Source organism: Heloderma suspectum, chromosome 3 (assembly GCF_057233095.1).
Source record: "Heloderma suspectum isolate Gila_16-S chromosome 3, 16-S_ref, whole genome shotgun sequence".
NCBI lineage: Eukaryota > Metazoa > Chordata > Lepidosauria > Squamata > Helodermatidae > Heloderma > Heloderma suspectum.
In genome coordinates, this window is record NC_139460.1 from 94,227,614 (window position 1) to 94,371,792 (window position 144,179).

General features: G+C 42.9%; 2 protein-coding genes across 7 annotated transcripts; both read left to right on the forward strand.

Moving 5' to 3' along the window:
• Positions 1-2,743: 2,743 nt before the first annotated feature.
• FUNDC1 (FUN14 domain containing 1) lies at positions 2,744-13,483 on the forward strand. Of its 5 annotated transcripts, XM_084843895.1 has the most exons (6): positions 2,744-2,789; positions 3,999-4,090; positions 7,216-7,372; positions 9,077-9,152; positions 11,253-11,381; positions 12,869-13,483. In XM_084843895.1, the coding sequence occupies exons 2-6, from the start codon at positions 4,075-4,077 to the stop codon at positions 12,944-12,946; spliced, it is 456 nt and encodes a 151-aa protein (XP_084700021.1). In that variant the 5' UTR covers positions 2,744-2,789; positions 3,999-4,074; the 3' UTR covers positions 12,947-13,483. The 5 variants fall into 5 exon arrangements, with proteins under 5 accessions (XP_084700021.1, XP_084700020.1, XP_084700022.1 ...); XM_084843894.1 differs by lacking the exon at positions 3,999-4,090; XM_084843896.1 differs by lacking the exon at positions 3,999-4,090 and having other exon boundaries at positions 9,077-9,125.
• A 35,631-nt stretch (positions 13,484-49,114) lies between these two features.
• EFHC2 (EF-hand domain containing 2) lies at positions 49,115-120,219 on the forward strand. Of its 2 annotated transcripts, XR_014789128.1 has the most exons (16): positions 49,115-49,300; positions 58,907-59,095; positions 65,874-66,024; positions 71,455-71,678; positions 79,505-79,756; positions 81,196-81,306; positions 81,572-81,710; positions 85,731-85,896; positions 90,148-90,290; positions 93,317-93,513; positions 95,377-95,510; positions 102,684-102,881; positions 104,529-104,621; positions 116,713-116,818; positions 119,887-120,081; positions 120,166-120,219. XR_014789128.1 is itself a non-coding variant. In XM_084843889.1 (15 exons), the coding sequence occupies exons 1-15, from the start codon at positions 49,259-49,261 to the stop codon at positions 119,980-119,982; spliced, it is 2,241 nt and encodes a 746-aa protein (XP_084700015.1). In that variant the 5' UTR covers positions 49,115-49,258; the 3' UTR covers positions 119,983-120,219. The 2 variants fall into 2 exon arrangements, 1 of the variants encoding a protein (XP_084700015.1); XM_084843889.1 differs by having other exon boundaries at positions 119,887-120,219.
• Positions 120,220-144,179: the final 23,960 nt, after the last annotated feature.

Here is a 144,179-nt window from a genome sequence, read left to right on the forward strand (position 1 = left end):
CTGTGGGTTAAAATGGGGGCTGGTTTCCCTCTTTGTTTTCAAGCATATGTGTGTCTACTCGGAAGTAACTCCCATTGTGCTCAATGAGGCTTGCTCCTGAGATGCAGGTGCATCTGGACTTTCAGGAGAAAGTGGGGAGAGAGGGGGGAAGCCTCTCTTATTGGTTGAGCAAACCCCGCCAGTCAGATGATGTTCACTCCAACCCCCACCAGGAAGTATGTAGGGATGGCAGAGAATTCTGCCACAGACCCCAATGAGGCCAGATTCTTTGAATCCGGCCTCTGGAGTCCATGGCGGAACGGAGCATTTACCTCCACCTCCCTCCGGAATCCGTCTGAGCCAGCTCCTCCGTGCGGTGATCCCACGGAGCAGGCCCCGCATTGCTAGGGATACGGCCAGCCACCATTGCTGTGCCATATCGCTGGCTGAGTGAGGGCTAACCCCAGACACAAATGGCGAAGTGGACGCCATTTGTGGCTGTAAAACTGTTAGATTAACTTAAATGCAGCCATAAATGGCAATGGTGGCCAGCCATATCGCCAGCGATGTAGAGCCGGCAGCTGGCTCCGCGGGATCGCAGTGGGGAGAAGCCAGCTCAGATGGATTCTGGGGGGGGGGATCGCCTCCCCCCGTGGGCGGATTCTCACCCGGACCAGCAGGTAGGGAATCCGTCATCCCTAGAAGTATGTTCTGTGAAGCGATTTTTCCTGCTGCGGAGAATCTCCTTGTGGAACCCTGCTCATTGCAAAACCGATTCCTTTTAAAAAAATCCAGTACTCCTCCATTAGCTTCTCCTTCCGTTGTTGTGGAAACACGACCCAGGTTTTCTCTGGAGGAATACAGCGTTTTACTGGGTTGCGTGTGCTGCCAAAGGAGGTAATTGGAAATCTGTGAAAATCCAGATTTTGCCCACATCGCCTCAGAAAACGTCTCTGTTTAGATTGGCCCTCAGACTTATGCTTCCTAGGAGGAGGGCACTGGAGAGTTGTGGTGTTTCTTTTATAAACAGGTTTATTTACACTGTGCTCAAGATGAGGGCCTACAACATCACCCTTCCAATCGATCCCTACTTCCCCTCAGCTGCCTAGGGATCTGCTTCTCCCAGACAAAAGCAGATATTGCCTTTTGTCTTAGGTTCACCCTTCAGTAGCGTCACTTGGCTCCTGCCCTTGGCCTTGTAGAACGAGGGTTACCAGTTCAAGAGTTACGGCGGGGGGCGGGGGGATGCTCAATCTCTTTGCACTCAGAGACAGAGTGGTAAGGGACCTTGGAAGTAATTTAGACTGATCCCAAGCATATAACAATGTAGTACATATGGTGGGGGTGGAGGCAGAATTGTATAAAAGTGAGGGCAGAAGAAATTAGATGCAGACAGAACAACATTGTTCACAATGATCATTCACAGTACAGTTGGCTGCTAATAACACATCCTGGCACTAGATAAGGCATGTGGTATGATAAAAATCCACAAGATGCTTTGATGTATTGGAACACTTTTTGTTTTATTGCATTTTTTGCCATTTCTTGACTGTGTTGTCTTTGAGGGATTCTACTTTGTATTTTAGTTTTTTTGTAAACCACCCTGGAAATGTAGTAAACAGTGGCATATAACTCTTTAAAATAAATACTGAATGCTTCTCCCTGGTATGGAGCCAGATTACTAAACCGTTTATAGTAAACAAGTTTACTTATCTCACCACTTTTTGTCTCAACATGCAAAGTGTTTCCTAATGGAACACCTCAGGGCAGGATTAGATCAGCAAGAATAGGGCGAATATGGCAGAGAACCAAGGGCCTATTCGTAAACAGGCGTGGTGGCGGCGCCAGCAGCAGCATATAGAGGGATCCTTCCCAAACGAACTAGGGGAGTAGGACAGGGGGAATCTGGAGCTGTCACATCTGAGATTAAATCCACTGTGGATTTAAAATGAATCCACTGTGTCCTGTAGATGTCTGCAGTTCTTCTACAGCACTTTGAGGAGTTTTGAAACATGGGATAATCCCACATCAGAACGCTTCGTTTTCATTCAGGAGTCTACATTTCTCTACCCCTAACCGTGGCGGTGGTCCCTTTCCTAAGCATCGTGCAGACTGGAAGGAACCCTCCAGGTGCCTGAACAAAAAAGCACGGCAGCTTGGATAATTGTGAAGACGTTTAATTGAAGCCCCATGCGTTTCGGGTTTTAAAACCCCCTTTTTAAGGGCACTCTTGAAACCTTATTGCACTTTTCCAAGATTAAAAAAAAAAGTTGCAAAGTGCACATACCACAAAGGCTACTCATTTTGCAACTTGTTTGTTTTTTCATCTTGGAAAAGAGTGCAACAAGGGTGTCAAGAGTACCTTGAAAAAAAGTTTTTAAAACCCGAAACGCGTTGGTCTTCACTTAACCACCTTCACAAAGATCCAAATTGCAGTGCCTTTTTGTTCCGGCACCTGGGGGTTCCGTCCGCGCGGTGTTCTGGTGCCTTCCCTCTTCGTATGTTCGGTTTACTCTTTCCTAGGCATGCCTTGATTTCGGTTAAGGGAGAAAATCAAACTACAATCCCCATAACTCCCCGGGGTAGTTTCGCCGTGACGTCACCCCGTGACAGCCCGAGCCTTTCCAAGGGTCTCAAGAAAGCGCCCTCGTTTTTTCTTTCTTGTGCGCATGCGCCACTCCTGGAGCCCTTAGAGTTCGGAATCGAGGGCGGGGGGAGCGGCGCAGAGCGGCGGGTGGGCGGAGCAGTGCGGCAGCCTCCCCCCGCCCCCGTTGGTAACATGGCGTCTCGGAGGTCTCGCTCCGCCTCAGGTCAGTGGGAGCCCCATTTCTTCCAGGGCTGCCTGGTTCAGTTCCCGTGGTGCTCCCCGGGCCACCCGGCGCGGAGCTGGCTGGCGTTGCGTATGGCGCTTAGAGGCGCAGGAAGTCGCCGGTCGCTTTGACTTCGGAGTCGAACTCGCCCTCTTCCGGGGCTCACTTAGAACCTGTTCTTCTACCTAGCCGTAGCCGGCTGCTCTTCCCAACCTCCGTGCTTGCTCGCTACTCTAGAGTAGGCGGAGCTTGGCCAGAGCCTTTTCTTCAGGCGCCTTGTTGGCTGCGGAGAGAGCGAGCGAGCTCTGTTTATTTATTTATTTATTTATTTATTTATTTAAAGCGTTTTACCCCGCTGTTTAGCTAAGGGCGGCTGACAAAAACCAGTGCGTGGGTAGGAAATGTAAAGGGCAGGCTGTGTAGCAGGGGAGCAGGATCCCTGTAAGCAGCATCGCCAGTGGCGGGGGATGATGGGAATTGCAGTCCGCCAACACCTGGAGAGCCACACGTTCCCCAGCCCAGCTGCCTGGGAGCACCCTGGGCAAGGTGACACCTTGTCCTAGGTTGGCCAGAGCTCTTACTGGGATCCAACTGCTTTTTCCAGCAGGGATGTTTACTGCAAAGTCTTTCCCTGTTCAGTGGGTCTCACTTCCCTAGTAAGTTTGTTTATCCATAGTAAATTAGTGTGTTCAGGATTGTATATATGAAGAGCTCTACTGGATCAGGCCAATGGCTGCTCTGGTCCACTTGATGGCTCAGGGAAGCCTACAAGCAGATGCCTGAAAGCTATAACCTTTTCCTGCTGTTGTTCCCCAGCAACTGGCATTCAGAGGCATCTTGCTTCTGATCTTGGAGGTAGTGTGTAGCCATCATCACTAGTAGCCATCAATAGCCTTCCATAAATTTGTCTATCTCAGTGTCTCAAGTTGCTGCAGTGATACATTCTGTTTGCTGGAGGAATTAAGAAGAAAAGAGTTTGATGGTTCCAATTCTTTGAGGAAGCCAAAGAAGGTTAGGGCACAATCCTGTGCATATTTAGGTAGACAAAAGTTCCAGAAGAAGTTGTAGGACTTTTGACTATCTAAACATGCATAGGATTGCAGCTTTACTGTCTTCTCTCCCCACCCTCCCAATATTACTGTCTTTTGGTGTATAGCAATTTTTTATAAAAAGGTAAAGGTGTCCCCAACCAGTCGTGTCCGACTCTAGGGTGCGGTGCTCATCCCGATTTCTAAGCTGAAGAGCCAGCGCTGTCCGAAGATGCTTCCGTGGTCATGTGGCCGGCATGACTGAACACCCAGGTGCACGGAACGCTGTTACCTTTCCCGCCAAGGCGGTACCTATTTATCTACTTGCAATTTCTTGCTTTCGAACTGCTAGGTTGGCAGGAGCTGGGACCGAAGATGGGAGCTCACTCCGTCACGCAGCACTCGGGTCTCGAACTGCTGACCTGCCGACCTTCCAGTCTGCAGTTCAGCGTCTTAACCACTAAGCCACCGCGGCCCCTTTTGGTGTATAGCAATTTTTTATGGGTACACCTAAAAATGTAAGTGTGCATGTGACAGACAAGTTTGGGAGCATATGTATCATGCAGCGAACTTGTTTGAGACACAGAGAGGATTGGCTGAAGCTCCCTGCTGACCATGTGTCAGGTGGTAACCTTGGGTTTGTAGCTGCACTGTGTGTGAAATGGCCCTTAGGGCAAGGCTGTGCCATGGTTGAGGACGTAGCTTGAAGATGGTTATGTGTGAAAGGGTGGTCACTTGGTATACTGTGGATCAGTACCCTGTCATGTTTGCCCCTGTCAGGATGGTGAAGGATTGAAAAGGATATTTTAGTGGGTGAACCACTCAGAGAGCTTTAGCTGTTGGGCAGTATAGAAATGTAATAAATAAATAAAAATACGTGTTAATCTCTTGTTTGTGAATGCCTGTAATTATTCAAGATTAAGTAACATTGTATAAAAGCATGCTATTTTGTCTGTGTTTCATCTGTTCCTTTTTATTTCATCTGTTCTGTCCTTCATCTAAGGCACAGTGAGGCAGTAGCTGCCTGCACTCCCAATTCTATGTAGTTAGGGGTGGACGAAAATCCCTTACCTTTCGCCGAAGCTTGTTCGCAGTGGGGGGGAGGCGCTTCGCTGCTCCCCCCGCGAAGTTCAGGCCGGGGGGGGAGGCTTCCCGCCTCGCCCCGGCCGAAATTCAGGCCGAGGAGGAGGCTTCCCGCCTCGCCCGAACGCGAAAGTTAAAAAAAAACACACACAAAACGCCCCCTGATAGGCTACGTGACGATTAATGTAGCCTATCACGGCTAGATTTGCAAAGTCAGCCGTGATAGGCTACGTCAATCGTCACGTAGCCTAGCACGGGTGACTTAAAAAAAAAAAAACGCGTACGCTAATGGCGGCCCCCATAGGGAGCCGCCATTCCCGTTCCTTATTTGGTCGCTGTAGTCTACGTAAATCTTTACGTAGACTACAGTGACCAAATAAGGAACGGGAATGGCGGCTCCCTATGGGGGCCGCCATTATCCGTACGCGCTTTTTTTTTTTTTAAAGTCACCCGTGCTAGGCTACATGACGTAGCCTATCACGGCTGACTTTGCAAATCTAGCCGTGATAGGCTACGTTAATCGTCACGTAGCCTATCAGGGGGCGTTTGTTTGTTTTTTTCTTTTATTGTAATGGCGGCGACGGCAGCCGGTCGAAAGACCGGCTGCCGCTCCCACCCCGCTCGAACACCCGCCAAACCGCCGGCTGGACCCGCCGCCGGGAGGGACATTCGGCGAAGGTAAGTCCCATCCCAGGGGGGGTGCTGGGGGCGGGGGGGGTTCGGAGGATTTCTCCCCGAAACTTGTTTGGGGGGCCGAACACGTTGGCACTCGGCCCCCCGAAGTTTCACGGAGAAATTCTCCGCCATCCCTGTATGTAGTAGCATTTATTTTCTATTCCTATGGGATATTCCTATACCAGTAGCAGAAAGAGTAAATGGGGAAAATAGATGTATGGTCCATGCTGGTTTTGCTATTGCTTCCAAGAGCCGTGTGGGTAAGCAGGAGATCCACAGTTGGTGTATATGAACTGAAGATCCAACATTCTCCATAACTCAAAATAAACAATATTACTCTGCTTGAGCCTCTTGCAGCTGTTTTCCCCCCTAGTGCTTTAATTTTCCAGAATGTTAAAGTTGAGGGTTAGTGCCCCAACTAACTTATGCTTAGAATGGCTTAGGGAAGATTCTTTTATTTATAACTGTAAATATTTTAGGGAGATGTCAAGGAAATGTCAGCTGTGGAGAGTCATACTGCAAACTATAGATTATTTAGGGCCTATGTCTAAACCCACAACGTTATAGGTTGAAGGTTTTTTGAGCTGAGAGAGGATGTCAGCCACATAATATCTCTTAGGAAATAAGTGCTTGACAGTCATATTTTAAAGATCTGCTGTACAGAGAATGAAGGCTAGAGCTTCGTTTTAATTGTGCCTTGTTTGTTTCTCTTTGCTTTAAACGGTGTTAAAGTATCTATCCATTCTATGGCAGGATTGCCTGATCTTTCTCTCAAAATTGTGATAGTTTCAGCTTTCATTTTCTTTTTTTTTAAATGTCATTTTAAGGGGCTACTGAAAATATTGTGACAATCTGTCCACAGGAATGCTGTATATTTATGTTGCAATAGATGCCTATGGATCTCTGCACCTCTACCTTTGGGTTACACTTTCCTTCATGTGTACAACTTATCCTAAGGACCTTTTTTGCCAACTCTGCATCTTTTTAACACTGCAGAGATGTGTGCATATATGCCTGTTTTATAGTGCTTGTGCATGTGTGTTTTATGTTTAAAGGGGCTACATGAAGGCACTTGGTGAATTTGCAGGTCTTGAAATGGCCACAGAGCCTAATGGTAGGATGTGTCCAGTGATTGTACGTTGCTGAAACACACATGTCAGAACTGGAGAAAATGAAGGATGCTGTTTAATATATTCACAGTTAAATGTGTCCTTAATTGGTGTGCTAGTGTTTTGTTCCATGCATCCCTGAGAAAGCATTCTTGGGTTCAGGCCCCGTAGGGGAACATTTTGGATCCATTTATATAAGCATTCCTTTTTTAAATTGAATGGGAACTAACTGACCAGTTAGCTAACATTATTAGACGCATAGGAGGTTTTGTTGCTGTCCCATAATACTCTCAAAGAACACATTAAAATGCCTTCTCTCTGTCTCTTTTATCATTGTTCTTATTACAGAGAAAAAACAGTCCTTTTTGTATAGCTTCCTCAAGACAGCTGAATTAAAAAGTGTGTTTTTCTAAATCACTTTCTAAATGCTTCAGTTTGAGGTTAGCATTCTTGGATGCCAAGCTGAGAGCTATGTTTTCTATCTTGTTTTAAAATGCAGAGGGAGACTAACTTTCAATTTCTCTTTTAAAGAACATGACAGTGATGATGACTCATATGAAGTCCTGGATTTAACAGAATATGCAAGGCGTCATCATTGGTGGAACCGGGTGTTTGGCAGAAATTCTGGACCTATTGTAGAAAAGTATTCTGTAGCTACTCAGATAGTAATGGGTGGCGTAACAGGCTGGTGAGAACAGATCACTCTTAAATATTGTAATGTGCACTTATTTTATAGATGTAATCCATTTTCTTCTAAAAAATTTAAAGTGATGTATAATTTACCATTAAATTTCAAGGAACAGGCTTAATATTAATAAAAGAGAAGTCTCAAAACTTAGGAACATAGGAAGCTGCCTTATACTGAGTCAGACAGTTGGTCCCTCTAACCCAGAATTGTTGACACTGCCTGGCGATGGTTCTCCAGGTTTTCAGACAAGAGTTTTTCCAGCCCTACTTGGAGAGGCTGGGGGTGTGTTCTACCACCAAGCTATGGCCACCCCCCCCAATTCTTGCAAGTCTTGGAGAAGAAGTATCACAACGATTACCAAGTTTTTCAAGGGGGGCAATATTAATTATGAGTGGGGATTAGAAAGTTTGCTTTATTAGTTGCCAACATTGCAGCTAAGTTTTTTTTTCCAGCTGTGATTAAAGATGATGAAACTGGATAAGAGGTTAGTTGGCCTTCTCAAAAGATGATAGGGCACCTGGGAAAGTAGCCCCAACTGCTAAGGCCTCCTACTTAACACTGTCATAATTTGATCTAAGGGCCCACTTAATTTACTTCTGCCACAAGTCTTAGGAAAGCTGTAAGTGGCCTGAGAAAACAAAATCCATAGCAACATGTTTTTTACTGAGTAAAAGTGTGCCTGTGCTTTGAAACAGCCTTCCCCAACCTGCTGCCCCCTGGATGTTTTGGACTACAACTCCCAGCACTCCCAGCTGTTGGCTATGCTAGCTGGGGCTGATGGGAGTTGAAGTCCAAAACATCTGGAGGGCGCCAGGTTGGGGAAGGCTTTAAAAGGTAACACGACTGATTTTCTGTAAAATAAAAGCTGCTGAATTTCCCATTTCTCAAATGTATTCCTGATGGCAGAACAACATTCTTGCTGCATTTATATCTTTATATCCACACCTTGCTAGATACAGATCTGTATAAAGTAAGTATTATAACTTAGATTATTTTATAAAAATTAATACTAACTTTTTTATTTCAAAGTTTGTTGAATGAAACATATTTTTAAGTTAAAACATCCCTCTGTAGCATTGTAATGTTGCTGTTCAGAATGCAAAATATATTAGAGCTAGAGATGAAAGATTATTTGTTTCAAATTCACAATGGAAACAATATACATGAGTAGGCTGAAAGAGACCTAAAAGAATATATTGAAAATAGTGATGTAAGTTATATAATGACAATATAGTTTTCATACCTGGCAGCATCTTTATTCTGATCAGCACAGTCCATTTATAGAGGTGAATACATGAGTGACTGAATACATGCAATGACTAAATGTAATATAGTTTTATTCATCAGGAAAATAGATTCTGGCCTTGCATTTTAAAAGAACGCTAAAAATGCCTCTTGTTGGGAGGCATGCAGTTAGTCTCGTGTTGCTCTGTCTGCGTGGCCAACATTCTTTCATACCTCCTGTGCCAAGAGATTCTACAACTTTCCAACAGCAGATTATATTAATAGAGTAAGTTTCCAGAACCTGAGTCTTGGCTTGGAATGAGAATTCTGGAATATAGCAACCAATGGTCAGATCGTTCGCATTGCCTATTCTGTTGTGCATATTTACTTGGAAGTAAATGCGTAATAAGTATGCACAGACTGCCAACTTAATTTCTTTCTTTCTTTCTTTCTTTCTTTCTTTCTTTTTCTTTCTTTAAGGTGTGCAGGATTTTTGTTCCAGAAGGTTGGAAAACTTGCAGCAACAGCAGTAGGCGGTGGTTTTCTTTTGCTACAAGTATTTAATTATTTAATTAACTATTTTAATTATTTACAAATGCTGTAATTTGAATATAGATTAATTAATTGCTCTGAATCAGGAAGGGTGGTGGAGCCCATAGCTAAAGGGCAATTTATTGTGTTATTTATTTATTATTATTTATTGTTAATAATTATTAATAATTATTTATTGTGCAAATAATTTTTCAGAAGTGGGGAAGTGGGCCATCAAAAATAACTTATAGATCCCTCTGTACAAAAAAGTGTGAGGAGGTCTATGGATTTCTTGTAATTAGATGTTAAAGGTTGTGGCTGAAGAATTCTTTTTAAAACCGCGAGCACAGTTTTAAAATTAATTGTGACATCCAATGTTGTGCAAGTACTTCTGCTTGGGTAACACAACTTCCCTTCCCCTTACACCCTCCCTCATCTGTTCTGGAGGGTCCCCCAGCCCTCCAGAGCAGATTTAGGATGTGCAGGGGGGCTGCAAGGGCGGAGGAATCCATTCCATCAGTGATGTCCATTCTGTTGGTAGACAGACACAGTTAGATATAACTGTATGCTCAGTGACAATCCCAATATGTTCATTGTGTATATATGATTACACATCTTGAACATATTTATATGGAAAGATAACTTATTAAGATTTTTCATTTCTGATTTCATTAGAGATAAAATCAACTACTTGGGGGCATGTTTAAAGTAAAAGTAGATGTGCTGTAAAAGTTGTTAGAAACACAAGCCAAATATAGATTCAATATACAAATGCTGATTGGGTTAAGTGGCAAAAATGAGACTTTGGTGTTTATGTTTAATTGAAAAACAATGGGGGTTAAGCCCATAAGGATAATTTTAGCCTTTAAGAAATATTTACAGTTTCTTTGCTGTTTCAGTTTAAAGCTAAATTTAAAAGTTTAAAAATTTAGATAGACACAGTGACCTGGTTTGCACAACATGACATCCCATGAGTTAAACAACCCATGGGCTGTCAGGGGCTAACAGGAGAGAGCAGACATGCTGTCTGCAGCCTGCATGCCACTTCCACTTTTACTTAGCAACACATGATCGGCTCCTTTGTAGGTTGCTTAGCGTGTCATCTGAACCCAGACTGCTGGGTTGTGTAGGGGCTAATCAACCTAGCAGTTAACCCATGGTTTGTTGTTGTGTTAATTGCTGGGTTGTTTAACCCCTTATCAGCCCAGCAGTCTGGGCTTGGATGACATGCTCACCAACCTACAAAGGAGCCGATTGTGGGTTGCTGAGTAAAAGTAAATGGCGGGTGCACTGCAGGAAGCATGTCTGCTCTCTGCCACTTGTACCTAACCTGTTGCTCAAATTGGCCCATTGGGTTGGATCCAGACTTAGTCATGCTTAGAGTAGACCCATTGAAACCAATGGGACTTAGGTTAGTCACAAATAACAAGTCCCACTGATTTTAGTAGGTCTGCTGTATGTATGACTAAGTCTGTGGATCCAACCCAGTTATTTGTCTAGGGGAACGTGTCATGCGAAATGATGAAGGCGATCTCTCCTGTTGCATTAACCTCTGTTGTAAATGCATAGGCAACTCTTTAACAGAGTAATCCTACCTTGCACTGGTGGTGCGGTGGTAGTGGGAGATCTGCTTTAGAGTTAACACCACATCCTAGGCCCTGCCATTTGGTGTGGGCGAGGCAGGATGTGGGGGAGTTGCTTTTTTCTTTTCCCCTCCCACAGACTGCAAAGGGAATGGACTACACCAGCCACAAGGCTGTCAGCTGGTTCCTGGGGCATTTGGGGGAAACAGAGGGGCTTAGAATGTGACGTCTCTGTTCCTCCTCCCAGCAGCCCCATTTCCCCTCGCTCAGCTAGCGTAACTTTTCCAGTGGAACACCTATGCCAGCAGGGGGGTTGGATGGGCCAGGGGACTTCCAGCACTGTGTCAATCCAGCATTTCGTCACCACCAGCAGAGTGGCACTGATGCCTTTTCCTGAGGCCTCCCAACCACATTATTGGTGAGAGTAGGATTCCTACCTTAGTAACACAGAATCCTTTATATGACGATGAATTGGTTTTGCTGAATATATACAGATATGTTATACTCTACCTCATATGATGACTCTCTCCTACCTTTCCTAGATAGCTAGTCATAGTGGCTATGTACAGGTTGACTGGAAAAGGGTTGAAAAAGATGTAAATAAAGCAAAAAAGCAGCTCAAAAAGCGAGCCAACAAGGCAGCACCTGAAATCAACACACTGATTGAAGAGGTAAAATATGTTTTTATTTTGGAATTTTATTTCTGTGGTGGCCTTGCTGTAAGGTTTGTTAAGTATCCAGCATCATAATGTACTTGACAAAGTACGGTGTGTTAGTGGGTGAGCTGGCCCTTTTATCCAGGAAAGCGGGTGCTGAGTAGAGCTTTGGTCTGCCTGCTTCAACTGCTGTCTTTCAGATGGCCTTAGCTTTACTTGGACTTTAGCCAGAAGAGGAAGCCACAGCATCCCAGTATATAGGGCCTCTACTTGGGGCTGCTGCCTGACTCCAGCGTTCAGTGTCTGAAGGCCTTCTGACCCACCCTACAGTTTATTTTAATTTATTTTATTTTAGTTATTCAGTCAGTCTGACTATCATGCCATGTACCATTGCTCCAATGAGTCAAGTGTTTATATCCAGGAAACATATCTTAGAAATAACTTTTTGACATGACACAGAGGCCAGTGACACCCTAAAATGTTGTGGCATAAGCTTTCGCAGGCCAGTACCCACTGCATCAAATGCATTTGCCTGGCACCAACATTGTATTGTTTTAGGTTTCAGGTGAAAATGTTTTTATTTGCCTGGGCATTTTAACTTATTTCTAACTTTGGAATAGTTTTAAGCTGATTGATGAGTTGTTTTTATCATTATTTTTATGGATTGGGATTTCAGTGTATTTTATTTTTGTATTCTTATTTTTGTACACCACCCCAGAACTCACTTTTGTGGTTGAAGTGTAGTATTGATTTTTTAAAAGTAAAATGCATGTATTTTCCCCCATGCCAGCTTATACCACAGTACATTTGTTAGTCTTCTAAAGTGCTACAGGATTTTGTTATTTTTGCTGTAACAGGCTAGTACAGCTACCCCTCTGGAATGTGTATATAGAGTTTCATTATTTAAAGTAATTATGATTTTTAAAATTGAATGCTAGAAATGCCACAGGGTAGATTTCACCAGCACCCTCTATGGAAGCCATATTGAATTGCATGACTTATAATTCAAGGTTAAGGTGGAGTGTTCCTTTTTTTAGCAACATATCGCAACTGACACACAGCTCTGTATTTCATAGAACACTATAATATTGATAATGATGTTACTATAAAAAACACTCTTTAACTTGCAAAAGAGCAAAATCTCCAACCGTTTTTGCAGTATATTTTCTGGGTTGTATCCAGTGGTGTCATTCCCTTAGCATAAAGCTTTTACTGCTTGCAGAAACCTCATTTTTATCTTTATGCAAGAGTCAAATCCAGTCCTTTGATTCCACTTGCACAAGCCATTGTATAAGTGGTTTCACATCCCATTATGACTTCATTACGCTCGGAGTTGCTTGTGGTAGTTGAGCTAGTTGTTCTGCTAGTGCTTGTGCAACTATTTGTGGAACATGCAACCACTAGTGGAACAACAGCACCTCTTGTACTTTTCCCACTAGTGTTATGCCAGATATAACCCAGTGCATTTACATAGACTGTAATGAACTCTCTTTCCTTTTTAGTCAACAGAATTCCTGAAGCAGAACATAGTGGTATCTGGTGGATTTGTTGGAGGCTTCTTGTTGGGCCTTGCATCTTAGGGACATGCCTTTTGTCTTCCTGCTGGCTTAAACCATGGTAAAGAAGAATGGTAGCACAGTCTTTAAGCGAGGCAGTCTGAGTCGCTCACTCAGTCCTGAGCAAGAAGGATGGATTTGCCAGACAAATCGGAGTACGTTACATTTTAGGCTTTGCCTCCGTAAGCTTGGCAAAACAGGTTTGCTGAAAATTCTGCAATGTCTTCGGTAGCATTCCTGAAGAAGAAAAAACCTAGCTAACTTTTGTCATGATTTTTATTACTGTATCTCCATGTTCTCCATTCAGAATTCAGTGTATTTAATATTTTCCCTTTTGACTCTGCACTTTTTCCAGTTTAGCGGTATATACATTTTTTATTATTTAATGCTATCTCATACTGTGGTTAATAATGCCTATAAGTAAATGTGTAGGATACTGTGCTTCAAGCGTGAGGCGAGCCATCTTTAGAAATCACTGCAATAATTCTAGAATCTGTAATACTTTTTTTTGCAAAGATGAAATAACACGCAGTTGTGAACCCATTAAAGAGTGAAGATAGATCATTGGCTATTCTTTGTGTGCACTTTTATACTTTGTATCAACTTTCCCAGAAGGCCACGCCCCCTTCCCCAGCCCCAGCCTGTTTCCTGAACTACTGATTGCTTGGTGGTTTCCTGGTGTTTATGTAGTTTTCCTCATTCTAAAAGGTTGAAATGCCTCTCGTTTCAAGGCTTAGTTACGGATAGTAAGAGCTTTAAGCTAAAATATGCTGGGGGGGGTATTGTGGCCCACCCCTTTTGCTTTGGGCTCCACCTACCACTGGAATGTGGCCCCCAAGAGCTTATCCAAAATGGAATTTTGGACTGAAAGAAGTTCTGCACCCCTGGTATAAGGACTTGACTTCACTCCTGCATCTCTGGGCCTCCGGGTGTTTCATTAGCTTGAAGAGAGGGACCCCATTGTTCGTAATCATACACTCCTTGCTCTCAAACCACATGCACCTTTGTTTTAGCCCAAGTTATGTTCATTTGGTGAAGACGCAGCTCCAAGTTGCAGAGACCTCCTGTTTTCAGGAAGCAACTTAATGAGTGAAGATTTCTAGCATACTAAATCACAAGTTTAGGAAGTGCTTTGCTGTACTACAAGACTTCCTTAACTTGCTGAGCGAGGAGGGGGAGGATAAGTGTAGCATGAGTATGGAAGTTAATTAAGGAATTAAGTGGCAGTTTACCCCAAGAAGTATGTGGAAAGTGCTTCAGAAGGAAACTAGACTCTTGAGGGCATGCAGACTTGGAGTGAACCAAGCCTCTTCTGCCAAATGGTTTGTGCAAAGCAAGCAAAACCACAGGCCAAATTGTGAGGGTTTTTTTTTAATCTAGTGTTCCAGCTCACAGTGGTATAATTAAAGGACAACTTACCCACTCCCTTTTCTTTTGCTGCGCCAAGTTACCAGTGCTAGCTAAAACTAATGGAAAAATAAGAGCCATGTGATGTCTTTTGTTTGAAGGTTTTGTCTGGCTTTGTAGGCCACCTCATTCTGATACAGTTGATGACGGTCTGCATGTTGGCTCTTTGGGGTTTGGTGATCTGGTACTGTTAATCATTGCAGTTGCTCCTGTTGCACGATTCATTCTTCCAGAATTTCTGCTAATGGCTTTTTGTCTTCTCGGTTCCCCTCTCTCTGTCGGAGTCAGTCAGGACTCAGTTCTTGGCCACCACCTTTTCATTCTGTCAGTGCTTTCTCTTGGTAATCTGATTTATTTATTTTGGCCTGAAGCATCATTGTTACACTGATGATATCCAGCTCTATCTTTCTGTTCCCCATCTCTCTCTGTCCATACTAAGATGTCCAAATGTCTTGCAGCTATTTTGGTTTGGATCATCATCTCTAAATACAGAATTTGTTATCTCTTTCTCTCTAAACTTTCACTTTCACCTTCTTTCTCTTTCCATTAACAACATCACACTTCAGATTCAAAGGAATCAAAATAGATAATCTTCAAAAGGGGAACACAAGATGAAAGATTTGGGGTGAATCCAGGCTAAGTAAAAAAGAAAAGAAAAGAATGTGAATTCATATTTGCTATATCAGGTATTACTGTTTTAACAAAACGATCTGAAGGTGAGTTGAAGTTCAGTTAGAATGCACAAAAATGTTTGAATAGCACTGCATAATTATAAAACATGATTTCCCATTCATCGAATGTATAAAATAGCAATTTAAAGCTTGTTTTGACATCTTAAATGTAGGGGAGTTATTTCAGTGGCTCATAAATGCTTTAGGCTTCATAGCAAATTGTACTAAATATTTGAGTTGTTTTTATGAAGAAAATTGACTTTCAGTTTTGGTGAAACTGCTAAATGGTACTTATTTAACCAGTGGAATACTTTTTATTGCTGTCCCACTTTCTGTAGAATAATCAAAATGGCTAACATCACAAAAGTCATAATAAAATAATATGAACTTCTAAGTAAATAACCTAAAAGAAAGTGTTTAAGAGGATGGCAGCAGCAGCAATAAAGTCTTAACCACAACCAGACTTTTTACCAAGTGCAATAAAACCATCTTCACTGCTCAACAGAAAGTGAGCAGTGATTCAGCCAGGCAAACCTCTCTAGGAGAGGCTATGCCATACTCTGGGCACAACAACCAAGAAGACCCTCAGTATGCCCATACATTCACTGGTGGTGGTGGGGGGGGTACCCAGAGAAGGGGCTCCAACATATAACAGTGATTGCGCAGGCACATACAGGAGTGCTTCTTGAGATACTCTGGTCTCAAGCCATTTAGGGCCTTAAAGGTCAAGACCAGCCTCTTGAATTAGACACAGTTATTAGTCTGTTCTTGGTGAAGTAATGGATAGTAAATTGTGCTTTCATCATTGTCTATTCTTTTGCAAATGTCATTGCTTAATTCAAGAGCCCATGAATAGTTGGTAGAGCCTTTCATCCATTTGGTTAGAAAGGCCAGTTGTCTGCTGACAAATTATGACTTGTCGAGGCCATCTGGGAAGATTGCAGCAGATACATGATTTGAAATGCGACCAGTACATTCTATTTACTACTTAGCCTATCCCATTTCCAAAATAAGCCAACATATAATCCAGGCTCCTCAGACTGTAGGACACAAGTTTATTTGAAGCTCTTTATATAGCACCAAATGTCTCAAAAGGTTACACCATTGCAGCCAGAATCTTAACGGTTAAGAACATAAGAAGAGCCATGCTGGATCAGACCAAGGGTCCATTTAGTCCAGCATTCTGTTCATACAGTGGCCTACCAGCTGTTGACCAGGAACTAGGTAGCAAAAACAGATGGTGGGCTTGGTTTGGCTTGGTGGGTCGTAAGTTGTGCAGGTGTAGAATAGGTTAATATACCAAGCAAGTACAATGATTCTGTTCCATAACTGCTGTATATTCCTATTGTTTCAATGCATACAAGGTTTGATATTAATCATGACATTGGGTTGTATCCAGATTTAGTCTCGTGCGTTTGGCTTGGCAGAAATGGACTTCCCTGTTCCCTCTTCCCCATGGCAGCCTCTTGAGCTCCTTAAAAATGAGACATGGCCGATTGGGGACCCCGCTGAATGGGCTGAGCTGTGGTACAGGGGGAGGAAGGGGAAATATCAAAATCAGATGGAGACACCACCTGTGAGCAGAGCCCTTCCAACCACGGAAGGCAAATCCTGGATCCAACCTATACTATTTGGTTTTATTTGTTTTTTCACTTCATATGAAAGAAATGAATAGTCAAAATTTATGACAAAGGATTTTTTTTTGTTGCAATGTCTGTTTGACGTTCAGATAAGTACCTTTCTTTTCCTTGAGTGTGTATATCAATATTTGATGTTCTTTGCTTGTTGTGGAAAAGTGCTCCCATTCCTGTTGCAGTGAAAGAGAAGCAGGAATAAAATTACGTGGATGTTTTATCTTATGCCAGGCCACCACAACATAAGACACCTTAGGCCAATTGCAAGATCAACCCACACAGAGAAATTCCAAATATACACCGTGGCATATTTAAGCCCCACCCAACACCTCAAAAGCGGTTGTGGAGATGGGAGAATGCCTGCGTTACTACAGCTGCATTCACTCCTCCTATGTCTGTATTCAGAGGAATGAGGTGGAGTTAGTGCCAGTTTTTTCCAGCCTGTTGCAGCCAGTAAGCCATGCTGCACAGGCATGGCTCGCCTGTATGCGAGACTCTCTCACTGGTGTGAATTCATTGCTGGGAAAGTGAAAGCTTTGTGTGATGATGGTACAGCTCAGCTGAAGTAGGAAAAAACCAGGTTGGGGGAAGTCCAAAAAAAACATGATTGAGGGAATAAAAAGGGGGTAACAGACTGAGGTACTGAAACCTTTGGAATGGGGAAAAGGGGAATGAAGGATAATAAAGATGATGGTGTGGAAAGGTAAAGAGGGTGCTGAGGCAGCTATAGACTGGCAAAAGAGGAGATGTGGAGGTGCAGAGAAGCCAACTGAGTGCTCTTCCATATGAGGCTTTCCCTCCACATAGCATGTCAGGGAGAAGTCTAGAATAGAACTCTTACATCCAGTTTTCTATTTGGAGGGAAATGTTTCTGTCATGGAATATTCAAACACATAATCCCCCACCGGCAGTTTAAAGTGGTGCAGCCCAGGCTTACCATCTTGGTGAGAATTAGGATGTCGGATAGGGCACGAAAGTTAGGGGTAATATATTGGAATGGAGAACCAGAAAAAATGGGGTTCCAAATAGAGTTGCATGGTAGGGAAAGAGATGAGAGGGTTCAGCCTTGTGGTGGTGCAGAGAGAGAAGAATGAGAAGAGAAGACAGAGTAAGTGCAGTAGAGTAAGGAGAGAACAGGGATGTGCAAAACAGCAACATACGAGCACACTGAGGTTTTCCAAATTCCACTTCAAAGCTTTTTTCGATTTGTGTCTGTATCAGATTGTGAGCTTTGTTTTTTCTTTTCACATGAAAATTCATGCATTTTTGTGTGCATTTCCGCAAATGTACGCATCCATTGTGTGCATTCTTGAGATATACACATTGTTCTCCCACTGATTAAAGTGTGTTTGTGCATATTTTTCAAAGGTATGCATTTTTTCATGCACATTTTTCAAATGTATACATTTTTAACGTATTTTATTTATTCCATGAATCACACTGCAGGCTCGGAAAGGTACAGAATTCAATCGCAGACTGCATTTGGGGTTGCATTGGGTTCCAGAAGGTGTGAACGGGGTATATTCTGGCAAAACAAAGGCTGAAATGAATTTCTCATACATCCCTAGGAGAAAAGGGGTTAGGGTTAGAGAACGGAGGCTAACAGGGAATGGGTAAAGAAAGAGGGAGTTAAAAATGTAAGAATATGTTTTTGTAGCGAATTTAGCAATATAGTAAAATAAAGGTACCCCTCATCTTAATGTGAATTGTGCATCTTTATCTTGGGCTATCAAATCTATGTGGCCCAAGAAAGGCAATTTGTATGTCCAGCCTGTTTTAGGGAGGTGCCGTAGCTTAGCAGTAGAGCAGCTGCTTTGCATGCAGATGGTTCCAGGTTCAATCCCTGGCATCTCTAGATAGGGCTGGAAAAACCCTGCCTGAAACCTTGGAGAGCAGCTGCCGGTCAGTATTGACAATATTGGGCAGATGGACCGATGGTCTAAGGCAGATTTCTGTGTTTCTACTATTAAAAGTAATCAGGAAACATGTTACTCAGTACGTTTATAGGTTTATAAGGTACGTAGAAAACTAGGGGGAATAGTCAGCATTTCCCATCATAGCAAATACTTGCATTGACTTTATTCCCACTTGATGTCACTTAACAACGTAAATGGATTTTCACACCTTCACCTACTTTTTAATATAAAAAGGTAAAGGTGTCCCCAACCAGTCATGTCCGACTCTAGGGTGCGGTGCTCATCCCCGTTTCTAAGCCGAAGAGCCAGCGCTGTCCGAAGACGCTTCCGTGGTCATGTGGCTGGCATGACTGAACACCCAGGTGCACGGAACGCTGTTACCTTTCCCGCCGAGGCGGTACCTATTTATCTACTTGCAATTTCTTGCTTTCGAACTGCTAGGTTGGCAGGAGCTGGGGCTGAAGACGGGAGCTCACTCCGTCACGCAGCACTCGGGTCTCGAACTGCTGACCTGCCGACCTTCCAGTCTGCAGTTCAGCGTCTTAACCACTAAGCCACCACGGCCCCTATACTTTTTAATATACATGACTGAAATTAATTTATACAAGAAGGTAGTGGAGTGGAGTGGATGCAATAGTGTTCATAAGTGACAATCCTGTATCAACTGTAGACCCCAGGCCTCGTGCTGCGAACCACACAGATCCTCATTTTTCTGCCTGCTTTTCCTTTAGACAGTGGTTGGAATGTTAGTCAGGTTTCCAACTATTAAGAATGACAAAACAGGTAAAGCAATATCCTTTATTGGAGCTCCATCCTGAGAAGGTTGTTGAGTAATAAATACCTGTCTTTCCAAGTTCTTTAAAACCTATGAAGTGCACATTTTAAAACAAAAGATAGACATCTAAATACCAATAACAATGAAATCAATGATTTCCAAATACAAGACATCCCAGGAGTATAAAGTTGCAGGAACAGGAAACTACTGAATATAGAGATTTAAGTGTTCAGTGTTGTTTGCCTGGCATTGTAACTGCAAAAGCAGCAGTACCCCAAGAACTGGAATATGTTTTCTTGGGGAGGAAGTGGGATTTGGAAAGACATTGTAATTGAATTTGAGTAAATAGGCAGTTTGTACTACTAGGAGCTAATGAAGCACCAGGATTAGGTTTATCACTATTATCCTACAGAGCTACAACATTGAAAGAGTTCACAAAGCTTTCAATTAACATTTGTTTCTTAACCTTCCTCCAAGGAGCTCAGTGGTTACTGTAGCACATCCCTGTGAGCTAGGCCAAGATGCAGTGGTGAATCCAAAGCAGCAGTATCTCTGAGCAAGGATGTGAAACTAGGTTTCCCACATTCAAACCCTATTCTACACCATCCAGGCTGCCTAATAATGGAATGAACTTTGTCTTTCACACTCCGTCTGTCGGTCTGTACACACGCACACACACACACACACACACACACACACAGACACGGGGTGTTGAACCTCTTTCAGTCTGAGGGCCAAATTCCATTTCAGAGAAGCTCTTGGGGCCGCATTACAGTGGTGGGCAGGGCCAAAGGCAAAAGGAGTGGAGGCAAAATACCAAAAATACTGGTATATTTTAGCTTATAACTAAATCTTAGGAGAGGCATTTCAACCTTTTAGAATGGGCGGGGGGGGGGTGCCAAAAGCCAGGAAACCACCAAGGGATTGGTGGTTGGGGAGACTGGGTGGGGCCAGGGCTAGTTAGGCCAGAGTTGGACCTTGGTCCTGAGGTTCTATACCCCTGAACCCACATGTGTCTGTATCTGATAGGAACGGAGTGGGGATGTGGTGAGGCCTAGAGTGGTCACTTACGCAACACCAAAAAGGAAATGCCTCACAAAAAAGAGGACATAGATTGTCATGGAGGAGAAGGCTACCGATGGCTACTAGTCCTGATGGCCATGTGCTACCTCCAGTACCAGAGACAGGGAGCGTATGTACACCAGTTGCTGGGGAACATGGGTGGGAGGGAGCTGTTGTGCTCATGTCCTGCTTGTGGATTCCTGGTCGACCGCTGTGTGAACAGAATGCTGGACTAGATGGACCCTTGATCTGATCCAGCATGGCTCTTCTTATGTTCTTATCCTCTGGTCTAGTCTTTCCACCTTTCTTCCCCTTGGCTTCTACATACCAGTCATGAGGGAAAGAAATGGGTTCCTGACAGGGTCTACACACTCACCATCAGTCCTTACTAACATTCCTGAACAACAGTATGAAATGAAGCTCTTGGCTGAAAAACCACTCAGTGGAGAGCTGTTCCTTTTGTACTACTGGTAAGGTGAACATACATGTGAAAGTAGAAGGATGCATCTGTCATCCCATATTCCAAATGTTTAGGGGTTGGAAGGGAAAAGAATCTCCAACTCTGAAACATTTTGCAGCATTCAGAAATCCAGCTACATTTCTCAGAACTAAGTGTTAAGTGGGCCAATTTAAATGCTTAGCTTTAGCAAAAAAGACTTCAGTTTTCCTGACAAGCTTGCCTGGATTTTCAAAATGAGAGAAAGTGCTGACACTCTTAAGTAGTATACCACTTTTATCAATCAACATAAAGCTTTGAGAAATAACCATTCAAAGAAATAAGACAAAACAGTCTTTCTGAATGACTGAAGTAGATCTAGTTACAGGATTGACCTCTTCTGATTAATTTTTGGCTAATCTTGGGTCATCCAAATTACCATATTTACAGCCCAATCCACAACACATGTAAAGGAAGTCCATGGATTTAAGTTGATTTAGTTGAATCGAAGCTGTTGGGATTAAACTGGCACAGGTCCAAGTACTTCAGTAATTGGGCTGTGGACTGTGTAGAAATCACTCATTCTGCCTGCAGATAGAAAATCTGTTGTATTAATAGCCATGATTTACTTAAAGAACCCCTTTCTTTGTTCAGCAACAAGACAGATAAGCCATTGCAAGTTCAATCAAGGATTTTTATTACAGCAAAGTGTGCAGACCTTCGGTTCATTGGGTATGATTCATGGATTATAAGTGACACTGATAAATGAAGTATAAATTAATGTCTGACACATGCTTTCTTGGGGAACAAAATGTTGTGCTTCCAGAGGGATGAGAAGAGTAATGAAATTAATCTTTTATAGGCCCGGTCGGTCAAGCTTAGCTGTTGTAGAGTTTCCATTTATTTTTCAAGTCTTGCTTGCAACTCCTGCAGATGCCTCAATGGAATGAATGGACGTTGTACAGCAACAATGCTTGATATGTTGTGCTGTCCTATTTGCATCTTTTACATCAAGTAACCTAAGTGAGGTTAGTTGTAAAATAACAGTGTTGTAAAAAAAGAAAAAAAGTGTGAGCTACTCATGGAGTTGTAATTTTCCTGGAAAAATATCCATTGACTTAGGACACAATCCTATGTGATGATCGTAAGCCTCTGAACTTGGAGGCTTACAGTCATCCTATGCAGGGCAAGAAGAGCGGCGGAGGCGATCTTCACCTCCCCATCCTCCTGCCCTGCATTTTCGCTAGACAGGAGCGCCTAGCTGGAGTGTCTCAGAGGGGAAGCGAAGGCGGCGGGGGAGGCCTCAGGACAGTTCGAATCCTGGCCTCTCCATTCTCCTCGCCTCCCAGTGCACTGAAACACCCCCTTTACCCCTCTCTGAGGTTGCATTTCTGACCGCGGGAAGGCAGCTGGTGTGGTTCTTTCCATGCCAGCTGGAGGGGGTCGGAGCGCCGATTCCTAGCTCCGAGATTGGAGTGCTGTCTCTGACCTCGGATCTGGGAATCTGAACCATCCTATGGCCCCTCAGACGCTTTCAGCCAGAACGATATTCACTACAGTTCTTCATGGTCTGGGTTTAGCAAATGTATTAGTTGTATCACTAAATGCGTGCAGCAAGCCCATGAGCAGTCCACCCCTCTTGTGGTTTGCTCCACAGCAGCTGGTATTATTCAGAGGTACACTGCCTCTAACGATGAAGGTTCTGTGGAGCTATTATGGCAATTAGCCATTGATAACCTAACCTCTGTGAATTTGTCTTAATCCAGGGGTGCAGAACCTAGAGGCTAAATCTGGTCCTTCATGGGTCCCAAACTGGCCCTCCAGGGTTCCCCAGATGGCCATGCCGCTTTCCCCTGTCTCCCTTTCCCCAACCACCAAAAATTTTGTGACTTCCTGAATTTTGTGCAGTTTTTTCCCCATTCTACAAGGTTGAAATGCCTCCCTTAGGGCTTACGTATTGGCAATCAAAAGCTTTAAGCTAAAATATGCTGGTAGTTTTGGAATTTTGGCCATGTCCCTTTTGCCTTTGGCTCCACCCATCACTGGAATGTGGCCCCTGAGAGCTTCTCCAGACTGGAATTTGACCCTCAAATTCCGCACTGCTTGTCTAAGCCTTTTAAAGCCATCTAAGGTAGTGGCCATCACTACATCATGTGGCAGTGAATCCCATCAGTTAAGTATGTGCAGGGCTTTACAAACTCTGGCTGAGCCTACTAGCCAAGCTTTCTAGTCTAGCAACCAGCTGTGAAGTCCAATCTATTACAGTTTCAGTGAGACTTCAGTCTAAGCAAGGATGCTTAGGGATACAACTTAAAAGGATTTCTAGTCCTATTTAGTCACTTAATAAATAAATATTACAACTGAAAAAGACTTGCAGTGCAATCCTTCTATAACTTGGTGCCCTTCAGACATGTTGGACTGCAATTCCCATAATCCCAGCAATGCTGGCAGAGGATAATGGGAATTGTAGTCAAACAGATTTAGCAAGCACCAGGCTGGGGAAGCTTGCGATATACATTTACTCAGAAGTAAGTTGCACTTTCAAAGTAAGTATGCATAATATTGCAGCTAAGGATGTGCGAATCAGCAAAACCTGAGCTCGCTGAAGTTCTTCAGATACTATCTCAAATTTTGTTCTGACTTGAGTCCATATCAGGATGCGAACTTCACTTTTTTTGCTTTTGGAATAAAATCTGTGTGTGTTTTCCCAAATATATGCATCAGTTGTGCGCCTCTTTGAAATGTACACATTCTTCTCCCATTGACTGAAGCATATTTGTGTGCACTTTTCAGAAGGACACATTTTTTCATGCACATTTTTCAAACTTACACATCCTGTCAAATGCATTTTTTTTGGTCCACGAATCATTTTGCAATCTCAGAAATGTTCAGTCTTGGACCTCAGATTGCATACAAGTCCATGTTTGGTCCAGAAGGTGTGAACTTGTGTAAATCCTGATCAAAAACAAACTAAAATAAGTTTCTCATACATCTCTAATTGCAGCCAGAGGGTTGTATCTAATGTTAGTCTAACTTAGGTCCCATTCAGTTCAGTGGGTCTACTCTAAGTAGGACGAACATTGGGATACAACTCTAAGAGTCTAGTATTGCAGCCACGGATAATTAATTACTGCTTTCTGTACTCCTCCCCAGCTTCTCCAAGCTTCTGTCCTGAGCAGCTTTTAAAATAGGGGTGGGCAACATGTGGCCTTCTAGATCTTTTGGCCTACAACCCCCATCATCCCTAGCCAACATAGTTAATGGCAAGGGATCATGGGAATTCTATAGCCAAACATCTGGAGGACTACAAGTTGCCCACCCCTATTTTAAAAGAAGAAGCAAAAGCTCAGAGCAGGAGGGAGCTGCTCTCAGGATGTCGTTGCTATTGTTGTTACTGGAGAGATTGCCTCTTCTCTCTGCTTTAATGCCAGACTACAAGAAGGGGATATTGGAGAACTGGATTTGACACTTCTCCCCTCTCCATCTTCTAAGGTCCTTCCCCAGCCATCCATGTTGGCTTGGGATGGTGGAAGCTGTAGCCCAACACATTTGGAGGGCAACAGGTTGGGGAAGGCTAGAATCCTCCATACAAACAATGAAACGATAGTTAAGAGTGCTTGAAAGGAATCCTCTCATGTACCTCTTATCAGTCAAGCCTCAAAATTGCCAGTGGAGAGGGGGTGAATTACTAGAGAGATGTGCCAGTTCTGCACCAGCTCTCCTTGGACTTTGCTATCCCTGCATCTTTGCCTACAAAATGGCAGGAAGAGAGACATTCGGTTCATTGGATTGTTGATTTAGTAGAAGAAGCAGTAGTATTAGAAGCAGTCATTTTATTATTATAGTATTACTATTAATGATCGTTGCATTTGTTCTCTGCCCTTCCTACAAAATGCTCCGAGAGGCATACATGCTGATGGTGATAACCTGTTGTGTTCTCAGCATAGCCACGTGAAGTAGCTCCTGCTAAGAGCTAGCAACTTGTTAAAGGCCACTCACTGAGCTTCATGGCTGAGTGGGGAAGGGATACGTGTTGGGTCATACAGGGGCAGCAACTGGTTGCCTCTTGGGTTTGTGACCATGGGAAACATGCTGGTCACTAAGCTATATTCATTTTCTTTTCTCAAAACAATACTCTCCTAGTAAATTGTCCTACTGCGAACTTGGCACAAACTGGCATTGCACAATAATGTAAAATATCCCCAAATGAACCGTGCATACACTAGACAAGATAAGGCAAGGCGGAATTTTCTTCTCCACTCATCGTCGTGTCGTGTCCAGACCAAACTCCGCTCCGCCAAAATGTAGCCACCGCCACACTGCCAAGCTGCAGTTCGATCAGGTGGTAGAAGGATTACCCTGCGCAATGCACCGTTACCAGGGTACGCCTGATTGTACAACAATCTTCAAGGAGGCTCCATCCGTGTACCCCTTCTTCTCCACTGATGATGGTAGACCGATGTCCTGGCCTCACATTCCATCTATACGCACTTCACTGTGATGAAAGTTGAATTGGGAAAATAGTGTTATTCTTCAAACTGATGCAGTTTGCAACATGGCAACACTGTACCGATATTGTGTGATCCCCACCCTGACACCCATGTTTCTCAAGTTTCTGACATAACTATTCTGATTTTTAGCCAAAGAGGCTTAAGGTACAGCAGCATCTAGATAAAGCCACTGGGTCCTATAGTCTGGATGGGAGCTACTGCATCCTACTGCTGCTTTCCCATTTGTAGCTATGGTCTTTTTCTCCAGTACTAGCCATTACTAAGATATGTGGGAATGATATAGGAGGAGTGGCCACACTTGGAATACTATGTCCAGTTCTGGTCACCACACCTAAAAAAAAGATACTGTAGAGCTGGAAAAAGTGCAGAAAAGGACAACTAAAATGATTAAACGGCTGGAGCATCTTCCCTATGACAGAAGGTTATAACAGCTGGGATTATTTAGCTTGGAAAAAAGGAGGGTAAGGGGAGACATGAGAGAGGTCTACAAAACTATGCATGGTGTGGAGAATGTGGAGAGGGAGACATTTTTCTTCCTCTTTCACAGTACTAGAACCTGGAGTCATCCTTTGAAGCTGATTGGTGGGAGATTCAGGACAGATAAAAGGGAGTTCTTCTTCACACAGCGCATAGTTAAACTATGGAATTCACTACCACAGGATGTAGTGATGGCCACCAATTTGGATGGCTTGAAAAGGAGATTGGACAAAGTCCCAGAGGAAAAGGCTATCAATGACTACTAGCCCTGATGGCTATGTGCTGCCTCCAGAACCAGAGGCAGTGAGCCTATGTACACCAGTTGCTGGGGAACATGAGTGGGAGGGTGCTGTTGCGCTCATGCCCTGCTTGTGGGTTCCTGGTCAACAGCTAGTTGGCCACTGTGTGAACAGAATGCTGGACTAGATGGACCCTTGGTCTGATCCAGCATGGCTCTTCTTATGTTTATGTTCTTATGTCAATGCCCAGCTCATACCATTTTTGACAAGCGGTGAGGAGGATTTTTAACTACATCTCAGATGCAGATGTGTGCTAGAATGTGTGGTTTACAAACTGGCTATCTCTTTGGTTCTACAACTTGCTTGTGTGCTTTACAACCACAGTGCTATGATTAACTATTGTATTAGTTAACATGACTCTCCATGTTACTTTCATGCATAACTTACCATTCTAATTAATATGATATTTTTCTCCCTGCCCCATCCCCACTTTTAGTGAAGCAGTGGGAAAGACAGAAATGTTTAATTAAAAATGCAATTGAAAAGCTGCCATGCCTCACAGAGGCAAAAGTTCCTAGATTTCGGGTTGATGGTATCACATTAAAAACAAAACAAAACAGGTCATGCATGTCACATCTGAACTCAAGCCACAGCTAGTCCTCGGCACAAACTACTATGAGTCATGTTTGTACTGACAGTGAACAGTGTCATGCATTAATTGAATCTTTCAACAATTTAATTTTCTATTGACAAGCAAAGCGTCCAACCGTTTGAATAAAATTATGTAACAGGAATGGGGGATCCTTTTCAGTAACACTGCAGTGATAATCTGCATTTCTTTCTAACAATCAATGCAAATAAGAAAAATCCCTAGCATTCTTTGTCTTTGAATTTTGCCCCATTTCAGCAAAGAATGAATGTAAGCTTTCTGTTCTGCAGCTTGCTTCCCCTCCCCCGCAAAGTTACTTCGGATCTTTAAATAATGGCTGCATAATTTTCAAGGATATTGGTATGGATGGATCTGTTATCAACATGTTCACTTCAAGGGTTAAGACCGCTTGAAAAACCCAAGCCTAAACTGTACACTCAGTGGGTGGAACATCAGGGGAGGAGTACAGTCTAGCCTCAAAATGACATCTTTTTAATTGACCAAATGGGTTTGCTTCATTTTTAGGAGAACCCTGAATTTGTTAATCTGTAAAAGGCAATTTTAGTAGAATTGTCAGTATGAACGTCGGATCTTCTGCCTTTTCATCACCTCTGACTTTACCAATTAGGCCAGGGGTGGGCAACTTGTGGCCCTCTAGAAGTTTTGGCCTACAACTCCCATTAGCCTTAGCCAGCATAGCCAATGGTGACAGATGATGGAAGTTGTAGTTGGAGGGCACTAGGTTGGGGAAGGCTGTCCTAAACTGTGCACTTGGTCCTTCGGAGGGAGCACAATTGCATCTAAGACCTGCTGTAGGCCTCCATCCAGAGTAGTCAACTTCCCTACTCACAACATCTCCATTTTATCTGGATTCACTCTCAGCATGCTCACCCTCGTCCACCCCGAAAACACCTCCAGACATTAGTTCACAAGTTCCACAGCCTCTCTGGGGGAGGTAGATGGAAATGAGAAGTACAGCTAAGTATCATCCACATACTGATGAAACGTAAGCCCAAACCTCCAGATGACTTCCCCTAGTGGTTTCACATAGGTGTTAAAAAGCATGGGGGACAGGATGAAATCTTGTGGCACCCTATAGATCAATTGGCATGGGGTAGAATAGAGGTCTCTCCATGCCACCTTCTCAGACTGCTCCTCTAGGAAGAACCAGAATCACCATAATAATAAGATGCCTCCTAAGCCCAACCCAGATAAATGATCCAGAGGGATACCATGGTCGATGGTATCAAAAGCTACCCCAAATACCAGCATATTGTTGCTTAAAGTGCTTACTGCCAGTAACTAAGCCTTAGGAGAGGAATTTCAACTTTTTAGAATGGGGGGAAAAACATGCAAAATCTGGGAAACCACCAAATGATCAATGACTGGGGGAAAGAGGGTGGCACCAGGGGAAGGGGGCATGGCCAACTGGGAAACCTTGGAGGGCTGGATTTGGCCCCTGATCCTGAAGTGCAACACTCCTCCTCTGACCACTGTGCCACAATGGCACTCACAGAGTGCTCTGCCATCAGACTGGCAAGTACTTCATTTTGTACTGTGAGGCATCAAGAGGTGATGTTAAGTTGTGGGTATAAAGAAGAACTGAGTACCTAGTTGATTTCCTTACACACACACATGCACACGTGTTTTTGTTCCTGCCTCCGGTAGAATCTTACCATTCAGAAAACTCATGTGGAGAGAAATGGGGCAAAGCATTTAGGGGCAAATTTGAGGACAATATCCTCCCAAATATTTTGGTGGTACACTGGGGAGGATTTCAAGAGTGGTGATTCCCCATCTCTTCTTCTCTGCAGTCATAGCTTGTATGTGAAGCAGTAATTAAAAATAAATATTTCAGCAGTAATGTTGTGCAAACATATTCCTTCTTCTTACTACTATTTTTGTTATTGTAAACTCATAGGATCAATTGATTAATTCCCACAAAACTGTTTTCATTATTAACATAAAAGGCAAAGGCATCTGTGTTGGCCCAAAGAAAAATGCTAAAATCCATATTAGTGTAATACCTTTATTAGGCCAACTCAATGGTCACAAAATAATGTGCAAGCCTTCGAGTTCGTCAGAACTCTTCATCAGGCAAGATGAACAAAGCAGAAAAGAAGGGGGAGGGGGAAGTGGCTGATGTTCAAGCCATTTGGTTACAGTTCTAAGAAGGAAAATAGGAGAGGCTACAGACACTTACATTAGGATTTGCCACACAAGGAACTTGTGGCCCTCCAGATGTTTTGGCCTACAACTTCTGTCAGCTCTAGCCTGCATAGCTAATGGTGAAAGATGATGGGAGTTGTAGGCCAAAACATCTGGATGGCCACAAATTGCCCACCCTTGCTCTACAAGGTACTGAGATGGTTTCAACGGACACCTGAGACTCTTCCAAGGCTTGTTGAGAAGAAGAAGCAGACAAACAAATAAACAATAGTAGAGCCCCGATTTAAAAAATATATATAAATAGCTGGATTTTAGCATTTTTCTTTTGGAATTACTAATTCACCCATTCTACCTCAGTGCTAATCATTGTTTCATGGTTTGGTTTTGTTTTTAATGACAGGGATCTTCCTAATTTATTCTTTACTCATACCAGCTCAATCAAATGCTGTCTGTTCCCATGCAGTTCTTCTCCCTCCCCGCTTTCCCTCACCAAACCTTAAGGAACAATGAAGGTGATGTGCTAGGGACCCACTCCATTGCTCTAAGATGTTCTTGGCAAACTAACGAGAAGCAATGACCAAAGCACTTCTTGACTTGGCTTAATGTTTCAAAGAGGAGAGCAACTGCCAATGTAGTTAAATGAAATAGATAGTGATAGTCTGAATATATATACAAGAATGGGTCGTTCTTTGTTTGTTTTTGAGTTATTGTTTTTATTAATCCCACCAATAGACCTTCAGAATGGCTTACAAATTAGGGCTGTGCGGGGACACCCGCCCCCCGATCCGACTTGGAAGCCGCTTCGTGGCTTCAGAGGCAAGTCTGATTCAGCTAGGGCTGATTTGGGGGCCCCCCGATCCGACTCGGCCCCAGACCTGAAATGGGATTCAGATGGCCAAATCCTACTTCGGGCCCCCCCTGATGCCCCCGCACAAACCACCAGCATCTTACCTGGGCTGCCGCCATCATCACCGCCACTGCCAGCTCCTGAGGTCTGGACGCGCGCTGGCGCTTATTGCAGGGAGTTACCATTTTTAAAATGGCAACCTCCTGGAAGTTCCTGGAAGTTGCCATTTTAAAAATGGCGACTCCCTGCAATAAGCGCCAGCGCGTGTCCAGGCCTCAGGAGCTGGCGGCGGTGATGATGGTGGCAATGGTGGCAGTGGTGGCAACAGCAATGATGGTGGTGGAGGTGGAGGCGACAGAGGTGGTGGCGGCAGTGGTGGTGATGGTGATGGGCAGGTAAGGACCTGGAGGTTCCTGTGCAGTTGGGCAGGGGTGCCAAAGCTCCAAAGTGCACTGAGGCACTTCAGAGAGCCCCGACCCACTCCAGGTCGCTTCATGCCCCCTCCACTTCACCTCGGAAGGGGCTTGAAGTGGCCCGAAGCAGCCTATTTTGACTCAGGCTTCGGGCCTCAGGCTGAAGTGGTGCACAGCCCTATTACAAATACAATATGTAACAAATCAACTGTATAGTCATGGGAAGTTGAGGACTTGAACCTGGAGACTTGGAATTGCTGCAGGCCATCAAGTGAAACGCCACCTCAGTATTAGTAATGTGTATGTACGTCTGGAAACCTTAGGATTTCTGCTCAGGCACTAATGCCAAATGCTTTTTTTGGAATTTCCTCCTTGCCTTAAAATTCTTACATCTTTAACGTAGGAGCTGCAACTTGAAAAAAGAAAACAAAAATCACACTATCTATTATATAACAATAACATTTCATCTACGTTACAGCAAACTAGCTCAATTCTAAATTGGTTTGATGTTCAGGCTTGAGGATGTGCGTGATCTTGGCCTTCTTAGCCACTTAAAAATTATTCAGCTGTAAAAGGCCCTTGAGTATATGACATTTCCAGCATCTATTTGTGTATCCTGTAAATTTCTGATCAATTTCCTTTGGTCATAATGACTTGCGGCCCAATCCTATGCACATTTACTCAGAAGCCAACTCTGCACTGTTCAATGGGGCTAACTCCCAAGTGTGTGTGTGTGTGTCTTGGATTGAAGCCTTGATAACTGAGAACGATTTTACAGCATCCAAGTGCAATCCACAATTATCCAGCAATTTTATAGAACACATGTTAAAGTAATTAATTTTCTCACGTAAATGTCATGCCATTTTGTCCGTAGTTATGAGCCAAATATTTGTGCAAACGTTTGTTAGTAATATATGCACAACACATAACATATTCACTCTGTTTTATTTAATAAGTACAATTTAAAGGAACAGTGTCAAGTCTCCAAAAGTTTTAGCATACATGGGCCTGTTCGCATGATCAAACAGCCCACTGTGGCTTATTTAAGCCACGGTGGGCTGTGGCACATGTGGCCAGCCATTTTGAATATTCAAACCACAGCCATGGCTTGTTGTGACATCTGAACCCAGTGGGGGTGGATTGTGCAAGGATTCAACAACCCTCTCAGAACTCATGGCCTGTTTTAGGGTCATAACCCACCCACACCGGGTCCGGATAGCACAACAAGCTGCATTTGCAGCTTGAATTTTCAGGATGGTGCTTGTGGGTGCTGCGGCTCATCATAGCTTAAATAAGCCATGAAAAGCCACAGCAATTGTGTGAATCTGGTCATGTTTCATTTAACTGGAATTAGCCCTAAGCATTCCATGCAGTTTAAATGTGTCAGAGTGAAGCAGTTAACATAAAAATGCAAACCTCTGGTGTTCTGGGTTGTACAGAAAGCGGTCTGGTGTTTTCACACTAACAAGAGGTGGAAACTTGCGTTTAATGTAAACTTGAACTGTACAAAGAGGGGAAGCACCAGCTGTTGTTCCCCAGAACTCCACCTCAAAAACATCTGTGCAACAATTCAAAACAGAGTCCTGACCAATGAAACCTCAGTTAACAGCACTACATCATCAGAATAAGCTGTCATTAGCAAACCATACCCTAAGGGCACAAAACCATTTTGAGCATGAAAACTTTAAAATCAACTCTTTACAGCACAAGCAAAGAGGTACTACTCTCTAGCTGGAAGTAGCAAATAAGCAAAGTACATAGAAATGGAAATACAGCTAGAACAGATACAAATAGGGTGGCCACTTATTGCCAAAAAAGAGGAAATACATCACCAAAAATGAGGACAGAGATTTGCTTAAAATTTCCATGTACAGCTGCAAATTTAGAAATAATTGCTATAATGTAAATAAAAATACAAGACATCTCACCTTATGGGGGCAAACTCTGACCAGGTGACTTGTGTGATATCCAGGTGATGTTAACTGTTGATGGGTCACTTCGGGGCCATTTCTCCCCCTTCTTATGGTTGTTTATCTTGAAACTGGACTTGAACTGGGCAGTGGCAGTCCTTCAAATGGTGGTCACCTTCAAATAGAGGACTGTCTTTGGCAAAATAGGACACATGGCCACCCTAGAAAATAAACAAGATTTAGCAGCATGGCATGTCCTGATCTGCACTGCAAATAGCAAGAAACACTTTCTCATTATTTAAGCTGTTTAGCTTGACTACTGGAAATGGCTACAGCTTGGAAGAATGGCTTACCAGTCTTATATATGTGAACTCAGGGGCAGGAAACATCTGGAGTATTCTGTGGTAAGATCCTTCCTCTGAAAACAGCTTCTGGAATGCAGCATTTTAACCATCTTATCTTCTCTAAATTGGAACTTTTTTGGAGCTCCTGGAAAGAAGGGCTGCTAAACATTTTTTATTCCTTTTCCTCCTAAAAGGTTACAGAGAAAGATGTAAGAACCTAAGAACATAAGAAGAGCCATGCTGGATCAGACCAAGGGTCCATCTAGTCCAGCATTCTGATCACCCAATGGCCAACCAGCTGTCAACCAGGAACCCACAAGCAGAGCATGAGCTCAATAGCACCCTCCCACTCTTGTTCCCCAGCAACTGGTGTACATAGGCTTACTGCCTGTGGTACTGGAGGTAGCACATAGCCAACAGGACTAGAAGCCATCAATATCCTTTTTCTCCAGGAATTTGTCCAACCCCCTTTTAAAGCCATCCAAATTGGTGACCATCACTACATCCTGTGGTAGCAAATTCCATAGTTAAACTATGCGTTATGTGAAGAAGTACTCCCTTTTATCTGTCCTGAATCTCCCACCAGTCAGCTTCATGGGATGACCCCGGGTTCTAGTATTTTGAGAGAGGGAGAAAAATGTCTCCCTATCCACATTCTCCACACCATGCATAATTTTGTACACCTCTATTATGTTTCCCCTTACCCTCCTTTTTTCCAAGCTAAACAATCTCAGCTGTTATAACCTTCTCTCATAGGGGAGATGATCCAGCCGCTTGATCATTTTAGTTGCCCTTTTCTGCCCTTTTTCCAGCTCTACAATATCTTTTCTTAGGTGTGGTGATCAGAACTGTACACAGTATTCCAAATGTGGTCGCACCATAGATTTGTATAGGGGCAGTATGATATTGGCAGTTTTATTCTCAATTCCTTTTCTAATTATGCCTAACATGGAGTTTGCCTTTTTTACAGTGGCTGCACACTGGGTTGACATCTTCATTGAGCTGTCCACCAGAACCCCAAGATCTCTTTCCTGGTCGGTCACTGCTAGCTCAGATCCCATCAAACTATACTTGAAGTCGGAATTTTTTGCCCCAACGTGCATCACTTTACATTTGCTTACACTGAACCGCGTTTGCCACTTAGATGCCTATTCTCCCAGTTTGGAGAGATCCTTTTGGAGCTCTTCACAATCCCTTTTTGTTTTAACCACCCTAAATAATTTGGTGTCATCCACAAACTTGGCCACTTCACTGCTCACTCCTAACTCCAGATCATTTTTGAACAGGTTGAAAAGTATTGGTCCCAATACGGATCCCTGTGGGACCCCACTATTTACTTCCCTCCATTGGGAGAATTTACCATTTCTTCCTACTCTCTGCTTTCTGTTCTTTAAGTTATTGATCCATAAGAGGACCTGTCCTCTGATGCCATGACTGCTAAGTTTGCTCAGGAGTCATGAGGGACTTTGTCAAAAGCCTTTTGGAAGTCCAAGTAAACAATGGGGATTTCTACACTAGCCTAAAATCCTGCATTTAAAATGGGGCTTTCCACTTCCATTTTAAATGCAGGATCACACCTGATTCCCTTTACACGTGCTTCCTTCTCTGTAGATGACCATTTCCATAGCGTTATGTTTCCATGAAGAGGCATTACACACTCCTGGTTCAGTGATACTTGCTCCTGGATTCCTGCCCTTTTCCCTCCCCTTGCACATTACTGGTGGATGGGGACTGACATGCGGACACCCCCCTGATCTCCCTGGGCCCCGCCTCCCTCTTCCATGCTTTTGGCCAGTCCCTGCCACTCAACCCCTCTGCTGCTCCTTTGCTCTGCTGCCCCCCTTCGCTGCCGCTCTGCCGTTCTGCTGTGCCTCTCTGCTGCTCTGTTTTAAACAAGCAGGCTGAAAATGGCGAGGAGCCAAAATGGCGCAGGAGCAGGAAGGCTGAACACCCATCAGACCTTCGTCACCACCTTCAACATCATGACCACGCCCCCAACAACCACACTCAGCGCTTCATTCACGGTAGGGGAGAAATACATAGGGAGGACATGGGGCTCCATTTGTGCATATCTGGAAAAATACAGGTGGGAGGAAATAGTGGAATAATGACTGGTCAACTATGACGTCATGTAATGGACCCGCACAATTCAGTGAGTGAGCAACCATGAATGCACAATAAACTAGAGGTGTAGAGATCCCCGATGTCTACCGGATCACCCCTGTCTAAATGTTTATTGAATCATAGAAAAGTAGGGTTGGAAGGGGCCTACAAGGCCATCGAGTCCAACCCCCTGCTCAATGCAGGAATCCAAGTCAGAGCATCCCTGACAGATGGCTGTCCAGCCTCGTCTTGAATGCCTCCAGTGTGGGAGAGCCCACCATTGACACTCTCAAAGAAATCTAAAAGGGTAGTGAGACAGGACTTACCTTTGTGGAAGCCATGTTGATTCTTTTTCAGCAGGGCTTGTACTTCTATATGCTTACTAATTTTATCTTTAAAATTAAAAGATAATTTATTATTAATTTAATTAATTTAAATAAATAAATAAATAAATAAATTGGTCTTCAACCAATTTACCCGGAACAGATGTTAAGCTAACCGGCCTGTAATTTCCCAGATCCCTCTGGATCCCTTTTTGAAAATTGGTGTTACATTGGCCATTTACCAGTCCTCTGGTATAGAGGCTGATCTTAGGGAAATGTTTCATATTTTGATTAGAAGTTCAGCAATTTCATATTTCTTTGAGAACTCAAAGAACATGCAACTGTATATGCAAATCTCTTGCATGAGGAGACTGGCTTTAGGATCGTAGTCTTTCACCCTGGTCAAGTAATGTTAACCTTGGTATGGACAGAGAAAGAATTGTATGACTAGATCCTTTTCCAGGATGGGTGGGGGCCCATGCATGCAAAGGCTCTACATATGGCAATATTCCTGGATGGATTGGGGCCATGCATACACCACCAATTCAACAGTTTAGATCATAGCTGCCTGGGGGATTATGGGAGTTGTAGTACATCTGGAAGGCACGAGGTCACGGAACGGTGGCTTAGATTATATGAGAGGGGGGTGTCTTCCCTCTTCTCCCTCTCAGTGGGTATGCTATTAAAGCTGATAAGGTCAGCCATCTCTTTGGTGGGGAGATCCTTTTACTTTATTTTTAAATTGGGAAGGAATAATAAAGTGTTATAATAAATTGGCAAGCAAATTCTCCAACAGCTGGATTAACCTGACACCCCTCGCTGCAAATTACATTTCACTGGGACTAAGAGATCAAAGCTGGATGGATCAGTACAGATTCCTAAGCAAGGTAGCGGAATATCTGGCAACTGTAAAACGTGCAAAGCTAAAGCAGAACTTGATCAAACTGTTTGCGTTCACAAGTTATAGGCTGAAACAGGAAGGCACAAACCCTATTCTTTACCTGCAAAGGTCCCCAGCAGTACAATCAGCGTGACGTGGCAGAGGGTTTTGGGGATGGTCTCAATGTCAATGTTTTCAAACATTGAGTGACAGCCAATTTACACATTATCACCACCAGGGGGAAGACTGTTTTAATTCAATGTTTCCGCCATCTGGTATTCTAGGATCTTTCAAATTTATTATAATAGTCACATTTAAGGTGCAATCCTATGTATGTTCAGATAGCAAAAAGTCCTACCATTTCCAGCATTCCCCAGCCAGCTATGCTGGGAATTGTAGGAATTTGTTTCTGGCTAGGGAATGCTGGGAATTGTAGGACTTTTTTTTCTATCTAAACATGCATAGGATTGCACCCTTAGTTATTTTGTTAATGGTTGTATTGGCATTTGGGTATTTGCATTTCTTATATTTCCCTTTTAACTGTGCATCCGGAAACTTTGCATATATACTTATTGTGTTGAAAGTCAGGAGGTCATTTACTTTTGTGGGGTGAGGGGAATGTAGCTATGCAATGGTCTCTTCCATTGACAGCCCCACTGTGATGGGTAGGAATGAAATGGTCTAGGGTAGGTGTAGGCAACCTGGTGCCTTCCAGAACTACAACTCCCATAATTCTTGACCATTGGTCATGCTGGCTGGGGCTGATAGGAGTTGTAGTCCAGAACTTCTGGAAGGCTCTGGGCTGCAGCCATTATTGTTGTATTGTTTTATTGTGAGGTCACTTGGTATCATTTTTTTTAAAATCCCTCTTTGGCTCAAATGAAGTTATCAAGTATGTTAACAGCATCGCATCACAAGCTTTTTATGTGTAATGACTCTGGCTTCTTTTATCATGCAACTGCAAGCTGCCACACAGAAAGTTTGACAGAGGCATTGTCCATCTGCGCAGGGAGCTACTGTGCACAAAAAGCTTCATTTGCCATAATAGCCACTACATGGAGCCCTATAAAGTGATCTCTGCATAGTGGCTATAATGAGCAAACCAAAACAAAGTCATTGCAAAAGATTCCTAGAGAGAGCTGGATCAGAAGCTATGTGAAACACCATGGAACACCGGGCTAGTAGTATTATCTTTACTGTAGCACCTTGTATTGGAAACAGATACATGAGGCACGAAACAAAATAAGACTAACACAGACTATTTTGTTACCTAAGGCAGGGAGGGGGAATGTGTGGCCTTCCAGATGTGGTTGGACCACAACTTCCATCGTCCCTCACCACTGGCTATGCTAGCCAGGGCTTCTGGGAGCTGCAGTCCATCAACATCTGGAGGGCCTTACGTTCCCCATTCCTGATCCCTATTCTCCTGATCCAAGGGCACATGTACACAACAAACCTACTGCAGTTTTTATTCCAATGCAACTGTCATGGTTTCCCCCAAAGAATTCTGTGGATTTTGACAAAAGTTCCAAGAATTCTCTCTTAGGCTAGATCTTCAAAGCGGTACTGAAGTGCACTAATAATGCTGAGGCACATTACACATTTGATATACCGCTTTTGTAGTGTTATTTCCTGCTTTTTATTCCACATTATCCAAAATACCGCAACAAATGTCATTGTGTGTCCTATGAGGTATAAATGCGCCAGAGGGATATAGTGTTACCATGATGGGATCATAATGATATGACACAAGTGTAGATCTGGCTTTAGAGATTCCTAGCCCCACCCCACCCTTCGAGCAACTATGGCCCTAAACTCAATAGCACCCCAGGTAAGAAGTATCGTTGGCACTCCCTCCATTTCTTCAGCTGCTGAGTACCTGATTTTTTAAACTGCATCTGTGGCCTATGCCACTACTCTGATGCACAATTTGCATACAGGATCTACCCCTCTCCTATGAGATGCTATGTTTGCACCCATGCATTTGATCACAGTCACTCACACCTACCACATCTGTGGAGTGGGCATGGAGGGCAGACATTTTCCTTCTAATAAAAGCAACAGCCACTAAACATGAATGCAAAGCTGGCCACATAAAGGTCAGCACTGCCAGCTTTCCAAGTGAAAGACAAAAAGACTATACAATCTGTTCCACCTCCTGAATGGACAGTTCAGCAAATGGCCAGGGCCACCGCATGAGCCTGACACCTCCCACATCTGGTTGCTTGCCTCTAAAATCAGCCCTGCTTCAGAGAACTGCACTTCCTAGGCTCCCTGCAGAGAGAGAATGGCATATAAAACAATTTAGGTCTGTGGCGTAGATATGCCCTGAATGCCTTGCACAGCCCACAGACAGGGAGCTGAGTGTTGGACCTTTCATGGCCTTGGCATGCCCACCAGAGCAAACAAGAAGATGTTCTAGTGCTGGTGCAATGCTCTGCCAACAAATCATCCATCGTAATGGCAAGCCGAGATCTCAAACAGGAACTGAGTCTGGAGGCAGGGCACCACCTTATTCCTCTAGCCTAGAATACATGCCATTTCATTGGCTTACAGCAGCCTCCCTCAACCTGGCACCCTCTGGATGTTTTGGACTACAGTTCCCAAGCTGGCTGGGGATGGTGGGAACTTTAGTCCAAAACATCTGGAGGTGCCAGGTTGGGGAAAGTTGGCTTACAAGCACCATGGCAGCATAGAATCAGCCTGCTGGGCAATTAGAATCCCTCTAGTGGAACACAGGCAAATATATTTGGTCCTTCAAAGGATGCGTTCTCCTAATTGCTTGTTATTTACTAGGAAGAAGTGTAGAAAGAGGAGGTAAACATTGAAAAGAAGAAAGGGTGGAGGAAAGAGAGATAAAATAAAGAAGAACTAAGGAACAAAACAAAACTAGCCCCAATGAGCTTGGTGATAAAAGAGCTTTTAGAGTCTCTCCCGCTGCCCCCCTTTGCTGCTTCAAAACACAAACTATATCCACTGTCTGAATATCTTACATAGCATTAGGGTATTTTGTGGACAAGAGGCTATCATATTCCAGAGAGAAATGGTGGCTTCTCAGAGCCACTTTGATCAATAGATCCTCAAATAGGCCTACAAAGGGTAGCTGGAAAGCCTCTTATTTTAAAAATAAGGATGTTTCTCTTCAAAACATGTTTTTAAATTGAAATAGATGCTGAATCTAGGACACAACACAACAGCAGTATGATCAGGGAGTGCTGGCACATCTTTTAAGAAATCTTGATCAATATTAGATTTTAAGATTGACTGGCACAGAAAGCTTTAGCATGGCCTTGGGAATTTTAAAATTGGAGGGGAGTTTTTCCTTTTCTCAGAAAAATTAAGAGCTTTTCTACATGAGACTGTTAATCATCTGTTAATCCTCTGTACCTACTTTCGGTTTCATGAAAGAAACGAGATCCAAGCACTACACAAGGAGTGTTTCCTTTCTTGCTTTCCTGCTACATACCCTCTAGGTGGCACTGTGGTATAACAGAATAGCACAAATACAGAAGAGGAAATTGTACTTTCTTTCAGTTTCACAGTTAAATGCTGCATTTTCTCTGCTCTAAAAAACTCAGCGAAAGCGTTGGATAGACACAGAAGCAAAAGTGGAAGGTCATGGCATCGACTAAAGAAACCGTAAACATCTATGAGTAGAGAATGATGAGCACACGATAAATGCCTCATGTAGAAAAGCCCTAAGTGTAAAAATGCAGAACTAGGGAGAGAGGGAACAGATAATCTTTTCATTCAGCTTCAGGGGAAATCTGGAGTCATGCTTGGGGAATTTTCAAAGTTAGAGAGCAGCAGGTTAAGAGCACTTTCTGAGTAGAGTCAGTGGCTGGGCTTTCAGGACTTCATTGACCATGCTGGCTGTGGATGATGGGAGTTACAGTCCAACACATGCAGAGGGCACCAGGTTGGGAAGGCTGCCTGACTAAATAAATGTGTTTGTTAAGGTAAGTAGATCAGCCAGGGTCAGGTTCTACGCAAGCTTAACCCAGCTGGAATGGAGAACCAATGCTGGTTCTGATTGCTTCAGCTGGGCAACATTTGTATTTGTTATGACAAAGCCTTCATGTTCACACATTTGTCCTAGATGATATATTTACAAGGTATCTGGATGTGTTTTGTACTATCTATACCACAAGATTACCATTCCTCAGAGTTCTAAAGCCTTTTCTTATCTGTGAAGTGAGGTCTGTATTATTATTATTATTATTATTATTATTTAAGTGAGGTCTGTATTATTATTTATTATTATTATTATTATTATTATTTCTGTCTGAAACCTGCCAGGAAGCACTACAAGTGCTGGAAAAAGAATGAGGCAGATGCCCACACAATGCTACCCAACAATTCTGTAGTATTCGTTTCTTTGCTTATTTAATCCATTTCTTAGCCACCTTTCAAGTCCATAGGCTTCCCAAGGCAACTTAGGGCACAATCCTATGGCCGCTAGTCAGCAGCTAGATAGTCATAGAATAGGTTGGTTCCTGGATAACCGACCCCCACCCCCTCCCACGCCGTCTCTTAGGCAGCACGGATCTGCCCCATGCTCTGTGCTCGTAAGAGCAGTGCAGAGTGGCGAAAATGGGGCATTCCCGGGGGTGGGGCGGGGCTCGGAGGTCAGAAATGCTGGTATGACACATTGTATGTGTTGTCCAGCCGCTGCTTCCTGTGCTCCGAGGTCCCGCAGCTAGACAGCCGAAATCGGCTGTCTAGCCACAAAAGCAGGGCGGGGAGAGCAAGGAGGAGATCTCTTCCTCACCACTCCTCCCATCCTGCACAGGATAGGCAGTCACCTCCGGGGTCGGAGGGGACCGTCGATCCAGATAGGATTGCTCCCTTCCAATATGAAATCAATACAAACATATTAATACAGTCATATTAAATATGAACAATTTTAAATAAACCCAGTTTCAATAAAATACAATGTCAAAGTACAATTCAGCAACAAATAACAAAAGTTTTCAATTAAAAGCCAAGGAGAACAGATAAGGTTTGAAACCCACTTATTTATTTATTTAAAGCATTTCTTGGCTGCCTTTCAGAGCAGAAGCCCTCCCAAGGCAGCTTACAGCAATAAAATACAGAAGAACAGTTAAAATATAAAAAGTGATAAAAACATAACAATAAAAACAATATAAGACAACAATAAAACCAGCAACAATGATAACAGCAGTAACAGCAACAATAGCAGTCGTATCAGGAGGCCAAGGTAAAATAATATGTTTTCAAGGCCTTCTTAAAAACCTGCAATGATGGAGCATGGTGGACCTCCTATGGCGGGCTTGTTCCAAAGGTGTGGGGCCACTGCAGATAAGGCCCTCTCACGTGTGGTCACCCACCTGACTGCTCTCGCAGGTGGGCATGTGAGAAGGGCCTCTCTTTCTGATCTTAAAGTGCGGGCAGGCTGATATGGGTGAAAGTGGTCCTTCAAGTAACTTGGTCCCAAACAATTTAAGGCTTTAAAGGTCAAAACCAGCACTTTGAATTGGGCTTGGAAACACACCGGTAGCCAGTGCAGCTGGCGCAGTATAGGCATTATGTGATCAAATCGCCTTGCCCACACCAAGACTCAGGCAGCCACATTCTGCATAAGCTGGAGTTTCTGAACCGTCTTCAAAGGCAGCCCCATGTATAGCACATTACAGTAGTTCAGCCTGGATGTCACTACTGCATGGATAACTGAGGCACTTAAAAGCAACCACAGATGAAGGCAGGAATTCCATAGGATAGGGGTCACCCTTGAGAATATCTAGTGCCTGCCAACCTTACTCATCTTGGTGGTGGACTAGTGAGCATGGCTACCAAAGATTACCTTAAAACTTGGGCAGGTACCTATGGGCGTAGGCAATCCTTCAAACACCCTGGACACAAACTATTTAAGGCTTTAAGGGTCAAAGCCAGCAATCGGAACTGGGGCCAGAAATGCACTTCCAACCAGTGCAGCTGGTACAGGATTGGTATAATATGATCTGACCATCCAGCTCCAAGAAAGACTCGAGCACTCACATTGGGTGCTGGCCATGTCTTTTACTGCTGGTTTTATGTCTTGTATTATGTGGTTGACTGATTTGTTTTTATGTTATGTTTTAACCAAGATTTTGTTTTAAGCTGTATTTTATTATTGTTAGCTGCCTTGAGTGCCATGCTTGGCAGAAAGGCGGGATATACATTTAATCACTACATAAATGATAAATTCTGTACCAGCTGATGTTCCTGAGTCATCTTCAAAGATAGCTCCACATACAGTGCATTACAGTAGTCCAGTCTGGTTATAACTAGGGCAAGAGTCACGGAGGCCAGGCCCATTTTCCCTAGATAGGGTCACAGCTGTCCTTGGTAAAAGGAACTCCTGGCTACTGCTGCCACCCGTGCTTCCATAGTCAGTGCCGAGTCTGGAATGACCCCTAAGGTATGGTCTTGGTTCTTAAGGAGGAGTGCAACCCCATTCAATAACAGTTGCATCCTTCTGTCCGGACGAGCAGAATTCCCCACTCAAAGTACGTTCACCTTGTCCATGCTCATCCATCCCCCAAACCCTTCCACACACCTATTCAAGTGTTCCACATCCACAGTGACCAAATTGCTTTGAGCTGACCCAATGCAATTGCTGATGAGAAGAAACAGCCAATATTTCCTGAAGTGGTCCTATTCCCACGCATTCCCATGTGACGTATAAAGAGTGGAAACCTTGAGGGGGAAAAAGCATGTTAAATAAGTGTGTTTCCAAGCCTTGGGTTTCTCATATTCTCCCTTCCACAGGCTGGAAAGTATTACTGTGGTTATTTAATCAACCATTTAGTCAACCATTCCCCTTTCTACCACTTCTCTAACATATAGGCAAATTGACTTACTACTACATATACATCAAAAAAGAAAGACAAGAGAGCAGTAGGGGTAGTAGGTATACATTTAGAGAACTCAACAGACAAGCAGTAAAACAAGGTTGTAAAATGATCCCAGGGTAGTCACAACAGACAATATATTACCATTATAAAATACTATAAAATACACAGAAATCAGTCAGTGGCCAGTTTAATCCACAGCACCCTTTAACTATCTTGCTTTGATACCTAGGCCCAACTGTTAATCAGAAAGCCCAGTAGAAAAGATATATTTTAACCTGGCACTGAAAAGTAACCACATTTGGTGACTATCTAACCTCTAAGCCTTAAAGTAACCAAACTAAAAATTTGGTTAGCTTTAAGGGGAGGACATTCCACAGCAGGGGTGCCACCACTGAGAACGCTCTGTACAAAGTTCTGGAAGACTGGGCTTTGTTGTGTGATGTTATATCCCAGTGGTAGCCCTCCAGATGTTTTGGCCTACAGCTCCCGTGATCTCTCACCATTGGCTATGCTGACTAGGGCTGATGGGAGCCATAGGCCAAAACATCTGGAGGGCCACAAGTTGCCCACCCCTGGCATAACCCAAAGGGCCTCCCCAGCAGATCTCCAGTCTCAAGATACATACTTGCCATAAGCAACACACATCCTATGGATTAATGCTTCCCCTCTCCTTTGCTGCATTTAACTACAGGGAATTACTTGTGAAGACTGATTCTATCTATGTGGGGATTCCATCTTGTCTGGATTAAGCTTCAGCTTCAGCTCTAAAGACCTGTTCAGGAGTTCCACAGTGACTAAATTGCTCTATTTGCTGGCCCAGTAAATTGCTGATGAGAAGTGGCTGCTTCTCTCAGCATAATGGTAGAGCGAGGCCTCTTTTTAGTGAGACTAGTCGCTCGTGAAAGAATTTTGGAAATCTAATTTTAAAGCCTAAGGTTCACCACCTAGAAACAAAATTTTCTTACCTTGTAATAACACAAATCAGTATATTGTTCAGTATGTCATACAAATGTAGCTCCCCAATACCATGCTTTCCTGATTGTCAAAATTCAGGGTATGTTAACTGTTGCCTGACGATGGGATACCAGAGCTGGTATTCTACCAGCCACATAGGTACATCTGGAGGATGAATTACTCCACTACTACATGCAAACAGGATTGATCCCAGCAATTGGAGTAGTGAGAAATTAGGTGTGTGAGAGGTGCCTTGCTGCTTCAGAACATCCTTGCGTGGAGATCTTAACAAGGTTCTGCAATGCAGTTAATGCACTATGGACCAGTTTTAGCTACTGGAATAGGTGGCAATGATTCTACTTTATAAAGTGGCTCTTCCATATGGAATCCTTTGTGTGTGTGTGTTTGTGTGTGTGTGTGAGTGGGTGGGGGCTCTCCTGTCCCCTTCCATTTCATATTGAAAAAGGCCTAGAAAGCACTTGTGTACATACATGAGAAGTCTTTTACCACCTCCCCGAAAGCCTTCTCCCCATTTTCTTCTCGGACCCATGGATAATAAATCCAAATGTCTGCATGCTTTCATTTATATACATATGAATAGATGGATGCATACAAGCATAAATTGCTCCTTCAAGTTATCTTTAATAATATGGTTTTGAGCTGTTGGGCATCCCAGTCCAAAGCATTGGTATTTCCATCTCAACTTGTCATATATTCCTGCAACAGAGGCATAATGACATATTTTATGATAACACTGGTCTTGTACAATGTTTGTACACCCTATTCAAAGCACTTAATTAGCGACTTGACATGTCTTCCCCCTGCCTGCCCTCCATGAGGTAAGTCTTGCAGCGATGGACTGGTCTGTTAGGTACACTTTGTCCTCATGACCAGTTCAGCATGTTTCAGTCATGATCCAGCGGCCAGCGCTGATTAGGCAGAGCTGACTTTGAGGCTTGTCAGACTTTGATTGGCCTGCCACTGGAATGCATATCGAACCAGTCACGATTACGGGTCCTTCCAGGCGGACGGCTCCTGGCACTATCAATCAAAAGGCATTGTGCCACTATTAAGCTTGATGGATTTTTTGTGTGGTAAGAAAAAAGATCGAAGAAGGGGTGGAGAAACATACAGTGGGTTGCAAATGGAAAGTGACATTTTCTGGACCCTCCTTAAAATTGTATGACTGAGGTGAGATGATGGCACAACAAAACCCTCATCTGGAAGCACCCTAGTATTTCTGTGAAGGTGGTGACTGCAAAAAAACTCCTTACAAACAAAGAAACAAAGCAAAAACAAAACACAAAGGGAGCAATCCTATGCGTGTTTAGACAGAAAAAAGTCCACTGCTAGAAGCATGGCTGGCTGGGGCATGCTGGGAATTGTAGGATTTTTTTTTTCCTGTCTAAACACGTACAGGATTGCACCCTAAACCTATCTTGTGAGTCCGCCAGCTTACAAAATAACTCGCAGTAGGGCATTCTGGATGCATTTTGAGTGCATACAATTGGCTTGTTAGAAGAGAATCAACATTCATACACTGAGAAAGATGTAAAGCAATTTGACTGGCCTTGATAGGTAAAAGAAATAGGCAATAATTGTAAGCACAAAGATATGCAGAAAGATTACCAGCTGCAGTTTAATGTGATCATGTATGACATTTACCAAGCTCTACCGATACAAAATTAAATCAAAATCTATGTGAGATGCATTCTTTATTATCATCTCCAAGTCTGCACTGTTTACAAAGCTATTCATTTAATATAATTGAGAGAGAGAAATCTTCTCTTTCTCAACAGCACAATTGGTGAACTGGAATTTTCTTTCATTCTGTTATAAAGTGGCTATAAAGGGTGAGAATCAAATGCAAGCCCCCCAAAAACAGACTGTGATGTGGAAAGAGACTTTTTTCAGTTGGGCTCCTTTTGAAAGGAAATGATGATTGAACTCTGGATTGAAAATGATCTGAGGGTTGTGTTTTCACATAAAAATTCTGTGAGGACGACACTGAGTAAGATATAATGCCTTCAGTGGCTGCAAAGGCTGGGCATTAAATAAGTATAAGTGCTGAGAAGGTAATGAGTGAGGAGGGATTGTGAAGAAATAAAGGTAACTTCTCAGTATGGACAAAAGCTACTGCTAACTTCATTGTTGCTGAACAGGAATTGGTGTCCTTATAGTATAGCATGGAACTGGGAAATAAAGGGGACCTGACAAGGCCCAGCTAGTTCCACAGTTGCTTATTCCTGGTACTAATGTGCCCTCAGGCCTGGAAAATTGACAAGTGTGCCCATGGGTCCAAAAAGGTTGCCTATCCCTGCCCTATAGTGCACTGCAGTCTATAGTTTACAGATTCTTAGGCATTGATCCACAATTCATTTTGTTTTGTGAAACACCAGTGACAATAAATAGGTTGTGAATTTCATCAGGTTCGGTTCCCACGTGTGTATTTATCAGTTGACGATTGCAGAATCAACTGATGAAATGCATGCGTGGGACAGGCATCCCAGATGAGAGACACCAGAGGCTAATTTTTCATATTACCTGGCCTTACCTCAAGTACAATAAATGTCAGCGAGGTGAGTTCATGCAATCACTGGTGAGTCATCAAGTGTTGAGGGATAAAAGGGATTCAGATGAGCCCTCTGCCCACACACAGACACAAACACACACATATTCCAGGAATGCAGTGGAGACTGGTGGCTCTGATGTCAGTGGGGTGATGAATCCGCTCGGGGTTCCAGTGTTCATACCTTGTTTAGCTCTTTTAGAGTTCTGACTGAAACCTGGAGCAGATTCACTGCCCCGCTGTCATCAGAGCTACCAGCCTCCATTGAAGGAATGTGTGAGGTGGATTGCACCTCCTGCCACCCATATGTTCAGCAGGTATGAGAAACGGCTCTAGCATTCCAGCGTACACAGGGATCCCTCCCTCGCATGGAGGATCTCTGAGCGCATACATTGATATGGATGTAGGGGCCTTTCTCACATGTGCTGAATGGTGGATGGTGGTGTGTATAGCTGGTGGGTGCATTTTGGCTGGTTGGGTGCTAGCCCATGTGCCTGCAGCATCTCTCACAGATTCCTGGAATGGGTGGGGATGCCATCTGAACTCCCCTACTGAATGATTTCAGTCAGCTGCTAGCCTTGGCTGCAGCCTTCAGCGCTCCCAACTACTTCAGCCTTTCCCTTTATTGTAGAAAACTGGAGCCTGGAATGGCTCCACACTGGTTTGTCTTCACCACAGTTAGCAGCAGAAGTAGTGGTAATACTTCCAGAAGAGTTCATGTGTAAGAAATAATAGTTTCCAGCCTTACTCTGATGTAGTTCATGAATCATACCAATAGGAGCTGAGATACCAAAAAACAGCAGAAGGCATGCCTTCAGTTCATGGGCAAAAGAGGCCATCTTGTTGGCCTCTGTTACCAGGTTTTTGAATCAAACAGAAAATGGCAGCCAATAAAGACGGGCAGAAGCCATGATTAGCACTTAGTCAACTGGTTATGGGGTTAGATCCAGTACAGCTGACTCTTCCTAGAAACAATGTGGAACATGACTGTTGAGTCATGCGTCACATCCCAATATCTTATAATTATGTTCTGTCATGACCTACATTTCTAGTAAAAATAAGCATGCAGAAGCAAAGCGTTAGGGGGGCGGGGAGAAGAAATCCTTTGCGCAGCCTAAGATCCTTTGGGATTCTGCATTTCCCTTCTGTACATTGATACAGACAAAAAAGAAGCAGCATATGGGCCTGAGCAAATAACATGTTTTGCAGAATGTTAATTGTTGCAATGATGGCTTTTACAATCTCACTTGCAATTTTCTTAATAAGATGCTGACAAAAGTATACATCCTTAATTTCTCCTGGCAGATGAGAGCACACATTTTTCGAGTTGTTGGGAGGAAAATGAGTTTTGTACAGTTAAAAACATTTTTTGGGCAATTTGACAATTTACAATTATCCAACGATGGATGTTATTGCAAAAACCAATGTGTATATAAACTCAGTCTGTAGTCTAACTTGCTTCACAATTGACCTGAAATTAAACTGATGACAAAAAAGGACAATTAAAAAAAATGTTCACGGTTTGACATAACTGCCCCATCTGTTAAGCTCCTTTAGATATGACGTGAAAGTCTTTTCAAAATTAGTTTTGTGGCATAAACAAAGAAGAATCGTGTGCCATCATACAGGCGAGCAAATTTATTATGGTTTAAGCAAGCTTTTGTGTGGATTAGAATAGAATCCACTTTATCAGATGCATGAAGTGTTATCCTCACTTGGCAGGTACACATGGGCATAGAGAAAAATGGTAAATGTGAGGTCAGATGGAAATGAAATGCAAAAAGAGCCTGTGACAATTACACTAAAACTTAACAGTGCTATGTTAACTATGGACGTCTACTTGGAAGTCCTACTGATTTCAATGGCATTTGCTCCTTGATAAATATGCATAGAAATTGCAGTCTAAATATATCTAAAGTAAGCACAGTGACTATTCATAGCACCAGTAATTGTCAATAACTCAAACTTCTTAGCATTGTTACATAAAAAACTGTAATGGGATTTAAACAACAACAACCTGCTATCTTGATGCAGTCTAAAGGTGATAGAGGTTGTGGCACACAGTAGAGTTCAGAGTCAAACAGGAAGATTCTGTGTACAACATGGGAAATGTCTCTTGTTTGTAGAGAAGGTAAAATTTTGAGAGTTCTGAGGACAGGACAGATCAAAGCCATTCAGGGAGTATTACAATTTTAAGGATGAGAGATCATGTCACCACACATGTCTACGAAAATGTCATACTTTGATTCCGCTGGTTTGTGTGCTGCTGTGGCAATCCCCCGCCAACAATGAGGAGACCATTTCAAAGTATTCAAATCTATATTTGTGTAATAATTTTATTAGGCCAACCCAACGTTCACAAAAAATGTGCAAAGCTTTCCCCCAACCTGCTTTTTCTACCATCTTGCCTGATGAAGAGATCTGGAGATCTCAAAAGCTTGCCCATTTTTCATGAACTTTACATTGGGTCAGCAAAGCTATTACACTAATGTGGATTTTGGTACTTTATTCTTATGGCCTTCGCGACTAACTTTACTTTTTGTATTTCAAAGCAGTGTCCAGTCAGATGGAGCCTAAGGGCCAAAACAGACATTACTTTAAACTTGTGTCTAGCAGCTGCACCCTTTTGACTCTAGAGCAAGTGCAGGGCCCCGATCCGGATCTGACCCCTAACCCGTGTGGGGGTTTTAAAATCAGGATCGGGCCTCCTGCGCCTACTCTAGAGTAAAAATGACCGGGGGGGGGAGATGCAGCTGGCTGCTAGATACATATTTGAAGTAATGTCTGTTTTGGCCCTAAGCTTCAAACGGAGAGGTGTATTATTAGCGTAAGAATCATCCCCAGCAATGCCGAGAGGGAAATTCCGACGCCGAGGGTAATGCTAGCCGCGTGGGGGGGCCCACGGCAAGGCAAGGCGGGGCGAGCCGCCTGCCTACCCGGCTGATTCGCCGCGACGAAGGGCCGGCTTTGGCAGCAAGCGCCGCGTGCCTGCAGGGGGCAGCCGAGAGCGGGGGAAGCGAACGCCCCATTCCCCGCCGCCCTCTGTGACGTCAAACGGGGGTCTCCAGGCAACCGGACTCCAAACAGCGCGCCGGCGCTTCCTCTGGCCTGGGCAGCGCGGAGGGCGACCGACCGGCCGGCCGGGTTCGGGCAGCAACACCAGCCCCGAGGCGGCGGGACCGGCGCAACCATGGCGCTACCGCTCTTGCCCGGGAACTCTTTCAACAGGAATGTAAGTGGCGCCGGCTTGGCTCCCGCCGCCCCGCGGGCGCTCCCCGAGTTGATGGCGCCGCCCCCTCCCCCGAATTGGCGCTGCCCTCCTCGCGGCCTCCTCTCCCCGTGTGCGTGTGAATGTGGACCGCCTGCCGGAAGCCGGCTGCGAGGAGGCGACAGCCGCCGTCCAGAGAGAGGAAGAATCCCACCCCACCACAAACCAAACCCAGAGATATCACAGCCTCCCCCAAGCTGGCGCCCTCCAGATGGCGTGGACGACAGCTCCCATACATTGGACTACAGCCATTGGCCATGCTGGCTGGGAATTATGGGTGCTGTAGTCCAACCTATCCGGAGGGCACCAGCTTGGGGGAGGTTACCCCCTTCCCCCTCAGTGTAGGTCCAAAACTGCTATAGGGCTCTCCTACCTGGAACAGCCCCTTCATGGATCACTGCCTTGTTGTGGCGAAGGGGCTTGCGTAACTCAGTGAAGCCATAAGCTATGCCGTGCAGGGCCACCCAAGACGGACAGGTCATGGCAGAGAGTTCTGACAAAATGTGGTCCACTGGAGAAGGAAATGGCAACCCACTCCAGTATTCTTGCCAAGAAAACCCCATGGAACGTATCACAAGGCTAAAAGAGATGTCGCCGGAAGATGAGCCCCTCAGGTCGGAAGGTGTCCAATATACTACTGGGGAAGAGCAGAGGGTATTTCCAAGTAGCGCCAGAAAGAGTGAAGCGGCTGGGCCAAAGCCGAAAGGACACTCAGCTGTGGATGTGTCTGGTGGTGAAAAGAAAGTCCGATGCTGTAAAGAACAATATTGTTTAGGAACCTACCTGGAATGTAAGATCAATGAATCAAGGTAAGCTGGAGGTGGTCAAACATGAGATGGCAAGATTGAACATCGACATCTTGGGAATCAGCGAACTAAAATGGACAGGCATGGGCGAATTTAATTCAGGTGACCATCATATCTACTATTGTGGGCAAGAATCCCTTAGAAGAAATGGAGTAGCACTCATAGTCAACAAAAGGGCGGGAAAAGCAGTACTGGGGTACAATCTTAAAAATGATAGAATGATCTCAGTACGAATCCAAGGCAAACCATTCAACATCACAGTAATTCAAGTCTATGCCCCAACCACTGAGGCCGAAGAAGCTGAGGTTGATCGGTTCTATGAAGACCTCCAACACCTTCTAGAACTAACACCAAAAAAAAGATGTCCTCTTCATCATAGGGGACTGGAATGCTAAAGTAGGAAGTCAAGAAATCACCGGGATAACAGGCAGGCATGGCCTTGGTGTACAAAATGAAGCAGGACAAAGGCTAATAGAGTTTTGCCAAGAGAACACGCTGATGATAGCAAACACTCTTTTCCAACAGCACAACAGACGACTCTACACATGGACATCACCAGATGGTCAATATCGAAATCAGATTGATTATGTCCTTTGCAGCCAAAGATGGAGAAGCTCCATAGAGTCAGTAAAAACAAGACCTGGAGCTGACTGTGGCTCAGATCATGAGCTGCTTCTTGCAAAATTTCGGCTTAAATTGAAGAACGTAGGGAAAACCACTAAACCATTCAGGTATGACCTAAATCATATCCCTTATGAATATACAGTGGAGGTGAGGAATAGATTTCAGGGATTAGACCTGATAGACAGAGTGCCTGAGGAACTATGGACGGAGGTCCGTAACATTGTTCAGGAGGCAGCAACTCAATCCATCCCAAAGAAAAAGAAATGCAAGAAAGCCAAGTGGCTGTCTGATGAGGCTTTACAAGTAGCTGAGGAAAGAAGGGAAGCAAAAAGCAAGGGAGAAAGGGGAAGATCTATCCAACTGAATGCAGAGTTCCAGAGAATAGCAAGGAGAGACAAGAAGGCCTTCTTAAATGAACAATGCAAAGAAATCGAGGAAAACAACAGAATGGGAAAGACTAGAGATCTCTTCAAGAAAATCGGAGATCTCAAGGGAACGTTTTGTGCAAAGACGGGCATGATAAAGGACAAAGAAGGCAGGGACCTAACAGAAGCAGATGAGATTAAGAAGAGGTGGAAAGAATACACAGAAGAACTATACAGGAAAGATCTTATTGTCCTTGATAGCCATGACAGTAATGTCCTTGATAGCCATGATAGTGCGGTCACTGAACTTGAGCCGGACATCCTCGAGAGTGAAGTCAAGTGGGCCTTAGGAAGCATTAGTAACAACAAAGCTAGCAGAGATGACAGTATTCCAGCTGAGCTATTTAAAATCCTAAAAGATGATGCTGTTAAAGTGCTGCATTCAATATGCCAACAAATTTGGAACACTCAGCAATGGCCGCAAGACTGGAAAAGGTCAGTTTACATTCCAATTCCAAAGAAGGGCAATGCCAAAGAGTGTTCAAACTACCGTACAATTGCGCTCATTTCACATGCCAGCAAGGTGATGCTCAAAATCCTACATGCTAGGCTTCAGCAGTATGCGAACCGAGAACTACCGGAAGTACAAGCTGGGTTTCGAAGAGGCAGAGGAACTAGAGATGAAATCGCCAACATTCGCTGCATCATGGAGAAAGCAAGAGAATTCCAGAAAAACGTCTATTTCTGCTTCATTGACTACGCTAAAGCCTTTGATTGTGTGGATCACAACAAACTGTGGCAAATTCTTAAAGTGATGGGAGTACCAGACCACCTTACCTGTCTCCTGAGAAACCTGTACAAGGGTCAAGAAGCAACACTAAGAACCGGACATGGAACAACCGAGTGGTTCAAAATTGGGAAAGGAGTACGACAAGGCTGCATATTGTCACCCTGCTTATTTAACTTATATGCAGAGTACATCATGAGAAATGCCGGGTTGGATGAATCAGAGGTCGGAATTAAGATTGCTGGGAGAATTATCAACAACTTCCGATATGCAGACGATACCACCCTAATGGCAGAAAGTGAAGAGGATCTCAAGAGCCTCTTGTTGAGGGTGAAAGAGGAGAGTGCAAAAGCTGGTTTGAAACTCAACATTAAAAAAACTAAGATCATGTCATCTGGCCCTATCACTTCCTGGCATATAGAAGGGGAAGAAATGGAAGCAGTGACAGATTTTACTTTCTTGGGCTCCAAGATCACCGCAGACGGTGAGTGTAGCCATGAAATTAAAAGACGCTTGCTCCTTGGGAGGAAAGCTATGGCAAACCTAGACAGCATAGTAAGAAGCAGAGACATCACCTTGCCAACAAAGGTCTGTCTAATCAAAGCTATGGTTTTCCCAGTAGTAATGTATGGCTGTGAGAGCTGGACTATAAGGAAGGCTGATCGCCGAAGAATTGATACTTTCGAACTGTGGTGCTGGAGAAGACTCTTACGAGTCCCCTGGACTGCAAGGAGGTCAAATCAGTCAATCCTAAAGGAAATCAACCCTGAGTGCTCATTGGAAGGACAGATACTGAAGCTGAAGCTCAAATATTTTGGCCACCTAATGCGAAGAGAAAACTCTCTGGAAAAGACCCTGATGCTGGGAAAGACTGAAGGCAAAAGGAGAAGGGGATGGGAGAGGATGAGATGGCTAGATAGCATCACCGATGCAATGAATATGAACCTGAGCACACTCCGGGAGAGTGCGCAGGACAGGAAGGCCTGACGTGCTATGGTCCATGGGGTCACGAAGAGTCTGACACGACTGAACGACTGAACAACAACAACAACCTGGAACAGCCCCTTCTCCCCCATATCCCTTCTCCCATCATGAAGATGGACGTGGCCTGGCTCAGCAAAGGGACTCCTAAGTCTGACTTTGGGGTCTTCTCATTTCAACAAATATGGCTCAAGGTGGCAACCAAGAAGTGTGCACCTGCAAGGTGAAAAAGGCCAAGATTGGGGGAGAGGGGAAGAGAAGACTGAGAGGAGTCACCTATTTATCCCCTCCCTTCCCCTTTCACTGTTGAGCCTCTCCTCTATAACTTCCAGCATCCCTTTTCTCATTCCATATGACTTCCTCTCTCAAACAAGGAATTACTTTCTACCAAGACAGACTTCTGTAGATCTAGACCAGTGCTGTGTGTCTATACCAGGGGAAGGGAATGTCTGGCCCTCCCGATGTTGTTGCAGTGTAGCTCCTATCATCGTGCCGCATTGGCTACGCTGGCAAAGTCTGATGGGAACTGAAGCCCGGCAACATCTGGAGGGCCACACATTCCTCATCCTTGAGTCTATCCATATTGACTGGCAGGACTTGTCCAGTATCACAAGCAGTGGTCTTTCCTAGCCTGAGATCCTTTACGTATTTATATGTAATGGGGTAGGCAACTTAGTGTGCACCAGATGTTTTGGGCTACAACTTCCATCAGCCCCAGCCAGCATGGCTGCTGGTCTGGGATGGTGAGAGTTGTGTAAAACATCTGGAGAGCACCAAGTTGTCTACCTTATTTACCCCAAGTACAACTGTGCACCCTCTCCTCCTTGTTCAGCACTAAAGTACACATTGCAATGAAACATTTCAGAGCTACATTTAAAGAATTTTGTTCTTTAGGAACAACATAATTTGCATCAGCAGCGATCCTAAGGGCGCAATCCTATGCCGAAGCTTGTAAGCCTCCGAACTCGGAGGTTTATGGGCATCCAATGAAGAATAGGAGTACTGGAGGAGGCGATCCTCGCCTCTGTGTGCCTTCTGCTCTGTCTTTTGGCCAAACAGGCTTTTTGCATGCCTAGCTGGGGTGTATTGGAGTGGGAGGGAAGGCGGCTGGGGAGGCCTTGGGATATGTCATATTCCGGCTTCCCCAGTCCCCTCCCTGCCCAGTGGTACGCCCCTTTACCCTCTCTCCAAGGTCACCTTTGTGATCTTGGAGAGACAGCCAGCACGGTTCTCTCCATACCAGTGAGCAGGGGGAGGGGCTGGAGAGTGTGGATTCCTGGCTCTGAGGTTGGAGCACTGTCTCTGACCTCGGATCCAAGAATCTGGACAATCCTATGGCCCCTCAGACGCTGTATATGGGCCATAGCATTGCTCCCTAAATGTATTTAGAAATCCACCATTGGTTTCATTGTTCTCATTACGATAGCATTGCTCTTCATTATGAATGGTATTCCATCATAAAAGAAGAAAAGGTTTCTGAATGGAGTTGGACCATTACTGAAAGGAGTACCACTTTAAATCTGCAAGGACAGGCCCAAAGTGTGTTAAATGACAGGTTCAGGAGTAAATCTTGAGAGAGAAAGACTCAGCAGTAAGATAATTATTTCCAGGGTTATGTAATTAATCCATTTGGTAAAGATTGGTTTTAAACTGCTCTTCTGTTTTGCTCTTAATCTTCAGTTCTAGGTGTTGACTGCTCTATTTTTTGTCACTCTTTTCCTGAAGTTTATTGGAAGAAGTTCTAGAAGAAATGGTTTCCAAACCATTTTTGTTTTCCAAACTTTTAACAGACAGTTCCTTTTGGTTATTATAATAGCTGGTTTGTTTGGAGCATGCAATGTTAGGTGTTTGCATGTGTTTCCATGGGTACCCTGGTGATGGATTGTTAGCTAGGCAGCCATTTACCACCATTCCTCTACTGGGTGGAAACTGTTCATGTCTTCTGTAAAGGGTCAGGCTTTGGGCACATTCAGATCTTGCCTCCATGTACAGAAGCAATACACCTCTGAATACCAGATGACATAATCTTTACACCCTGCTTGTGAGTTCCCAGAGGCATCTGGTTGGCTTCTGTTGGAAGCAATGTAATAAATGGACTTTTGACCCAATTTAACAAGGTGATTCTGAAGTTCTTACAGTCAACCGAAATTCCTAGTTAAGCCAAGAGGTGATTTTGGCCAGTTTTTCATGCATGAGAACACTTATCCCTAACTATTGAACAGACCTAGGTTTGCGTGGGTTGGAATAGACTGTAGCTTATACAGTGATGCCTTCAAGCAAACATATGCAGGCGTCAAAGCTGGACACATTGTGCCCATCCCATCTGAGTAAAGGCACACTCGCTGGCACCCCTAGGCATTGCCCCTGCCATGGTGCACCCCATAGTCCTCTGAGGGAAGGGTCTGCCTACTCCATTCTCCTGTTTTGCGGGGGCACTCCACAGAAGGGGGCAGTGACAGAACAGTGTCTACTGGCATGCTAATCTATTACTTCAAACTGTATGGAGTACAAACCTATGTGCTGGCTAGGGAAGTCTGTCCCTAGTGGCTGAAGATGTTACTGCAGGCTTCAACCACATGGACACATTAAAGTTAATTAAAATTAACGAGTTTAAAAGCAAAGTAACCCCACAGTGCATATCCCTAGGGTCTCCTTAGTAGGCATGCCAAGTTCCAGGTGTCTGGGTTTTGCAGCCTTGGCACTATGATGCTGACAGACACACACACACGCACATTCTCTTATTATTATAGATTACAAATTGTTCCACTAGACATGCCTGGCTTAAATGGCAACTTTGTTCCTAGTTCTCTCTATGGAGTTATTTGTCCTGGAAGCTGTCATGCCTGGGTCTCATTGGGATTCTGGGTCTTGCACCTTGCCAGCTCCTTGGAATCCAGGAGCTGGGCTTCAGAGTTCTCCAAGGGTCAATGGTTTTTCCGGTGAAAGGAACACTTCTCAGAATGAGCATGGGCACTGTGGGAGAACCCATGCTTGAAGTGGCTGAGGTGTTGATGGCAGTGTGTCTGCTTAGTGGTACACTGTGCCTTCAGATCTTCCTGATTGCCAGTTTTGTAATGAGACTTCAAACTTCAGTGTAAAGAAAAGAAGTATCTCTCCTCAAGGAAAGATGATGCTGTGTGACAACTCCAATTTTCTAATCAAAAGCCCACTGGTTTCATCTTCTTGAGACACAATTCTGTGCAGCTTCAGGAAGAGCAGTTCTCATTTTCAGGCGTCTGCTTTCTCGAGCGATTGTACTGCTTTTGTAGGTAGCAGTCACGCTAATATGACATGATTGCCTTGTGTCTCCAGATGGTAGCTGTGCCAATCTTTGTGCTGATCTTTGCTTATCCAGATGTACTTGCACGATCAGTACCATTAAAAAAATGTTGTTCCATAAGACAGCCCATGTCTCTTGAGAGCATGATGTGCATGTTTGAATCATTTTGGTATTGGACACTAGAGCTTAGTATATGATGGGCATGCCCAAATGAAGTAAAAAAACAATGTGCATTCTGAATCCAGGAGGATTCCACTAAGCGCCATTATCAGGATGGACGAGAGATGCTATCTAGAGTGATTCCCCAATTTCTCCATCATCATACTCTCCTATTTTCAGTACTACCAACCTGTCACTACTTTCAAAAGTTGGAGGCAACACCTGCCTCTCACTTTCTGATATTATCTGTTCCCTGCTGAGTTCTGTCCAGTGGGGTAAAAAAAGAAAGAAGAGGGCAAATTGAAGCTGGTGTCAATATAAAGTACCCAGAAGTAAGTCCCATTGTTTAAATAAGGCTGAGTGCGTGTTGGATAATGCTGTACACTGTGATGGATGTGATAACTTGCAAAAGTTGTGAGGAATATTGACTTGGTAATGTAATATCTGATAATGTAAGTAGCTATCAAAAACTTTGTACCTAGAATTGGTCACTGAATGTGAAGACATTCATGCATGTGGTGGCTGGGGATGATGGGAGTTGTAGTCCAACACACCTGGAGGGCACCAGGTTGGGGAAGGCTGATGCACATGTTTAATAACAAGGTGGTTGAGGAAGGCTGATGCACATGTTTAATAACATGTGAGTTGTACTATAAGAACCAATGTGCTTTATTTTGATTTCGGTCTCTGTTGTAACAGTGTTGCTACTCTTCTTATTTGCTCCCACTTTCCTTAATTTTTAATTCTGTCAGTATGTCTCCAAAAAACATTATGCTCACAACTCTTTTTAACTTCGCCCCTTCTGCATCCTGAGGTGTCCAGTAAGCCTAACCTGATGATGCAAAAATACCCTTTCTGTCCTTTTGCTATCCTGCTAGGTACTTCTGTGCTCCATTTCTCTTTCCTCCATACAATTAGGCTTAAGGGCTGTCTAGATAATGAGGCCAAAGGCCACTGCCACTTCTTACTCTTGTGGAATAGTTCTGCAAGTGGTAATTAAAAGATCACAGTGCAATATCCAGTTCTGATGTAGTAGACAGGGAGACAGCTTTACTGCTGAGGATGGAGATCACCATGCTGCTTCCCCTTCCTGACCTTTTGTAAAGTTTAATCATATGCACTGTAGCACATGAAAGGGGCTGCAAAGAGGGCATTTCAGAGATGCTAAAACCAAGGGTCAAACTACAGCAGGCCTAGCACTGGCCTTGAAAAGCAGCCATACAGAGCCCTGATTCTGATAGGGGCTGCAGTGTGCAGGCAGGAAGGTTTCCTCCCAGTACTGGTTTCCTGCTGAGAATCACCCCCCTGCCTCTCCAAGCTTCTCTTTGCCTCCAGAGGCACTGTTGCAGTAAACAGACTCTTGGTCCTGATCCAAATTGAGCCCCCACATGGATGCTTTATCTGAAAAAAGGAAGTGGCCAGCATTCAGCATGCTTAATGTACTGTAGCTTCTCTCAAAACAAAATAGGCAGAACCCCAGTTTCACTAGTTCAGCTAAACTGAAGGCAAATTTTGAAGATGCCTTGCTGGAACTGGTGGTGGTGAAGAAACCTTACTTTGAGCCTTGCCAGTTTCAGCTCTGATGTAAATCCCCTCTTTGCAATTATAAATAAGATGCCTCTACTTTTACCAGTTGTGAATAGGTTCTTAATGTAATGCATTCCTGCCCCATCTTTATCCTTAGTATACCTGAGAATATATAAGACTAACATTGGTAATAGAGTTGGCTGCTAGCATTTTTCAGGCCTGTGTTTACTCGATGCTGTAGATTCCAGGGCATTCCTATTTCAGGCCTACAAGTACACAGCATTTGATGTTTGTATTCATTTTCCCTATTTTTGCCAAGGGTATAACTCCATCAATTTTATGGGGTTCCATCTTTGCACCAAGGAAATTAGTGGAATTGTTCAGCAGATGTGCCCAAAGAGACTACTACCAAACTGGCATCATTCAGAGCAGGGAAATAACACATCTGAATCAGGGAATGACTCAAAATTTCGCATAAACATTTAGATAGAAATTGAAGAACGATATTACGGGACCATGGTTTCCATTCATTTCCTATGTTGAGGCACTTCAGACTTTTGATAAAGTTCCAAGAAAGTATAGTTGCCTATATTTTTTCTGATTAATATGCACAAACATACAAAATGACATACACTTGCACACACTCCTTTTATATATTGTCAAAGGTTTTTTTTCTTTCATTAGGTATTGGGCTTCTACTTACGCTGTTTTATTTTAGATGTTCCTTAAGCATATCAGTTATACATTAACATTCATCATTAGTGAATTCCTTTGTTTCTTTAGTGATTTTGATTCATTATTATGTACATTCTTCTTTTTGTTGCCTTTATTTTGTTAACCTTATTTTGAAATAAAATTAAAATTTATGATAAAAAAGGAAGTAAAATTGATTTAAAGTTGTTTTATCAGTATTTTACCATGATTGACACTGTTTTACAGATTTGAAGAAACTAAAGATTTTTATTCTTATAATCGTCATTTTAAAAATGCCCTTACATTTTTTGCTTTCTAAAACTATTATTTATTTCATCTTGATTGCAGCTAGGGAAAGAAAAGTTCCATAAATCTCAACACTGGAGTTACTGCAATAAGGTTTCTATGTTGGTGGGTGAAGACAAACCTGGAATAGGGGGCGAACCTTTGCTTGGACAAAAGCTGAAACCGAAGTACAGTGTTTTTCCTAGAGGTTTTGGAAGTGATGCACCTTCCTGGGTAGCATTTGATAAACAGGTACATCGAGATCAATTTATTTGTTTATTTATGTGGTTGTGTTTTATCCAACCCTGTCCAATGGCTTGGATCCTGAGATAAGTTAACTCAGAGGAAAGTTTCCTTCCGCCCTTCTCCCCGCTGTGCCCCACAAAAAGCGTCTTGGAAGAGTCGGAGGCAGCCCTTGTGGACAATTGGGATAGGGTGTGGGGGCTGCTGAGGGAAGGGGGAATAATCCAAAATGGGGTTGGGTGGGTGGATTTTATGCAATTGGCATCAGACAGTTCTATCCAACAAATTCTGTCGTGTTGTGTAGTACACACAAGGGACATTTTGGAATTTGGAGCACCTTGAGGCAGGGAATTCAGAGATGAGCTGCAGATGGAGGGTCTGGGTTTCACATAGTGATTGGAATTTGCCAGCCAAATATTTGATGGCAGTATCTTTGAATTGCTTGGATCCCAAACCTAAAAGATATTTTGCCCATGATACTGAGGCTTGTTTACCTTTAGAGGTATCATCTCATAATTGTTACCTTGGGACACAAGCGTCTGTATACACAAAAAAAGATATTTCCACTGTGTATTCGCCATATCCTCTTGTCATTGTTTTGTCTCATTCACAAGTCACTTGGATAATTACAGGGAGCTCTACATCCGACCGAGCCTTGTAATTTCTTACATAGTCATTTATTCAAGGAAAAAAGAGAAGTGAATCGAGAGTCCCTGATTTTACCAGGGTGTCAGGGTAGAAACTGAGCCCATAGAGCCCCAGAGCAGTTCTGATTCTGAGGAAGAACAGCAATCCGTGGGAGAGGAGCGCGCTCATCTCTCACAAGCACAGCAGCTGGCAGAGATTCCTCCTGCCAGCATTCCTAGGATAGATAGTGACCCTGGCAGTGAGAGAGCGCTGGAGGGGGGCTTGCTGGATGCTTGGTGCAGACGCAGGGAGCGACGACAGATGGAGGGCACGGAAAGGCGGCGCTCTGCTTGTTTGGTGCTAAAACAACGGTCGCATCCCGAGGACCCAAGGGAAAGAGGGAGGATCTCTCCATAGCCCATAAGTTCAGAGTCTTCCCGCGGTTCTCCTTCAAACGGGGACCAACTGCCTTACCTGGAGCTTAGGCTACTCTGCTAACTACCCCAGTGCAGTTCCTTGCTTAGTTGCTGGTGATTAGCATCTGAAAGAATCATTAAGTTGTAAAGGAATAAAGCCTTGAAAAGAATCCCCGTAGTCTGTGTCCTGAGTTGGCTATTGGAGGGGACTGTAAGAGGCAGCTAAGGCGCTCCTGACACAGGGGTTCTTTTCCTCTCATTTAGCTCACTTCAGCCACTGATTTACCCTTTGAATTTATAAACAAATCAGAGGTTGAAGAGATTTAAGGGTTTTTATTCCAGATAAACTGACTGTGTAGACAAGGACATACCTTTGTTGCATCACTGTCATCATGCTTTGGATTTGTCTGTAAATCAGTTACTACACTGATTTAGTGTAGTAGCCAAGAGTTGGAACTTGGGAGTCCCCAGTTCAAATCTCACCTTAGCCTTGAATGAACTTAGTAGCCTTAGGCAAGCTACTGTGTCTCAGCCCATCATCTGCAACATTAGGGTAATAATGATCTACCTACATGGGTTGCTGTAGGGTTACTTAACACAGTGGCTGCATTAAGGCACCATTATTACAGATATTGTGCTGTCATTCCCATGACATCTAAGGCTGTACTGATTTACCTGGGAGTAAGCCCCATTGAACTCAGTGGAACATACTTTTGAGTAGGCATGGATAAGAAGGGTGGAGGCTGACGACTATCCAAGGCAGGGCGGCTGGAGCACAGAGTGGATTTATCTGGATTGGGCATGGGAGGCACAGTTTTAAAGTGGTTCCAGTCCTTTCTGGAGGAGCAGTCTCAGACAGTGGTGCTGGGGAACTTCTGTTCCACCCCATGGCCATTAGCCTGTGGGGTGCTGCAAGGTTCCATTCTGTCCCGCCTACTTTTTAACATCTATATGAAACCACTGGGGAAGTCATCAGGAGGTTGGGGCTGAAATGTCATCGGTATGCGGATGATACTCAGCTCTACCTCTCGTTTCCATCTGCACATCCCAGGGAGACTGGGGAACTCTTGAATCAGTGTCTGGAGGCTCTTTTGGGATGAATGAGGGCAAACAAGCTGGTACTTAATCCAGACAAGATGGATTGTCTTGTGGGTTGGGAAACCAGCTACTTCGGATGGAGGTTTACAGCTGGTCTTAGATGGGGTTGCACTCCCCCTGAAAGGCCAAGTGCGTAGTCTGGGAGTCCTCCTGGACTCTGAGCTAACTGGGGAATCCCAGGTGGCTGCAGTGTCCAGGAGTGCATTTTACCAGGTTAGGCTGGTATGCTAGCTTTGACCCTATCTGGAGAGGACGGACCTTGCCTCAGTTATCCACAAACTACTGACGTCTAGGCTGGACTACAGTAATGCACTATATGTGGGGCTGCCTTTGAAGACGTTTCAGAAACTCCAGCTCATGCAGAATGCGGCTGCCTGAGTATTGGTGGGGGTGAGGCGATTCAATCACATAATGCCTATACTGTGCCAGCTGCGCTGGCTACCAGTGTGTTTCCGAGCCCAATTCAGAGTTCTGGTTTTGACCTTTTAAAGCCGTAAATGGTTTGGGACCAAGTTAACTGAAGCCTCGTGTGGCGCAGAGTGGTAGGCGGCAGTATTGCAACTGAAACTCTCCCCACGACCTGAGTTCGATCCCAGCGGAAGCTGCGTCCCAGGTAGCCGGCTCAGGTCGACTCAGCCTTCCATCCTTCTGAGGTCGGTAAAATGAGTACCCAGCTTGCAGGGGGAAAGGTAGCCACGACTGGAGAAGGCAATGGCAAACCATCCCGCTATAGTCTGCCATGAAAATGCCAGCGAAAGCAGTGTCCCTCTAGGAGTCAGCAATGACTCGGTGCTTGCACAGGAGGAACCTTTCCTTTCCTAATTGAAGGACAACCTTCACCCATATCAAGCCTGCCCACACTTTAAGTTCAGAAAGAGAGGTCCTTCTCACTTGCCCATCTGTGAGAGCAGTCAGGTGGGTGACCACACGTGAGAGGGCCTTCTCTGCAGTGGCCCCATGGCTTTGGAACAAGTTGCCATAGGAGGTCTGCCATGCTCCATCATAGCAGGCTTTTAAGAAGGCCTTGAAAACATATTATTTTACCTTGGCCTTCTCCTGATATGACTGCTATTGTTGCTGTTACTGCTGTTATTGTTGTTGCTGGTTTTATTGTTAGCTTTTATTGTTTTTATGTTTTTATCCCTTTTAATATTTTAACTGTTTTTATGTATTTTATTGCTGTAAGCTGCCTTGGGAGGACTTCTGCCCTGAAAGGTGGCCAAGAAATGTTAATATATATATATATACACGTTTAGCTAGACTGGCAGTTTCGCCTGTTTAGCTGGGGAGATTTGGAGCTGGAGGGGGTGAGGCTGCATGGCACATAGGAAGCTGTGTAAGCAGCTTCTACAGTCTCTTCCCCTACCCGCCCCTGGGACAGCCCCCTTTTCGCCATCTCCGTGCTCCATTTCCAAGCATGGAGACATAGCCACTGCAAAGAGAATTGTGCCGGCTACGAGGGGGTGTGGGCGGGGGTGGGGAGTGTGGTTTCTGGGAACTGAGCTCAGAGCCCTGGGTCCGACCTTGGTTTTCAGAAACAGAAAAATCCCGAAAAATCCCTCTGTATTCCAGCATTTTAAAATGTGCGGGTCACAGAATGGTGACACTTTAAAAGAGTTATCTTTTGCTGTTCTGTAGATTTCTTGAAAATTTTAAACTAGGATTAAGAGGAATAGGGAAGGGTATGCATATATTTCATTTTAATAATCTATAAAATGGGGTCTTCGTTTTTCCATTGTGTGTAAGCCTTGCTACAAGAATGTAATGCTTTTATGTGATCTACAAGCCAGTTCAGCCAAAGTGCTTTGGATTTAAAAAATTTCCCAGCCTATGAAAACCAGTGGGGTAGAATCAGCATAAATCCAAATACAATTACTTAACTGGACTGCGGATTAGGATGTGAAATAGTTAAGCTGTATATGGGACAATTCATGCTTGAAAATGTTCCTCGTAAAATTATACTGTCCAAGCAAGCCAAACATAATGTGGTTTCCAGATTGCCCCACAGGACTTGGCTAATCTTTATCCCCCTCCCCATTTTCTCCTTGATATACAACTTCTGTTAATTTTATTTAAAGAAAGAGGATAAACATCAGCACACAAACACACACATATGCCAAACAGCAGGCAGCTGGTGATATTTTGTTACCCAAGTAGTATGCTTACAAGAAATGGGATAACTCCAGAAGTTCAGGGATCTGAATCAGAAGTTATAATCTGCAGTGCTCATTTCCTTGCTAATTTGAAAATTCTTCTTGCTGAGGCTTATGGCTGTTCCCTTTTGATATGTGTAATGTTAGCTGTACAATCAGTGTTTAATTATCTATGCACAGCCTATCTAATTAGGAGATTAAATCTGCTCATTAAGGGCAACTTCAGATGAGACTTTACCCTGCGTTAATCCACTGCTTCTCTCGCCCCCACAGCTACTGTCACTCTGTCTCTGTACCAGAGCATGCTTGGGCATCCTTTCAGTAAGGCATGCTAAAGGATTTCTTCCCTCCTGTAACGTGTGCAATCCTGATCATATGCATGTTTGTTCAGAAATAAATACCACCATGTTCAGTGAGATTTACTTTGCAGGCTTTGGGCTATTTCCAATAATAGATTGCCTAAATCACATTTTAAAAGCCAGGAAATGACCAGAGCTGCACATCTCTGCAGTATCAGATGGGTCAGACATAACTATGAGGTCCCACAAAGCTCCCCGTTTTGGGCTTAGAGTTCATCCCACAAAGCTCCCAGGTTTTTGCCCAGAGTTCATACATCCCTATATTCATGTATCTGACTTTTACAAAGATGCTCAACTCAACTCTGGTCATTTTCTGGTCTCTCTCCTTCATTTTTATTTTTCAAAACGCAAGTAGGAACATGTAATGTTGGTTGCTATCCTTAGAGAGAGACTTCCACTTTCTATTGCACTCTAATGCTCAACCTCCTGCTCTGGATTCTAGATTGTACAGCAGATGTTGGCAAGGGCTGTGAGGACTGCTTGTCATATGACCTTTCTTGACAATTAAAAAAGGATTTAGTCAGAGTGCTGTACAGTACTTGCCTCAGCCACAAACTCCGTGGGTGGATTTAAGCAAGCCACTATCTCTCAGCCTCATCTGTAGTACTGGGATAACAATACCAATCAAGCTTTTTTAAAGGCTAACTGAGAAAAATACGATATTGTTATTGTTCCCACCTTTCACAGGTTTTGCGAGTCCTCCTACTTGGGCTGGTTTGGGGCAGCTGAGAGCTGATCACTGGAGGAGTTTTAATAGGCACTGCATTTCGCTTTTCCTGGCTTTTCTATATTGGCCTTTGGCTCCCTATCTCTCTCCTGTTCTCCCTTATTTATATTGTGTTTTGTAGACCAGGGCTGGGTAATTTCAGGCTTCTAGAATCTGCTTAGGTTTTTTTTTTTTTTACTAGAACCTCAAAGTTCATTAACTAGAGTCTGGTGCAAAACAGTGGCTCAGGGCAGACATAAACTGCATAGAATTAAGGAACAGGGTGCCTCAGACCACATGGATTGAACCAAGAATTTGTGTTCACAGTCCTTTCACACAAAAATCCACTCCTAGTTCTCCCCTCCCTTCACTTTCTTCCATCTCTGCAGCTATTTAAGGAGGTGAAGCCTTTTTGTTGTCATTGTTCAACAAATGGGAGTCAGAAACTCTTGCAGAACTACTGCAAATTATCCAGAGATCTACCTTCTGCCCACACCTATTTCTAAGCGTATGGCCAGGAGAAGCCCTTGTCTTCTCCCTCCTCCCATTAACTGTTGAATGCCTAGTTGGAGGTCGGTCGGTCCGTCCGTCCGTCCGTCCGTCCGTCTGAATGAATGAATAAATAAATAAATAAATAATATTTTAATGTACTGTCATGCCTTACAAATCTCTGGGAGGGGATAGACTAAACATTTAATAAATAAAATTAATCTATTTGCTTTTTAAAGATCACCACTGCTGGGATTATGAAAAAAGGTTAGTAACATGGGGATGTTTAGGGAGGACATCGTGACTCATATTTGAAGTTAGCACTTCCACTACTGCCCCCAATCTGGTAACAGGCAGTCACAGGATGATTGTTTTGTATGAACACAAAATAATTATTCAGCAAGTGGAGCTTAAACAGCATTCTTCTCTGTCACCGCCCCTTGTGACGTTATATACTCCATGGTACACTTGCACAGTAATGTGTTTTTAGCAATTTTAGAAACTTTTATCTTGATATTATTTTGGAGCTTTTTTGCATAAACTGGACATACGCTATTCTTTCTTTCTTTCCCATCATATACGTACGCATGTTTAAACCTAAATGAGCAGATATAGTCACTTCAGTTTAGTCCCTTAAACTATTTTCACAAGTGACATTCTCATGCAGTTTGTGCTAAATACATATGTTAATGTGAGAATCTGGCAGAGTAATTGATTGTATGTTCTAGACAGTGTAAGTTTTACAGTCACATATCAGACCTGTCCAAGTAGGAACCACTTAGGCCACATGTGTGACAATATAACTCAAGAGAAGTAAAACTGAATGTTGAAATCTGCTCCCCATACCTACCTGTTGTTCTATATGTTGCTTTGTTTCATTTACATCTTTGCTTACAGCACAGTAGATGTTGCTTTTTGACATTTTCTGTTTTTGTATAGGTATTGTCTTTTGATGCTTATTTTGATGAAGAAGTTCCTGACAAAAATCAAGAGCTGTATAGAATAAGACACTGTAAAATATATTTCTATCTGGAAGATGACACAATTCAGGTGGTTGAACCCCAGGTGAAGAATAGTGGAATGCCACAAGGTATTTTTATTTACAGATGTTGTACTCCTCCGTGCCTTTTTTTTTTTTAAGTGTAGTCTTTGCCTGCCTGTTACAATTTGCTTTTTACGTAGTATCATTGTTGCACACAAGCAGGATCTCATGGGCTGTTTCTGTTTTGTGGGTAGTTTGTTCACCACGGCAATAACCCACTCTGCACTGGGTTGGCAGATCACAATGAGTTGCGGCAACCGCTTGCCATGGCTTGAATATTTGCAATTGCTGCTGGCATGCACCACAACCCGCCGTGTTTTAAATAAGTCATGGTGGGCTCTGGTGATTGTGCAGATGGGCCCATTAGGTTCAGTTTCAGAGGTATAACACAAATTCCAGTGGTTCAGATAGCAGGCAGCTGTGATTCAGTAACTAGTTCATTATGTCCTAAGCTAATTTGAAAGGTATTTCATGGAATTGCATACAGGCTGTATGAAACTCCATTTTGTTTGTAGTGAATCTCACCCAGCCTAATTGGGACTTTTAAGTGAAAAATGTGAAACAATTTTCACTTTTTGTGTGTTTCACTATGGTTTCTCACCAACTCTAGGTGAAAGGGGGATCTCAACTTCAGAACCTTCCTCTCTGCTGTCATAGGAAATATTCTTAAAGGCAAAAAGTAAAAACCTATAAGCATGAGAGGTAAACTAGTTCAAACAGCAAAATCAGTGTGTGACAAAAACATGTAAGCTTGATGGGGACTAAACCACAGGCCAGAATGAAATACCAGATCAAAATGTATATGAATCAAATAAGGATATATGATAATGAACGGGAGATGAGAATAATAATCTTGGAAAGACACATAAAAATGTCTATCTTCTTGAAGTCAGAATGTATTAATGTAGTGGTGATAAGAAACCTTCCATGTTGAGATAGACTGTATGGGGAGATTCTTGCATATATTGTGTAATCTGTTAATGGAACCTTGGCAAACTGATGTTCTCTGATACAGAGAGCTTATGTCCATCCCTTAGGGTTAACTTTTGTTTCTGGTGTAGTCCACATCCCACAATCCAGAGCACAGCTAAGAAGGGGCTGGCTAGCTTCCCCAGGGTCAGCCAGTTTTAACAGGAGAAAGATGCTGCCTGCTGGCGGGTTTCCCCAAGGCCAGCTGGATGAAAAGGAAAGTGCAGTCAGGCGCATAAGGCTGCAGTCACACCCTCCAGCTTCAGTGAATCACTAATTGTCTTAAGGCGCCTGATGTTCCCAAATTCTTTAGAAAAATTGGTTCTGTGAGTACTCATGGTCTTGTTATCCTAGTTGGAAAGAGGGCAATAGGGCACAGAGGCTATTGGGTGAACCGGAAAAATGTGCTCAGAAGAGTTTTTTGTTCCACTATTTAGGAACTACTTTTTCCTCCATGGGTTTAGATAGTGAATAGCTCCACTGACCTTGGGCTAGAAGTTCTCAGCAAAATTTCCTGCAGTATATTGTCAGGATGTATTTAATGCCACAGACTTTTAAAACTAATTTTTGGAAGCCTATTGGGTTAAGAGACTGATAACTTTCACATTCTTTGCCTAACTTGGGACAAAGAGAGTATAGAATTTCTGAAAGGGATACAAATGTAATGAAATAATTAGTGGAAGTATCATGCAAAAATGTAGACTGGGTGGTGCAAAATGTGTATAACATGGATGAATATATTTTTTCTAGATTTTGCTTATGGATACAATTGTTTATGGAGCCCAGAGTTTTGGTCCATCTGCTGCACGTTAAACAACACTTTCCCTATTAACCTGCTATCAAAGATTGTGCAATAATCAGACATTGAGGTAATGTCTCTGGGGCAAAGCATTATGCCCTCCCATCTTTGCCTATTGGCAGCAGGATGTTTCCTTCCAGATAAAAGTTTACCTGATTTAACTCTATGCAAAGTAGGTAGACAGAAAAGGCACGAGTGTTTACAGTGAGTTTCATCCAGTGGTGGCTTTGCCTTAGCAGAAAGAGCTTCTGTTCGCTTAAGTTGGCACACCTGATTTTTGTACAATTCCCCATTCTGTTTCAGAGGGTCCACCAACTCTCAGAGGCAGCTTATTAGGGGGATACATGGGGGTTTGGGTGGGTAGGGAAGATCAGCAGAGTGTGGGTTAATTAATTAATCAGGTACACTAATTAATTAACCCATAATTTGCTGGGGTGCCTACAATTTGCTTATTGTTACAGTGCATTGCTTTCTTGATCTTGTCAGGTGCTGGATGTCTGGTTGTATAGATGATGGCAAATACATTTTCTTCTAAATGCCAGCCATGGCCACATGGGAAGGGGATACTCATCGGCCAGCCAGAGAAGGCTTCATTATAGCAATCTTTACTACTGAACAAATCCAAGAAGAACCAATTTGTTGAGACACAGCAGAGCACTTTAGAATACTGTTAAGCAGTTATTAAATTGCTCCCAAGGAATAGGACAAGATTTCCACCAAATAAGTTCATCCATTTCTGGACACGGTGCAAAAGGGCATATTCGCAGAAAACATTTCTGTTTTAATCGCAGGATGTTTCCAGGGAAGTCTTTTGACAGCAGAGAGAATTTTCTGAGTTGCTTGTTCAAGAACTCTGAGTGCAGTTTCACTTTTCTGGCCTGCAGATAGTAAATTATATGTAATTGCACTTGTGCAAGCACCTTGAGGCTCATTGAAATGATTGATTGTACTTTCAGTAGTGGACAAAATGTACATTATAGCCTCCTCATCTTTCTGATTTAATGTGCTGTCAAGATCTTTCCGTTTGCATGCATTTGGTGTAATACGTACCATTTTCTTATATTGTCCTTTCATGGAGGTTCCCTCTCGTTGTGTCAGGTTCCACCTTTGAATTGTAGCAGGAATTGAATTGATAATATGCAATTGAAGAGATTCTATGCTTGCTTTGATCCTGGAGTGTCTTATATTTTAAATTTGAGTTCTTCATAATATTCTGGATTAGATAATTACAGATTCATCACTCCCCTGAATGTTTAATAGAGTTTTGCTAAGGAGCTGCTGAGGGATTTTGGCAGTTTGTTGTGCTTTCCCATCCTCTTTCTCTAATGCACAGGAGTAACACATTTTGTTAAAAATGAAAGAGAAAATGGGATTTCTAGGACAGATTGCAATCCTTACCTCATCTTTCTAGAACAAGCTTGTGGCTGACCACCTGACTCTGAAACTTGCCATGATTCTCAACAGCGGAAATCCATGTATTAACACAGGGTGCAGTCTGTGCACACTTATGTGGGAGTATGGTCCACTGGATTTGGTGGGACTTATTGCTGAGTAAACATGCATAGGAACAGGATGTAATGGTGGCTGGAAAGAGAGGTAGGCAGCCACAGCAGTGGCAGCAGCTAAGAGGCAAAGGGCTCCATCCAGTAAGGAAGACATCCCACACAGTACTGATGATTAAGGTAAATGTATTAAGAGAATGGGGATAAGGTGGTCTGGTAAGACAACAGTTTTGCTTGATTCCTTTGTAAACTATAGGACCTAGTTCCAAGTCAACATGTATCAAAGCTTTCTTATAGAATAATAATAGACTACTGTGTCGGTAATGCATCAGTTTTTCTGGAAAGTTTTGAACTAATCCTGTTGCATTGAAGACCAGTATGAATACCTCCTCACCAACTGTTGTGCATGAGCACTTTAACAACACTATATACCAGTTCAGTTCTTACTGCTGTTGTCTTCTCTAAATAGGTATTTCTCATTTGATAGTTCCAAGACTTTCAGCAACATTGATATGCTCCTCCAAATATTGTCACAGTAGTTTTTCTGTCCTTTCATCTGTGTGATTTTATTTTGCTGGAAATGGAAATAAATGTCTGTTGAGATGCTAAAGCATGATGTATTAGTTTACACCTCCTGTTTCTCTTCAGTGTCCTCAAACACAAATAATGCTATTTTCCTATGGAAACCCAGGCAGTCATTATTGTAAAATAACCTCATGTAAGTACTCATGCATTTGCTCCCTATCTACTTTGCATAAAGTTAAAATGGGTTATGCACATATCTGCAAGGTGCTGAGAGTACTAGGGCAGATAGACAAAGCTGGCAGGAGGGAAGTAATGTTTTGCCCCATAAATTTTACCTCAGGAGAGAGAAAGCTGACGATTGTATAGAAGGATAAATATGGAAAATGTTGGTGTATAATAGGCAGTACATATGCCAAAATTTTGGGCTCCATAAGCAATTTTATCCATAAGCAAAAAAAGCCCCTTTTTTCCCTCACACATCTCATATATGTATTTTGCACTTCATCTACATTTTTTGTATGATGCTTCTAATAATTATTATGTTCTGGATACAAATAGTAGACTTTGCAAATAGTTATAAAGTAATACAGGAGTAGTTATTATATCACAGTTATTAATATGAGTGATTCCCCATGTCCATCCTCCACCAATCTTGTTTTGTAAACTAGATACAAAGCAGAAGTGGTGAGTGGGGGGGAGGCAACATCCTTACTTGCTCCCTCATGGCCCTGACTAGCCATGGATTATATAAGCCATGGTTGGTCGTTACGTGTGAACGGCGTCACAGTCTCATTCCTACTCAACACAATGCTCCCCTCCCCAAATTATACCTGTATTTCATAGGTAGGACAAATTTTCCAGAGCCTGCCATTATTCAGGACAGCATTTTATTTAAGTTTCTTTACTTCTTTATGGGATTTATATCATATCTTTCTACTCTTCAGAGGCCTCAAGACAGCTCAGGCTGCAATTCTATATACACTTACCCGAGGCTACTTCTGAACAGGCATGCATAGGGTTGCAGTTACAATGCAATCTGAAAAATGCAGTTTAAAACCAGACAATTTAATTAAAAAAACTAAACTAAAAACATAGCAGAACAACACAATACATCAGTGAGATTAAGCACTCTCAAAGAGAAGGCAGGCCAGATGCTTGCCTAAACAAAATTGTCGTGAGTTGGCGATGGAACACCAAAGGATGGGGCAAGATGAGTCTCATGAGGCAGGCAGTTCTACAGACAGGGTGCAGCTTCAGAGAAGGCCAGAGAAGGCATGCTGGAATGCTCCGCCCTGGCCAATAAATGCCCTGCACAAATGAAAATAGCTTGTCAGGGAGGCTAGGCTAAATTATCTTCTCTAACATGCTAATTTTATGTGTGGGAAAAGGTGTGTGGGGGGGGGGGGGGTTAGTTGAAGAAGTATTCAAGCATGTGATTCTATTCCTGCAGCCTGAAGTGGTACAGTTCTGAAAGAGCCTCAGTCATTGATTCTACAGATACATACGCTGGTCCTAACTGGTTTTGGAAGTTGAGATGGAATTTCCAGTCAGCCTATGACCTGTTAGCATTTGGGGGCTTAAATTTTCCACTCAAGCATGGTATTATCTGTATCAGTAACACTCTCGGAAGATTTGTTCCAATTATCATTTGAAGCAAATGGCATTAATTTTCCTCCAACACAGGAACTCTGCTTCGGCGTCATCGGGTTCCACTTCCGCCTCCTAATGAAGATCAGTTCTATACTGTAGATTATTTCAACCTCGACACAGATATCATCTTTTATGGTCGAAGGTATAAGATTATAGATTGTGATCAATTCACCAAAAATTTTTTGAGGAAGATGGGAGTCAGATTAAACCCTTCACTAAATCGTCCAGATGATCCCTATACCAAAGAACGTCAAAAGGTTAGCTGTAACAATGCTTGTTGATGAAATTCTTGGTTGCAATGCAAGAAATAATCAAAATGTTTATATGGAACATAAAGGATTTTAAAAAAGCCCTTCTCATATTGGAAATTTCAAATGCAGTTAACTTTGCAAATACATTTTATTTTGGACAAATTCAAAAATAAATTCAGAAAATGCCCAGTAAAAGGCCTACATCAATAGACTACATATTACAATTTTGCATATTTCTCTAACTGAACATAATATGAATCTGAATAGTCTTTGTTTACCATCAGTGTAAACACTGATGCTTTCAATCCATCTATCAATGAATGAAATTGTATATATTTAATCTGCTTTCTTTGCTTTGAGCACTGCTTCAGATAGTAACCAGCAGTCATTAAGGACGCAGTCCTATCCGGATGCCATCAGCCTATGAACTCGGAGGCTGACCGGCATCCTATGCAGGGTGGTTTGAGCAGGGAGGTGATTGTTGCCTCTGCGCTCCTCTTGCCCTGCATTTTTGCTAGATGGGCGATTTCGCCCATCTAGCTGGGGCTCTGAGGACCAGGAGGGAAGGAGGCCGGGGTGGCTGGAAGATTCTTCATAAGCCGGCTGTCGCAGTCTCCTTCCCTCCCTCCCCGCCAACCCGCCGAACCACTCCCTTTCACTCCTCTCTGAGCTCGCATTTGTGAGCTTGTAGAGGCAGCCAGTGTGGTTCTCTCTGCGCCAGCTGTGAGGAGGGGGCAGAGTGGGGGCAGGGAGCTCTGAGTCCTGGGTCCAAGGTTGGAGTGCTGTCTCCAGCCTGGGATTCAGGAATCTGAAAAATCCTATGGCCCCCAAGATGCTGCTTAGAGACCATAGGATTGCTCTCCCCATGGCTTATTATGAAATCTGGTGCATTATATGATAGTCTATCTTGTATGCAAGTAAACATTGAATAGTAGTCAGGTGAAAACCAATGCTGTAAAAGTAGAAAAGGAAATGCTTCTAATATTGCTTCTAATATTGGGAAGTTGCAAGTTAAGTCACTAAAGGAAGAGGAGCAGGGTACGTAGTGGGCTATAATAAGCAGGATATGTAGGAAGGACAGATGAGGAAGGGTTCCCACCCATGGCTGAAAATGGCTCACATCACAAGGGTGTTGATTTACATTTCAGGATACTACAGGAGAGGTAAGGAAGCAGAGGGCCTGTGGGGCGGAGAGACAGGGTACCTGAATTTCATGTATCTGAGAAAAAGAAGTGGGCTGGAGGGAAAGACCTTGGAAGAGAAAGCAAAGGACTGCAGCATGGGGACTGAAGATGGACTCTGAAGATGAAACAAAAAGGAGGAATTCAGCAAGCAGAGGCCAAAGAAGGTAGGGGGAAATGGAGAAGAGGCACAGGGCAAGGAACAAATGGCTGCTGAGGGAAAAGAAGTAGAAGAGCTAATGGAATGAGGGAAGAGACGAGAGACTGGAAGAGGATAAGTTCAGAGGATAGGGCAAAGATATGAGGAGAGATGTGGAATTGGAGAGGACAGACGGTATGGAGATGAAAGATGGGAAGAGAGAGATTGGGTAGCAGAAGGAAACTGAGAGGAGAGTAGAAAGAGAGAGAACAGGAAGAGAGGAGAGATGCACCTGGCTTGCAGTTGGACCTCATGGGAGGGAGAAAGGAGCACTTTATGAAGAGGCACACAGGGAAGCAGAGATGAAGGAAAATGAATGGTAGGACTGTAGAGGGATGAGCAAGAAGCAGCTGGAAATTTCCCCACTACACCTTCCCTGTAGCCATAAGGTGAACTTCTGTGATGTCGGAGAATATTCTCATATATTACTCCTGAGCGGGAAAGTTAAGTCATGGATTGTTGAAAGAAAGTGCGGTATCAACCAGGAGAACTAGAAAGTCAGTGTGGGATGGGGAAAATCATTCACAGGGGCTAGATCACATGAATAGGTGCAGAAAGGTAAGGCCTAGATTTCACATACGGATGCCAGATAACCTGCTGAATATTTGCCGCAGGCCTCTAGAATACAAAACAGTACAACAAAATCTTCATTATATGAAACTTCTCCATATGCCTTGTCCCCTGTATATGACCCCTTTTAGTACAATTCCATTTAAATTGTATTCCTGCTGGTCCCACTGAATGTTTTCACAGTCATTTTATTGTGCAGAATGAGGTTGTAATGTATTCATAGCAAGTTTGTTTTAAAGCCTGGAAGAGAAACTTCGTGATAAATAGATACTCTAGGGAGAGATTAGGTAGAATAAATTTATTCAGCTGACATTTCTTGGCCAAACTTAACCTACCTTCTACATTTTCCTGAAGACCGTCAGTGCCATTTGTCAAAAACCTAGCTGTAGTTTAAGTCATTAGAATGAATGTGCAGAAGCATTATAGTTCCTTTTTGTAATATGTCTTGGGATGAGTGCATTACTACCACATTCTTTTAAATGGCAGATTTAATTGGGATCTTCCTGGTTGGAGCATGAATGCACTATAGTAACTTTCAGATTCATTTAGTACCAGTTTCTGTTCTATCATGTGTCCTCTCCTGTGTCTGTACTACAACCTGTTTGCAAGACACCATGAAAGGAGGCGTATAGAAACTGAAGGAAAAGAGTAGAGCTTCGTTATTCCACTGCAAAAATAAAGACACGAAGACACCACAGTGCAAATTGTAGAGAACAATCCACATAGGATAGTTCTATATTCCCTTAATTGGATTACAGTGCAATCCTATGCATGTCTACTCAGGGGTAAGCTCCATGGAGTTTAATGGGACTTACTCTCAGGTAAGTAGGTTTAGGATTGCAGTCTTAATCTTATTTTTCCCCAGTCTCTAGAGTGGGATATTGTGATGGAACTTTTTTTAGTTGAACTGCATATAACAACTGTTAGGGCAGCTATATATAAATCTATTTATATTGCCATTGTTATTTATTTACCATACTTGGTGTTTTAGCTGGCATGTAAAATAACTGACTGGGAATGTATATCTTAAGCCCAGCTAAATCTGACAAATCTAACTGTGATCTGTTCTCCAGGACGATGGTTGCGTCAGTCTATGGCAGATTTAGAGAAGTGTTAATCTCTGTATTGTTGTAATATGGCATTGTTGAATTTGACTCCTCCAAGGATATATTTCACTGATGAGGGAGTGACATCTGTGGCTCAGAGGACAATTGGTCTTATTACCATCAATTTTTGTCTTCAAAATCTCTTAGTTTCATTACTTCCTTCTGTCATTTTATTTTTCTTATATCAATATCATAATCTCTTTATATTTTGTGAAAAGTATAATAGCAATATTTGGTATTAAACACGTGTTCTTTTTGACCATCAAAATAATACTGGATGTATTAACTTGGTTCACATGATACGAAAACCCACCATGGCTGAGCACCGTGTTGTGAGAACCTGGTGTGGTTTCTGCAGAGTGACTAATTTTTTATGAATAAGCCACCTTGAGAACCCATGGCTTGTTTTAGGGTTGTTCATACCCATGGTGGCTCATTGTGTCATCTGAACCCGTGAGGGCGACTTAATTGTGGGTTGTCAGGAATGACTATAGAGTGGCCCGGCAAGAGTGACAAAAACTGCTGCTGTTTCTCGCGATCTCGCTAGTATCACCGCCATCCTTCCTCATCCCTTCTCAGTGCCCTCTGCCCCGTGCTCCTAAAAATAGAGAAGAAAGACCTGAACACGTTTGCAGCTTTAAAAAAAAAAAATCAGTCCTGCACAAGTGCACAGGAGCAAATGTCTGCTACTAGGCAATTTTCATATATTTTTCCTCTATTTTACTACACTGCCTTGAAATTTGTGTAATTTTCACCTCTGTTTTACTGCTCTGCCATGAGATTTGCACAAAAATCCCCTCTGTGTTACTGCTCTTCCATGAGAATTTGAGTATGTTTAGCAGCCCTGGTCACTGCTTTGTAACCTATAAGTATGTGAGCCAGCTATCAATGGAGAGAAGCGACAAGCAGGAAGGGGTGGGTGGCAGCTGGCAGGTATAGGTGAGAAGGCACTTTGTGAGCAGGTGTTCTTATTTCAGTGTAACGTGAAGCAGCCTTTAAAAAAGTGTTCCCTAGCAAGGGAAGCCCAGAAGTGGAGGACATTGCTAAGAGGGTTGTTGTTGTTGTTTATTCAGTCAGTCGCTTCCGACTCTTCGTGACTTCATGGACCAGCTCATGCCAGAGCTTCCTGACGGCCGTCGCCACCCCCAGCTCCCCCAAGGTCGAGTCCGTCACCTCCAGAATATCATCCATCCACCTTGCCCTTGGTCGGCCCCTCTTCCTTTTGCCTTCCACTTTCCCTAGCATCAGCATCTTCTCCAGGGTATCTTGTCTTCTCATGATGTGGCCAAAGTACTTCAGTTTTGCCTTTAATATCCTTCCCTCAAGTGAGCAGTCTGGCTTTATTTCCTGGAGTATGGACTGGTTTGATCTTAATGCAGTCCAAGGCACTCTCAGAATTTTCCTCCAACACCACAGTTCAAAAGCATCTATCTTCCTTCGCTCAGCCTTCCTTATGGTCCAGCTCTTGCAGCCATAGGTTACTACGGGGAATACCATTACTTTAACTATGCAGACCTTTGTTGTCAGTGTGATCTCTCTGCTCTTCACTATTTTATCAAGATTTGTCATTGCTGTCCTCCCAAGAAGTAAACGTCTTCTAATTTCCTGGCTGCAGTCAGTGTCTGCAGTAATCTTTGCGCCTAGAAAGACAAAGTCTGTCACTGCCTCCACGTTTTCTCCCTCTATTTGCCAGTTATCAATCAAGCTGGTTGCCCTAATCTTGGTTTCTTTGAGGTTTAACTGCAACCCAGCTTTTGCACTTTCTTCTTTCACCTTCGTCAGAAGGTTCCTCAGCTCCCCCTCGCTTTCAGCCATCAAAGTGGTATCATCTGCATATCTGAGATTGTTAATGTTTCTTCCAGTGAATTTAACTCCAGCCTTGGCTTCATCAAACCCAGCACGTCGCATGATGTGTTCTGCGTACAGGTTGAATAGGTAGGGTGAGAGTATACAACCCTGCTGTACTCCTTTCCCAATCTTAAACCAGTCCGTTGTTCCGTGGTCTGTTCTTACCGTTGCTATTTGGTCATTATACAGATTCCTCAGAAGGCAGACAAGATGACTTGGTATCCCCATAAGAGGGATATGCTTGGCTAAATATAGGAGAGGTGGTCTTGCACTGTTGCTCAAGAGTGCAAGTCCCCCAAAATAAAAATTTTAAAAGCTGGGGAACACGCTTCCATGTTCATAAGGGCTCAGAAAATTCTTTTATTTTTTCGATCTGATGCTGGGGGTGGGGGAGCCGAGAGTGGCTGCAGCTACAGGACAGAAGGTGCTTCCTGGGTGGGTGTTCAAAAATGCTGTTTGCTAGCAAGGGAAAGGCCAAGGTGGAGGATGAAATCGACAAAGTTATTGACAGGAGGGGGATATCAGTATGCTGGGCTAAATAGCATACAGGAGCTCCTGCACTATCCCCCCCCCTTTGTGATTACATTACCACTCTGAAAATTAATTACATTTGGTGATCTGTTGTGAGCATGGGGGGAGTTCCCCTCAGGAGATGGCAACTCCAGTGAACAAATTGCAGATAGAGTGCTGACATAGGGACTGAGGAGATGAAGAGTTCTGCCACAAAGGTGCCTGGGATACATGCCAGAACCAGCAGGAAGACTGAGGGGGATGGTGAAACAAGCCATGGCAAGCCACAGAGTGCCCAATCATCTGTTGGTTTAGTGAGCGAACAGCCAACCCTCAGTAGCTTATTTGCAGGGTGGCTTTGCATGAATGCAAACCTACCCATTGTAAATGATTGTCTAAAATCTGAACAATTTCCTGCAAAATTCATACCTCCTGCAGTAGATGCCACTAATAGCAGTATACTATCCCCCTTTCTTGTCCCCAGGCCCTGTGGCAGGGTTTTTCCACACTATTACCATCTCCTAGGTTCCCTAGTTTTGTTTTGTTTTATATCATGCTTTTATCCCATCTTTCCTTCAAGGAACACAGACTGGGGTACATGGTATTCCTATGCCATGTACACCAGGTAGGTTAGGCTGAAAGACTGTGATTTCTTCAATTCCACGGAGTAAGTTTAATGCTGAGCAACAATTTGAATTCAAGAATTCCTGGCCCAAGTCCTGCTCAGTCGCTGCACCACACTGCTTTGGATATTAGCCTGCTGTCTCCACAGCTCTGCTAGAGCACATAGCTGCTGGTGTTACCACCCTCTGGAGAAATCATTGTCCACCCCACTCTACAGCTAAACTGAACTTTTGCTTCCCTCACAGCAATTGCGTTGAGTTTTAATGTTTTATGAATGTTACTTTCTGTGTCTGTGACAGCTTGGCAGCTCAGCCAGTGGCTGGGGCCTGTGTGTTGATAGTTATGTCACATCAAATTTCCAGCCACATCCTCCCCATTGAGTCTTTTGGCCATTTTCCCTCTTCCCCTCCCCCAATGTCTTTTCCATCCCCTCCTTGCTTCAGCTCCCTGCTTCCTTCTTGATTCCTTTCCCGGTCCCCCTCCCACTAACTCTGCCTGCCTGCCTGCCTGCCTGCCTTCCTTGTCCAGCTTCTGTGATGTCACAATGTTGGAAGTAAGTGTTCTGAAGAAATGACAAGATGGAGTTTGTTCTCTTTGCTGTGTGCTTTTCTCTATTTTCACTGTAATCCAGAGGTCATATTTTAGCCTTCAAAAGGTAAACCAAGCTTCTTATACCATTTGGACTGAGTCCAAGGTGTCCATGTATGTCTTTCCATAGGCTTTCTGTCACATTGCTGTATTCTCCCAGCTCTAGTCATGAATAATTTCTTCACTCATTCTCTTTCCCAATCTCTCTCCCACCCCATGCTGGATCGTCCTTGTCCTTATTATCTCTTCCATTTCCTCATGGCTATTCCCTTCCATTCATCATCCACTCCTGTTTCCACACACTAAATATTACCATTCCTTTTCCATATTTCTTTGACCTGCTCCCTCACCCCCGAGTCTTCTACCTATTCTGGCTCCCTGTTTTCTGCCGCAACTTCTTCTGGGCCTTATTTAACAGGCTCTATTTAGCAAGTTAATAATTTTAAGCAGTACTAACAGGTACATTTTGAGACAACCCTCAATGATCGGTAAGGATTGCATAATTGAAAAAGTTCAGGGTTGGGCAGAAGGTAGATTTCCAGATGTTTGGGATTTCAACTCTCAGCATTCCTGACCATTGGCAGAAGCTGAAGTTGAAAACATCAGGCGACCTACCTTCGGCATAACACTGGTTTAGTTTATAAGAGAAGCTCAAAAGAATAAAAAAAATGAAAGTATTGCTTTATAGGGGGAGGAAAAACTTCAGGGAAGGTAAATATGTCACCCCCAACCCCATTTCACAGATCAGAACTTATATAAAATTAAAATAAGCATTATTGTAAGGTTGTCATAGAAGTATGGCTATTTATTGAGGATTTTCCGTTTTCAGATGTAAAAAGTATTTGTAAAAAAAGTGGTGTTTAAAAACTCTGTGTTATAGAAACAATTGTGAGTATGAAAATGCTATTCAGATGCTTTCTTACATTAAGCGTATGTTTCATTTGCTATAATCCATTTGAAATGTGTCCCAGTATTCTGAAAAACCCTGAGTGGCTTACCACAAAGGGCAGCAGAGTGTGTATATTCCTGGTTCTAACCCTGGTGACTCCTGCTGCTGTCTACATAAGCTACTTATATTAAAAGCTACTGATTTTTTTAAAAAAATAAAGCTTGCCATAAAAACTAGGTTTGATGCATCTAGATTTTTCTGTACTTAAGCTGTGTAATTTAAGAAAAGCTATTTTTCCTTTCTCTCTTTACTTGCAGTTGATAGATAGTATGACGCCTTTGCGTCCTTATGAGCGCTTTGATACACTTCGTCAGTTTCTGGAGCATGATGGACATGTTTTACGTTTTTACGGCATTTGGGATGACACTGAAACAATGTTTGGGGATGTCCGAGAAGTGGTGCTACATTATTTTTTAGCTGATGACACCATTGAAATAAAAGAAGTGATACCAGTGAATTCAGGTCGGGATGCTGTACCTCTGTTCCTCAATAGGCAGAAGCTACCAAAGGCAAGTGTGTGTGCGTATGAAAAATACAGGTGGTGGTGGGGTGTGTGTGTGTGTGTGTGTGTATATATATATATATTTAGTAACTCAGATGACTGGATGTATTGGATACAATCCACCAAACCTTTGAACCTCTGATCCATCTGCTATTAATTTCAGTAGGACAAGGCCAGAGAGCTTCAGCTATTGGGTGGTATAGAAATGTAATAAAGAGTGAGAAAGAGAGGGAGAGAGATCCCTGCTGGATCAGACCAAAAGTCCATCTTGTCCATACTTGTAGAACACATGTGGGGAGAGAGGAGTTATTTTCCTCCCTGAAAGCTGTGGATTGACTCATAATTTCTGACCCCTGTCCATTAACCTCGAATCCCCTTTCCTCGTGGCAGATACTGGCTTCATCTGAAGTGGCAGGGAGGTCTCCTGCACCCAACTCCCACAGTGCCTTGAATGTTGCTAGTGCCAGGGCAGTATTCCAGGGACTAGGGGGGAGAGAGAAAGAGTTTCCTTCCTCCATCCTGAGGAGAGGAGGAGCTGAGAGAGAGTTGCCACCACAGCAGCAACTGGTATAGTTGGGTGGGAATGCTTCTATGATTATTAGATTATAATCATAGTCAGGGCAAGACTCAGGGTTGTAATGCTTGCCTTGTATTAAAGATGAGACTGCATCCCTGTTTGTCACATATGGGATAGCCTCAGCATGTGCCCATATGCTTGACATTAGCATCCCAAATACTGTCCTGATTTTTTTCTCCAGATCTCACAAACTAATTTGGAGGAAAGATGAGTGTTTAATTGGATTTTGGTTGTATGTTTGTGTGTAATCTCCAAAGATCTGAGACTGACAAAAGAGTCTCTCAATTTAATACCGCTACAAAGCTGAGAAAAGACAGAAGGGTAATCGCCAGAATTATGTGTGCCAGATTTATAGCTGACCAATACAAAATAACGTGATTAAATTTCATTTCTGGTAAATTCTAATATAAATGCAATTGTTTATAGTTCTATACCAAATGTATATGATTTTTTAAAAAGAGTACCATGGGAATCCTTTGGGCAGAGGTTTATTGGCATATTAATACTTTTCTAGATTGCTCAAATGTATCATTATATTCAGTTATAATATGAGATAAGGGAACGCACATAGCTCAGTGGTAGAGCATATGCCCAGCACACGGAAGGTCCCAGGTTCACTCCCTGGCATCTCCGGCTAAAAAGGTCAGGTAGCAGGTGATGTGAATGACCTCTGTGCCTGATACCTTTGGGAACCACTGCCAGTCAAAGTAGACAACACTGAGTAAGACGGACAAGTAGTTTGGCCTAGTATAAGGCAACCTCCTATTATTTTGTAAAATCTCAGGTACCAGATAACCCAGGTTATTCTCTCATGTTGCTCTGATAGTTACAGATATTAACAGCCTATTTCTCCTTCCCCAACACCCCAGTATGCTCCAGTTGGACTGTACCAGCCTGGTACAATCACAGATCGGACAGTCCTGAATGTGTTTGGAGGACTAGTAGGGAATAAAGGCCGTTACATTCTGGATAATCGTAAGGTAAGCAGCTACATTTGAATATGATTTTCACATATCTGTTTCGTGAAGAACACAAAATTCTTCGTAAAATGTCTACACACCACATAATACAACTTTTGCTGTTGTCTCAGTGATTAAGCAACTTGAGTTGGAATGTGGGTTGGGGGAGAAATAAAGGGATTTGTTTGCCCCTTTTGGGGTTATGTCAAGTTTCCACTTCTTAAAAAAACTCAATATGAGGTTCTTATAGGCTCTTGTATCTTTCCCCCACCCCCTCTATTACTAGACAGGAGCTGTACATCAGGAATTTTATAAAGACTGTGACCTGAGAATAGGGTCAGCAATCAATGTTTGGGGAAGAAAGGTAGTTCTCTGCGATTGTGATGAATTTACCAAAGAATATTATAAGACAAAGTATGGAGTCAGTAAGTAACAATACTGATACTTTGATGTGCTGCTCTTAAACAATAAGCTGGTACAGGGTGGCTTTTTGTTTTTTTGAGATGTTTTATATTTGTAGGTGAAAATTTAGTTTTATAATCTTTATAAATGATGTAATTTACTAACAGACAATAAAATGGTAGATTACTGTCGTGATTTGGAACCCCATGTGAGAATAAGTGCTGCGTACGTGGAGCTCCTGCACTTTTGGTTGTCCTAGTCACTTCACTGAATAGGACAGCTCCACTTGTGCAAAGATTCAAAAATATGCAGACATGTGTCTTCCATTGAAGTGAACGGAGCAGACCTTGCCAGTCCTACCCATACAACTAACTGCTAGATTAGAACACAAGGATGCTATCCAGAGCCATTACAATCGGTGAATTCCCTTTAGTTTATTAGAATCTGGATCATGCTCTTGTGTTGATGGTCCATAATGAGAGAGAGATTGAGAGAAAGAGATTGGACCAACAAGGCCTTTAAAATATTGCAGGGATTGATTGACTGATTGATTGATTATGTACTGCTGATAGAGTGCTCTAAGGATCATAACAGTGGTCTAACTGAGTTTTTAACAGCTCGTTTGAGTGCTCTTGTTGAATGAGCAGTGCAAAAGGAAAAAAGGGCTGCTTGAAAGACAGACTTTCCTGTTTCACAAATATTGGCCGGCTTCTTGCTCCTGCTGATCAGTCAGATTGGACCTCTCTTCTAGTTGCCTGTCATTTACTCTAACTTCGTCAGTCTCTCTCTAACTGTTAAAGGATGAGGTAGCAAATAATGTGAAAGACCTCTGTCTGAGATCCTAGCCCAGAGAACTGTTATCAGTCAGCGCAGGCAATACTAGATGGACAGATGTCTAACCCTGTATAAGGCAGCTTCCTACGCACCATAGTGCCCAGTGTGATAGGGGAGACTTCTGGAATAGAAAAACTCTAAGCAGATTTTGTTGATTTTTCCTGTAAAATCTTTATCTGGTTCGGCTTGGATTCCACTTTGGGCAGAATTTTTAGGCATTTTAAATTGGAGTTAATTTTAAAGGCAGTGTTTATAGTCTTGTACTTGATGGATGTGTATGTAGATGGTTTTACTTTGTTTCTGGCAAAATGCCATGCATAAAAGTTATCTATGTAACAAGAAATGACTTGAGTTCAAAAATGAAAATTTCATCACTCACTGAAATATGGCAGATGTTCAGCTCCGAGAGATATATTAACTAATCTTTTAAAGCTGTTTTGTCAGATTTTTTTTTAAAAACTTCACTGCTTAGAGAAGATAACACATTTATTGTACCATCGTCAAATCCTAATGATCACAGATTGTACTGAGACTACTGGTATTTCTGTTGTCATTTGCTCTGATATTTTCATTACATTAGAAAACGTCAAGATAACTTTACAGTTCTACCAGGAATACTTATTTCTGTGTTGATTTCATCCCTAATTTGTTTGTGAATATATTGCTGATTGGAACTATAGTGCTAAACATAATTCTTTGAACATATCTTATCAAAATATCTGGGGCTTACTTCCGAGTAAGTGCACAATCCAGCAGGACTGCCACTCTTTGGATGCAGGATTCTGAGATTGGAGCACTCTGCCCATCCAAAGCCCTTCAGGCAGAGCAGGTGGAACACAGGAGGCAAAAATGCGGGCTGGGTGCGGGGGGTGGGGGATCGCTGCTTGGATTCTCCTCCCCCAGGCCATAGCTATGTCTGTGACATCGATGGTGGTGGGAGGACCCACATCCTATGAACCCTGGGATGCCTTCCCAGGGACTCTAGGATTGCTTTGTAAATGTGTTTAGATTCTGGATATAATGCAGTTTTCCATTATGCAATATCATTTGCTTTACAAATACTCGTATCCATCAGTCTAAATTATCTGTAAAAGTTAACCTGACTCTTTCAAAATTGCACAACTAGATTGACAGAAAGTTCATCGTGATAGGTGATCTTTGTGATGCACAGATAAGAATGTCAAGTTCATGTACTCAATATGCTCCATTCCAAATCATGGATACCTTTAGAGTCAAAATAATTACAGCAGCGGTTAAATCACTTACAAATTCTGTTATCTGGTAATGTGTTTAATTTTTCAAACTTTCCCCATGAAGTTCTAAATACCCAGTGTGGATTTTCTAAGAAGAAATCATACCTAACCAACTTAAATTCTTTTGACACTGGGTTAATAGGCTGGGAAAACAATAAATCTGGACTTCAGCAAAGCTTTTTAATTTGATCCATAAAACATCCAAACATTTTGGAGAAGAGTAGCTTAGAGCAAGCTACCTTAAGGTGGCTAAACAAATGGTTAACAGAGTACAGTGAAAAGGTAATATCATATGAACATACGAATCTGCAACAAATTGGAAAGAAGTATAAATTGGCTCCACTGGGATCAGTGATGGCTCTAGTGTTCTTCAACATAATCACTGATGACTTAAGTGAGGAAGAAGACAACATATTCTTTACATTTGCTGATAATTCAAAACTGGGAGAAATTCTGAACATCTTTTGGAAGAGAGATTAAAAATCGAAGGCACTCTTAGTAAGCTTGGAGTTATCATCTTGCTTGCTGCATTCTAAGAATTCAAACTGTGCAGTAGGGAAAGAGAAAAAATACAGGGCCATTACCTACACTTCAAGAGGAAAATTAAAAGATGGAAACTGTAGGGTACTACAGACTGAATATCAGATTTAAGTAAAAGTTTGTCATAGTAAGCTTCCTAGGAAACTATGGGACAGCCCAGCTAAAGTTAAGGCTGTTAAGTAGGAGAGTTAAAAACATAATTTAAATAACCAAAGTCAGTAACTTTAGTTAGTGTATGTCCCATATTTGCACCTCACCATCTTTAACAGTTTTTCTACTTGGCATTCTGGAGCTGAAGATGATCTGTGTCTTTTTATGGGGAAGACTTTTGTCACTTCCCATCTCCCAAGCAAGTGAAGTGGCAGAAGTGTTCCTGTGGGAGGGAAGCAACAGAAACAGTTTCTTTTTCGGGCCCCATTAACACAATGTATCGCTACTGATTCCGGGTTGAACCTAGTCTGCAGTTGCCAGGTAGGAGGGAAATAGTGGGGTTGGCTTTTCGACTTTGGTCTCCTTAGGGATGCCACTTAAACTTACACGTTCTCTTTAGCCCATCTACTCGAGTTGCACTAGGTGGCACTGTTGGAATGCAAGAAAGATCATAATCAGTCTTTCTAGTTGTTATGCAAGTCTTGAAACCCAGATATACCAGTGTGGAGACTATTGTACATTAGAAAACTAAAAATGTCTTTACTCACAAAGAACGCATGCCCACCATAACTTCGTAATTTCACATACAAATCCTTCTCAGAGCTGATTGCTTGCAAGCTCGCTATGTGGAGATGTCTGTCAATTTTTTTTTTAAACAGCGAAAATGAACAGACATAAACCAACTGAACTCAATGGAAATAAACTGGCTTAACCCCAAATAGTTTTACTTAACCCAGCTGTCAGTATGTAGAAGTCAGAATGGTCACATACAAGTTACACATTGTTGACTAGAGTAATAATGTTGATAAATAAATCATGTTTATGAGATGAATGCAGATCAATTCACCAGTATTCAAGCCGTATTTAAGAAAAGAAGATAGACGGAAAAATAGAGGGTTGAAAAAAAATGGGTCCATTGCTCGGATAAGAAGGACTTTTGTTTCTTGGCAGTCTACCAAAGCTCATGGAAATGTTTGAGTTTTTTCCCATCCATAGAGAGAAGTTGATAGAAAGCAGAGGAAAATATCAATAGCAGTGTGCTCCCAGAGGGAAAAACTTGAAAAATATTTCCAAAATTGGGGGGGTTCTGTTTAGAGGAAATATTTGCTTTTCTAAAATGCATACTTATCCTTCTGTGACTTCTGCCAAAAGGGGAGAATGATTTTGTTTCCGTAGATTGAGACAGCATATATTGAAATGCAGGACCATTCTTAATATATTCAGAAACTCGACAGTAAATCGTTGGTTGCTAATTTTGTTTTACAGAGGACTTTACTCCAATTCCATACAAGGCACCATCTCTTCCGAAAGTAGAAAGAATTGTTCCACCATACAATGGATTTGGCTCTGAAGAGGACTCTCTTTGCTCCTGCCTGAGCTTACTTCCCAAACCACCCCAAAAAGACTTCAAGAAATTCATGGAAAAAGACAGGTATCTGAGCAAAAGCAATATTCAGAATTCCCCCCCTACACACACACACACACACACCACCTCTACATTTTAGACATGAAAGGTGGAGAGGTATTGTCATTTATATGTCAAGAGATATTACAAATGGCCATTGTAACATTCGCAGTTACTATGAATCAGGCAGATAATGATTCTCAGAATTTAGGGTCTGGTCTCCTAATATAAATGTCTAGATTTTCATTAACCTCAAAGATTTAGCTCCAAAAGAAAGTAGTAACCGCACTCATAACTCAGTACTGTCCAGTATGCAAAGAGGTGGGGGAGCTTTCTTCTCCTTCCCCTGCTTTCCTGTTTATTTCCCTTGCTAGTTATTTCCTTTGCTTTTCTACTACTTCTCCTGCTATCTAATCACTTACATGTTGTGCTGCCTAGTGGTGCTGAATATTTTGTGAGGGTTTCTGGGATTTGTTAAACGTTTTTCGAATCAGCACATCTGTGTTACTGTGGTTTGCATAGGAAAATGTTAGTAGAATAATGGAGAGAGAGCCCAGATATATGCAGCATATTGTGGCCTGCCAAGTCACTACAGCCCCTTTAAATTATGTGTCTATTGTCTGATGTATTGTCCAATTTATATTGGAGCATCGTTTGTTGTTTATTGTATTATAATATTTTATACTACTTTTATTTGATACCCCAAAGAGTAAACAACTATGGGATAATGTTACACTGTGTCTGTTTAATAAAATTAAAATTTAAGAACAACACAGCTCTGAACATTTTGCTATTGTATATTGGCTCCCCTCCTACAGTAAATAGGGTTAGAAGCACAGATCAAACCATTAAAGGTAAAACTGAGCCTGAACAATGGCATTATCTCCCTAGTTTGTTGTTATTGTTCAGTCGTTCAGTCGTGTCCGACTCTTTGTGACCCCATGGACCATAGCACGCCAGGCCTTCCTGTCCTGCGCTCTCTCCAGAGTGTGCTCAAGTACATACTCATTGCATTGGTGATGCTGTCTAGCCATCCCATCCTCTGCCGTCCCCTTCTCCTTTTGCCTTCAATCTTTCCCAGCATCAGGGTCTTTTCCAGGGAGTTTTCTCTTTGCATGAGGTGGCCAAAATATTTGAGCTTCACCTTCAGTATCTGTCCTTCCAATGAGCGGTCAGGGTTGATTTCCTTTAGGATTGGCTGATTTGACCTCCTTGCAGTCCAGGGGACTCGTAAGAGTCTTTTCCAGCACCACAGTTCGAAAGCATCGATTCTTCGGCGCTCAGCCTTCCATATAGTCCAGCTCTCACAGCCATACGTTGCTACTGGGAAAACCATAGCTTTGATTATACAAACCTTTGTTGGCAAGGTGATGTCTCTGCTTCTTACTATGCTGTCTAGGTTTGCCATAGCTTTTCTCCCAAGCAGCAAGCGTCTTTTAATTTCATGGCTACAGTCACCATCTGCGGTGATCTTGGAGCCCAAGAAAATAAAATCTGTCACTGCTTCCATTTCTTCCCCTTCTATATGCCAGGAAGTGATGGGGCCAGATGCCATGATCTTCATTTTTTTAATGTTGAGTTTCAAACCAGCTTTTGCACTCTCCACTTTCACCCTCAACAAGAGGCTCTTTAGATCCTCTTCGCTTTCTGCCATGAGGGTGGTATCGTCTGCGTATCTGAGGTTGTTGATAATTCTCCCTGCAGTCTTAATTCCGAGCTGTGATTCATCCAACCCCGCGTTTCTCATGATGTACTCTGCATATAAGTTAAATAAGCAGGGCGACAATATACAGCCTTGTCGTACTCCTTTCCCAATTTTGAATCACTCAGTTGTTCCATGTCTGGTTCTTACTGTTGCTTCTTGACCCTCGTACAGGTTTCTCAGGAGACAGGTAAGGTGGTCTGGTACTCCCGTCTCTTTAAGAATTTGCCACAGTTTGTTGTGATCCACACAATCAAAGGCTTTAGCGTAGTCAATGAAGCAGAAATAGACGTTTTTCTGGAATTCTCTTGCTTTCTCCATGATCCAGTGAATGTTGGTGATTTCATCTCTAGTTCCTCTGCCTCTTCGGAACCTCACTTCTACTTCCGGTAGTTCTCGGTTCACATACTGCTGAAACCTAGCTTGTAGGATTTTGAGCATCACCTTGCTGGCATGTGAAATGAGCGCAATTGTACGGTAGTTTGAACACTCTTTGGCATTGCCCTTCTTTGGAATTGGAATGTAAACTGACCTTTTGCAGTCTTGTGGCCACTGTTGAGTGTTCCAAATTTGTTGGCATATTGAGTGCAGCACATTAACAGCATCATCTTTTAGGATTTTAAATAGCCCAGCTGGAATAGTGTCCTCTCCGCTAGCTTTGTTGTTAGTAATGCTACCTAAGGCCCACTTGACTTCACTCTCTAGGATGTCTGGCTCAAGTTCAGTGACCGCACTATCATGGCTATCAGTGACATTCAGATCTTTCCTGTATAGTTCTTCTGTGTATTCTTTCCACCTCTTCTTAATCTCATCTGCTTCTGTTAGGTCCCTGCCTTCTTTGTCCTTTATCATGCCCGTCTTTGCACAAAACATTCCCTTGATATCTCCGATTTTCTTGAAGAGATCTCTAGTCTTTCCCATTCTGTTGTTTTCCTCCATTTCTTTGCATTGTTCATTTAAGAAGGCCTTCTTGTCTCTCCTTGCTATTCTCTGGAACTCTGCATTCAGTTGGATATATCTTCCCCTTTCTCCCTTGCTTTTCGCTTCCCTTCTTTCCTCAGCTGCTTGTAAAGCCTCCTCAGACAGCCACTTTGCTTTCTTGCATTTCTTTTTCTTTGGGATGGATTGAGTTGCTGCCTCCTGAACAATGTTACGGACCTCCGTCCATAGTTCCTCAGGCACTCTGTCTATCAGGTCTAATCCCTGAAATCTATTCCTCACCTCCACTGTATATTCATCAGGGATATGATTTAGGTCATACCTGAATGGTTTAGTGGTTTTCCCTACGTTCTTCAATTCAAGCCGAAATTTTGCGATAAGAAGCTCATGATCTGAACCACAGTCAGCTCCAGGTCTTGTTTTTACTGACTGTATGGAGCTTCTCCATCTTTGGCTGCAAAGTACATCATCAATCTGATTTCGATATTGACCATCTGGTGATGTCCATGTGTAGTGATGTGCAATGTAGTGATATGCAATATTTTCAATATTGACCATCTGGTGATGTCCATGTGTACAGTCGCCTCTTGTGGTGTTGGAAAAGAGTGTTTGCTATGATCAGCGTGTTCTCTTGGCAAAACTCTATTAGCCTTTGTCCTACTTCATTTTGTACACCAAGGCCATGCTTGCCTGTTATCCCGGTGATTTCTTGACTTCCTACTTTAGCATTCCAATCCCCTATGATGAAGAGGACATCTTTTTTTGGTGTTAGTTCTAGAAGGTGTTGTAGGTCTTCATAGAACCGATCAACCTCAGCTTCTTCGGCATCAGTGGTTGGGGCATAGACTTGAATTACTGTGATGTTGAGTGGTTTGCCTTGGATTCATACTGAGATCATTCTATCATTTTTGAGATTGTACCCCAGTACTGCTTTTCCCACCCTTTTATTGACTATGAGTACTACTCCATTTCTTCTAAGGGATTCTTGGCCACAATAGTAGATATAATGGTTACCTGAATTAAATTCGCCCATGCTTGTCCATTTTAGTTCGCTGATTCCCAAGATGTCGATGTTCAATCTTGCCATCTCATGTTTGACCACCTCCAGCTTACCTTGATTCATTGATCTTACATACCAGGTTCCTAAACAATATTGTTCTTTACAGCATCGGACTTTCTTTTCACCACCAGACACATCCTCAGCTGAGTGTCCTTTTGGTTTTGGATCAGCCGTTTCACTCTTTCTGGCGCTACTTGGAAATTCCATCTGCTCTTCCCCAGTTTTATATTGGACACCTTCCGACCTGAGGGGCTCATCTTCCGGTGTCATCTCTTTTAGCCTTGTGATACGTTCCTTCGGGTTTTCTTGGCAAGAATACTGGAGTGGGTTGCCATTTCCTTCTCCAGTGGACCACATTTTGTCAGAACTCTCCGCCATGACCTGTCCATCTTGGGTGGCCCTGCACGGCATAGCTTATGGCTTCATTGAGTTATGCAAGGCCCTGGGTTCGAATTAATAAAAGAGCTGAGTGAAGTATGTTATGTTTTATTTATTTTACAAAAGAAAAGATTGCTTCTCCAGATGAAGGGAAAGTGAGACATTCACTTTTGTGCATCTTCTGCTTCTGCTGTTACAGACAAGGCCTCGAAAGTAATATACTGCGGTTTCTTGCACAACTTATTACTACTGATCCCATTGACAAGAATCGGAAGTTCCTCATTTCTTATTTTCTCAGTGATGACACAATTGCAGTCTTTGAACCCCCCCAGCGAAATACAGGTGACAGTTTAATTTGATAGCAAGACATTCTGGTAAAGAATGGAAAGGTTTTTTAAAAAAAATTAATGATCACAACAATTGTCATTTCGGTGGAAATACATGCATGAAAGAACTTGGTGAGAAAGATGACGTCCACTAGGTTTGGAGTTTGCATCATTAATGTTTGTGGGAGGGTGTGAGGAGGTTTGTGAAGACTTGGCCTTTAACAGAATTATCTTGTGAACTATTTTTTTTTATCCTTTTAATATTAGTTTAAGATCTGAAACAGGAACTGAGCAAGAGAGTTGCATCTCAGTGCCAGTTGCTTGGGAACATGAGAAGCCGTTGTTATTAGACCCATGTCTTGCTTGTGGGCTTTCTGGCAGCAGCTGGTTGGCCACTGTAGGAACAGAATGCTGGACTAGATAGGTCTTTGGTCTGATCCAGCAGGGCTCTTCTTCTGTTCTTAGGGTTTGCAGTAGCATTAGTACATTTTATTTTTTGCCTTAAGTCTTGTCACAGACTTCCATTGAAGTAATTTAGAAATACGTCTCATTCATATCTTTGTGATGTGCCAGTTTTGTGATGTTTTGATGTGCTGTTGCTTTCCCCACTCCCACATCTCCCTTTCTCTCCACGCAGATGAAGCTTCTCTCTTCAGCTTAGATCTTTCAGGGGAGGTGGAATGGGGGAAGCTTTACTCATCACCCTCAGTCATCCAAGAGGGTTTGCTGTGGTGTCCTCAGCATTCTGGGGAATTCCTAAAAGAGGAATGATGGAAATGAAGTCTTTTTCCTGGTGCTGCTTGTGCAGTTTGTGTTGTGTTGTGTTGTGTGCATGTGTGTGTATGCTTTAAATCTCTAATGTCCCAGAAATTTACCATCAGAGAGAGAGAGAGAGAGAGCGAGAGAGAGAGCGAGCGAGCCTTGTTTGGATTGTGTTGTCTGACTCTTTTGAGTAATTGGTTTTATTTTTGCCCAAATTTTGTTCATTACAAAAATGCTTTTATATAGTTAATGCCAAGAAAATGTCTGAGGAAGAGAATCGAGAACCCTTAGAAGCTTTTGTTGACTAGGTAATGCCACCACCTCCTCAAAGTGATGGGATTTTTTTTTTTAATGTATCAGTGACTAGATGGGAAGAAGCTGTTGCAACCTGGCTTCTATTCTTCTCAGAGTTTTCATGCTTTTGCAGGCTTAAGTCGATGTCAGGGTTGGAACTGAGCCCATAGAGCCCCAAAGCAGCTCTGATTCTGAGGAAGAGCTACAACCCATGGGAGAGGAGCGCGCTCGTCTCTCAGAGGCGCAGCTGCAGGGAGAGGCCCCCCCAGTTCTCATTCCTGAGAGAGATAGTGACCCTGGCAACGAAAGAGCGGGAGAGCAGTTGTTGCTAGATGCAAGGCGCCGGTGCAGAGAGGCGCGAGGTGGAGGGCGCCAAGAGGAGGCGCTCAGCCCGCTTGGTGCACTGGGAACGGCTGCATCCCGATGCCCCACGGGTAAGGGTGGGAGCCTCCCCTCCTAGCCCATAAGTTTCAGAGCTTTTCCCGCCCTTCTCCAAACGGGGACCAACTGTGTACATGGAGCTTAGGTTACTCTGCTATGCTACAGTTCCTTGCTTAGCCGCTGGCAATTAGCATCTGAAAGAGTCGTTAGGTTGTAAAGGAATAAAGTCTTAGAAAGAATCCCTTTTGTCTGCGTCTTGTTTTGGCAACTGGAGGGGACTTTAAGAGGCAGCTAGGGCGCTCCTGACAGTCAAACCCTGACTATTACCTTAATGCATTTTTCTCCGTTCAGTTTTATTGTATAAGGAAGATTTCTGAACCAAATTCTGGTTGAATAAGTATTGTGGGTTTTACATTCACTTATAATTTTGACTACATTGCATTTTATTATACTACGCATCCCTTTTTATTATACTTACATCACTAAATAATACGTATGAAACATTTTATGGTGTCTAATGCACGCTTTTTGGCTTTTGATTGGGAGTGCAGGCACAAACAGGAAATGAACCATAGGCATATTAGAGTTAGTGTATGCTTATTCAAGACAAAGTGTTATATGTCACAGGGCAAGGTCAGAGGGCAGATGATGTAGCCACCTAGCTGAAGTTAAGCAGGTGTCTGGCGGTGCTTCCAGCCAGAGGGCTCCTAGCACTACCAATCAAAATGTATTGTACAGTTCTATCTTTTCATCCTTGAAGGATTTTTTGTGGAAAGAAAAAGAACAGTGGAAGCACTGGGAAAACATGGGAGGATTACAAGATGAAGACAATGTCATCTGGACCCCCTGTAAAATTCTATGAATGAGGAAGGGTGATCACATGAATGAGGAAGGATGATTGCATTGTTCATGAGGTTGGGATGTGGGATGAGGTACAGAAGGGTGCTAGAAGAGGGGGGGATTGCCTAAAATTGTGTTTGGATTCTAAGATAAGGAAGTTCATGGAAGAAAAGTTTCCCATCCCTCCTTCCTCCCATCAGCTTCCTTAAGTTATCTTAGTATTCAACCCATTGAAATCAATGAGATAAGTTAGTCTCCCTTTCCCAGCAGCCCACATCTGACCCACATTGTTCAGGAGGGGCCCCCAACCCTCTGTAGAGGCTTTTTTTTTTTAAGGCCACAGGAGGCTGCGGGGGTGAGGAGTGGGCAGGATTTTTCCTTCTGTGAACTTCTTTAAGTTAACTTATCTTAGGATCTAAGCCAATGAGACTATAACATGACTAACTTCCTCTGGATCCAACCGATTGTGATTCATCTAGTTTCTTCCTAGTTGAAGGCACAGTTCCTAGTGCTAGTATCTTGGTTGTAGAAACTCCTAAAAATGCTTTTTTTTTTGTCCTCATCATGAAAGACAAGAGAAGTATTTGACATGAAAATGAACACAGCAGGGAATCTACCCCCCCCCCCAATTGTTACGTCATCATTGGTGTGGATAATTTGGTATGGATGACAGGAAATTTGAGGGTGCTGTCGAGTTTTAAAGTGTACCCTAGTTAGTTTCTCTTTGAAAAATACAGTCTGTTATTTATGGTTCTCTCATTACAGGGGTAATTGGTGGGAAATTCCTGGAAAGAAGTCATATTAAGAAGCCTGGGCAGGAGCTCTATAAGAGTGAACTGTCTGAGTACTACACAGCTGAGGATCTGTATGTTGGAGCCAAAGTGTGTTTCCATGGCCACGTCTTTCTTTTGGTGGATGCCGATGAGTATGCTTTCAACTACATGGAGAAGCATGCAAATGAGGCAAGCTGTGCTTTCCAATCCTTTTTTGGCCTTTATGGCACATGCAGTTTTATTATCTTGCTTAAATAATGGTGGCTCTGAAAAGCTTTGTTTATTCACCCCAAGATCAACACAGGCCCATTGTTACTTGATTTGAAAATGATGTAATGAAAAAGTAGTCCGTGTCCTCAACCTGTTGCAGGCAAAATACACATAAAATGATGTGTTTGGTAAATGTCATGGAGTGTACTTTGTGCCTGATGATTCAAACTCACGGATTGACTTTCATAATGTCTTAATCCTGCCTTTGTTTCTGGGCAGGAATAAAACAGCAGAAGCCTAAAAGGGCATTGCTGATACAGTCTGTGCTGTACCAGTTAATTTTCTCATACCAGAGATAAAGGAGCTGAAGCTAACCAAACAGAATTCATAAGAACATCTGATAGTTGTTATGGTTGCTTCTTCCCACAGCAGTTGCGCACGACCCCTGGGATAAAGAACAACCAAACAGGGAGGAGATAAAAATAGGATGCTAAAAAGGATAGTACAGTGCTGGGGCTTGGTAGGAGGTTTTTTTTCATATGTTATGTGTAGCTGCATAACAGATCCTGTTGAAATAGCCATATTTTAATATGTTTACGCTTGGTGATTCATTTTCTCCAGAGGTTTTTTTAAAAAAAGGTTCTGAAATTGAGTTTTATCAATCCGTGCAAGAGGACATACATTTTGCAATTATGATCCAGTTCAGCCACACTGAGGGTAATGCTCTGGTTGCTGACTGATGTTGACCAACTTGGGGCTAATTCACTCAAACCTCTGTACACTGACAGGTGTGAGCGCAAACTGGACACAAGGCAAAGTGGTTATGTGATGGCTGCTTCCCTTCTGGCTGTTCTCTCCTATCAGTGCACAGTGTGTGTTTTCAAACTTACCTGACTTGCTGTAGGAGGATATTGCATTTCCCTGAGTGAGCAGAGGAATCAATAAAGACATTTCCCAATTACTTTGCCATGTGGACAAGTTGCATTTTACATTATTTTTCCGATAAGAAATTAAAGGCAACACAAAACATTCCTCACCAATATTGTTGTCTATGCCAGGTGTTTGTGTTTGTTTTTGTGTGTGTGGGGGGAATACACAAGTTGAAGTTGCTTCTTTGTTGGGATAAGGCTGTTTAGAAGAAACATTCCTTTAATGGGCTTGGAGAATGGATGTGCAGCATTCTGATTCTACATTGACAGATGATTGTCTGTAGTGGAATTTGGCATGGCTTTAGAAAACTTTTATGAAAACTACTTTGCTATTCAGTGTTGGCTTTTTCTAAAATTCAACCAGTAAGATGATGTAATGGACAAGTGTGGCCTGGTTTGCACATAACAACAAACCATGGGTTATTGGGGCAACATGGGAGCAAGCGGCCTCCCGCCTGCTTGCCATGTTCGCTTTGCATCTGCTTTCAGCAACAACTCAGGAACACCCCATTCCTGGGTTGTTTGTTGTGACATGTGGACCTGGAACCCATAATTTGTTGTTGGGTTAAAACTCTGGGTTGTTTGTCCCTCAACAACCCAGAGTTCCAGGTTTGCATGTTGCATCAAACAACCCAGAAAGAGGGCATTCCTAGAAAGTGGATGCAAAACGGAAGGAGTGAGCATGGATGAGACAAGGCACTCTCTCTCTCTGGTGTGGGTCTGCCAATTCATGAATTAAATAAGCCACGAATTGGCATTACATGCAAATTGGGTCTATATGTCATAACTGAAAAGAATAACTGGCCTCAGTAGTTTTCAGTCTTCATATTGTTCCATATTACCTAAACAGTACTTCATGTCTATTAAATACATGCTCTGTTGTTCTCACTTGCCCCTCCCCCTTTTTTTCCAGTTTGCTATGGCCAATATCAACATAATCTTGAACAAACTGAAAGTGATAGGAGAACCTCGGTCAAGAGAGATTAAGCAGATATTTGCAGCTACTGATCCTCAACACACCACCATTATTGACTATGATGAATTCAGGTGAGACTCTGAAAGCCTAGAGGAAAGGCAGTTTAATTCACTCTTACTAAGTTATGCTAAATTTTAGGATCCCATCTGTGAGGTTCCCATCATTGAGAGAGAAAAGCTACTGGGCTGTGGATAGTTTGGTGCTTTCCATCATGTGGAGCATAAACAGGCTCAACTAGTACAACTGTTCAGCAGCGGTACCTGTGGAGTGCCCATGGAACCTTATTCTGAACTGTTTGTACCTTCTGGCAGGCTGGACTTGTGTGGGATTTTATCAGTCTCTCTGTTGTATACTTAAGCGACATGAACACACGAAGCTGCCCTTATACTGAATCAGACCGTTAGTCCATCTATCCCAGTGTTGTCTGTTGAGACTAGCAGCAGATTTTCACAGATTCAGACCAGACAGGCCTTTTCAACCCTGCTGCCCGGCACCTTTTTAAAAGTGGAAATGTGTGGTATTGAACAGAGGTGCTTCTACATGCAGTGCACCTGCTCTGCTACTAAGCAACACAATTTTGTATTCATAAGCATTGACAACAAAATGCAGCTTTTTGACACTTCATGGCTCTGATAACCAGCACATTCTGCTTTCTGTCTCTTCCTATTCCAAAGGCTCTTGGTGGGATATACGTGAAAAATCTAATCGGCATATAACATAGAAGTGGATGACTGATCCACCAGTCCCTTGTTCCTCTGACTTTTTTCTAATTTTCATTCCTCTTCTCTCATCATATCATGAGCTTTGTTGTTTAAAACCTTGAGGGTGTAATCCTATGTACACTTATATAGGAGTAAATCCTACTGAGCAGATGGGACCAGTGTCTGAGTAAAGATACATAGGGTTGTGCTGAAACAATGGTGCAGTTAAGTAATCTTAGTTTCTGGACTTAATGGTCTAATGGGGGAGCCTTGTCTTCAGATGGTAAAGTGTGTTACTTCATAATTTGGTAAGTCAGCCCTGCTGTGTTTGGGGGCCCTCCTGTTCATGCTGCTGAGAGGGGCCCTGGATATCTGCCCCAAAGTCCTGCCCTAACAGCACCGCTGGCTGCACATGTGTTTTCTTGCTTCATTTAAAAATATATGCAATAATTATAGACTTTGCAGAAACATTACTTGTGTATGGCTAATCTTTGTGCCAGCCTAAATATGACACCGTTCTATGGAAACACAACGAAATACTTCCTTTCACATAGTCTATCGTCTTTCCTCGTCTTCTCCCAATTAAAGATAATTTTATAAAAATCTGTGCTTAGAGTATCCAGACACCAGGACACTGGTCTGAAATTGTAAAAAACCTGATGTTTAACTCCAATTCCAAGTCATCTTGATCTGGGAAGAAAATAGGCAAGAGTTATATTCTGGTCTGAAGATTCCAGTTACTATGCACTTCCAGCAAATCTATTCAAATCAGTTTTCCTTGCACCTAGGCTAGTGATGGATGGATGGATGGAAATATATATATATATATATATATATATATATATTTCTTGAAAGTTAAAGACAGTTTTATAGTGCTGTTGTTGCTTGTGGTGTGTATCCTCTTCTTTCTTTTTTGTCCCACTGTCATCTCTGGTCAAACAGGTTTTGCAGGGGTTTTGTACTGCTTCAAAAGAAAAGAGTATATATCATGGGCAACACTGCCTTTGCCTCTATCATATTGCCTTCAATTCTCTTAACATTACTTGTATCAAAACATACTTTCTTGTGTAAATAACATCATGGTACCTTGACATAGGTTCATATTTTCCCCTATAGTGGCCTGTACTCGAAGAGGTGTAAAACAGCCTTTGATTTAGGGAAAGCTTACTTTGAGTCAGTAGAGATGTGTCAAAAGGCTGCTTCCAATTGCATGTCCCTTGGCGGAGTTGAGTTATACTCACTGGGCCTGGCTTCTCATGCAAGGATATAAATTAAGCACCTGATCCTGGTTTTCTTACAGAATCTTGTTTGTCTGCTCTTTTCATAAGAGTACTGATGGGATCACTGTCTTTGGGGCCATTCAGATGTAATGCCAAACCATAAATAGGTGGTGCAAGAATGAGTCCTAAAGAAGCCTCAAGCTCCCTCCCTCCCCCAGCATGCTGCCGTAAGTACCTTCCAGTCCTTGTTTGAGGCAAACTATTTGTGATGAATCTGGAGCTGGCGGAATGCTTTTTGCATTGGCAGATCTCCTTCTTTACAAAGGTTCCCCCCAATACAGAATTACGATGGGTTGCCACCAGTTGGGCTAACTCCTCTGACACAACCTTGTCCAGATGTTTTAGACGACAGCTCACATAAACTCCAGCCAATATAACCAATAGTAATGGATTATGAGAATTGTAGTTCAAAATATCCAGAGGGCACCAAATTGCCTACCTTGACCGAGTCTGTCCAGCTGCTTGGGGAGTTGCTAAGTCTTCTGCCAAGGACCCCTGACTTCAGCCCAGCCCTAGGAGAAAATAAAAAAAGGAAGGTGCTGTGGATTTACTCGGCGAAAGCCCAGAAGACACAGAATTTAACAAAATCTTCTGAAATATCCTAAGAACACAAGGGGTAGCTCAGCAATTGTGCATTCTTGTACATGGGGAAGGGAGAAATTCCCTTTTAAAACAATGCAGCCAAATGTCAAGGTTAAAAAAAGAGTTCTATTTGGGAAAAAGAAGAGAAGCAGGGGGGAAGAAGGCACTCTATTGTGCACACAGATTCGTAAATGAAATTACAAAGTCATTCTAACTGTTACATGCTACCTACTTGATCAGAGTCTTGCATTTCAGAGCATATGCAGAGCTCATTGCAGATAAGAGGGTATGAGAGAGTGCACACACATCTTTGGACTCCTGTTCTTGATGGTTCTAGGATGACAAAATACTGGTGTGAGGCTTCGCCTATTTATGGGAATTTGAGACCAGCAAAGCTGGCCACTTAGTGAAGATGGACTGTTGTTTTGTGCAGTGGTGAGAGAAGCCCCATCTCTGATGTCAGTGGTCTAGCTGGTCAATCAGAATATTTTTTTAGTGGCTAGATCCAGCGTATTAACAACTCTGGACTTAACATTTTCAAAGAGTTAGCCAGTTCCAGCTAGTTGCAGTATTGCCAAGAATTATATTGGAGAATAAAATACACAATTTTTCCTATTGAGGAACTCTATGCAGGATGAAAAGAATAGATGCTCAAAAAAATAATAGATGCCCTGCTGGACTGTTCAGAATGTAGGGTTCATCACATATCCCTCTCCCCTAAAAATTCTGTTTAGCAGGACTTGTTTTACAGAACAGTCAAACCAAAGTAGACAACCAGACAAGCTCTTATACATAAATCCTAGAGAAGATAGGTTATGTAAAGTGGTTCAATAACAAACAAAATATGAGCAAGATAACAAAAGAGAGGTTTTGTGCTTAAAACAAAGCACACTCTATATCTTTAATTCTGCATTTGGGTTGTCCTGAATTCGTATAAGATACATAATACAGACTGCAACAGTAAAAAGTTATAAAGTAAACGGACTAAAGATAAGTTCTTAGGAAAATGGCAAAACCTTGTAGAGAGTCAGATATCTTCTTGTGTGCCAGGTAAATCGGACATTGTTCATACTGTAATAAGCACAGAAGACACAGATTACACTTGAAAGTTCACGTGAAAAAAAAATACTGTAGAAGTAAAGTTACAGTTCTCTTCTTCATGCCAGTCAGATCTCTAGACCAAAAGCATAATACATGCTCGAACCACTAATAAAGGAACCTAACTTGCATAGGATATTAGAAATTCATATGAAAGCATTCAAGAGAATAGTATTTTCCAAAAACACAGCTCGTGACATCATGTTGTGGCAAAAGTTGACTTCTCGGCTTTAAGTGAATTGTGCTTGACTGGCCAGCGCAGCCTCATAGGAATCCAAACTGCAATGGGCAGGGGAAACGGAAAATCTGGGTGCCTGTGAGCAGGCTGGGCGTGCCCAGCAACTCCAGCAAACAACAGAGAAACAGAATCTTGAATCCCAACATGAGGAAAGATTTATAAACGCAGACTTGTAGCCTGGTTTTGGATAGTGTAATATCCTCAAGGCAACCTTTGGGTGGTGGTGTACGGTGGAGCTCACCCACCAGTGGAAAAATTGGCAGCAAGCAGCAGTGGTAGTTACCTCTGCTTTAATTTCTTGTGAACTGAAGCGGGTGCAAGTGTAGCACATCGTTGGATTCAGAACCCAGGGAAGAACACCATGGTCGGGGCTTGGGGAAGAAATCATGATCCACATTTTCCTCTAGAGTCCCAGAAAGAACAAGGTCTATTGGAGGGGGCTTCCTCCTTCATTTATTTTGGTGAAGTCCCAGGCAACTCAAGCCACTTTGGTTTTACAATAGTGAGCTGGGGCATAGCACAGGTTCTCTTTGTTCTCCTTGCATCCCAGTAAGGTGGAACCAGTGGGAGTCCCTCAGGTAAGTGCAGTTTGAGATCACACTCCATTAAATTTCACAGGGATCAGGGTTTAAGAAAAAGGCCATAACAAGATTCTTTGTGAGGACAGGTCATGGATGTAGCTATGCAGCAACTCCCACAGAGTCACTCAGTACAGACCCGAAGGAGTCTTGTGGCACTTTAAAGGTGAACAAATTTATTCTGGCTTAAGGTGCCACAATACCGTTTGTTGTTTTGGCTGCAACTACCCCTTTGAAAATTGGTACTCAGTGTAGCATTATATTCTAGGGAGTCTGTTCAGATGTACAGGTGCCTGCGGACCCAGTCTTTATGTTCAAGGTAATGTGCTCTGCCTCTGAATTGAACTGATAGGAAAACCCTTCCGAAGAGCGAAGAAGCATGTGTCTATTGGAGCTTCCATGTTTGTGAGAATTCCTTGTCATCAGGAAAAGTCACACTACAGTGATTTTGAGCAAGTGTGCATAAATCTCTTTAAAATATTTGGCTCTAGTTATGGTTTAAGTGTATCTTGTGCAACATGCTGTTTTTCAGCATGCATAATAATGTTAATGGAACTTTGCAAACTAATGCCTTGAGACAAGTTACAGTACAATCAAGTGAATACAGGGATGAGGAACCTGTAGCCCTCCAGTTTTTTTAAATTATTAGAGTATTTTAATCCTGCTCCTTAGACAAAAAGACTCTCAGAGTGGCTTACATGCCATTAGTAAAATGAGATAAACCTCTGTCTACAGGCTTATAATCTAAAAAGACACGACACATAAAAGGGGATAGGAATGGAAGAGCAAAAAATTAAGTAATCTTTGAGTAGCCCAGGGAGTACAACTCCCAATTATCTCTGTCTGTTGGCCATGCTCACTGGGGCTGATAGGAGCTGGAGTCCAACAACATCTGGAGAGCCACAGGTTCCCCACCCCTGGTTTAACCACCTAGTTTTAAGAAAATCTGAAATTTGCTTCAAGTCATTTCTCCTTTGAAAACTGGCAGAATAGAGTTCTGGATATATTATACCTCACTGCTGCCTTGACACTGATTGCTCAATGCTTTGTTTACTCATTGCTTTTAATGAAAAACCATTTGGAACATTCTAGAAAATATAACAAGAAATATCATCCCTGTCCTAAAGTGTGTAGAATCTCAAAATCAGTAAATTATGTGTCGCCTAGGGTTCTAAATGTAACATAGCTGTGTTGCACAAGGTTTTAAGCTTTCTTGCTTTGCTTGGTAAGCCTAATGTCTTTCTTTTCATCTTGTAAGAAATTGTCTGTTTTTCTACATAGATCTTATCTAATGTTCTAGAAAGCAGTTTGTGCTTGATGAGTAGATAAAGCAAGCACAGAAATTGACATATTGGCATGATGATGTTTTTCCATTTTATTGTGCTGCGGAACTCAACTAGAACAAGACATGATGTAGATGCTGGTTTAAAATGAGTGGTATACTTAATTTTCCTGAAATAGGGGCCAGTTAAAATGGCACTTCATATACTTTGGGTAATTTCAGCTGTCCCCTGTGTGTGTGCTTCATGTGAACAACTGTGATATGTGAACTAGAAGCTCATGAATCTTGGGTGTTGAAGGTCCATAAAGTTGGAGACCAGTTTTCCTCTCTCTGTTGTAGAATGCTGTAATCTAGATCCATAATCTTACTCATGGTTGCTCATGCACTTTTTAAAACAATCGAATCTAAACTGTTTTAAAGTTAAACTCATCGTTGTATTTACAGAATAAAATAGTCTTGCGTTGGCCAGCACATACTGTAATACAGGGGTTGGTAACTTGGCATCCTTCAGATGTTTTGGACTACAGCTCCCATAATCCCTGACTGTTACCCATGCTGGATGGGGCTGGTGAGAGGTGTATTTCAATACCTGATGGAGGGCATCAGGTTGCCTAACCTTCTGTAATAACCAATCATTACCTAAGCTGATTGAAGATAATCAAATTATTAAAAGATTTTGCTTAAACACTTTTCATTTGATCTTAAATGGATATTTTGTAGCTGTGATTAAAGTGGATTAAGATTGATATCTCTTCTAAATGACAATTAGCCAACCTTTGGGGCTGGAAGGCTGTTATTGCTAATTATTTGGCCCCACGATATGGTCTGGGTGCACTGATGACACTCACGACTTTTTTTCATGCATTGTTTGTCTTCAACAGTATGCTACATTTATACCATTGCCCTTGTATTTCAGAGGTGCAAAACAAATTTCCTGTACCATTGTACTGAATGCTGTTCTTTTTCATACCAGGTGGAAACCTAATGTGCTTGATTTTAATAATTGGTTAGGGCCAAATTAGACAAGATGCCATTCACAAAGTTAACAATCCTGTGACTGTCTTTTATAAAGTAAATAGCAGACATGGGAAGGGGGAATCTGTATCCCTGCGAGGGCAGTAAGGCAGTAAATGCTGTAGTCCCAATCTGGATCAGCCCTCCTGCACCTGATACTTTCATTAGAAGAAAAGCTTCCATGTGCACCCATGAAGAAAGGGAATTGCTCAGTGTGTGAATGGGCTCTTGTGTAGTTTGACCCTTTGAGAATCTCCACTTGTGTGGCAGTGTTGAAGCTTCATCAGACTTCAAGTTGCAGCTTGACTGTCTCATTTTTTAAGTTCCCTTGTGATACAATGGAAAATTAACATGCAAAGCTGACAGTTTGATTTACAACAAAAGCATATGTGAGGAATTTGTGCATTCTAATATTCCAGAGGTGACCCAGACATGCATGTGAATCTTTTAAAAATTTCTTTTGTTTCTCAGAAATTTGATGTTGAATATCTCAGACGGAAAATTATCAGAACATGAAATTATGACCATTGGGCGATATTACAGTGTAAGAAATGAGAACGAGATGGATGCCACCTATCTTCTAGCAGTGTCCCAGGAACAACTCAAGAAAAATAACTTTGAGAATTTTGGCCAACTCTTTGCTTCCTTGGCATACAACGACCGGGAGAAGTAAGGACTCTCTTTTCTGTTAGAAATCTGCACAGCTTGATTCTGTACTGACCCATATTTAAGCAAACTGAGAACATGTAATACTTTACCCAACTTTATAACTGGCTCTAGTATTTCTACGAATGGGTAGTGTATCCTCCCTCCCACTGAAATTAGTGGGAATTACAACCTGAACCTAAACACATTTTACTTGGAAGCAAGTCTCCATTCTCTAAGTCTGACTTCCTAATTATGCTTTGGATTGCAGCCTTAAAGTCAGGGGTGGGCAATGTTCTTGTCCCCAAGGGTTACATGTGGCAATGGGCAGTGGGTCAGGGCCATGAACGCACATAGACACACACTCACTCTTCCCCCCTTCATCTCAGCATGGAGGGATAGGGAGGTTTAAACCCACCCCACGGTTGCCCCCCCCCAACTGATTTGTGCTGGGAATAGTTTTCCCAGCATTGATCAGCTGAGCAGTGTGGGAAGTATGTGATTTAATTGGGGAGGGAGGCACACAGAGGTGACTCTTTCAGTGCACCACTCTCCTCATTTAAATAGCACACCTATCAGAAGCACAGTTAAAATGGGGAGGGTGGCACATGGTGAGAGTAATTTTGTCCATTGCCTTCCCCATCATAATTGTGCTCCAGACAGCCCACCGTTCAACTGAGTGGAAATTTGGTGGTGGCAGCAGCTTGGGCATCCGTGCCAGCTGCATAGAAGGCCTCTGCAGGCCACGGGTTGTTTGTATGTGTTAAAAGTGCTTAATTTTGGCTTGAACATCTGTTACGATCATTTGATTATTTTATCCTGCTTTAAGTGACTTGGGGGCTTTTGCTTCTTTCCTTACGTTGAACTGAACACAAATGAAAGATGCCTTTTGTCTCAAGTCTGCTGTAGCATTCTGGAAAGGATCAGGAATGGCACAGTGTTGCTCCTTCGCCTCTCTTCTTTGTCTGGCATGTTTTAGAATTTCTGTTAATTTTTGCTGTGCTAAGTATCCTATGACATTGTTATGGTCTGGATCTAATTACCACAGGGAAACATTTTTAATGCTTTTAACAAGTTGTAGTCCAAACCAATTGAATCCATTCAACGCTGTAGATTTGAAAGAGAAGACAGATTAATACTTATCTGTCACTGGCATTAAATATACGTTAGTCTTGGAGGTCATGAGCAAGTAGGAGGGGTTGGGAGGATTTCTGGGGCCCACCATTTGGACAAGACAGGGTGGGCTGACCAGCTGTGTCTGGAGGGTTCTTTTTTCTTTTTCCCCTCCCCTGCTGAGCAATTCATCAGAGGAAGTGAAAAACTGGTTTCCTTCCCTGCCTGTACAGGCTGAATTGGGGTGGGTTGGGGGAGAGGTTCTAGCAGGAGCCCAGAGTTTGGGGAAGCTACCTGGTGGCTCAGAAAAAGGGGCAGAGGTGCTCCTCAGTACTGGTTTTCTCTGGAACTGAAGGTTCTCCTCAAGGGACCAGCTTGAAAGGAAGAAACATTCCACGGGCCACATTTTAACACGTTTTCCTTTTCACAAGTGCTTCTGCTGTTTTATGACTGTTTTTTAACATGTATTTAATTTCCTCTTAAATCAAGCATTGTATATTTTCTTATTTCAAATAAATAATAACAATAATGTGGAAAACATTACTTCTGTTTGTGCAGATGTGGACTGCTGGCCAGTGACAAGTGCAGGACTGTTTGCAAGTCCTTCAGGATACCATTAGCAGATGATCTTCTTCGAGCACTACTGGCTGCGTAAGTCTCATTCCAAGATGATAATTTATGTAAATCAGGGGTGGGGAACCTTTTTTCTGTCAAGTGCCACATTCCCTCATGGGTCATCTGTCAGGGGCCAAAGCCAGCCACGGCTGTGGGCAGAGCTAAGAGTGGGTGGCACCACCTTCTCTCTCTCTCTCTCTCTCTCTCTCCCCCCCCCTTCTCCTTCCCGAGCAGTAGGAAAGGGACAGATCACTGTTGCCAGAGGTGTAAACTGCTAAGAGTCACATGAAATTAGGCTGAGCTTGATGTTGAGTGCAGCATCTTTGAGGTGTGAAGATGAGTGAGTTACACTGGAGACCAACAATAGTTTTTAAGAGAGTTGGAAGTGGTTTGAAAGAGGTACTGCCTTCCATGGTGTGCACACACGTTTCTTTTGTCCTACTGCTGGTCAGGTAAGTTTTGCAGGTGTCTGAGGTTAGAACCCTTGTACAGCAGGAACAAGGGACATGTTGGCAGTCCTGCATCAATCCCCCCCCCCCCCAGCAAGCTTCTATTGAGGTCAGCAGGCTGAAATGAGGAAGACCACAGCCTGCAATAGAAGCTGGCAATGATGGCAACATTGCTTAGGTGACAGGGCCACCATTCATAGCTCCGGCAATTCCAGACGTCCCACAAGAGGCCGCGGGGCCTCTACCCAGCTGCATGGCTTGCTGTGCTCTCTGTAATGAGTGCAGTGAGGAGGCTGATGAAGAGGCTTGCCTGATGCCCCTTTAGGCCATTGCAGGGACTGAGGAGAAGGGCTCCGGGTGACGTAGCCCCCGCTGAGATTATTGGGGAATACAAAGGAAGCTACTTTCTATCCTCTGTTAGCGGGTATTTGACATAGTAGAAAAACCTGCAGATCTGTTCACCAGAGGTGAAAGTGGGATGAGTTACACACCATAAGCAGCAATGCCTTTTCCAAACCACTTTAGCTTTGGGAGGAAAAAAAGGGGGGAAAAATTATTACCCATCTTCAGCTTGGATTGTATAAAATGGTAAGCTGCAGGCAATTAAGCAGTTTGCATAGCTGTGCATATTTTAATGCTGTTTCTCCTCATTGATATTTGTGCCATTTTCGTTAATCTCGTGTCTTAATTATGAACAGCCTTTCTGTATCCCTTTTTATTAATGGGATGAATCGCATGGTGGGTATACATTGCATTCAGATTTAATGTATTAGAGATGTTGAAGCATCTCTAATATTTAATACAAAAATTAAAAAATGTATTTTTTGTGAACCGGCCACAGAGCTTCGGCTATGGGGCGGTATAGAAATATAATGAATGAGTGAATGAATGAAAATGAAGCAGACTGGAATATTATTTAGAAAAATGTGCTCTTCAGACAGTTGTTTCAGTACTGATGCTTTAAAAATATATGTGGAATCTGAAAACGTTCATAATCTGAAACATTCGGAATCTGAAAACATTTACTGAAAAAGAGGCATCATTTGTTACTGATATGTTGACTACTTTAATTGAAATGACACAGTGCTGGCATCAGAGTCCTGCTGTGTATCTGATGTTGCTTGTCCTTACATTGAGCAACCTACTTGCTAAACTACAGTGTAGAGTAGTTGTTTTTTAATTTGCGCTACTCCAGAAGTATTGCAAGGGTTATGGATTCTATATTTACATTAAAATGTAAGGAGGTGGTGGTTTGGGGCGGGGGGGAAGAACCTGTAGTTTTACTGTGTTTTGGTCAGTGGCATCTTTACTGAATGTATTATTATTATTATTATTATTAAATTTATTAATCGCCCATCTGGCTGGTCACCCAGCCACTCTGGGCGATGTACAACATACAACAAAACAGTTTAAAACAATAAAATTCTACAATAAAAACATTTTCTAAAATACCCTAACCCATCTGTACATCTTAAGACGTGTTGTAGAACCTGTGGCGCCTCTGTGGAAGGGGCCCAGTGGAAGAAGGGCCCAAAGTAATACACTGGGAGGCAGGCAAGCGTCTTCCTGGCTCGAGGCCACCCAACTTGTCGTCCCTTGGGTCTCATAGGAGTTAGCTGGTGCCCATATTCTCCTCCACTGACAAAGCTCTCACTTGAGCTCCCAGGAATCTGGGGCTGCTTCCTTAGCTCACTTCCTGCTGCCCAAATAGCCTCTTCTGCCCCTCATTCCCTGTTTCGAGCCTTGGTATTATCTAAGAAGAGAATATAATGCAGGACATAACTTGTAAAAAGTGAATAATTTTAGAACAAGAAATGCAAGATCCTCTTTTTAGTCTTTTTATGCCTCCTCGTAGGACAGCAGTAGATAATCTTTAGTCTTAATGCCTAATGAAAATAGGGTACTGTTAGTCTTAAAAAAAAACCCTGGTTCCTTCATAAAACAAAAGCATTTCAGGGAGTTCCCTGCAGTAGGCAGATAGATGGCTTTTGCAATTTGCTGCACATTCATCATTTCTGACACCTGGTCATGAGCATTAGTCAAAGGGAGTAATATAATTCATTTTTAGAACTCCCACTAGCCTGAACTGTGTTTGGGGATAGCTAAAATCCCAGAGTGAAGAATTTTCTCCTTACTTCTGTAAAACAGCAATAAAATAGATGCAGTCAGAGAAGAGAGTTATGTACTATCACTCAAGATAAATGTACTGCATATTAAAAAACAAGGCCTTTCTATCTATAAACAAGGAGGAAATATATGAAACTGCATTGGATGTATGCCGTGATCCAAAATGCATTTCATGAAGTGAGCGTTTAGCTGTCTCTGAATTCTACCAGTTATATGGAAGTTAAAACTGAGTTCTACCTTTCTCTGAATTGTATCCAGTGAGCTTAGAATCAGTGTGTTAACCTGACTTCATATTATGAAATATGAAATGGGCCAGAGAAATGCATTACTTATTTAAAATATAGTCATTAATTGAATATGCCATGGTTATTTGATCGCAATTAAGCCTGAGGGCTTGAACAGTTTCCCATCTTACTATGCCACATTTGTTGGAATATCCTTTGAAAACTTGATCCAACAATCTGAAAACTGTCGTGTGTTCCCAGTTATTTCCTGAGTTACACAGTACTATTTTTACAGGTTTGGAATGAATATGGATGGTTTTTTTCAGCACATTAATACACAGCTTGAACTCTGTCAAGGACAATGAAAAGGGAGATGGATAACGGGTGTCCAGGCTCTCCTGGATGGGGTGGCACTTCCCTGAAGGATAAGATGCACAGCATGGAGTGCGGTTTGATCCAGCTCTGTGCTAGACAGATCAAGTTATCACCATAGTACAGCCTTCCCCAGTCTGGTGCCCCCCAGATGTTTTGGATTACAACCCCCATCATCACTGGCCATGCTGGCTTGGGCGGATGGGAGTTATGATCCATGACATCTGGAGGGCACCAGTTGGGGAAGGTTGTGACAGTTAAGGCCAGATTGCCATTTGCAACCTCTCCTGAATAGAGAGAGCCTGGCTGCAGTGACCTGTGCTCTGGTCACCTTTAGACAGGACTACTGCAGCATGTTGTACATGGGGCTTCTTTTGAAGAATGCTCAGAAGCAGCTGTTCAGAATATAGCAGCTACATTGTTTGTTACCTGGGACTGGCTTTCAGGAACACGTAACATCACTGTTGAAACCTCACTGGCTGTCGGTCTGTTTCCAAGCACAATTCAAAGTACTGGTGCTTACCTTTAAAGCCCTAAATAGCTTGTGAATTGGGTGCCTGAAGGACCGTCTTTTCCCATATGTGTCTGCCTGTACATTGAGATCTTCACCAGAGGCTCTTGACCAGGTGCCCCTGCCTTCTGGAGTGGCAACTAGGGAGAGGATGTTTTCTGGGAGGAAATCCCATTAAATGTAAGTGGGATTTACTTCTGAATAAACATACATACGATTGCACTGTAAATCAGTTACTGGGGAAGGAATTGTGGGAAAAGAAGGAATGAGAGATGGGTCTACTCCATCCTTCCCATAAGCGAATCATTTTAGGCATGTAGAAGTGTCTCGTCTGCTTCATTCTCACTGTCATGCCAGCTAAGAGCAGAGTGATCTGTTTGAAAACAGATGTATGGAGGAAAAAAATGATGTACTTTAGAAAAGGATGATACAAAAAGCTGCTGCTGCTTCTCCTCCTTCATGCACATGCACCATCAGAGGAAAACAAGAGACATTAGTACTGTGTAGCCCCAGATTGCCTCCCAAACAAAAACCTATGACACAAATTAAGCAAATCTGCCTATGCCTATTTTAGAATAGATTCTACTTCCAAGATCCAAGTAGCCAAAGCGTTTGAATAGACTTAATTTTGGGCAATGACTGGGAAGTCAAAGGTTGGAATGGTCAGGTGGACTGTGGGACAGAGGCAGGGAGTAGAAGAAGCCACTGGAAGGGGGCAAGGAATTCTGCAGGGCATTGGACCATCACCTTTTCTTAACTACCAGACACCCATTTCTGAGTTCTGAAGTTTTTCATCAGACACACAACACATCTTGCAAGCTTTCTGTCCTTAGCCATGAGGACTAGAACCTTAATACTCTTACTTTCTTCTTTGGTCTTTTATGAGCCAGCCAAATAAGAATACTTTTAGAATACTAAAAGCCTGTTAATACAATTACAGCATGTTAACATAATGTAGCAATCTAGTGTTTCCCCACAGGATTCTTTTATGATGAAAGCTCATAGTAGTAAAACAATCCATTACAAGGGCCATAGAATTTAGTAAAAGAACACACTTATCCTAAGACCCATGTGCAAATCAGGTTTAATGCCAGTTGACTTTTATTGAGTGTGTATGCTATTTAATCATAAGGGATGGAGAATCATTATTATCCAAGATTTTGGATTAAATCTCTAAAAATCTGGCAATTTATTGGTTCTATATTTGTACTTGTTAAGTGATTGCTTGTCCCAAACCAGAAGAATAAATGTAATAATGCAAAACATATTTGTGGCAATTCTCCAGATTCCCCATCAGCAAGCGAAAGTGGGAACATAGCTAGTGTTGTTCTGACTTGGCTCAGGGGCCACAAGCATAATTTAGTTCTACTTGGTTGTGTTGGCTTTTCAATAACTCTTCCTGCAATTTAGAACTCTGGTATTTTTCTCTCCTTTAAGTGAAAGGAGAATCCTACCTTTATAAGCAGCAATTTTTGTTGCTGTCAAAATTTTTGTTGCTGTCAGAAGATTCTAAGACCAGTCAATTAACCTGCATCTGTAAGGTATCAGCCAAACGCCAGTTGCATTCTGCCCATGGATGAGGAGTTTTATTTTTTTACATAGGATGGTCAAGTACTTTGGAATACAGCTTCTGAATTCTAAAATGACCTCCTAAGTCAGCCTTCCCCAACCTTTTTGGACTTCTATCTTCCGTGAGCCCCAGCCAGTATGGTCCATGGCCAAGAATGCTGGGAGTTGCAGTCCAAAACATCTGAGGAGCACCAAGTTGAAGAAGGTTGTCCTAAGTTATCAGCTGCCTGCACCATTAGGCTAATGCTCCCTTGTGACACCTAAACCAAGAAAGCTGCAGGGACTCCCTTGCCAACATGTATATTTTGGACTTCAGCTCTCATAAGCCCAGTCAGCATGGCCAATGGTCAGGGATTATAGGAATTGCAGTCCAGAACATCTGGACGAGGCCAGGTTGCCTATCACTGTGTTAGCAGATCAGCCAGTGGCTTCACAGCAAGCAAAGCGGAAGAGGCCGAAGAGGAGAAAACAAAATCAAAACAGGCTCCGTAGGTAGTCTGCTTTTGAATATTTTATTCTGTTTTTCAGCACTATTTGTTCAGCTTGTGTTTTGAATGCTCCCACAAGTTAAATGAATTATTGATTTAATTTGAAAGAGACTGCCTTTTAAAAAAAGTAGCTTCATTTTACCACTTTGTTGTTGTTCAGTCGTTAAGCCGTGTCCGACTCTTCGTGACCCCATGGACCATAGCACGCCAGGCCTTCCTGTCCTCCGCTCTCTCCCAGAGTGTGCTCAGGTTCATATTCATTGCATTGGTGATGCTATCTAGCCTTCTCATCCTCTGCCGTCCCCGTCTCCTTTTGCCTTCAATCTTTCCCAGCATCAGTGACTTTTCTCTTCACATTTGGTGGCCAAAATATTTGAGCTTCAGCTTCATTATCTGTCCTTCCAATGAGCAGTCAGGTTGAATTTCTTTAGGATGGACTGATTTGACCTCCTTGCAGTCCAGGGGACTCGTAAGAGTCTTCTCCAGCACCACAGTTCGAAAGCATCGATTCTTTGGCGCTCAGCCTTCCTTATAGTCCAGCTCTCACAGCCATACGTTGCTACTGGGAAAACCATAGCTTTGATTATGCGGACCTTTGTTGGCAAGGTGATGTCTCTGCTTCTTACTATGCTGTCTAGGTTTGCCATAGCTTTCCTCCCAAGGAGCAAGCGTCTTTTAATTTCATGGCTACAGTCACCGTCTGCAGTGATCTTGGAGCCCAAGAAAATAAAATCTGTCACTGCTTCCCTTCTATATGCCAGGAAGTGATGGGGCCACATGCCATGATCTTCGTTTTTTTTAATGTTGAGTTTCAAACCAGCTTTTGCACTCTCCACTTTCACCCTCAACAAGAGGCTCTTTAGATCCTCTTTGCTTTCTGCCATGAGGGTGGTATCGTCTGCGTATCTGAGGTTGTTGATAATTCTCCTGGCAATCTTAATTCCGACCTGTGATTCATCCAACCCCGCGTTTCTCATGATGTACTCTGCATATAAGTTAAATAAGCAGGGCGACAATATGCAGCCTTGTCGTACTCCTTTCCCAAGTTTGAACCAATCGGTTGTTCCATGTCTGGTTCTTACTGTTGCTTCTTGACCCTCGAACAGGTTTCTCAGGAGACAGGTAAGGTGGTCTGGTACTCCCATCTCTTTCAGAATTTGCCACAGTTTGTTGTGATCCACACAATCAAAGGCTTTAGCATAGTCAATGAAGCAGAAATAGACGTTTTTCTGGAATTCTCTTGCTTTCTCCACGATCCAGCGAATGTCGGTGATTTCATCTCTAGTTCCTCTGCCTCTTCGGAACCCAGCTTGTACTTCCGGTAGTTCTCGGTTGACATACTGCTGAAGCCTAGCTTGTAGGATTTTGATCATAACCTTGCTGGCATGTGAAATGAGCACAATTGTACGGTAGTTTGAACACTCTTTGGCATTGCCCTTCTTTGGAATTGGAATGTAAACTGACCTTTTGCAGTCTTGTGGCCACTGTTGAGTGTTCCAAATTTGTTGGCATATTGAGTGCAGCACATTAACAGCATCATCTTTTAGGATTTTAAATAGCTCAGCTGGAATAGTGTCCTCTCCGCTAGCTTTGTTGTTAGTAATGCTACTTAAGGCCCACTTGACTTCACTCTCTAGGATGTCTGGCTCAAGTTCAGTGACCGCACTATCATGGCTATCAGGGACATTCAGATCTTTCCTGTATAGTTCTTCTGTGTATTCTTTCCACCTCTTCTTAATCTCATCTGCTTCTGTTAGGTCCCTGCCTTCTTTGTCCTTTATCATGCCCGTCTTTGCACAAAACGTTCCCTTGATATCTCCAATTTTCTTGAAAAGATCTCTAGTCTTCCCCATTCTGTTGTTTTCCTCGATTTCCTTGCATTGTTCATTTAAGAAGGCCTTCTTGTCTCTCCTTGCTATTCTCTGGAACTCTGCATTCAGTTGGATATATCTTCCCCTTTCTCCCTTGCTTTTTGCTTCCCTTCTTTCCTCAGCTACTTGTAAAGCCTCCTCAGACAGCCACTTGGCTTTCTTGCATTTCTTTTTCTTTGGGATGGATTTCGTTGCTGCCTCCTGAACAATGTTACGGACCTCCGTCCATAGTTCTTCAGGCACTCTGTCTATCAGGTCTAATCCCTTAAATCTATTTGTCACCTCCACTGTATATTCATAAGGGATATCATTTAGGTAATTCCTGAATGTGGACCACAGTTTGTCAGAACTCTCCGCCATGACCTGTCCGTCTTGGGTGGCCCTGCACGGCATAGCTTTTGGCTTCACTGAGTTACACAAGCCCCTTCGCCACAACAAGGCAGTGATCCATGAAGGGTTCATTTTACCACTTAGTGAGCCTTAACACTTTTCAATTGTACTTGTACTTTTTTAAATTGTACAAGTTGTTGTTGCTGTTTCTGCTGCTGCTGTTGTTGTTGTTATTAACATTTCTATACTGCCCCATAGCTAACACTCTCTGGACGGTTTACAAAGATACATCTTGTAAAGAAGATGTCCTGCCTTCTATTAGGTGTTATGTATTTAACATCTCTATTTAAAAAAAAATGCCTGGGAAGAACAAAATGTGCTGGGATGTGGGATGAAGAACCTAACAGCCTTCATGCAGGGGGCCCCTAATGCAGTGGTGCTGCCCTTTGTGTACATGACAAGACAGCTGATGAAGGCTTATTACCTGTTTGGAGGAGAGCGGGGAGTGAATACAGTCTCCAACTAGGTGGGCCGTTCACTTTTTCTTTGTTATTCTTTCATCTCTGAGTTCCAGGTATAATTCAATGCCTACTCCAAGCATATTTTTACTATTCAATATGAAATCAAAATGAATGAACTACATTAGAACAACTTTATTTTCTTTTATTCTGCATCAGTAGTTAATTCTTCTAATGGCAGATATGTTTAAACAAGATTCCCCTGAACATTTTCATTTGGCATGCCCACGATCAAAGGGCACAACATGTATGCATTCTATTAGAGGTAAAGACAGAAATCTATTTAACTATGTAGTAAACCAGCGGTTCTCAACCTGTGGGTCGTGACCCCTTTGGGGGTCGAACGACCCTTTTACAGGGGTCGCCTAAGACCATCGGAAACCACATATTTCCAATGGTCTTAGGAACCGAGACACCGCTCCTCTATCCATCTCCAGGCGGGTCCGCCCACATGCAGATACACCCACATACGAGTACCCGGCGTGATGACATCATCGTGCCAACCCCATCACATACACCCCGTACAAATACAGGTGTATGTGACAGGGTTGGTGCCATAATGTACTTATGCGGACCAGTCACACATGTGTAGAGAGCAGCTACTGTGTAGAAAGCAGCTGCTGTGTTGAAAGCAGCTGCTGTGTTGAAAGCAGCAGTATTGGAGGTAAAACGACACTTCATGAATTATAATTACTGGGTAAATGTAAAATCATGTACTGTAAAATCATCAACTACTGCAAAAAAAATATATCTGTACCATGGGAACTTAATCTGGATGCTGAGCGGTCTTTTCATATTCAGCTGTGGTTGATGTGAAAACTGCCCCCTTGTGATAGTAACAGGTATGTAAAAACAACAACACAGAGAATGGTAAATCATAGGAAACTTTAATGAACTGTATTGACTGAACTAAGGGGCCGCGGTGGCTTAGTGGTTAAGACGCTGAACTGCAGACCGGAAGGTCGGCAGGACAGCAGTTCGAGACCTGAGTGCTGCGTGACGGAGTGAGCTCCCATCTTCAGTCCCAGCTCCTGTCAACCTAGCAGTTTGAAAGCAAGAAATTGCAAGTAGATAAATAGGTACCGCCTCGGCGGGAAGGGTAACAGCGCTCCGTGCACCTCGGTGTTCAGTCATGCCGGCCACATGACCACGGAAGCGTCTTCGGACAGCGCTGGCTCTTCGGCTTAGAAACGGGGATGAGCACTGCACCCTAGAGTCGGACACGACTGGTTGGGGACACCTTTACCTTTTCCTTTTATTGACTGAACTATGCCATGTATCATCTTTTGTATTATTAAAGCTATTGTTATATATTATTTTCATTAGCAAACCATCCCATGACAATGGATCGTGTAGAGAAGAATGTTAAGAAAATAAAATATAGTGAGGATTTTTTACAGTATGGTTTTACCTCAATAATTACAGCAGGAATTGAGAAACCGCAATGTGTTATTTGTTGTGAAGTTCTATCAGCCGAATCTATGAAGCCGAACAAACTAAAACGCCATTTTGATGGCAAGCATCCGAGCTTTGCCGGCAAGGATACCAACTATTTTAGAAGCAAAGCTGATGGACTCAAGAAAGCCAGACTTGGTGGCAAGTACCACAAACAAAACGTAGCAGCCGTTGAAGCTTCATATTTAGTGGCACTCAGAATCGCCAGAGCTATGAAACCTCACACCATTGCTGAGGATTTACTGTTGCCAGCGGCCAAAGACATTGTTCGAGTTATGATTGGAGACAAATTTGTTACGAAATTGAGTGCAATTTCCTTATCTAACGACACTGTCCTCAGAAGAAGAATAGATGACATGTCTGCTGATATTCTTGATCAGGTAATCCAGGAAATAAATCTGCTCCACTTCCAATATTTAGTATCCAGCTTGATGAATCTACAGACGTTGCAAACTGTTCACAGTTACTGGTTTACGTGAGGTATATTAATGATGGCAACTTTAAAGATGAGTTTCTTTTTTGCAAACCTCTTGAAACGACAACTACTGCATGTGATGTATTTGACACAGTCGGTTCATTTCTGAAAGACCATAAGATCTCCTGGGAAAAGATTTGTGGTGTTTGCACAGATGGTGCTCCAGCTATGCTAGGATGTCAATCTGGATTTCAACGTTTGGTACTGAATGAGTCACCAAAAGTCATCGGAACTCACTGTATGATTCATCGGCAAATATTAGCAACGAAGACGCTGCCACAAGAGTTACAAGAAGTAATGAAAAGCGTCATAAGTTCTGTCAATTTTGTAAAGGTGAGCACTTTAAACAGTCGACTGTTTTCGCAACTGTGCAACGAGTTGGATGCGCCGAACAATGCTCTGCTATTTCACACTGAAGTGAGATGGTTGTCGAGAGGAAAAGTTTTAAAACTTGTTTTTGAGCTTCGTGATGAACTCAAAACGTTTTTTAATCAGAAAGCAAGACCGCAGTTCGAAGCACTTTTCAGCGATAAAAGTGAACTGCAGAAAATAGCTTACTTGGTTGCCATCTTTGCCATCTTGAATGAGTTAAATTTATCACTGCAAGGACCAAATGCAACATGCCTCAATTTGTCTGAAAAGATCCGATCATTCCAAATGAAACTTCAGCTTTGGGGAAAAAAATTGGATGAAAATAAAATTTACATGTTGCCTACCTTATCTGCTTTCTTTGAGGAACATGACATTGAACCAGACAAAAGGATTACGATGATAATTTCTGTGAAAGAACACTTGCACATGCTTGCAGATGAAATTTCATCGTACTTTCCAAATCTACCTGACACCCCATTTGCACTTGCCAGAAGCCCATTCACAGTCAGAGTTGAAGATGTTCCTGAGACAGCACAAGAGGAGTTCATTGAACTTATTAACAGTGATGCAGCGAGAACTGATTTCTCTACAATACCAGTTACAAAATTCTGGATCAAGTGTTTGCAGTCATATCCTGTTCTGTCTGAGACTGTGTTGTGCCTTCTTCTTCCATTTCCAACAACATATCTTTGTGAAACAGGGTTTTCCAGCTTGTTGGTTATCAAGTCTAAATAAAGAAGTAGACTTGTTGTGGAAGATGATCTTCGTTGTGCTCTTGCAAAGACTGCCCCGAGAATTTCTGATCTGGTGAGAAAGAAGCAAGCTCAACCTTCGCACTGACGTTGGCTTTTTACGCATACTGTCGCAAAATGTAGCAATGTAGTTTACTGTTGTTATATTAAGACTGTTACTCATGCTACACCATGCTTCAAGACAAAATTTAATTTATTTGTAATTAGAAATAAATATTGTTTTTGTGATTGATCACTATGCTTTAATTATGTTCAATTTGTAACAATGAAAATACATCCTGCATATCAGATATTTACATTACGATTCATAACAGTAGCAAAATTACAGTTATGAAGTAGCAACGAAAATAATTTAATGTTGGGGGTCACCACAACATGAGGAACTGTATTAAAGGGTCACGGCATTAGGAAGGTTGAGAACCACTGTAGTAAACCATCATGAAGTTAAGAGTTTTATACAAAGAAGAAATGGTTTCCCTCCGCCCTCCCCTATGAATTCATCTCCATTTTAGTTTTATCGTTTTAACAATAGTGTGCATGTAAAAAGTTGCTTATATATTAAGCAAAGTAATAGAAGCCATTTATTGAACATATGCATACCAATCTACATGTAGGTGTGAAGATTGCAAAGAACAAGTAAATTATAAGAAGCTTATCGATGGGCTCAACTGGAGAGAGCATCCAATTCCAACTTTCCAAACCATCTTGATGCCTCTACAGGTAAACCAAATGTTTTTTTTGACTGAAGTGCCTGCACAAAAGTCCCAAGAATTCTAAACTGTGGTTGTTTATATGCCCAGCTGACAGTATAGAATGCCTTGTGTTTACTGAAAAACTGTGCTGCTATTCACAAAGAGTACTCGTTTTACTTTTGCTTTTGCAGGGATATAGTTTTGCTATTGCAGGCTAACTTTGTGTTGTATGAACAAGTACTTCCTTCTGAAGTTCTTGAATGGTAAACTTTTGTTGTAGCCAAAGCATAAACTTGTACTTGGTAGTACATGAGAACAAAACATCCACTTTCCATGAGTTTTAAAACTTAACTATAATTATATAAATATATTGAGGGCCATGTCTCAATTGACAATTGAGACTAGTGACAATTGGGGAAAGATTTGAGAAAAGAGGTGATTTAAACATACATGTGCAATTCATATCTGACGTATGCCACATGTTACTAACAACTGGGTATCTCAGTACAAAATGTCAAGTGAGGAAGTGGCCCCAAATTACACGAGAAGTCAGTCTCTAACATACTTGTGCTGCATAATGCTGGAATTGAAAGTAAAATCCTAAAAGTGTATTCTGCGATTTATTTATTTATTTATTTATTTATGCTTTAATTGTTTCAATTGCTGAAATTAATCTCGAGTATACTTTAATGGAACACGGTACTAAGGGAAAATAAATTAGATGATGATATCAAGGAAGAAATGAAATTTGAATCCCCCTGTTGGATCTTTGAACAATATCAATCATATTTTCATCTCAGTGATGATTTAAAATGGAGTATTTGTGGAGTGTTTGATTATTATATTTGACACACAGAAATTTCAGTCTGCGTACTCATTTACTGACTAAATCTGCAGAGTTTTATTTAAGCCATCTACCAGTTTCTAAACTAATGAGTCCCAGAAAATAAATATTCTCATCACTGATCCTGTTATTTGGTAGATGCTGTTTACTACCCTGAGTCCACTTTTTCCCAGCTGGATTAATCTCTAGCAAAAGAAACAAAACAATTCATGTCCCCAGTTTCCAAAGGCCTGGCTTAAAGATGAGGTCTTTTTCCATTCCTGACAGCTATCAAACTAATATAAGTCTCAACTGGGTCATAGTTGTACATTAAAACAATAAATTCTGCCTTTGTAACACCGATACCCAAATGCAGGTTTCAGACACACCTTTGGGATCACAAACGTCCCCAGACTGCTGATAGTTAGGGGTACCTGAAGGAATTCGATCTTTGCGGATTCCAACATGAACTGATCTGATCCACATCCCCCAGGCTAATGTGTGCATTGGAACTTAGTTATCCACGAATGTTTGCATTGCCTGAATGTTCTGATGCCCAATAAATATCAAAATATGTTTAAAAATCCATGTTCAGGGAGAAAATACATACTTACTGAAATGCAGTGTTTTCTGCATATTTTCCCCCAAAATCAGAGACGAATACAGAAATGGTATGGAAGCCAACTTACAGGTGAACACATGTGGAGGTGTCATGGAACACATATAGACTGATTTGTCTGTTCCTACTAACAGTGGGCATTAGGAATAATGCAGCACTTGATTCACAAGAGGAAAAAAAAATAGAGGAGAGGAGACAGATCAGGTTAAAAGTAGTGATGGTGCCTAAATCCAGGACTGGGGTTTTCAGAAAACAATAAGCCATTACAAGCCTTCCTGAAGTTTGGGTCCAATTCATAATGGCACATACTTTTAAGGCGAGGTGAGAAGAGAGCACTCAACATGAGTCAGAAGCAACTGCTGGACCCTTGTGGTGCTGTGTGTTCTTAGCTGAGGCCTGGGAATCTTATCTTTAATCCCAGGATGGTGCCCCCAAATGAGAGAACCTCTGCTCAAGCAGGAAGTAACAATCTTGGGGTTCCCTCGTTTAACACAATGATATAACAACTCTGGGATCCCGCTGTGGTTTGGAAAGACCCACCTGCTTTCCCCACGCCTTGAGAGTAACCTCTAAGATTTTGCCAGTCTCCTGACACATCTCTTCAAGGATTCCTGCCCCTGGCTCTCTCCTGTTCCCCTCAACATATCCCTCCTGGGTTTGGGGCCTCTCCATCCCCAGAGGAATATTTGACTGAGGCTTCCCCTGACAGCTAGCTTGCCCTGCAGAGGCTTTGCACCAATCAGCTGAGAGGGTTGGCCAGCACTGTCCCTCATCCTGCAGCAATTCATTCCCTGAGCAGTCCAAAGGGAGAGGCAGATCATCTTTGGAAGGGTCTTCCTGAACACAGCCCAAGGAAAGTGGTAAAAAAAAGAGGGATACAGGTAGGCTTCCATCCTGGGCACTGCATGCCTAGGGTGTGCTCTCTTTCTCGCTGTAATCATGCCAGATGCCTTAGAGCAGGGGTGGGCAATATATGCCCCCCCACGGCTTTGAGTGAAGCCCCTGCTGCTACCCCCACACTGCCAAAATTTGACAGTGCAGCAGCAGCAGCAGCAGCAGCAAAAAAAAAAAAAAAGGCCGTTTGCCTCTGAAATTCAGCAAACTGCTATGAAGACTCAAAAGTCCCAAATCTAGCTTCTTTTCAAGCAAAATGCAACCCCTTTTGAGTCTCTATAGTAGTTTGCCACCAGATTTCAGTGGCAAATCACCAGATTTGTTGCTGCTGCAGGTGGTGTGGCGGCAGGAGTGCTGCTCCCAGGTGAGTCTAGGAGCTGGAAAATGGACCCCGGACCACCGAAAGTTGCCCACCCCCACTTTAGACAAAAGTGGATGATGGGTGGGATTCATGACACCTGTAGGCTATACTAGAGGCATCAAATTAAGGCTAATTGTAACATCATCACCATCATCATATTTTCTCCAGGTGAATTATGCTACTGAGGTGTTCCTTTGGTTCCCCTCTATTTTAAGGAGGGCATTTTACGTCTGATATAAACTTTCATCTGATTTTAACTAGAATGTATTATTCACGTTCTATACTATAATAGTTGGGTTTGCAGGAAGATGCATTGACAGAAATGAAGGCAGCACTGCTTCACTTTTCCTTTCAGCACACAGGTCTAAACTTGTTTTCACTTCTTCTCACTGTTTTCAGTATGAAGATCAATGGACTGGGCAGCCACCAACCCTTCCAGTGAAAAAAGTGGAATATTTACCACTCATAGAGGATGTCTTTGGCATCAAAGATTAGCATAGTCCACAGATCACACCTCTTATGAATAAAACTTGTGACTTCCTTTCTCTGGAGAGTTACTGTACATTTTTATTTAAACAAAATAAAAGAATCACAGTTATAGATTTTTTGGGGGAATGTAAGTTTTGTTTTTTACTTTATTGTAGAAATATAATTCGTATACTTTTGTAATTCTTTCAGACTCCAATAGACTGTACTGTACATGCAATATCACAATTAAAATCATTTAAATGTAGCTTTATTCTCGATTATTCTATGTGGAATGGACACTGGTTAACTCAGAAGTTTCCATCTATTTTAGCTAACAACTTTATCACCACCACCCACAAAAGGAAAGGAAATCAGGTTCTGCAGCCCTTCAGTTTTTTGTGAGCTGCCAATGGCTAGTGAGGTTGCTAGTCCAAACCTTGACAGGTCTCCTGGTCCCTTAAGTGTTTCATAGAAAGGAAAATTTGACCAGCTCCTTCCATCATGGAAGTTCTTTGCTGAGAAAAGGTGTGCCTGGTGAAATAATAACCTATGGCTGCGAGAGCTGGACCATAAGGAAGGCTGAGCGAAGGAAGATAGATGCTTTTGAACTGTGGTGTTGGAGGAAAATTCTGAGAGTGCCTTGGACTGCAAGAAGATCAAACCAGTCCATACTCCAGGTAATAAAGCCAGACTGCTCACTTGAGGGAAGGATATTAAAGGCAAAACTGAAGTACTTTGGCCACATCATGAGAAGACAAGATACCCTGGAGAAGATGCTGATGCTAGGGAAAGTGGAAGGCAAAAGGAAGAGGGGCCGACCAAGGGCAAGATGGATGGATGATATTCTGGAGGTGACGGACTCGACCTTGGGGGAGCTGGGGGTGGCGACGGCCGACAGGAAGCTCTGGTGTGGGCTGGTCCATGAAGTCACGAAGAGTCGGAAGCAACTGAATGAATACACAACAACAAACATACTACTCTTCAGTTACAGAAACCGGTACAGTCCTTGGGTTTGGCTAGATTACAAGATTAATACTAATTGACCATAGTTCAGTTTGCGCACACACACAAATAAAGCATAATATGTAGAAGTCAGTGTGGCTTGCTGGCAAGCCAGAGCTACTCTGCTAGGCATTCGCTAAAGCCCTTGTGGAAGATTCTGTGTCAGGATTAGCTTCCAAGCTTCTTCAGTGATTATAATGGAAGGAACAGCTTTCTTCAAATTTTTCAACATAGTCCACTGAAAAAGTCACATAGAAGTGTACATAGAAAACTACATACCTAGGAAAAAGCTAGAAACCTTCCTCCTGTTCTTTATGTGCAGGGTGGGTTACAAGCGGAAGATGAGGTCTGGAGCCCCTGTAAAGAATGATCTGGAACTGTTTGGTGTTTCTTTATGTTTTGCTTTGTCTCCCTTTACTTTGACTTCTTGTATCTGCTCCCTCCAGAGTATTGTTTCATTAATTGCCATTGTTTTGTTTATTTTGAATTAAGTTACGAAATCCAGGCAACCACACCTAACAATATAACAAGATCATGAATTAAGGGCAAAATTTGTGATCTTGTTATATTGTTAGGTGTGGTCTTTCTTTTGGTTGCCTGTGCTTTGTATCTGATTACTGTCCTTATTATGGGTAGAGTAAAGCAGCCTAAGGAGACACTCACTATTGAGTGAGTTTGCATACGTAAGTTATGTAGCCAAATCACAGTCAGAAAAATATGTATTCATCTGTTTTTGACTGGAATATGATCAAAACCTTGAAGGGCTCCCACACGGGAGATAAACAGAAATCATGACATTTGTGCTTCTGTAATTATTTTTAGTGCACGTCTGTGCGTGCGTGCGGGGAGAGAGAGATTAGCCACCTTGAGTGCTCTGTGTTCAGAGTGGAAAGGTGGTATAAGAATTTCATAATAAGTAGATATCCCTGTGTGATAGGTTAAGATGTGATTGTGCAAGGTCCAAAGATTTTTGTAATGAGCTTTATCATGTACCAGGATTCAAACTCAGGCTTCCCAATCCGTTTAACACTCTAGCCACTACATATCAGGTAAGCAACCTGATTCATTCCAGATGTTTTGGACTACAACTCCTGTAGGTTCCAGGCAGGATGGCCAATAGTCAAGGATTATGGGAATTAAAAGACGCTTGCTCCTTGGGAGGAAAGCTATGGCAAACCTAGACAGCATAGTAAGAAGCAGAGACATCACCTTGCCAACAAAGGTCCACATAATCAAAGCTATGGTTTTCCCAGTAGCAATGTATGGCTGTGAGAGCTGGACTATAAGGAAGGCTGAGCGCCGAAGAATTGATGCTTTCGAACTGTGGTGCTGGAGAAGACTCTTACGAGTGCCCTGGACTGCCAGGAGGTCAAATCAGTCCATCCTAAAGGAAATCAACCCTGAGTGCTCATTGGAAGGACAGATACTGAAGCTGAAGCTCAAATATTTTGGCCACCTAATGCGAAGAGAAAACTCTCTGGAAAAGACCCTGATGCTGGGAAAGACTGAAGGCAAAAGGAGAAGGGGATGGGAGAGGATGAGATGGCTAGATAGCATCACCGATGCAATGAATATGGACTTGAGCACGCTCCGGGAGAGAGCGCAGGACAGGAAGGCCTGGCGTGCTATGGTCCATGGGGTCACGAAGAGTCGGACACGACTGAACAACTGAACAACAACATGGGAATTGTAGTCCAAAACATCTGAAGGGCACCGGGTTTCCTCACTTGCCCAAATGAGGAAAACAAAAGGCAACACAAGCTTGCACAAAGGTGATGCAAGCAGACAATAAGAGCTACAAAAAAGCATTTTGAAGATCATATTGCTAACAACATCAAGGCCAACAATAAAGAATTCTTTAAATATATCAGGAGCAGAAAACCAGCTAGGGAGGCAGTTGGCCTATTGGGTAACAATGGAGTTAAAGGAGGACTGAAGGAGGACAAGGAGATTGCAGAGAAGCTAAATTAATTCTTTTCATCTGTCTTCACTGCAGAAGATTTAGACAGATACCTGTGCCTGAACTGATGTTTTCAGGAAGGGAGTCTGAGGAACTGCGGCAAATAGTGACAAAAGATAACGTTCTCAACCTTATTGTTAAACTGAAAGCAAATAAATCACTGGGCCCAGATGGTATCCATCCTAGCGTTCTCAAAGAACACAAATATGAAATTGCTGATCTTCTAACCAAAATATGTAACATGTCCCTAAGATCAGCCACTACTGGAAGATGACCAATGTAACACCAATGTTCAAAAAGGATTCGGGGGGTGGGGTGGGGTCCAGGAAATTACAGGCCGGTTAGCTTAATGTCTGTTCCAGATAAATTAGTTGAAGGCATTATTAAAGATAAAATTAATAAGCATATAGAAGGACAAGCCCTGCTGAAAAAGAATCAACATGGCTTCTGCAAAGGTAAGTCCTGTCTCACTACCCTTTTAGAGTTCTTTGAGAGTGTCAATAAACATTTAGACAGGGTGATCCAGTAGACATTGTTTACTTGGACTTCCAAAAGGCTTTTGACAAAGTCCCTCACCAAAGACTCCTGAGTGAACTTAGCAGTCATGGAATCAGAGGACAGGTCCTCTTATGGATCAGTAACAGGATAAAGAACAGAAAGCAGAGAGTAGGAATAAATGGTAAATTCTCCCAATGGAGGGAAGTAAATAGTGGGGTCCCACAGGGACTTGTATTGGGACCAGTACTTTTCAACCTGTTCATAAATGATCTGGAATTAGGAGTGAACAGTGAAGTGGTCAAGTTTGCGGATGACACCAAATTATATAGGGTGGTTAAAAAGGGATTGTGAAGAGCTCCAAAAGGATCTCTCCAAACTGGGAGAATGGGCATCTAAATGGCAAATGCGGTTCTATGTAAGCAAATGTAAAGTGAGAAAAAGGAGGGTAAGGGAAGACATGATAGACCAGACATGATAGACCAGACAAAATTTTGCATGGTGTGGAGAATGTGGATAGGGAGACATTTTTCTCCCTCTCTCAAAGTATTAGAACCTGGGGTCATCCCATGAAGCTGATTGGTGGGAGATTCAGGACAGATAAAAGGAAGTACTTCACACAGCACATAAACCATGGAATTCACTACTACAGGGTGTAGTGATGGCCACCAACTTGGATGGCTTTAAAAGGGGGCTGGACAACTTCCTGGAGGAAAAGGCTATCAGTGGCTACTAGTCTTGATGGCTATGTGCTACCTCCAGTACTGGAGGCAGTGAGCCTGTGTACACCAGTTGCTGGGTAACATGGGTGGGAGGGTGCTGTTGCACTCATGCCCTGCTTGTGGGTTCCCTGTTGACAGCTGGTTGGCCACTGTGTGAACAGAATGCTGGACTAGATGGACCCTTGGTCTGATCCAGCAGGGCTGTTCTTATGTTCTTAGGTTGCCTACTTGGCTGCAATATCATACCAAGTCCTATACTAGCTTGGCTGAGGTATCAACTTCACTGCAAAATTCTATGGCACAATATGTAGAACCTCGGCATAGACCAGATCTCAAATTCTGAGGAATCAAGAGAAATTAAATCATTTTCTCCAAAGCACTTTGAATTTGGGCCAGATTATTCCATATGCTCCAGTTAAGAAAGCATCTGCCCATTTTCTGCAATGCACTAAAGTGCTGGCTTAACTTCAATATACTCAGATTTCTTGCTTTATCAAAATGAGCTGCTGTGTAAGGTCCATGTTGATTTTAGTGACCATATTATAAAAACATAGAAATAGGAAGGTGAAGGGCGGTGATAATGTAAGAAAGTGTGTATGTTCATATGCAACATATTGCACATTACTATGCTAGTTTATTCACAGTGTAAACAAACAATTAGCAATTAAATTCCCATTGGGGAAATGTATGTTGGTAATGGTGATAAACTGTAACTACTCCACCATAATTAACCTGAACTGTATAGGAAGTACATAATTTAGAGACGATATCCCCATTTAGTAGTTTATGGCTCAATAAACAGCTCCCACAAGCTAAGAAATGCCAAAGCCATAAACAGCAATGCTATTAACGCTGCAAGATTTCAGTCCCTCCTCCTTTTGTTGGTGGTCTTGATATACCAAGGGGAAATGCTATCTCAGGAAAAACATTTATGCTGTCTATATAAATAACAATGAATTCTTCAGACCCATCAAGATTTCCTATCTTCTCCGTGACCCAGGTGGTCTGCTAATAGTGATGCATTCTGCTTTCAACTGCAAGTGATAAAGATATAGATAAATATAAAAATCTGAAATGAGCAAAAGAATCCATTTATGTGGGTGGCATCTTCACCTTGTCTTTTCCCTCTGGAAAAGCACCAAATTCCTCCTCTGTTGATACACCATTTAAACTGCATAATTGCTTTCAAACAACTAAAATAAATTAGTGAGTGAATTTGTAAATTCCTTTTAACCTCTTTCCTGCCAGACTTTTCCCCTTTTCACAGAGCAATGAATCTTTGTGGCTGAAGTATTGCCATCATTGAAAACCTGAAGGTTATTCAGACATATCCTTTATAGCAAGAAGAATTTTGTGTGTGTTTTTAATGGGGCGGCGGGGGGAGGGGGAGATAAACTGAAAAGAGAATCAGCCCTTTTCTGAGAGAAAGAGAGAGAGATTAAAACCACCACAATCAGCTGTCAAAGTATATTTTATAATATGCCATGACTTCATTCCCCCAAGCAATCAGTTAGTTAGGAATGTAATTGTGCCAACAAACTCTCTTGTAGAAATACATCCATAATGTTGTTGTGCTTGATTTGCTACTCACCCAAAATAGCTTTACCAACTGCTCTAACTTAATTTGTACAAGAAAGCTTTAGCACCATAGGGGTGTTTCCTTCCCGCCCCCTGGCAATCTGCTTCACCTATAAATGCTGTGCAGTATTTAACACCAGTGTTTCTGATTGGCTTTGCCAGTTTGGCTGAGCTTGTTTATAAGAAATTAGCCTTCTTTTAAACTGCTATTGAGATTCATGTTTTTGACCTCTGGGGCCTTCTTGGCCTTTAGAGTATTCTTATCTTTATCATGGAGATTGCTCTCTTAGCAGCCAAAGGATTAACTACTTCAAGCCACCCAGAAATGCAATCTTTTCATAACCCTCCCACCAGCACCTGGAAGTGAGATTTAATAATGTACAAAAGTTTACGTTTGTTTTTATTTAATTCCATTTCTGTTCAAACCCCTCAGGGTTTATATTTGAGAACAGTTCTATCACACTGATAAGGTGTTCCCAGGAAATCCCACAAATAGATGTGACCCCTTCACGTATGTTAACACTGGCAGATGTCGTCTTAACACTGCTCAGCAATTGCGTGAACACAAACCATTTGAAAGGTCCCAAGGCGAACAACTCATTTGACACACATTGAGATGAGTTCCTTGACTTTTGAAGGGATTACTTTAGTGCATGTGGTTGGAATCATGCGGCTGGCCACTGTTGAGGACTGTCCTCTGCTAGCTCTCTAAAACAGAGGACTGTCCTCTGTAAAGTAGGACACCCAGTCACCCTTTGAGGCTCTAGGCCTCAATTATGTTCTTATCCTAAAACAAGGTTCATTTATGAGAAGTGGTGTCTGTTTGTAATGGAAACCGGGGAATCTCTGTTACAACACTTACCTCCTCCTACATGCCCCCTGAAAGAGCTGGTGAAGGACAGTGTCAAGCAGTAGCTGCCCTCACCTGCTTTCTCCCTCTCTCTGAAGGATGGGTCCATCAACTGAAGGGGGCCCCATCTTCACTGACAGTGGTGGCTGCTGCTGTTTCACAGCTGCAGCTGATCGGAGTGGGCCTTCCCAAGGTACTGAGGCCTTGGCAGCTGCCCAGTGGTGCTGACTCTTGGTGCCAGCCCTGCGGTTAAATTCTGTGCAGTGAGACAGAACTTGGTGTCATTTACACAGTGTAAATTGATCCTGCTGCTCCATTTTTTAAGCCGGAGCCCTATGGCATACAATGCAAAAATTACCTGTGACTTTTGAGCCTCGTGAAACCTTCACGATAAGGCACAGGAAAGCTTTGCAAAACTACCAGTTAATATTTGAATACTGCTAACAGGTTCATCACAGAAGCCTATCTGGTGTAACTGCCAACCCAGTCAAAGGCCCCAGCACACCCATCGTATGGAGGTCAGTTTTATCTTCAAGCCTACAGCCTTCAAAAGAAGCCTGTAAATCATTTTGGAAGAGCTAATTGCGCAGTAGTTCTGAGCTATGGAGAACTGGCTGGTAGAAGAACATGTGGAAGAAAAGTCTTACCATAAGAGTGAAACAAATCAATGGCTAGAATCAGCATAGTATTTCTGAGTTGAAAATGGATAAGTGGTCAGGTCAGATTTTATGCAAGCAAACCTACCTTCATGTCTATGACACAGAACGGTGGCAACGCCAGGCCTGTTCGTATTAGGCATCAACATTGTGGTCTGTCCTCACTCCTGTCCAACAAGCAGGTCAAAACATAGGCAATGTCTTAGGAGGCTTATCGACCAAACACAACTCTAGAAACATGGTGGAAGTCCTCAAATTAGATTTTATTACATGTGGATGGTGATGATGTAATGCATATCAGTAAGGACATGGCTTCACAGCCTTTCATCTGACTACCAAGGACTTGTCTGCAGTACCATGGGTTGGTCGGATGGGCTGCATTTACCTATTTGCACTGAGCTTTCCATTGAACTCATAGGCATCAGCTGATTAAAAATAGTCCGGCTGGTGTAGCAGTGTTCTAAAAGAGGGTGAGGTGGGAGTTTGCCTCATGCAAATGGAAGGTCTGCTGTTTGAAGAGCTGTTGGCGTTGGTTGAAATTACCCCTGGGGAGTTCATAGGGCAAAGGTGTTCCCACAGGTAATGAGCTTGAAGAGCAGGGCCGGCCTATGACATTTTGCTGCCTGAGGGAAAGGACAAGATGTTGCTTCCTCCCATTCCATGTCCAAAAAGGCTGACTGGACTTGTAGTTAAATCTTTCTTCAACACTGGCAATGAAAGTGTCTTCAACACTTCCTTCATCACTGGCAACACTGGTCAGCATCCTTCACCCCACCTGAAGGAAGCAGTGTAGCTTAGAGGGCACAGAGCAGGCTGCGTGACTCACAGCTCTCTCCTCCAACACCTTGCTGCTGCCTCCCAGAACCTGCCACCTGAGGTGACTGCCTCACTCTGCCTAATGGGAGGGACGGCCCTGTTGAAGAGAGTGACAATGAAAACAAACAAAAAAGAGAACAAAGCCTGTTCCCCAGTTTATGTTCCTAGTGGTATAAATCACCAGCTGTGCTTCCCACAAAGCCCCTGTGCATCAGAAGGTTGGCTGCCCTAGTATTAATATTCTGGTGAGTGACCTTTACAGCCAGCTGAGCAGTTTGTTGTTTTGCTAATGAGGCTGTGAGCAGTGAGTGGTTGTCTGAGTACTTGGGGACAGGGGTGGCAGGGAGAGGACTGTGGCAGCAGCTATTGACACATTGTTCCTCCTTGCCCTCCCCAAATGCCCTTGAAAAGGGGGTGACGGTTGTGTAGTCTTTTATGACTGACCTTGAAGTCAGTCTCATTCATCCTCTTTTCCCAATGATGCGGAAAGAATTAGTTATTGAATGGCACACACAAAAGAGGGCGAGGGACAAAATCTGAGCGATGGGCAGATGCTTTCCTCGCAACTCCGCAAACGCTTAGGAATGGCAATGGAGTTTATGAATAAGAGTACTTGGCTGGCACATGGCTTCGCAAAGGCTCCTAAAAGCAAATGTTATGTGCAGTGTTGCTCATTTTCACGCCATGGGAAAGTCCTTCATCGTGCCATTCTCTGATGTTCATAACCCACTGGTCCATGGACCAGGTCCTGGTGGTTGAATTACAGATGAGCCGGAGGAGGGTCAGCCCCCTCACCTTTTGGAATAATCCTATTAAGTTAGTATTTTTCAAATGCTATGAGGGTGTGTGTGTGTGATGATTTGGCTGAAATTGGGAGGAGCCGCTGAACAACAACAACAACACCTTTCCCCCCCATCACATCCTCTGTCCTCTGCTAATGCTTGCAGAAGCAGCACACAGAGGCAATCATGTGAACGGATCCCCAAACAGGCACCTCTGATCAGCACAATTCCTCTAATTTGTAGTGTACAAAGTGCTTTACAATTCTGTTCTCATTTGATCTCACAGGTAAGGTCCATATTCTCACAACGAAGGAGCAATTAACCAACCTGTGTTGACTCCCAACTAAAGCGTTGGGGGTGGGGATAGCACATGGTGTAAACATACCTAACTACTAAGGTTAGGTGGTTCTGTGAATATGCCGACATGTTCAAGATGCAGCCCAAATTAAATGTTTGGCATGCTACTCCTAACCCACTTTGAGGTCGTGCACAGGACCCTGCCAAAGCTGAATCCTGAAGTTGGCAGGGAATGAACATTACAGCCTTGCCGCTGGCTGGCGTGATTGGAAGTCAGCCAAGGTTGACTGTTCTCCCATGGCTTCCAGGGTCATGAAAATAGTTTCTAAGAGATAGTGATTTCCCCAGGCCATCTAGTGAGTGTAATAGCTAAGGGAGGATTTGACTGTCTCCCAAGTCCACCACACTGGCTTATTAAATCACCGTCATCATCATGGCTGTACCAAATGTTTGCCCATTTCACTTTTTGCAGACAAGAGCAGTGCTTTCAAGAAGGCTGAAATACGTCTGAAAATTTCTCTCAAATTATATGAACGTTCACCTTGTTCACTGATGGTGCACTGCTTGTTGCTGCCATTGGCTGGAATTCTAGGTTTGTTCCCATTGGTAGGCACATCCTCCAAGTGGTGTTCCATTCAGAGGATGCTCTTGCCAGAGGAGGGGTGGGGAGGTGTCTTCCACCGATTTCCCCTTCCTCCTGCAGTCCCTTGTGCCCCCCTGAAAATCTGCTCTAGGTGGCTGGGGGACCCTCTAGAACAGTGTGTGGGGTGTAGTGGGAGGGGAAATTGACAAAAATTGTCCCCCCCTTCTACCAGCAGGTGCCTTTGTTGGCTTTCAGCCCTGTCTATAAAATAAAAGAGCCCTTCCATTCATGGAAGTCTGGTTAGGATCCAAGCCATTGTTTCTCGAATTTTCTGTTACTTTGGCACAATTTTATAGTGCTATAGGCAATCTGGGACAGTTAGGGGTTGGATAGCTCAGGATGACATCATGATGATACATAGCCAATCAGAGTTGACTACATGTGGATGTCACTCTTAATGGGTGATTACATTTGCCCTTTTTTGATATAATGCCCCCCCCATCACCAAAAGGAGGGTGATCTTCACTTCTATTAAAAAACAGTTTAAAGTATTATTAATCCTTTTCATAGCATTTAAACTATCATTTTTCTTTCATGCATCCTTCTGATAGCCCTGATCCAGCCAAATTCAAACACATCTAAATCCCACTGATTTTAACAGGACTTTAAAAGGCTTCCATTTGATGAATTTTCTTGAATATCCTTGGGAGATAAGTTAAATTGAGAGGTAACTCAAGGCCACCCTGGGAGCTTTGTGGCTGAATAGAGACTTGAATCCAGATCTCCAGTCTCCAAGTCCAGAACACTAGCCACAAAGCCACACTTGCCCAGTGTCCAGTAGTCCTGTCCTACTAATTCTGTCTTTTAGCACCCCAGTTGGTTTCTAAACATACAACCAAGACAGTGGTGGATCTAAAATAGCAACAGCCACCAAAAAGATAACGTAAGTTAGGTGATCATGATAAAGTTCAAACCTGCTGATTTTTCACAAACAGTGTTCAGCCCAGGTAAAAGAAGTCTTTGCCTTTGATGGATGTGTCCAAACTACTAGGATTCATACTGCAATTATACAGCAAACAAAGGCACAGGTTGTTAATAAACTAGCTTGGCTAATTGTGAAAACAGTATTCTATACAACTGCTGTTAAAGTGCTCAGTGGCCTAATGGATAAGGCACTGGCCTCCTATGCCAGGGATTGTGGGTTCAAGTTCCATCTGAGGTGCAGAGAGAAGTCCCCCAGCCCCCCATTTTTTAAAAATATGTTCATTTCCCTAATCTAGCTCATATAGAATCATCAGACAGATTTTGCTCAGAATCAAATCCGCAGCAGACTCTAAGTGCTAGCATATCTTAAAACAAAAACCTCAGGATAAGGATATGTTGGGAAGGATAATGTCAAAATAAATCCAGAGGTTCCATTTTTTTTTTAGAGGTTCTCAGGGATTCAGGGTAATTTTCTAAGAGCAGCAGCAAAAAGCAAAATGTTTCCTCTGTCATTAGCCTACACGGGGGTGGGGGGTGGGGGGATATCCTGATATAGATACCATGAAAAGTAGAAAAATGACCAAGAAATATTTTTCTCATCAGGTTTATAACATTTCATAAACAAGATCCATCCACTCCAGAAGCCCAGAGATAGAGTGATTCTTGAATCACTTTATCCTCAGCTTCCTGCCTTCCCAAAGGATAGCACAATTAAACCAGGTTGGTATTTGTTAGCCCTTTTTCGGGAAGCTGTTACTATGTGAGGGAAGTAAGGATGTTCGTAATGCACTTGCAATCGTGCTGACTTCATACTGTCTAATCGGCACTAATCGGTTATCTTTAAAATGTGGAAATGTCATGCTCTTAGGAGCAGTACTGAATAAATTATTTCAATACAAGTGTGTAGGGGGAAGCATATGTCAAATTCCTCCATTATATATACAATAGCAATTTACATATCACCAAAAAAGAAGACAAAAGATAGTGCAGATTTGCATATGTTGATTTATATGTATAGATGCACATTTAGAAACAATTTCTATAATTTAAATAGGAATTCAACACATCTCACCTTGGTGGGGAAGACCATGATCAGGTGGCCTATGTGTCTTGCTCAGTCTGCTGTCCAGATGGTGACTGTGGATGGACAACTTTGAAGCTTCTGCTGGGTCTGGACAGCCCTTCAAATAGGGGACACTTTCAAGTACAGGACTGGCAGACCTTCAAATAGAGGATTGTCCTCTATAAAGGGACACATGGACAACCTAACTGTATATATTAATATGTTAGGAAGGTTGGTATATGAATGCATGACATCTGTTGGAGTAAACGCTAACGTTTCTTTCAGAAATGTATTCTAAAGAGGCACTTCTTAATAAAATAAACACGGGAGCAGGAAATGGCAGCGCTAATACATAACAAGGTTGCAAGAAACAGTTTTAACCAAGCATGATTTACTATATCACAGCCCTGAAAATATTCTTGAGGCCTGTTTTGCTTTGATGAAATGTTATACATGGAGAAGTTAATTCTGGCTTATAAACTAAATCAGTGCCACAGGGGTGAATACCCTGTGTTCTTGCAGCAGAAAGAAGGGCAATTCTGATTAATACTTTGAAAAAATAAATCAAACCTGAGACTTTACTTAAGTGATGTCCACATCTTAAAGCTTGGATTGTCCAAAATATTTAAATGTGTACCTAATGATGAATATTTGTAAGTAAACACTTGGGATGAGCTTCAGATTTGGCTGAATCCCGAACCGAATCAGGTTGATTTGGACAGATTCAGGAGAGGTCCAAATCAATCTGGGGCTCCTCCAAAGTGGACCAGATCTGAATCTGAACACTCCTGAAGATTCAAGAGTCGGAGGGACACAGAGAAGTAGACAGTGTGTCTCCAAAAAGGTCTATCCCGAAGGTCTCCATAGAAAACACCAGGGTGGTAAGAGGTGTAATGGAGAGGAGGGCATATAATTTTGTAACTGGCAGCTTTAGCTTCTAATTACAGTAAATGGTTTTATCAGGGCTTTCCAATCCCAATGCTTTGCAGGAGGGATATTGAAGTAATACATCACAGGACTGTAGCTAATTTATATGTATAGATGCAAACTTAGAAATGGTGATTATAATTTGAATAGGAATACAGTACATCTCACCACAGTGTGCAAGATGGTGATGAGCTGACCCGTGTGCCTGGCTCAGCCTGCTGTCCAGGTGCTGTGGATGGGCACCTTCAAGGCCCAGCTCTTCCTTCTGGTGGTTTTTTTATCTTTACATCCAACTTGAGCTGAACAGCTCTTCAGAAAGAAGATGCCTTCCAAAAAGAGGACAGTCCTCTGGCAGCCTTTCAAGTAGAGGACTGCCCTCTGTCAAAGAGGACACATGGCTACTCGATGTGATTCCAGCCTCACCTCACCCCATGCCACGTTTTAGCCCTCAGAGATTACAAAGGTGTGCAGAGAATCACAACTACTGCTCACCCACACTCCCAGTGTTATGTAATGGCCAAAACCACTGTCAAATGAGCAGCTTTTAAACCAAGTATCTGAATCCCCTTCATGGACCACTGCCCCCTTCATGGATCGCTGCCTTGTTGTGGCAAAGGGGCTTGCGTAACTCAGTGAAGCCATAAGCTATGCCGTGCAGGGCCACCCAAGATGAACAGGTCATCGCGGAGAGTTCTGACAAAATGTGGTCCACTGGAGAAGGAAATGGCAGCCCACTCCAGTATTCCTGCCAAGAAAACCCCATGGAACGTATCACAAGGCTAAAAGAGATGATTCCGGAAGATGAGCCCCTCAGGTCGGAAGGTGTCCAATATACTACTGGGGAAGAGCAGAGGGAATTTCCAAGTGGCGCCAGAAAGAGTGAAGGGGCTGGGCCAAAGCCGAAAGGACACTCAGCTGTGGATGTGTCTGGGGGTGAAAAGAAAATCTGATGCTGTAAAGAACAATATTGTTTAGGAACCTGGAATGTAAGATCAATGAATCAAGGTAAGCCGGAGGTGGTCAAACATGAGATGGCACGATTGAACATCGACATCTTGGGAATCAGTGAACTAAAATGGACAAGAATGGGCAAATTTAATTCAGGTGACCATTATATCTACTACTGTGGGCAAGAATCCCTTAGAAGAAATGGAGTAGTGCTCATAGTCAATAAAAGGGTGGGAAAAGCAGTACTGGGGTACAATCTCAAAAACGATAGAATAGTACAAATCCAAGGCAAACCATTCAACATCACAGTAATTCAAGTTTATGCCCCAACCACTGAGGCCGAAGAAGCTGAGGTTGATAGGTTCTATGAAGACCTACAACACCTTCTAGAACTAACACCAAAAAAAAGATGTCCTTTTCATCATAGGGGATTGGAATGCTAAAGTAGGAAGTCAAGAAATAATTGGGGTAACAGGCAAGCATGGCCTTGGTGTACAAAATGAAGCAGGACAAAGGCTAATAGAGTTTTGCCAAGAGAACACGCTGATCATAGCAAACACGCTTTTCCAACACCACAAGAGGCGACTGTACACATGGACATCACCAGATGGTCAATATCGAAATCAAATTGATTATGTCCTTTCCAGCCAAAGATGGAGAAGCTCCATACAGTCAGTAAAAACAAGACCTGGAGCTGACTGTGGCTCAGATCATGAGCTGCTTCTTGCAAAATTTTGGCTTAAATTGAAGAACGTAGGGAAAACCACTAAACAATTCAGGTATGACCTAAATCATATCCCTTATAGGGATGTACGAAAGTCACTTATCTTTTCGCAGCTTGGATTTGCGGTGGGGGGGAGGCGCTCCATCCCTCCTCCCGGAATCCTCCCTGGGCCGGCTCCGCTCCGTGGAGCCGCCAGCCAGGGCCATCCGCAGCCGGAGTTCTGGCCACAGATGGGCTGCTGCGGATGCAAATGGCGGCCACCGTAGCGGCTGCCATTTGCGTCCTGCGAAGCTGCCATGATAGGCTACGTAAGTATTCACATAGCCTATCATGGCAAGCCAAAAAAACCACAACAACAACATACACAAATGGCGGCGGCTATGGCGGCCGCCATTTGCATTCCCCATTTTTAGCTGTTTCAGCCTACGTAAATATTTATGTAGGCTATTACAGCGAAACAAAGGGGAACGCAAATAGCGTAGTAGGCACCATTTGCGTTCCTCCCCCCCCCCCGTTTTAGCCTACGTAAATATTTACATAGGCTATTACGGCAAAAAAAAAAAGGTGCCCACTACGCTATTTGCGTTCCCCTTTTTTTCGCCATAATAGCCTACAAAAATATTTACGTAGGCTAAAATGGCTAAAAATAGGGAACGCAAATGGCGGCCAACATAGCCGCCGCCATTTGCTTACACTGTTTTGTTTTTTTGGCTTGCCGTAATAGGCTACGTAAATACTTACATAGCCTATCACGGCCTCCGCAGGGACGGAAAAGGCGTCCCTGTGTTAGCCGTGATAGGCTACGTAACTATTTACGTAGCCTATCACGGCTATGATATCATATCATGGCAGGGCGGCTGCCATTCGCAAGTCAGCGCAGACGGCAGCAGGTAGTGCTCCGTTTCGCGTGCCTTCCGTGAGTTGGGGGGGGCGGGGGCTTCGTTCCACCACAGATTTCGGGGGGCCTAATGCACTGGCATTCGTCCTCAGCGAGATCCTTGGCAGAATTCTCTGACATCCCTAATCCCTTATGAATATACAGTGGAGGTGATGAATAGATTTAAGGGATTAGACGTGATAGACAGAGTGCCTGAGGAACTATGGACAGAAGTCCATAACATTGTTCAGGAGGCAGCAACTCAATCCATCCCAAAGAAAAAGAAATGCAAGAAAGCCAAGTGGCTGTCTGATGAGGCTTTACAAGTAGCTGAGGAAAGAAGGAAAGCGGAAAGCAAGGGAGAAAGAGGAAGATGTATCCAACTGAATGCAGATTTCTAGAGAATAGCAAGGAGAGACGAGAAGGCCTTCTTAAATGAACAATGCAAAGAAATGGAGGAAAACAACAGAATGGGAAAGACTAGAGATCTCTTCAAGAAAATTGGAGATCTCAAGGGAATGTTTTGTGCAAAGACGGGCATGATAAAGGACAAAGAAGGCAGGGACCTAACAGAAGCAGATGAGATTAAGAAGAGGTGGCAAGAATACACAGAAGAACTATACAGGAAAGATCTGAATGTCACTGATAGCCATGATAGTGCGGTCACTGAACTTGAGCCGGACATCCTCGAGAGTGAAGTCAAGTGGGCCTTAGGAAGCATTAGTAACAACAAAGCTAGTGGAGATGACAGTATTCCAGCTGAGCTATTTAAAATCCTAAAAGATGATGCTGTTAAAGTGCTGCACTCAATATGCCAACAAATTTGGAACACTCAACAGTGGCCACAAGACTGGAAAAAGTCAGTTTACATTCCAATTCCAAAGAAGGGCAACGCCAAAGAGTGTTCAAACTACCGTACAATTGCGCTCATTTCACATGCCAGCAAGGTTATGCTCAAACTCCTACAAGCTAGGCTTCAGCAGTATGTGAACCGAGAACTACCGGAAGTACCAGCGGGGTTTCGAAGAGGCAGAGGAACTAGAGATCAAATCGCCAACTTTCACTGGATCATGGAGAAAGCAAGAGAATTCCAGAAAAACGTCTATTTCTCCTTCATTGACTACGCTAAAGCGTAGTGGATCACAACAAACTGTGGCAAATTCTTAAAGAGATGGGAGTATCAGACCACCTTACCTGTCTCCTGAGAAACCTGTTCGAGGGTCAAGAAGCAACAGTAAGAACCGGACATGGAACAACCGATTGGTTCAAAATTGGGAAAGGAGTACGACAAGGCTGTCTATTGTCGCCCTGCTTATTTAACTTATATGCAGAGTACATCATGAGAAATGCCAGGTTGAAAGAATCACAGGTGGGAATTAAGATTGTCAGGAGAATTATCAACAACCTCAGATACGCAGACGATACCACCCTCATGGCAGAAAGCAAAGAGGATCTAAAGAGCCTCTTGTTGAGGGTGAAAGTGGAGAGTGCAAAAGCTGGTTTGAAACTCAACATTAAAAAAATGAAGATCATGGCATGTGGCCCCATCACTTCCTGGCATATAGAAGGGGAAGAAATGGAAGCAGTGACAGATTTTATTTTCTTGGGCTTCAAGATCACTGTAGACAGTGACTGTAGCCATGAAATTAAAAGACGCTCGCTCCTGGGAGGAAAGCTATGGCAAACCTAGACAGCATAGTAAGATGCGGAGACATCACCTTGCTGACAAAGGTTCGTATAATCAAAGCTATGGTTTTCCCAGTAGCAACATATGGCTGTGAGAGCTGGACTATAAGGAAGGCTGAGCGCCAAAGAATTGACGCTTTCGAAGTGTGGTGCTGGAGAAGACTCTTACGAGTCCCCTGGACTGCAAGGAGGTCAAATCAGTCAATCCTAAAGGAAATCAACCCTGAGTGCTCATTGGAAGGACAGATACTGAAGCTGAAACTCAAATATTTTGGCCACCTAATGCGAAGAGAAAACTCCCTGGAAAAGACCCTGATGCTGGGAAAGATTGAAGACAAAAGGAGAAGGGACGGCAGAGGATGAGATGGCTAGATAGCATCACCGATGCAATGAATATGGACTTGAGCACACTCTGGGAGAAAGCGCAGGACAGGAAGGCCTGGCGTGCTATGGTCCATGGGGTCATGAAGAGTCGGACATGACTTAACCACTGAACAACAACAATCTGAATTGTAAATTGATTTAAACAAACAAACCTAGAAATAGAAGCCCCTAATAAGAAACCTAACTATGGGCAACCAGGTCCACTGGAGATGACAGGGTAGCATAATTAATGGAAGAAAGGATCAGACTTGCCAACCTTTTAGCGCCTTCTCCTCCTGTGCTTTTAACAGCAGTTTAATTTACTGATACTTCTTAGGTCCATTCTGCGAAAAGTTTCACCTGCAGATAAACCAGCTCTTAAAGACACAGGAGCAGGCCAGGCCATATTTTTTTCTGGCTGGTTGGCAACCCTAGGATAAGCCTATACAGCCCCTAAATAAATACAGGTTAATTGGAGCCATAATTTTCTCTCATGCTGAAACTTCATCTGCTTGTAAAGAATGTCTGAAAAATAATGGTGATTTTCCTGAGGACAAGTTTCATTATTCAAATCCCCCACTTAGGAGGGTCCTGCTAAACTGAAAGAGGTTTATGTTGGCAAAGTGCTTTGGGGACAGGCATAGAAGCTGCTAATTCTACACAATTTTTTCCAGGTTTACAAAGTTTCCATCAGAGCCAAACTTCCTTCACAGCCCAGAGGAAAATATTTGGGGCGGGGGGGGGGGGGAACCCTGCCATACCAAAGTGTAAAACATCACTCTAAATAAAACTTTGAATAACATGTTCTTTCTCAACTTTTTGTTTTCTAAAATCATGTTTATATACTGGGGAAATATGCAGTTTTCCCTTCTGGGTAAATTAAAACCAGCTGAAATTGCTTTATTCAAACCTTTCCCCATACGTTCCGTTTAGTCAGAGATAAAAGATTTCACTCCCACTGAGAGCTTGCCTCAAAGAAAGCAGCACATGACAGCAAGGTAGTTATAATGCAGATCATGTTTTCTTGCGCCCTTAAGTTGAATTCTTGCAATTTATGGCACTTCTCAACTATTTGCTTGCCTCTCCGCAGAGAATAGTCTTGCTCTATTAGAAGCTGGGTTCTCTGAGAAGAATAAACAGACTTCCTCCATAGCCATGCAGGATTTCCTAATGTCCATGGTATCCAATTCTAAGCATGTTTACTCAGAAGTATGTCCCACAGATTTCAATGGGACTTACCCTTGGGGAAGTGTGCATAGGATTGGAGCCCTCATTTCATCCTCAACAGCTTTAATTGTGAGAGGCACTGATTTCTTCATAGGGCTGCTTGTGCAAATGGCACTGTGCACCTTGCAGAAAGCCCTCCATTCCTTGCTGCATAGATACATAACAGTCAGGAATGGTCATTAGGTGGTGGAATAGTCAAATGGTCATTAGGTGGAAGAACTGGTGTCAGCACTACGGATGTTGCGGGTGCCTGACTGGATCTGGGAGTCTGTTGGGACTCCCCCCCCCCCGCCCGCAACCCTCGGACTGCACCTGCCGAGTCCCTGTCCTCGCTCGTGCCCACTCACACCCTCCTGGACTCACAGCGACCCCTTCTAGCAAGCACCTGCCATTTTGCCGCCCTTTTTTCTGCATAAAAATGGGAGTTTAAAAATGTGCATATTTAAATATGCGCAGTTTGGGGCTGGGAAAGTTTAATATGCGCAGTATTAGAGGCATAATGCCTCTAATATTGTGCATATTAAGCTTTCCCAGCCCCCAAACTGCACATATTTAAATATGCACATTTTTTAAACTCCCTTTTTAATGCAGAAAACAGGCGGCAAAATGGTGGGCGCTCGCTGGATGGGGCTGTGGTGAATGCGGGCGACTCGCTGAGCTCATGGTGCCTCAAGTGCAGGTGTGTGCGGGGGGTGTGTGAGCGGAGGCGGCGCTTCAGTGGGCACCCGGACAACCTGAGCTGGGGTGTGTTTGCACATCCCTAATCAGAACCTATGGGTGAATGAATCCACACTTTTCATTAATAGGATCTGTTGACATATGTAGAACATTGCAATATCTGGCACATTCCACTGTGGAATGTTCCGACATTTCTGGCCAGCTGAAAGAGTGTTATTTGCTTTATAATAACTCTATGCTGCTTTGCGACTACAATGGTTGTCAAAGTGGCCCAGAATAATAATCTTAGATTTATAGGCAGATGAGTTTGCCTTCACAATAACAGATGCACAATTGTATCATGTGGCTGTTGGATGTGCTCCCCTGAAAAATGGTGATGCTAGTAGAGAGGGGTATGGGAGGGGCAGATGTTCTTCAGAATTCTCACTCCAATCTACCAAGTGTTCCTGCTATCAATACTGCTGCCATTACTACTCTGGGAAATGAATTATCAATGGCTCTTAGGGTCAGTGGCTATTGAAGACAGTGGTAGATAAAATCCTTTTCACAGTCCTCTTGCTTGTGGTGGCGACAAAAGGTGTGTGATTGATCAGGAAAAACAGTCCATGGGAAAACATTTATGCACTCCTTCCTCATAGTACTATTATGAACAAATTCGGAGTCCCCACACTCTCTTTATTATCCACGTCACATCTAGCTTGGTTTTCAGGTGGTTGTTAGTGACCAGGAGTACAACTGGTGCCTATGCACACCAGTTTCTGGGGAACATGGGTGGGAGGGTTCTGTTGTGCTCATGCCCTGCTTGTGGGTTCCTGATTGACAGCTGGTTGGCCACTGTGTGAACAGAATGCTGGACTAGGTGGACCCTTGGTGTAATCCAGCATGGCTCTTCTTATGTTCTTAGGAGTGCTTTTTATCAGTTAGGATTGATGACCTCCTATGAAATGGGAACCTTCCAATGTGATTATTGTAATATTGTGCCACCTGTGCTTTGGAGCTTCCTGCCTAGTAGAGACATACACCACGAAATGGCTTCAACTGCAAGTTGCCATGTACAGCGTTGTGACTACCAAGATGACAAAGACCACTTTGAATCTGTCTTTGAAGGAGATAATGATGACAGTGACATTTATGATTACTTTAAAAGTTTGAGAATAGTCATAGACTATTAAAAAGGGTATCTAGATTAACACCTCAAGATGGTACCAACCACCACATGTAAAGACCCATGTTTTTGGAAGGAGCTGCGCTGTCAGATGAAGGGGAGCAAGGTTACATCAGGAATGTTCCCTCAATAGGGATATGATCAGCCATTGAAAAGTGTCAGATAAAAGGCTAAGGGAGCAATCCTATGGCCACAAGATAGCAGCTAGACGGCCATAGGATATGGGGTTTTCCAGGAACTGACCTCGGAGCCCGCGTTCCGAGGTCAGTTCCCAGAGAAAAGACCTCCCACTTCTGCGCTGCCTCAGAGGCAGCGCGGAAGAGCCCCATCCTCCACACTCGCAAGAGGAGTGTGGAGGGGCCAGAAGGGGGTGTGGCTGGGGGCATTCCAGGGCAGGGAGAGCATAGCTGCATGTACAACACATCCAATGTGTCGTACAGCAGCCTCCTTCCCCGCTCTGTGCTCCTGTGGCTAGACAGCCTCCATCGGCTGTCTAGCCAAAAAAGCAGGGCAGGAGAAGCGCGAAGGGAATGATCCCCTCTGTGCTTCTCCTGCCCTGCTTTGGATAGGCGGTCGCCTCCGAGTTCGGAGGTGGCCGCCTATCTAGTTAGGATTGCACCCTAAATGGGGAAAATGTTGGTGTATAATATGCAGGACACAGATGACATCTTGGCCCCTATGAACAATTTTATTCATAAGTGAAATTTAATAAACAAGATTTTTTTCCACACATGATTTACAGATGTTGTACTGTCTGTTCTTCATTTTTTCAATGATTCTCCCATAGGTTATTTCAATAGATCAGTTTCTGGTCAATTTGAACCCTCTTGTCATAGCTCCAAACAGGTATTATGTATTTTCAGCTATTGCTTTACACAATGAAGAGCACAATCCTATGCATACTTAGATAGGAAAAAAAGTCCTACATCTCCCAGTAATGCTGGGAGTTGTAGGACATTTTTCTGTCTAAATATGTGTAGGATTGTGCTGAAATCTTACACCAACTTACCTGGGAATAAGCCCCGCTGAACACAATGGGAATTCTGAGTAGACATGTATGAAATTGCACGTAAGGTGTTTTTTCAGTGAAATCTACTCATTTCCTATGGCCATCATGGCTAGGGATGTACGAAAATCACTTACCTTTCGGGGATTATGCTGATGGTGCGGAGGGAGGCATTCCGTCCCTCCCCCCGGAATCCTCGCCGGGGGGGGAGGCGCTCCGTTCCTTCCCCCCCCCCCGGAATCCTGGCCGGCCGGCTGTGATCTGCAGCAATTCTGCGGAGCCGCCGGCCGGCTCTGCCACCAGCCGGACATCCAGCTGCTGGCTAGCAGGGACGCGAACGGCGGCGGCCATAGCTGCCACCGTTTGCGTCCCTGCAGTCAGCCGTGATAGGCTACGTAAATGGCTAAAAAATGGCTACGTGATAGGCTAAATTTAAAAAAATCACCGTGATAGGCTACGTAAACCTTTACGTAGCGTATCACGGCTGATTAAAGAAAAACAAAAAAAACCCGCGCGTACGCAAATGGCAGCACCCATGGGCGGCGTACCATTTGCATACGCGCGTTTTTTTTTTTTTAAATCAGCCGTGATAGGCTACATAAAGATTTACGTAGCCTATCATGGTGTTTTTTTAAAATTTAGCCATGATAGGCTACGTAAATCTTTACGTAGCCTATCACTTTTTTTAGTTTTTTTTAAACATGGAAATGGCAGCGGCGGCAGCCGGCCACAGCCGCCGCCACCGAACCGCCGCCGGAACCGCCGTCGGAGCTGCCCCCGGAGCCGCCGCCACCAGGAAGATCTGCCCCAGGTAAGTCCCGTCCCGGGGGGTGGCGGAGGGGTGGCGGGCCGCTCCGCCACCGATTTCGGGGGGCCGAATGCGCTGGCATTCGGCCTCCCCGAGATCCGTGGTGGAACTTTCGTACATCCCTAATCATGGCTAATCATTTTACTAGGGTCATAGACTATTTTTTTTTTTAAAAAGAGGCTACTTCCTTTATTAATTCCAGATGGTAATGACCACCCCTTCTGGCCCATGGATGGCCAGTTGAGAGCCACCGCTTTTGTCCTTACCTTGTGGTACATTTGAGCAGCAATAGCTCAGAGCAGGGCTTGTGCAGTGATTACTTTACAACAGCGGAACCTCCTCTTGGAAGAAGAGGTGAAGATGAAACAAACCTCTTTGCTGTCTTTTCAAGAAGGTTATGTAAAATCTGCCTTTAATTGCAAAGCTGTTGACTGAAGTTGGGGGCTGCTCTGCTTTCTCTTGGTTTGCATTGGGTTTGTTTTAATGTGGATAAGCTGCTTTGAACAATTGGAAAAGGGTTTTTTTAATAAAGAAAGAATATAAAATAAATGAAAACTTCTAAAAAAAAATCAATGATCATATGGGAACAAAGTGTGAAAATCTCAAGGTATGTCCAGGCCATGGTCATCATTTGGTGCAGGGGTCCCTAACCTTTTTGGATCAGTGGACACATCTGGAATTGTGAGTGAGTCATGGGCATTCTCACAAAATGGCTGCCATGCAAGGGCTTGCCCGTTCATAAAATGGTTGCCATGATGGGCATGGTTGATTGTAAAACACTGATTTGCTGGAAGGCAAACTGGTGAGACTAAAAGAAAAGTACTTAAGAACTGGAAACCTCAGTAAAAAGCAGAGGTGACGTTTGAGCCCCAAACTCATAGGAATCCAAATAAAGATGGTACTGGAGGGCAGAACTTCTCTTTGCAGCATGTCAGTGCCCCAGATAATAGTAATAATAATGATAATGACAATAACAATATGTATATTTATTTATTACATTCCTATATTGTGCCCAGTAGCCGAAGCTCTCTGGGTGGACCACAACAACAACAACAACAGCAACAACAGCAACTAATAAAACAAAATAAATATCAGGAGGAGCAAGGAGATTGGTGGATGCCAAGAGAAGTCTCTGCGAGCCCACTGGTGCCCATGGAGACCCCAGATTTAGTGTGTGTGTGTGTGTGTGTGTGGACTGCTATCTTTCAGACCACTTGTGATCATATTTCAGCAGCTCCTTTACCTCTGGCCTCTACACTGGTTCTATCTCAGAAGGCTTCATTCAAATGTGGGCTCCTGCTGTTTCCCCCACCCCAGTGATGGGATGGAGCTCTTGCCAGTCCATCTATGGGTCTACTTGAACCAATGAGCACGCAAAGGGAGTCTTCTTGCCTGAACCAGAAATGCTCATATGCACCATCAGTAAACACAATTGCAGTGATCCATGAATGGGGAGAAAACACCACCAATCAAGGCCAGAAACAGGATTTTTGGCAAAGGGCGGCCACTGCTGCATAAACACAGGGCTTTCTTATAACCTGGCAGCAATGTTAAGAGCAAGCAATCAGATACTAAGTCAAGTCAACGCAGTTCTGTGAACCAAAACTGGGCAAATTTCAGCTGGATGAAACTATAGTGTAAATGAGTTCTCTATGTTGGCAGGCTATCTGTCCTGCATTGTCAAACCTTTAACATTATATCATGTGTAACCTTATAGTAATAAGAAAGGAAAACCTGATTTCTGGGACTTCTAGCATCATAATCTGGTTGTGTGTGCGTGTTTTTTTTTTTTTTTAAACTAGCATCCAAGCCCCAAAGCCACAAACTTACGTACCTGATATATTGTATTTTTCTTGGAAATCTGGCTTCTCACTTTAACAAAGAGACTTAAAAAAAAAACAAAATATGCATTTATTTATTGGATTTTAAAACCTCCTTTCAGGATAGATTATTCTCCTAAGGTGATTTACAAACACTGTGTCTCTCATCACTTTTTTCCAAACATGTACACATATTCCCATACTGGA

Coding starts and splice junctions, on each gene's coding strand:
- FUNDC1 (XM_084843892.1), top strand. CDS start 7,110: ATGCTTCAGTTTGAGGTTAGCATTCTTGGATGCCAAGCTGAGAGCTAT. Junction 9,153..11,252: donor GTGGTTTTCTTTTGCTACAA/GTATTTAATTAT, acceptor TACCTTTCCTAG/ATAGCTAGTCATAGTGGCTA. Junction 11,382..12,868: donor TCAACACACTGATTGAAGAG/GTAAAATATGTT, acceptor TTTCCTTTTTAG/TCAACAGAATTCCTGAAGCA.
- EFHC2 (XM_084843889.1), top strand. CDS start 49,259: ATGGCGCTACCGCTCTTGCCCGGGAACTCTTTCAACAGGAAT. Junction 59,096..65,873: donor GGGTAGCATTTGATAAACAG/GTACATCGAGAT, acceptor GTTTTTGTATAG/GTATTGTCTTTTGATGCTTA. Junction 66,025..71,454: donor GAATAGTGGAATGCCACAAG/GTATTTTTATTT, acceptor CCTCCAACACAG/GAACTCTGCTTCGGCGTCAT.